Source organism: Podarcis vaucheri (genome assembly GCF_965113315.1).
Source record: "Podarcis vaucheri genome assembly, chromosome: 6".
NCBI classification, from domain to species: Eukaryota; Metazoa; Chordata; class Lepidosauria; order Squamata; family Lacertidae; genus Podarcis; species Podarcis vaucheri.
In genome coordinates this window covers 5798771-5942949 of record NC_138764.1, presented here as the reverse complement: position 1 = coordinate 5942949, position 144179 = coordinate 5798771, and the positions used below count along the sequence as shown (strand labels likewise).

Here is a 144179-nt window from a genome sequence, read left to right as displayed (position 1 = left end):
AAATATTTGATGGAAATACTTACTAGAGGCATAATACATTAGAATTAGAACATAAAATTGGAAAGAAGGTAATAATTTGCTAAACATAACTTTTCTATGGAGAATGCAGGAAAGGGAAATGTGAGGAAGTCCAGTTGGTTATGGAAAATATGTATGGAAAACTGTGAGTTTTTTCTTTTCTTCTTTATATATTGTTGATAGCTATGTGTTTTGTGTCTGATATATGTTTTGCAATCTTCTTCTCTTAAAAATTCAATAAAAATATTAAAAAAAAACCAATCTGGATGCCAACAGTTCGGCAGAATCCTTTAACAAGCTGAGGTCGCGAACTAGATCATTCAACTCCTTTTGGGAAAATGGATGTGGAGCATCATCTTCAAGAACCACTTCTTCTTCGTGTCCTTCAGCACTGGAGGCATCTTCGTCACTAATGTCAGGAAGTTCTCCGAAGACAGGCACTGGAATTTCATCACAATGGGGCAGGGCTCTTGAGGAGGAGGAGAAAGGGGAGGGAACTGGGAGGGGAATATATGCTCTGCGCAAATGGCTGTGAACTCATGCTTCTTTTGTGAATCTATCACACTTGCTCCTTCTGCCACCCCGGATGGCAGAATAAAGCTTTTCTCTGAAACTATTCCTTGAGTGTCTGTTGACTCCCATTTCCCCGTCCCGGGCGCAAAGCTCTTCTCACCCGAGGCTAAAAAGGCTACCAGCAGAGTCTGTAACCTGAAGTGTATGTTAACCCGAGGTAATACTGTATCATTGAATTTGTCCATGGCAAGTCTGCGTTTATCTGCAGGTTGTTCATATGTGGTGAGTTTGTAGAAGTCCTCAATCCAATCATAGAAGGGAGACGCATTTTTATTTTTCCAGCTCACCAGTATCAGTCTTTTTACTGTGGTAAGGGCACAGAGAGTCCACTTGTATTGCCCCTTGGTCAGGTTCCATGTGCTGGGTGTATAATTCGAACGGAAATTATGCTCGGTAAAGGTACATTTGGCCTCAGCGATGGGAGTCCAGCAAGGAATCATTTAGCCAGTGCAATGGAGGAGGAAGAGGTTGAAAATGCGAGACTTACTGGCACCTGTAGCAGCAGCAGCAGCAGCTGGAGCATGGCCTGCAGTGCCACCTGGTGGCCCACCTCGGAACTTCCATGCCCATCCCAGATTTAAAGCTTTAGGCATGTGTTTTACACACACACACACACACACACACACACACACACACAAATAATAATTCACAAGCAGGAAATATCCCAAACAGCTCTTCCCCTGAAATATACTCGGAGTCGAGAGTGGATTTCATGCTCTATATTCAGCTCATAGTAGCGAGGAATGAAAGTTCCCCCACAGTATCTGCTTTATATACATTATTTACACAATGGGCTGCACGTGATTGGCTAATTCTGGGATTCTCCTGTAGGCCAATCAGGTTGTGGATTCACTTCCACCTGGAGCTGGATTGAGTGGCTCCTGCAGACCAATCAGACTGCTGCATGTTGGATCCTATTGTTCTAGGACCAATCAGACTGTAGCATTTTGGATCCTATTCAACTCAGTACATAACATCCCCACAAACCACCCCCAAATCCCCCAGCATAGGAATAGTGTGAGTGGAGGCTGGGTGCACCACATTGGAGACCCCAGGCGGAATAGTAGGGGAATCTCATCCTTTACTTCCACACAAGGGTGACAGGCCAAATCATCTGTCAGGATAGATATGGTGGCCACGATTTCGCTGAAAACCCGATGTCTTAGGATTCACAACAAAGCAACGGCAAACACCTGCTAAAGACCCCCTGAAATGTTTGGCAGTGAAAACCCCACATTTCATGGCACCCCAAAAAATGAGCCTTTGGCACCCTAACTCACGGGATCCCAATTTCTCCAAAAGTCAGACGTTGTCCAATTCACTCCAAAGTGGCGCCAAACACCCAGAGAATGCCCCCTGCAAGGTTTGGGGGTGAAAACACTACGTTTCACATCGCCCCACAAAATGAGCCCTCGACGCTGTAACCCACATGGTTGTCAGGGGCTGGACTGAGGAGGAATGGTGGGAAACCCCCCCCTCTCGAGGACCTGCTCCACAACTCCAATTTATAAAGATTATAATCCAAGTTAACGAGATCTTCTTGCAATTAGAGTTCAGTAAAGGTAAAGGTACCCCTGCCCGAACGGGCCAGTCTTGACAGACTCTGGGGTTTGTGCGCCCATCTCACATCTATTGGCCGGGGGCCAGCGCTGTCCGAAGACACTTCCGGGTCGCGTGGCCAGCGTGACAACGCTGCTCTGGCGAGCCAGAGCCGCACACGGAACGCCGTTTACCTTCCCGCTGGTAAGCGGTACCTATTTATCTACTTGCCCCCGGGGGTGCTTTCGAACTGCTAGGTTGGCAGGCGCTGGGACCGAGCAGCGGGAGCGCACCCCGCCGCGGGGATTCGAACCGCCGACCTTTCGATCGGCAAGCCCTAGGCGCTGAGGCTTTAGCCCACAGCGCCACCCGTGTCCCTAATTAGAGGTCAAGAGATATGTAAAAGTCAGTGCTTTATATGATTCAGCCACATGGTGGAGCAATACACAAAGATTAAAGAAGCCATGATAGCCAGCTCTGAAAAGCTGGGGTGGTTTGTGTCTTCAAAGGCATGGCAGTATGGCTTGAAGTTAATGACTTGTAACACCTCACAGTCATCATCATCATCATCATCGTCATCATCATAATAATAATTTATTATTTCTACCCAGCCACTCTGGGCGGCTTCCAACAAAATATTAAAATAAAATAGTCTGTCAAACATTCAAAGCTTCCCAGAACAGGGCTGCCTTCAGATGTCTTCTAAATGTCAGGTAGCTGTAGCACCAACACTTTGAATTGTGCCCGGAAACATACTGAGAGCCAATGTAGGTCTTGGGGGCCACTCCCAGTCACCAGTCTAGCTGCCGCATTCTGGATTAGTTGTAGTTTCCGGGTCACCTTCAAAGGTAGCCCCACGTAGAGCGCATTGCAGTAGTCCAAGCGGGAGATAACCAGAGCATGCACCACTCTGGCGAGGCAATCCGCAGGCAGATAGGGTCTCAGCCTGCGTACTAGATGAAGCTGGTCAACAGCTGCCCTGGACACAGAATTGACCTGCGCCTCCATGGACACCATGAACTGAAAGGTCCCGGGGGCGTTACCCTGAGCCTCAGCCACAAGGAATGTGCAGCAGCAGAAAATGGTAACGCTATTCTAGATTGCATCTATGGAAGTCCAGGGTCCTGATGAAACGAAGTCCAAGTCCTACTCTCTCCTACCTTGGTCAGGCCACACCTGGAGTCCTGTGTCCAGTTCTGGGCACCATCCTTTAAGAAGGATGTTGACAAGCTGGAATGTGTGCAGAGGAGGGCAACCAAGACAACCAAGGGTCTGGAAACTAAGCTTGAAGAGAAACACTGGAAGGAGCTGGGGAGGTTTGGCCTGGAAAAGAGGAAACTGAGAGGAGATCTGACAGCCATCTTCCAATATCTTAAGGGCTGTCACATGGAAGAGGGAACAAGCTTGTTTTCTCCTGCTCTAGACGGTAGGACTCGAACCCATGGATTCAAGTTATAAGGAAGGAGATTCCAACTAAACATTCATAAAAACTTTCTGACAGTAAGGGCTGTTTGGCATTGGAACAGATTCCCAGGAGATTCTCTATAGAGAGAAAGGGTTGCAGTAATATAAGATTAGAATAAGAAAGGACTATGACGAATTAGAGTTGGAAAAACATTTATAAGTTGCTATAAAATTTGGACATGAGGATGCAGAAAGGGGAGGTATGGGGAAGTCCGAGGAAAGAAGTTTATGAAATGACATTATGAAATTATACTTGTTTGTTTGTTTGTTTTCTTTTTTGTGTTTGTCTGTTATAAAAACTTTTGTAAAACTAATAAAAAATATTATAAAAAAAAAGAGAGGTGGTGGACTCTCCTTCCTTGGAGGTTACTAAGCAGAGGTTGGGTGGCCGTCTGCCATGGATGCTTTTGCTGAGATTGCTGCATCACAGGGGGTTGGACTAGATGACCCTTGGTGTCCCTTCCAGCTATAAGTTTCTATGATTCTATGAAATTGATCTGGATTAATGACAGCCATCCACCAGTTTCATATGCAAAACTGCTTCCCACCCCACCCACTTACTGATTAATATATATATATAAAATACATTAAAGTAGACAAATAATAACTTACAAAAAGGATCAATAAACGTGTCACCTTTATTATATAAACTGTTATCATAATCACATGTCAAAATTTCTTTTGTGAATGAAATAAAATGGTTTCAATCAGTTTTTAATAACCAACAATCAAATGTAGTGCTTGGGGTACAGCTTAGATCAATTCCCCCGGTGTTCAGTGTCCAGGGGTTCAGTGCCTGGCACCCAGAAACTCATGGCAAAGGGGAGTCTGGCACCAAGTAACTCATAACATTTCACTTCCTTGCAAGCTAAGGCAAACTGTTGATTGGCAGAAGACACTGGGCAGAAACAGAAAGAAACAGGGGGATGAGGAGGTCTAAGGGTGAAGTCCTGCTCCTGTCCATCCTAATACTGGACAGATTATTACAGGATGTTGAGAAGGGTCATTTTTTACTATGAATTGAGAAACAGCAGCCATAGTCTAGGCCAGGAGTGTTTTTCCTTGGTGACACCGCCATGTTGAAAAGTGTGTGTTTGCAAGGTGTTTCCTGTCCTGTCCAGAAATGCACCGTACTGGATGAAGCCAGCTCTAGAGCCTTCCTAAATGAATAAAATAAAAACCCACTGGAAGATATATTTGAAAAATTAATGTTAAGGGGAGCAATTCACATTGTTAAGCAAGGTAGCTAAAGCAACAGGGTCAGGGCCTCCATTGTGACACGTCCCCCTGCTGAGTGACTTGGCTGAGGACTTTGGGAAGAGCAACTATTTGAGGAATTGTTCAGGAGAAAGGAGGTGGTTTGTGAGAAGTAATGATGTTTTCCGGCAAAATAAAGATTTCTTCTTCTTGAGTGTAAGTAGGATGTCTAATTCTTTCTGCGTTCTGCTTCTTTTGCTCTCCCTCAAGATTTAGAAACATAGGGCAGTAAGGCAGATCTGGAAAAAGCCTAGGTAAAGGTACAGGGACCCCTGACCGTTAGGTCCAGTCGCGGACGACTCTAGGGTTGCGCGCTCATCTCGCTCTATAGGCTGAGGGAGCCGGCGTACAGCTTCCGGGTCATGTGGCCAGGATGACGAAGCCGCTTCTGGCAAAAGCAGAGCAGTGCACGGAAAGGCTGTTTACCTTCCCGACAGAACGGCACCTACCGTATTTTCCGCTCTATAGGACGCACCGGACCATAAGACGCACCGGATCATAGGAGGGGGAGAACGGGGGGGGGGGAATTCTCTCCCTCTCTGCTCAGTGTCCCTTCAGCGAAGCGGCAGGAGAAACGGAGCCCCTTCGATTTCTCCTCCCGCTTCACTGAAGGGGCGCTGCGCAGAGAGGGAAAACTGTGCACCGACCTCTCTCGCTCTCCAGGCTCTCCACCCCGCTGCCCTGCGGAGGCTTTGTGCAGCCATCCCCAAGCTAGAACAGTGAGACGGAGCACCGCGCAGTGAGCTCCGCCTCACTGTTCTGGCTTCGGGGACGGCCTTTGAAGACTCCGCAGGGCGGCAGCGTGCCCTGCGGAGGCTTTGCGCAGCTAACCCCAAGCTAGAACAGCGAGACGGAGCGCTGTGCAGCGCTCCTTCTGCCTGCTCTGGCTTTGGGCTTAGAAAGGGATCCAATCATCTCTTATTTCTGCTGCTTTGATCATTTTTCCTTAATTTTTGGAGGGGGAAAAGTGCGTCCTATAGAGTGAAAAATACGGTATTTATCTACTGCCACTTTTGAACTGCTAGGTGACTTCAGGCGGCTATCCGCAAGCCTTCGAAGTACAGCGGGAACTCCTGCTGCGCTCCAAAAGCTTGCGGATAGCTGTCTGAAGCCAACGGGTGCAGCCTTTGAAGCCTCTGCAGAGCAGCGGGGTGAAGGCACCCCGCTGTCCTGCGGAGGCTTTGCGCAGCCATCCCCAAGCTAGAACAGTGAGACGGAGCGCTGTGCAGCGCTCCGCCTCACTGTTCTGGCTTCGGGGACGGCCTTTGAAGCCTTCGCAGGGCAGCAGGGGGCCTTCACCCTGCTGCCCTGCGGAGGCTTTGCGCAGCTAACCCCAAGCTAGAACAGCGAGACGGAGCGCTGCGCAGCGCTCCTTCTGCCTGCTCTGGCTTTGGGCTTAGCTGCGCAGCCTGCATTCACTCCATAGGGCGTACACAAATTTTCCCTTAATTTTTGTTTTTTTTATAATATATTTTTTATTAGCAAACCAATCAAATCACATTAGTTCCAAATTACAAAACCGAATTTTAAATTTTTGTTGGGGGTACCCATGCTTTGAGCTCTTAAAGGGATCCAATCATCTCTTATTTCTGCTGCTTTGATCATTTCCCCTTAATTTTTGGAGGGGGGAAATTGCGTCCTATAGAGCGAAAAATACGGTATTTATCTACTTCCACTTTGTGCTTTCGAACTGCTAGGTTGGCAGGTGCTGGGACCGAGCAGCGGGAGCTCACCCCATCGCGGGGATTCGAACTGCCGACCTTCTGATCAGCCAGCCCTAGGCTCTGTGGCCACCCGTGTCCCTACGGAAAAAGCCTATCGCAGACCAAATCCCCCTTCCAAACCTGGTATGTAAGGGCTTCCGCTTTTTCCGCCCTCCGTTGTGGATGTGCTTCGCGGGTTCTCCGCGCCTAGCAGCTGTTAGAGGGAACTTTGGGGGGCAACGCGGAGGCTACACAACCCCCAAAAAGGCTCTGGGCGTGGCCCAGGGCTGACATTGTCCGGCAGTGTCAAAAAAGGAACCCTTCGAAGCCCACGTCCTAACCAGGAGGTGAGTTGACAGAGAGTACCTAGACGCCAGGACACGAGCAATCCTCAGCAACAAGCCTCAAAGTCCCAAAGGGTAAGAACGGCAGCTAACAAGGAGAGCTTGAGGAGAAGAGGGTCTGTGAGACTTATTTATACAAACTGAACTGCTCAGAAACAGACCCGAAAGACTAGCACATAAAGAGTAAAGAACGGGAGATTTTATCTTAAACATATTGGAAATCTTTCTCATTATACGTAAGCATAAGCAAAGATTTCTCTAACAAGTACCAGTAAGAAAAGGAAGACAGATTCAAATTTCACTCTGCAGCTGCAGTACTAGCCCATTAAAAGAAGCGGAATTCAAGGACTTAACTTGTTTTTTACTTTGAAGTGGCATGAGCCCAGCGAAAGAGACTGAGTTAAAAGACTTGGATTGTCAGCGCTGTTTGTGGTAAAAGTGTGGAAGTTACTGGGAAAAAAAAGGTAAAAGAGAAGGCAACACTTTTAATATTGAACTTATATTAAACACTAACCTATAAAGATGGCAAAGATGGCATAGCGTGGTCTAGGAGAAACGGCTGGACTAATTGGAGAATCGGGAAGAGAAGAAAAGTGGCGAAAGGAGGGGCAGAACTGCACAAAAGAGGAAAGGGACTATAAAATTAAAGATGAGCATCTTTAGTTTGAGGAGGTAGTTTGTGAGAAAGGAAATACGTTTTCTGGTGTAATGAAGAGACTTTCTTCATATAAAGTATAAGTAGGATTCCTAATTCCTAATTCCTTCTGCATTCTGTTTCTTTTACTATCCCTCAAGATTCAGAAACATAGGGAACCATGTCATGGTTAGATTAGTTTATAAAGATTGGCTGCGTGAGCTGCTGGTCTCCTGCTGTCATGTGCCAAAGATCCATCCCCTGGTCTGTGAGGAGGAGGAGGAAGAGATATTGGAAGAGAAATGGGAGGATGAAGTGATGGTTATGAAGATCAGAAGGAATCTTTAGTGAAGGTGAAAACAATTTATGTAAGACCAAGCGACCAGGGGATGGATGCCACCGATATATAGATGGGGAGTGTTGATCTTTGTTCTTGAGGAACAGGGAGGCCGGAGAGAATCTGGATCACTGGGATGGGGGGAGGCAGCTCCCTGATTCAAGAAGAGTTCAGGGATGGGATGAGGAAGGGAGGAAGGGAGAATAACGCAAGCCACCTGGAGATCCTTGCAGGAAAGATGGGCCATCAATGTAGTAATCAATGAAAAAATTAAGAATTTTTTCTCTTCATTTCTCTTCATTTCTCTTCATTTCTCTTCCAGGCAGCGATAGCAGTGAGGCCAGCAGCTCCAGTACAGCTCTACGCCTCTCCAAGACCCAGTTCTCCCTTCGCTCCAAACCCAAGTATCTAAATAAATAAATAATAGGGATGCGGGTGGCGCTGTGGGTTAAACCACAGAGCCTAGGACTTGCCTATCAGAAGGCTGGCGGTTCGAATCCCCACGACGGAGTGAACTCCCGTTGCTCGGTCCCTGCTCCTGCCAACCTAGCAGTTCAAAAGCACGTCAAAGTGCAAGTAGATAAATAGGTACCACTACGGCGGGAAGGTAAAGGGCGTTTCCGTGCGCTGCTCTGGTTCAGAAGCAGCTTAGTCATGCTGGCCACATGACCCGGAAGCTGTTCATGACCGGTCCGCCAATAAAGCGAGATGAGCGCTGCAACCCCAGAGTCGGCCACGACTGGACCTAATGGTCAGGAGTCCCTTTACCTTGATATATTTCAAAAACACTGAGTCTCCAGTGTGGTCTCTCGTCACAAGGAAACAGACTTGATAAAGAGGCAACCTTTCAAACTTCTTATAAATGGAAACTGGGGAAAGCCCCCTCCAAAAGAATACTGTGCCCAGTGACTAGCTGATCCACATGCCTGTTCAGTTGACGCTCTAGATGCCTACTCAGTTGTTCTCCAAGGCTGTTGAAAGAGAGAATGGCCAGTGTGGCAGGCTGTGCGAGCTGCTGGCCTCCTGCTGTCGTGCCCCTAAAATCCACCCCCTGGTCTGCGAGGAGGAGGAAGAGATATTGGAAGAGAAATGGAATGAGGAAGTAAATGTAATTAAAGAAAGGGAGAATAGCGTAAGCCACCTGGAGATCCTTGAAGGAAAGATGGGTTGTCAACAGAATAAGAAATGGAAAGATTAAAAATATTTTCTCTTCTTCTCTCTTCCGGGCAGCGACAGCAATGAGGCCAGCAACTCCAGCACAGATCTCCCTCCCCACCAAGACCCAGTTCCCCCCTTCCCCACAAACCCAAATAGAAAAATAAAATAAAAATCATCATCATCATTATTATTCTAATCAAGTTCCTTTACAAACATGCTATTCTGTGATCATCCTTTTATCCTAGGCGGTGCTTTTTCCTACGTTTGTGAGCATGAGTGGAAATCCTGAGTCTCGCTGCAGGAGTTGACAGTTTGGCTCCTTCCCTTGTTGTTGCTCCTAGATGGAACTGCGCATGTGCGAAGACAAGACAGAGACTTCCAAACTGGATCAATAAACGTGTCACCCGTTGTCTGAAAACCACTGTCCTAATCACATGCCAGATTGTCTTTTTTGAATGAAATAAAATTCTTTCAAATAGTTTTTTAATGTTGGCATTTGTCTGTCTTGAGAAGCAATGGAGTGCGCCTCTGGGGGTGAGGTCAAAAGTCAAGCAACGGTGTCAGCAGTCCCAAAGGGACCTCTCCAGGGAGCAAGACTGGGCAGTGTGTCTGGATGTCCTGGGCTTGCAGATGTGTCTCCAAGGAAAGCAGAGTTAGGCACCAGTTGGGCTGCAGGAGATGTCAGAAGGGGTTGTAAACGGCGCCATCCAACCACCTGAGGGACTCCACTCCAGATTTGTGTAGGCTTTACTCCTTGGCCTTTTCAGCTCCCAAAGATATCCCACAAGGCAAATTAGGATCAGAGTTTTCCTTCTCTTCGATGGGCTATCTTTATAGGTGGATGAGCCCCATCTGCCCCTCACTTCCCTCCACAGCATTGCAGAAACCACCTTCTTGACCACTGGGCCCACGCTTGGTCTTGTCCGCTCAATCTTCTGGAGCCTGTCTTTGCACACATGGGAAGTTCCTGTGCATTTGAGACTCTTTGGCTGCTCTCACCTGGTTTAGGTGGCCAGTCAAACCGTTCCCAGGATGTGGCCTCTGTCACATGCTGACCGTTTCTAGGAGCAAGAGAACAAACTTTTTATTAAAGAATGGAAATGGTTGAATGAATAGTTACAAACTGTAAACAGATAAGAACATTGGCAGGATTATTGGAATAACCTGCAGTTGAATAAGATTATCTATTTATAGCAGATGCATAAATGAAGAAATTGAGGTAATTTGGATATGCATAAGATATGGAGAATCAATTTAAAGAACTGCAGAAAGAGGGGGAAGGAAGTCAAGTTTTGAAATGCTAAAATGACTGCAAAATTATTGAAATGTATAAACTTGAAAATCATAATTCAGCTTTCCAGTTATAGCTTTTGCGGTGATGAGGCATGTGAGCCTCAACTGTCCTGCATCTACTCCAGCTGAGGAATCACACACCTCCTCCCCAAGCTAGCGAGCCCCACCTGGGCTGTGGGTCCTTGCCTTCCGTCCCTCCCAACTGACAGTTGTTAGTTCTGGAATCCTGAGCTTGAGGGGGGGTACATCCCATTTCGCCCCGTGGGACACTCACCACCCCTTAGCCACCTGCCTTTGGCGCTGCAGCAGTGATGGCTTTGGTCCCTGAAAGAGCATGCAAGATCTCTCCCAAATCTCAATACATATTTTGCTCTCCTGGACATCTTGCAAGACTTCAATGAGATCTCACAAGATCTTGCAGAAAATCTCCAATCTGTTTACCTGCAAGCACACACCTTTAATTTTTTTTTCTTATTTAGTACAAATTTCTCAATCTAACAGATTTGCACATAGGATTCTGTATCACATGAAACGGCACATTTGTTTTGTTCTATTGTTACATTATTTGTGGCCTTCTAACACTTTGGGAGAAGCCTTCTCTCCCTTTTCCCTTAAAAAAGGCGGATCTATGCTTTACACTCAGCAGGAAGGCCCATTTAAAAGGAAACATGTCGTTGTTTTGCTGCTGCTTTTTTGTGTTCTCAGGTGTCCAAGTTAGCCTCCTGGCCCTGCTCCTCCACTATACCACAGCAACATCCCCCACTAGGAATCCCTACTTGGGCTTTCATTGGCCATCAGCAATATCCGGTGGAGCCAGGTGGAGAGAAATGCCCCATCTTGCCCATCTTTGGGGTTTCAAGAGGTATAGCCTCTGTGCATGTACAGAATTCATGATTCAGCAAATCTATTAGACCACTGAAAGAGTTTATTTCCTCTGATTAAATTACCAAAGGAAGAAAGCAGGATTGGCTTTTCTCCCCAGGGACACAAGGAAGGGGAAGGTGTATGTTTAAGAAATCAAATTCCCCAAGGGCTGAAACTCTGTTCAGCCAGTTAAAAAACCCAAATTCTCTCTGTACAGTGCTTCACATCTGGCGGGCAGGGCTTGTGTGCTTTGCTCATGATCCCTTGGATGTCCTGAGGCTGTTAGAGCAGCAGCCGTAAGTCTTGGGGCTCTGGGAGTGAGACAGTGTCCTCAGAAGGCAAAGAGTAACTGAGGTTCCCTTTTCTCTCCCTTGGAGGCCCTGAACAAGGAGCTGGCCAGTTCAGGGCCTCCATGGGAGAGAAAAGGGGGGCCAGCACTTGTGCTCAAAGGAGCTTTCATACGCGGTCATCCTGCCCCACACTCACATTCCAAAATATCTGCATGCTCACCTATCCAAGAGGTGGTTGGTCTTGGGCTGGGGGGTCCCAGAAGGCAGAATAGGTTGAGAAGCAAAGCCCAAGAAGTTGGAGGCATCCTCTTCGCATCCACCCAAAAAATGAGGCTTCAGTGCCCTAACGCACAGGGTCACGATTTCTCCAAAGGTCCAATGTCATCTGATTCACTCCAAAGCAGCACCAAACACCCAGAGAATGCCCCCTGAAACATTGGGGGGGGGGGCTTTGAAAACACTACATTTCCCATTGTTAGAGTGGCATACGAAGGATGAACAAGTTAAATCAGTGGTGATAGATTGGGCAAGACATGTAGGACATAACATAATGTTTGAGGATTGGGAAAGATTGTGGAAGAAAGGGGTCAAGTTCACTGCATGTACTGTACTAAAGGAAAACATAATGAAAATGATGTATAGATGGTATCTGACCCCTGTTAAATTATCAAAGATTTATCATAACTGTGATAACCATTGCTGGAAAGGTACAGAAAAAGAAGGTGCCTTCTATCATATGTGGTGGACCTGCCCCAAGGTGAAAGACTTCTGGGAAAAGATTTATAATGAATTGAAAAAAATGTTGAAATATACATTTATAAAGAAACCAGAGGCCTTTCTTCTTGGAATAACAGGTTTGGAATTGCCCCCAAAAGATGTTCAATTATACACTGGGCAACAATTTTTTAAATTTTGAATGTTGTCTAGATTTCTACAATTGATTTAGGGTCTTTTTGCACTGCTGAATCAGGAAATGGCATCCGTTTCTCTCCATCAGGTCAGGTTGTTGTGCTTTGTTGATTTGTAAAAAATCAGATCTTGTGACAAAATCGATTACATTTTGTGGCATTATCAGCTGATTTTTGTCAACACATATCATCCTAAATATGTTTTTTAAGAGAAAATAATGTTTTTCCAACAACATATATTGATTACCTGATAGAAACATCGATTACTGTAAACTGAATGGTGGGCATTGATAAAGGTAAGAACACATAAATTGCACGTTGCTTCACCATTTTTCAAACTTCAGGGCTTGAACTTCCGTTTCTTGGAACTCCTGGAATGCTCAGCGGCAGGGAGGTCTCTCTTCAGAGTCCAACAGTAGTCAGCCATCATGACTGCGTCCCAGCGACCCTGATACCTGGTCTCCATCTCTTTCATGTCCTGATGGAATCTCTCCCCCTGCTCGTCACTCATTGAACCCAGGTTCTCAGGAAACCGGTCCATATGTGAAAATAGGCAGTGCATCTTGACGCTCATGTTGCAGCCCAGGTTTCTGAAAGCAGTCAGCATGTTGTTGACAAGTTCTGCATAGTTTCTGACCTTATTGTTGCTTAGAAAGTTCTTCACTACCAGAACAAATGCCTTCCACGCTTCCAGTTCCATTTCGTTCATTGAGTTTTGGAACTCTGGATCTCTGATGAGCTGACGGATCTGAGGACCGTCAAAGATGCCAGCTTTCAACTTCTCCATGGTCAATCCTGCCACAAGTGAAGCAGTCACCATCCTTGTCCAGAGCCTTTGGTGAACTGCTTGATTAAGCCGAGCTTGATGTGCAGCGGTGGGAAGAGTATTCTGTCTCTGTCCACCAGAGGGTCGTTGATGACGGTCCTTTCTTTGCAAGGCACCAATTCCTCCCGCACAGGCCAGTCCTTCTTCGTGTAATGCTGAGCACGGTCCCTACTATCCCACATGCACAGAAAACATGGGTACTTGTTGAAGCCAGACTGTTGTCCCAACAAAAAGTTCACCATCTTCAGGTCAACACAAATAAACCACTTATGCTGACCATAACCAATTTTCTCCAGCACATACTTCACTGCTTCATAGTTCTCCTTCAGTGTAGTCGAGTGAGCCAGGGGTATAGAGGCAAACTGGTTGCCGTTGTGTAGCAGAACACATTTCAGTGATCGCTTGCTGCTGTCAATGAACAGTCTCCAATCTTTGGGTTTACTGTGGCACTCCAAGCTTGAGCAGAAGCTGCGCAATATCTGCACAGTACACCAAGTCCTTGTCTTCTGAGAAAAAACGGAGGTACTCTTGATGCCTGTTGCGGAAGAAGCTGATGTCAGAGAGGAGTTTTTTCCCCTTCAATCTGGATGCCAACAGTTCGGCAGAGTCCTTTGACAAGCTGAGGTCGCGAACTAGATCATTCAACTCCTTTTGGGAAAATGGATGTGGAGCATCATCTTCAAGAACCACTTCTTCTTCGTGTCCTTCAGCACTGGAGGCATCTTTGTCACTAATGTCTGGAAGTTCTCCGAAGACAGGCACTGGAATTTCATCACAATGGGGCAGGGCTCTTGAGGAGGAGGAGAAAGGGGAGGGAACTGGGAGGGGAATATATGCTCTGCGCAAATGGCTGTGAACTCATCCTTGTCTTGTGAATCTATCACACTTGCTCCTTCTGCCACCCCGGATGGCAGAATAAAGCTTTTCTCTGAAACTATTCCTTGAGTGTCTGTTGACTCCCATTTCCCCGTCCCGGGCGCAAAGCTCTTCTCACCCGAGGCTAAAAAGGCTACCAGCAGAGTCTGTAACCTGAAGTGTATGTTAACCCGAGGTACCACTGTATCATTGAATTTGTCCATGGCAAGTCTGCGTTTATCTGCAGGTTGTTCATATGTGGTGAGTTTATACCGACCCATCTCGTTATTAAATGTGGATTATAAAATTTTTGCTGACATTTTAGCAAAGAGATTGAAAAGAGTTTTGATGGAGGAGATTCATGGAGATCAAGCTGGCTTTCTCCCGAAAAGACACTTGTCGGGCAATGTAAGGAATATAATTGACATTTTGGAATAGTTGGAAGTGGACATTAACACTAAGGCGGTTTTGATATTTGTGGATGCCGAGAAAGCCTTTGACAACATTTCTTGGAGTTTTATGATGAAGAATCTCCGGGGGATGGGGGTAGGCCAAGGGTTTGAAAATGGTATAGGTGCAATATACTCTGAACAGAAAGCAAAATTAATTGTAAATAATGTTCTTACAGAAGAGTTCAAGATAGAAAAAGGAACACGTCAGGGGTGCCCAATCTCTCCATTACTTTTTATATCAGTCCTGGAGGTTTTGCTTAACATGATTAGAAGGGACCAGTTGGTAAAAGGGATTCAGGTCGGAGCTAAACAATACAAATTGAGAGCGTTTGCAGATGACCTGGTACTTACATTACAAGAACCAGACGCTAGTACGAAAAAGGTATTGGAATTAATACAAGAATTTGGCCATGTCGCAGGATTTAAATTGAACAAATTAAAAACTAAGGTATTGGAGAAAAATTTAACACCTTTTGAAAAAGAAAGGTTTCAGAATGAGACAGGGTTAAATGTGGTTAAGAAAGTGAAGTATTTGGGCATAAACATGACAGCTAAGAATGTGAATTTATTTAAAGATAACTATGAGAAAGTTTGGACAGAAGTGAAAAAAGATCTAGAAATCTGGTCGAACTTGAAGCTTTCCTTGTTCGGTCGAATTGCGGTTATAAAAATGAATGTATTGCCAAGAATGTTTTTTTTTTTTTTCAAACATTGCAGATTATTGACAAGATGGACTGTTTCAAGAAGTGGCAGAAAGATATATCTAGGTTTGTCTGGCAGGGCAAGAAGCCCAGAATTAAGTTTAAGATTTTAACTGATGCTAAGGAAAGGGGGGGGGGGTTGCCCTGCCAGACTTCAAACTTTACTATGAAGCGGCAGCATTCTGCTGGCTGAAGGACTGGCTACTTCTTGAGAATACAGACATTTTGGATTTGGAAGGTTTTAATAACATTTTTGGGTGGCGTGCATATCTGTGGTATGACAAGGTTAAAGCTCATAAAGGTTTTAAAAATCATATTGTCAGGAAAGCACTATTTAATGTTTGGACTAGATACAAAGATTTGTTGGAAAATAGAACCCCAAGATGGTTGTCACCAATGGAAGCTAAGGCTGTTAAGAAGCTTAATATGGAATCTAGATGGCCGAGATACTGTGAAATTTTAGAACACGAAGGGGACAGATCAAAATTGCAGAGTTTTGAGAAACTAAAAGGGAAAGTGAGAGATTGGCTTCACTATTACCAAATAATAGAGGTCTTTAAGATGGACAGGAAAATTGGCTTTCAGGTGAAAAAATCAAAATTGGAGTTTGAGTTGTTAGAATCCAGTACTAAAAATTTATCAAAAATGTATAACTTGCTGCTGAAATGGAATACTCAGGATGAAACGGTTAAATCGGCAATGATTAAGTGGGCTCAGGACATTGGTCATAACATTATGTTTGCTGACTGGGAAAAGTTGTGGACCACCGGGATGAAATTTACGGCATGTAATGCCTTAAGAGAAAATGTTATGAAAATGATTTATAGGTGGTACATGACCCCAGTCAAGCTTGCAAAAATCTACCATTTGCCTGATAACAAGTGTTGGAAATGTAAAGAAAATGAAGGTGCATTCTTTCACCTTTGGTGGACATGCCCTAAGATTAAGGCTTTCTGGGAAATGATATATAATGAGTTGAAAAAGGTGTTTAAATATACCTTCCCGAAGAAACCAGAGGCCTTTCTCTTGGGTATTGTCAGCCAGGGGGTGTTAAAGAAGGATATGACTTTCTTTATGTATGCTACAACAGCAGCAAGAATACTCATCGCAAAGTACTGGAAGACACAAGATCTACCCACCTTGGAAGAATGGCAGATGAAGGTGATTGACTACATGGGTCTGGCAGAGATGACGAGCAGAATCCGAAACCAGGGAAGAGAAACGGCGGAAGAAGATTGGAAGAAATTTAAGGACTATTTAAAGAGATTTTGTAAAATTAATGAATGTTAAAATGACGTTGGATTTGAAAATAAGTGGTTATCAGCGGTATTGGATAAGTTAAAGAGAGTAAAATCAAAATTTAAGTCAAAATAAGGGAAGGACTTGCTGAATAGCTGATTAGAAATTGGAATACAGAAAGGGGAGGTATGAGGAAGTCGGGGAAGTAAGGTATAAGAAAATAAGATTTTGAAATTGTACTTGTTATATGTTTGTTGTGTTTATGGTATTGTTTTGTTTTGTCTTTGTTGTTATAAAAATTCCTAATAAAAAAAATCTATTCATATGTGGTGAGTTTGTAGAAGTCTTCAATCCAATCATAGAAGGGAGACACATTTTTATTTTTCCAGCTCACCAGTATCAGTCTTTTTACTGTGGTAAGGGCACAGAGAGTCCACTTGTATTGCCCCTTTGTGAGGTTCCATGTGCTGGGTGTAGAATTCGAAAGGATATTTTGCTCGGTAAAGGTACATTTGGCCTCAGCGATGGGAGTCCAGCAAGGAATCATTTAGCTAGTGCAAAGGAGGAGGAAGAGGTTGAAAATGCGAGACTTACTGGCACCTGTAGCAGCAGCAGCAGCAGCTGGAGCATGGCCTGCAGTGCCACCTGGTGGCCCACCTCGGAACTTCCATGCCCATCCCAGATTTAAAGCTTTAGGCATGTGTTTTACACACACACACACACACACACACACACACACACACACACAATAATTCACAAGCAGGAAATATCCCAAACAGCTCTTCCCCTGAAATATACTCGGAGTCGAGAGTGGATTTCATGCTCTATATTCAGCTCATAGTAGCGAGGAATGAAAGTTCCCCCACAATATCTGATTTATATACATTATTTACACAATGGGCTGCACGTGATCGGCTAATTCTGGGATTCTCCTGTAGCCCAATCAGGTTGTGGATTCACTTCCACCTGGAGCTGGATTGGGTGGCTCCTGCGGACCAATCAGACTGCTGCATTGTTCTAGGACCAATCAGACTGTAGCATTTTGGATCCTATTCAACTCAGTACATAACATCCCCACAAACCACCCCCAAATCCCCCAGCATAGGAATAGTGTGAGTGGAGGCTGGGTGCACCACATTGGAGACCCCAGGCGGAATAGTAGGGGAATCTCATCCTTTACTTCCACACAAGGGTGACAGGCCAAATCATCTGTCAGGATAGATATGGTGGCCACGATTTCGCTGAAAACCCGATGTCTTAGGATTCACAACAAAGCAACGGCAAACACCTGCTAAAGACCCCCTGAAATGTTTGGCAGTAAAAACCCCACATTTCATGGCACCCCCAAAAATGAGCCTTTGGCGCCCTAACTCACGGGATCCCAATTTCTCCAAAAGTCAGACGTTGTCCGATTCACTCCAAAGTGGCACTAAACACCCAGAGAATGCCCCCTGCAAGGTTTGGGGCTGAAAGCACTACGTTTCACATCGCCCCACAAAATGAGCCCTCGACGCCGTAACCCACATGGTTGTCAGAGGCTGGACTGAGGAGGAATGGTGGGAGCCCCCCCCCCCTCTCGAGGACCTGCTCCACAACTCCAATTTATAAAGATTATAATCCAAGTTAACGAGATCTTCTTGCAATTAGAGGTCAAGCGATATGTAAGAGTCAGTGCTTTATATGATTCAGCCACATGGTGGAGCAATAAACAAAGATTAAAGAAGCCATGATAGCCGGCTCTGAAAAGCTGGGGTGGTTTGTGTCTTCAAAGGCATGGCAGTGTGGCTTGAAGTTAATGACTTGTAACACCTCACAGTCATCATCATAATAGAATAATAATAATTTATTATTTCTACCCAGCCACTCTGGGCGGCTTCCAACAAAATATTAAAATAAAAAAGTCTGTCAAACATTCAAAGCTTCCTGAAACAGGGCTGCCTTCAGATGTCTTCTAAATGTCAGGTAGCTGTTGATCTCTTTGACATCTGGTGGGAGGGGGTTCCACAGGGCAGGCACCACTACCCTGTAACTTGGCTTCTCGTAGGGAGGAAACCGGCAAAAGGCCCTCAGCGCTGGACCTCAGTGTCCAGGCAGAATGATGGGGGTGGAGGCGCTCCTTCAGGTATACTGGGCCTTTGAGGCCGTTTAGGGCTTTAAAGGTCAGCACCAACACTTTGAATTGTGCCCGGAAACATACTGAGAGCCAATGTAGGTCTTGGGGGCCACTCCCAGTCACCAGTCTAGCTGCCACATTCTGGATTAGTTGTAGTTTCCGGGTCACCTTCAAAGGTAGCCCCATGTAGAGTGCATTGCAGTAGTCCAACTAAACATTCATAAAAACTTTCTGACAGTAAGGGCTGTTTGGCATTGGAACAGATTCCCAGGAGAGGTGGTGGACTCTCCTTCCTTGGAGGTTACTAAGCAGAGGTTGGGTGGCCGTCTGCCATGGATGCTTTTGCTGAGATTCCTGAATCCCAGGGGGTTGGACTAGATGACCCTTGGTGTGCCTTCCAGCTATAAGTTTCTATGATTCTATGAAATTGATCTGGATTAATGACAGCCATCCACCAGTTTCATATGCAAAACTGCTTCCCACCCCACCCCCTTACTGATTAATATATATATATATAAAATACATTAAAGTAGACAAATAATAACTTACAAAAAGGATCAATAAACGTGTCACCTTTATTATATAAACTGTTATCATAATCACATGTCAAAATTTCTTTTGTGAATGAAATAAAATGGTTTCAATCAGTTTTTAATAACCAACAATCAAATGTAGTGCTTGGGGTACAGCTTAGATCAATTCCCCAGATGTTCAGTGTCCAGGGGTTCAGTGCCTGGCACCCAGAAACTCATGGCAAAGGGGAGTCTGGCACCAAGTAACTCATAACATTTCACTTCCTTGCAAGCTAAGGAAAGCTGTTGATTGGCAGAAGACACTGGGCAGAAACAGAAAGAAACAGGGGGATGAGGGGGTCTAAGGGTGAAGTCCTGCTCCTGTCCATCCTAATACTGGACAGATTATTACAGGATGTTGAGAAGGGTCATTTTTTACTATGAATTGAGAAACAGCAGCCATAGTCTAGGCCAGGAGTGTTTTTCCTTGGTGACACCGCCATGTTGAAAAGTGTGTGTTTGCAAGGTGTTTCCTGTCCTGTCCAGAAATGCACCGTGCTGGATGAAGCCAGCTCTAGAGCGTTCCTAAATAAAAAAAATAAAAACCCACTGGAAGATATATTTGAAAAATTAATGTTAAGGGGAACAATTCACATTGTTAAGCAAGGTAGCTAAAGCAACAGGGTCAGGGCCTCCATTGTGACACGTCCCCCTGCTGAGTGACTTGGCTGAGGACTTTGGGAAGAGCAACTACTTGAGGATAGTTCAGGAGAAAGGAGGTGGTTTGTGAGAAGAAATGATGTTTTCCGGCAAAATAAAGATTTCTTCTTCTTGAGTGTAAGTAGGATGTCTAATTCTTTCTGCATTCTGCTTCTTTTGCTCTCCCTCAAGATTTAGAAACATAGGGCAGTAAGGCAGATCTGGAAAAAGCCTAGGTAAAGGTACAGGTACCCCTGACCGTTAGGTCCAGTCGCGGACGACTCTAGGGTTGCGCGCTCATCTCGCTCTATAGGCTGAGGGAGCCGGCGTACAGCTTCCGGGTCATGTGGCCAGGATGACGAAGCCGCTTCTGGCAAAAGCAGAGCAGTGCACGGAAAGGCTGTTTACCTTCCCGACAGAACGGCACCTACCGTATTTTCCGCTCTATAGGACGCACCGGACCATAAGACGCACCGGATCATAGGAGGGGGAGAACGGGGGGGGGGAAATTCTCTCCCTCTCTGCTCAGTGTCCCTTCAGCGAAGCGGCAGGAGAAACGGAGCCCCTTCGATCTCTCCTCCCGCTTCACTGAAGGGGCGCTGCGCAGAGAGGGAAAACTGTGCAGCGCCTTTCCAGCGAAGCGTAGCCTGGAGAGCAAGAGGGATCGGTGTGCACCGACCCCTCTCGCTCTCCAGGCTTCAGGCGGCTATCCACAAGCCTTCGGAGCGCAGCGGGAACTCCTGCTGCACTTGGAAGGCTTACGGATAGCTGCCTGAAGCCCCCAGAGCGCAGCCTTCGAAGCCTCCGCAGAGCAGCGGGCTGAAGGCACCCCGCTGCCCTGCGGAGGCTTTGTGCAGCCATCCCCAAGCTAGAACAGTGAGACGGAGCACCACGCAGTGAGCTCCGCCTCACTGTTCTGGCTTCGGGGACGGCCTTTGAAGACTCCGCAGGGCGGCAGCGTGCCCTGCGGAGGCTTTGCGCAGCTAACCCCAAGCTAGAACAGCGAGATGGGGCGCTGCGCAGCGATCCTTCTGCCTGCTCTGGCTTTGGGCTTAGCTGCGCAGCCTGCATTCACTCCATAGGGCGCACACAAATTTTCCCTTAATTTTTGTTTTTTTTATAATATATTTTTTATTAGCAAACCAATCAAATCACATTACTTCCAAATTACAAAACCGAATTTAAAATTTTGGTTGGGGCTACCCATGCTTTGAGCTCTTAAAGGGATCCAATCATCTCTTATTTCTGCTGCTTTGATCATTTCCCCTTAATATTTGGAGGGGGGAAATTGCGTCCTATAGAGCGAAAAATACGGTATTTATCTACTTCCACTTTGTGCTTTCGAACTGCTAGGTTGGCAGGTGCTGGGACCGAGCAGTGGGAGCTCAGCCCGTCGCGAGGATTCGAACTGCCGACCTTCTGATCAGCAAGCCCTAGGCTCTGTGGCCACCCGTGTCCCTACGGAAGAAGCCTATCGCAGACCAAATCCCCCTCCCAAACCTGGTATGTAAGGGCTTCCGGTTTTTCCGCCCTCCATTGTGGATGTGCTTCGCGGGTTCTCCGCGCCTAGCAGCTGTTAGAGGGAACTTTGGGGGGCAACGCGGAGGCTACACGACCCCCAAAAAGGCTCTGGGAGTGGCCCAGGGCTGACATTGTCCGGCAGTGTCAAAAAAGGAGCCCTTCGAAGCCCACGTCCTAACCAGGAGGTGAGTCGACTGAGAGTACCTAGACGCAAGGACACGAGCAATCCTCAGCAGCAAGCCTCAAAGTCCCAAACGGTAAGAACGGCAGCTAACAAGGAGAGCTTGAGGAGAAGAGGGTCTGTGAGACTTATTTATACAAACTGAACTGCTCAGAAAAAGACCCAAAAGACTAGCACATAAAGAGTAAAGAACGGGAGATTTTATCTTAAACATATTGGAAATCTTTCTCATTATACGTAAGCATAAGCAAAGATTTCTCTAACAAGTACCAGTAAGAAAAGGAAGACAGATTCAAATTTCACTCTGCAGCAGCAGTACTAGCCCATTAAAAGAAGCGGAATTCAAGGACTTAACTTGTTTTTTACTTTGAAGTGGCATGAGCCCAGCAAAAGAGACTGAGTTAAAAGACTTGGATTGTCAGCGCTGTTTGGGGTAAAAGAGTGGAAGTTACTGGAAAACAAAGGTAAAAGAGAAGGCAACACTTTTAATATTGAATTTATATTAAACACTAACCTATAAAGATGGCAAAGATGGAGTAACGTGGTCTAGGAGAAACGGCTGGACTAATTGGAGAATCGGGAAGAGAAGAAAAGTGGCGAAAGGAGGGGCAGAACTGCACAAAAGAGGAAAGGGACTATAAAATTAAAGATGAGCATCTTTAGTTTGAGGAGGTAGTTTGTGAGAAAGGAAATACGTTTTCTGGTGTAATGAAGAGACTTTCTTCATATAAAGTATAAGTAGGATTCCTAATTCCTAATTCCTTCTGCATTCTGTTTCTTTTACTATCCCTCAAGATTCAGAAACATAGGGAACCAAGTCATGGTTAGATTAGTTTATAAAGATTGGCTGCGTGAGCTGCTGGTCTCCTGCTGTCACGTGCCAAAGATCCATCCCCTGGTCTGTGAGGAGGAGGAGGAAGAGATATTGGAAGAGAAATGGGAGGATGAAGTGATGGTTATGAAGATCAGAAGGAATCTTTAGTGAAGGTGAAAACAATTTATGTAAGACCAAGCGACCAGGGGATGGATGCCACCGATCTATAGATGGGGAGTGTTGATCTTTGTTCTTGAGGAACAGGGAGGCCAGAGAGAATCTGGATCACTGGGATGGGGGGAGGCAGCTCCCTGATTCAAGAAGAGTTCAGGGATGGGATGAGGAAGGGAGGAAGGGAGAATAACGCAAGCCACCTGGAGATCCTTGCAGGAAAGATGAGCCATCAATGTAGTAATCAATGAAAAAATTAAGAATTCTTTCTCTTCATTTCTCTTCATTTCTCTTTATTTCTCTTCATTTCTCTTCATTTCTCTTCAGGCAGCGATAGCAGTGAGGCCAGCAGCTCCAGTACAGCTCTACCCCACTCCAAGACCCAGTTCTCCCTTCGCCCATAACCCAAGTATCTAAATAAATAAATAATAGGGATGCGGGTGGCGTTGTGGGTTAAACCACAGAGCCTAGGACTTGCCTATCAGAAGGCTGGCAGTTCGAATCCCCATGACGGAGTGAACTCCCATTGCTCGGTCCCTGCTGCTGCCAACCTAGCAGTTCGAAAGCACGTCAAAGGGCAAGTAGATAAATAGGTAATGCTCCGGCAGGAAGGTAAAGAGCGTTTCCGTGCGCTGCTCTGGTTCAGAAGCAGCTTAGTCATGCTGGCCACATGACCCGGAAGCTGTTCATGACTGGTCCGCCAATAAAGCAAGATGAGCGCTGCAACCCCAGAGTCGGCCACGACTGGACCTAATGGTCAGGAGTCCCTTTACCTTTATATATTTCAAAAACACTGAGTCTCCAGTGTGGTCTCTCGTCACAAGGAAACAGACTTTATAAAGAGGCAACCTTTCAAACTTCTTATAAATGGAAACTGGGGAAAGCCCCCTCCAAAAGAATAGACTGTGCCCAGTGACTAGCTGATCCACATGCCTGTTCAGTTGACGCTCTAGATGCCTACTCAGTTGTTCTCCAAGGCTGTTGAAAGAGAGAATGGCCAGTGTGGCAGGCTGTGCGAGCTGCTGGCCTCCTGCTGTCGTGCCCCTAAAATCCACCCCCTGGTCTCCGAGGAGGAGGAGGAAGAGATATTGGAAGAGATATGGAATGAGGAAGTAAATATAATTAAAGAAAGGGAGAATAGCGTAAGCCACCTGGAGATCCTTGAAGGAAAGATGGGTTGTCAACATAATAATAAATGGAAAGATTAAAAATATTTTCTCTTCTTCTCTCTTCTGGGCAGCGACAGCAGTGAGGCCAGCAACTCCAGCACAGATCTCCCTCCCCACCAAGACCCAGTCCCCCCCTTCCCCACAAACCCAAATAGAAAAATAAAATAAATATCATCATCACCATCATTATTCTAATCAAGTTCCTTTACAAACATGCTATTCTGTGATCATCCTTTTATCCTAGGTGGTGCTTTTTCCTACGTTTGTGAGCATGAGTAGAAATCCTGAGCCTCGCTGCAGGAGTCGACAGTTTGGCTCCTTCCCTTGTTGTTGCTCCTAGATGGAACTGCACATGTGCGAAGACAAGACAGAGCCTTCCAAACTGGATCAATAAACGTGTCACCCATTGTCTGAAAACCACTGTCCTAATCACATGCCAGATTGTCTTTTGTGAATGAAATAAAATTCTTTCAAATAGTTTTTTAATGTTGGCATTTGTCTGTCTTGAGAAGCAATGGAGTGCGCCTCCAGGGGTGAGGTCAAAAGTCAAGCAACGGTGTCAGCAGTCCCAAAGTGACCTCTCCAGGGAGCAAGACTGGGCAGTGTGTCTGGAGGTCCTGGGCTTGCAGATGTGTCTCCAAGGAAAGCAGAGTTAGGCACCAGTTGGGCTGCAGGAGTTGTCAGAAGGGGTTGTAAATGGCGCCATCCAACCGCCTGAGGGACTCCACTCCAGATTTGTGTAGGCTTTACTCCTTAGCCTTTTCAGCTCCCAAAGATATCCCACAAGGCAAATTAGGATCAGAGTTTTCCTTCTCCTTGATGGGCTATCTTTATAGGTGGATGAGCCCCATCTGCTCCTCACTTCCCTCCACAGCATTGCAGAAACCACCTTCTTGACCACTGGGCCCACGCTTGGTCTTGTCCGCTCAATCTGCTGGAGCCTGTCTTTGCACACAGGGGAAGTTCCTGAGCATTTGAGACTCCTTGGCTGCCCTCACCTGGTTTAGGTGGCCAGTCAAAGCCGTTCCCAGGATGTGGCCTCTGTCGCATGCTGACTGTTTCTAGGAGCAAGAGAACAAACTTTTTATTAAAGAATGGAAATGGTTGAATGAATAGTTACAAACTGTAAACAGATAAGAACATTGGCAGGATTATTGGAATAACCTGCAGTTTAATAAGATTATCTATTTAAAGCAGATGCATAAATGAAGAAATTAAGGTAATTTGGATATGCATAAGATATGAAGAATCAATTTAAAGAACTGCAGAAAGAGGGGGAAGGAAGTCAAGTTTTGAAATGCTAAAATGACTGCAAAATTATTGAAATGTATAAACTTGAAAATCATAATTCAGCTTTCCAGTTATAGCTTTTGCGGTGATGAGGCATGTGAGCCTCAACTGTCCTGCATCTACTCCAGCTGAGGAATCACACACCTCCTCCCCAAGCTAGCGAGCCCCACCAGGGCTGTGGGTCCTTGCCTTCCGTCCCTCCCAACTAACAGTTGTTAGTTCTGGAATCCTGAGCTTGAGGGGGGGGGGGTACATCCCATTTCGCCCCGTGGGACACTCACCACCCCATAGCCACCTGCCTTTGGCGCTGCAGCAGTGATGGCTTTGGTCCCTGAAAGAGCATGCAAGATCTCTCCCAAATCTCAATACATATTTTGCTCTCCTAGACATCTTACAAGACTTCAATGAGATCTCACAAGATCTTGCAGAAAATCTCCAATTGAAGCCTTATTTACCTAGGGATCCATTAGCCACGCCATCCCCTGGACCTCGGAGGGAACAAAAGTACCAGGAAATAAATCTTCTTTGGAGAAAAGAGTTTTATTTCAAATCTGTGCACAGAGACAATCTGTACCCAGAGACAACCAGCTGGATAGCTCCTGAGAATATTCTGGCTGTAAAGCAAGTCACTTCTGCACACTTTCTTATACCCGCAGACTTCCCCAATTGGCTAGCAAATATTGCTTGCTAAACACAAAATATCGCCTGCTAGACATTCCTGTCTTTCTGCTACGCCAAGCACTCTCTTCCACCTCCTTGTACACGTGTCCTCTTTTGCTAGTTAAGCATTTCCTTCGTATCATTACTTAAAAGCAGAAGTGAAGCAGGAAACATCTTGCTTGTGGTTTTTCAGTTAACAGCAGTTTCTGGCTAGGCAGGAAGCGACCTTCTGACCTGTAGCTAGCATCAGCAGTTCCAAATAGCTGATTAGGCAGGAAGTGGCCTCATGACCTGTCTGTTTTAGACTTTTGCAAATAACTGCAATTTTTGGGTTTGAGCTGTGTAACCATCCTAGCAGAGTGCAGGAATTTACTATGTGTAAATAATATCAACAGAATAAAATATTGAGAGAAACCTATCTCCCTTTACTCCGTCCTCTTCTTTTGAACAATCTATTACTTAGATTCGTTCTGGGGTAGGGGTCTATATTCTCTCATTACAGCAATCACGCGAGGTCTCATCATGCGAGACATCATCTTTCCCATCATATGTTGCAGGCATTGCATTGAGCAGGGTATACAGAAGCAAAGAAGCAATAGAAGCATTATTGGGCCTATTCTTCCCACAAATACGATACCGTTCATGCCAACAGAAATACGAGAGCATCCATATGACAAGGGCGGTACATATCACTCCTACCCACCAAACCCAATATCTTCATGGTTCCTCCCACCAATATTCAGGGGTGTGCTCATTGTTGAAGAGCCCACTGATATTTGTACCCGACTACCTGTTGAGCCTCAAGGATGAGAGCCCACCGGTGAGCTGATGCTCCCACTATGTGGGTCAATTTTTCTACTAGCCCTGTTGGGTGGATTGAACTCTCGTGCTGCCTCCCTAGTGACCAGAACATATGGAAGCTGAAATCCTGGGGTGGCAATTCTTACTGGCACTTGTTTAGTAATTTCAATGCACACCTGGCTAAGGCTCCCACCCCTGCAATACTTGCATTAAGATAGGTTCTGTCCCCTCTATCACCTGGGTTAAGAGTAGGACCTGTTCTATCAACTGAGGTTGGTACAGTGCTCTACCTTCCGGATAACAGTTGACTACCCTCCCACAACAGCAAGAGCGGTACAGAACTAGATAGATTTCGATCGTCTCTGCAGCTTCCCGTAAGAGTACTGTCCACGCGTGCTGGTCAGTGGTGTGGGAGAGGAGCCACAACGGGGTAGTGGGGTGTCTCAATATGGTCAAACCCCAGTTTCCAATAGCCAAGGAGCACGCCATCCCTTACCACCGGCAAGACGAACCAGTCGTAGCAGAGGCCAGCAGGCCAATAAGGGCGGTATGGTTCGGTAGGGTCAGGGCAATAAGACATAGAGCAAGTCAATAAAGAAAATAAGAGAGAAAAGAGAAAGTCTTTGTAACTGTCCTTGTGATGATTAGTCGTTGCCTGTGGCCTAACGCTTTTTCTCCTGGTAGCGTCAGACACAAGGTGATGATCAACTTCAGAGGGTCAGCAGGATTTCTTTTGCAAGTCCAGACACCTTTCTTCAGATGCGTGTGATGTACCCAGGGGATCACCTCGATTACTTTCACTGCAGTTGGGGATGAGGGGGTCGCCAGACGCTGTCACTCAGAGGAACTGGTGAACCGGCTCAGCGAGACTGCCGCGGGACTGCAGGTGTACGCTCGAGGGAATACCTGGAAAGAAAGCAAACACACACAACAAACACAGGGATTGCACTTGTTCTTGGGTGATGTGATCTCCCATCTGCCCCAAACTGGCGGGGATGCCTCGGACGAAAGGGGTTGGCCTGCCATATAGAAGTTCACAGGGTGATAGTTCTCAGTCTCTTGGTTGGCGCACAGGGCACATATTGGGATATAGCAGCAGTTAGTTATAGCAGCAGTTAGTTGAGGTAGAACATTCTCCCAAGGTGTGCTTTAGCAGCTGGGCCTCCCAAATGGGTGGACTCGTGGTAATTCTTTACAATTGTGCTGGCCAGATGTTGGGGCACAAAAACATGGCTGTCTGGTCCTTCCTGGAGCGTTGCTCCTTCTTGGCTGGTCCACTGCTGTACATCAAGGGTGTAACGTGGTTCCACATCATCTGGAGTGAGTTCTGGTACCAATATCAAAAGTTCTGGTGGTGCCTCTAAATTGGCTGGAGAACAAATGTCTACGTTGGGGGCGCTGCCTGCGGGCGCCCCTCCCATCCAATTCTTCACCGTGCGTAGAGATATCAGCCTCTGGAGTGATATCAGCAAGGCAGTCGTCACTGGAGGGGATCCTCAGGATGCTGAGACACAGTCCAATCTGAGGCAGCTTTCCTCCTTGAATGTGGTGGACCCAAGGGGTGGTGCCAGCGATCTTCACAGCTGTGGGTGTGGAGAGCAGATGGGCCCTTCCAGCACGGTTGCAGTGGTGCCTGGGACCAGTCTTATCCACACCTCGTCACTTGGCTCAAACTGGTCACGCAAGGAGTTCGGGCCTGGGTTGAGAGAGAGAATCTCGAGAGAGAGACTGTACATAATTGTTCAATTCCACATCTTGAGCAGGGATAGGTGAAAGCATGCACACATAAGGAACCGGTCTCCCAAACATCACTTCAAAAGGGTGACAAGTGAATACGTTTCAATGGGAGGCTACAGACTCTAAGCAAAGCCAAGGGCAACATGAACACCCAATTAGACCCTGTTTCTTGGGTCAGTGGTTTTTCAAAGTCCTTTTCATCCTTTCTTTTTTTTTTTCCAGAACTTTGGGGCCTATATGCAGTGCCTACCATCGTCCTTCTTCACTGGCAACAGTGGGGTGTTTCACTGTGATTGGCATTGTTTCAAGATTCCATGTTGAATCAATCGCTTCAAATGCACCCACTCCTTCAGCTGCCTGTCGTGGGATGGGGCATTGGTTTTTATCCTCTGCCCATAGTCCAGGGTCAACATCATGAAGCAGGCTAACAGGGAGGATTCCCTCCTCTTCTTTTACCATCATCAAGCACCAATGGTCTCTCAGGGGTATTTCTAAAGAAAACTCTCCTGCTGGTCCAGTTGTCATCATTACTTCCCCCATTGGTTGGAAGGAAATCTGGGCTTGTAATTTTGTTAACAAGTCTCGGCCCAATAAGGAATGGGACACTCTGGTATATACAAAAAAATTGTGCTGGACTACTTAGCCACCTAGAAACGGGGCCTTTTGTGATTTACCTGTGGCTCCAATTATATTAACCACTTGGTTTGTGGGTTTTGTTACAGGCACAGGTAAGACTGAGTGGGCAGCTCCCTTGTTCACCTTCTCCTACCTGTAATAAGGTAGCTAGGTTAAGGGCTGTGGTAACCTGAAACTTCAGGCGTGAATGTAATAACAGCATCTGGCACTTCCTCTTGGAGTTACACAGCTGGTGTCCTGTCCAAACGTGAATTTATCTGCCTTTGTGAATAGGGTGGCCACTGCCACAATCACTCTCATACGGGGGGGGCAACCTCTGTTCTGTTGGGGTTTGCTTCTCTGACAAGTATTCGACAGGTTGCTGTCAATTTTCCAGTTTCTGGCATGAGGCTCCCTTGGCTACCCCCTGGTCTTCATCTGTAAACAGGGTAAAAGGCTTCTCGGGGTTTGGATGCCAAGCACTGGGGCTTGTTATAATGCCACTTTGAAATCCTGAAAAACCTGTTGCTGTTCCCTCTCTATTCCCCTAGTTGACTCATGCAGGGGCCAAGCAATGCTTCTGTAGTTAGTAGTGAGTCCAGGGGATATTGTTCATCATCATAAGTGGGATTATAGGTTTTAAAAAAATCCCTTCAAACAATTTTACAATCTTTGCTGGATTCTCCTCAAAAGAGGGGTTCTGATTTCTTCAATTACAAACATCTGCACTTGAAAAGGGTATATGGTGTCTGTGGTGCCTTCGCTTGTCCAGCTGGGACAGGGGCTGGTGGATCATAAACTCTCTGAAGGGGCATTACTCCAGCTGCCTGATCCTTCCTGGTTTTCTCATACTGTCTGTGAGACATACTTTCTTCGCCGCCTGTCCCCACTTCCTCTTCTTCCGTCTCACTATCTTCCTTCGCAGGTCCTCCTCCTCCTACACCAGCACCTCCCTGTGCTTCTTGATCTTGGCCTGGGGGGGTTGGAGGGGGCTGTTGGTGGAGTGTAAGGTGGTGGCTTAATCACTCCCCTCTCCTCATCTTCTGGGTCTTCTGACACCAGAGGCTTCACTGTACAAATCCTGTTCTGTGTGTTGCTGTCACAGTAAGACTTTAGCCATGGTAGATTCTTTTCTTTTACATTGGTCTTCCATGTAGAGATATAGGGGATCTGGTTTGGGTGGACATTTAATATATTTTGCCACAGGGGGTTGATTTGCCACAGGGGGTTGATTAATTGCAAATCAAAGCCACGCAGTTCCCTGGGTTGGCAAGTCCACCTCACATAAAGTTCTGAGTCTCTGTTCTTTTCAATTTGAATCCCCAAATCATCACTCTTCTCGTTCCTCCCTTTCTCCATCTTCGCCCAGGTCTAACAATGCATTGTCCACGGGATTGGGGGCTGGGCCATCTGTTCCCTGTGGCGGGGGTGGTGCCAGGGCTGTTGCCGGGGCATAAGGCGGTGGGGGCATTAAAACTTTATCTTCTTCCTTCTCTGAATCCTGGAGGACTGGGGGTTGTCCTCCTGTCTTCCTGACTGAGCAGATACGGCTGCCTGAGACTTTTGGCAGCATGACTTTAGCCAAGGGGGGGGGGTTCTTTTCCACATTGGTGTTCCACGTGGAAATGTAGGGGATTTGATCAGAACGGTCATTCAAAATGTCCTGATATTATGGATTAATGAGTTGCAAATCTAGATGGACGGCCAATTTATTCTTTTGGGTAGGCCAGTCTAATTCACAATGTCCTCATCTTCCCCTCATCAGCTTGAATCCCCAAAAGCCTTCCAAGTATCTGACATGCAACATAGCAATAAAGCCTTCCAAATATCTGACATGCAACATAGCAACATACAACATACAAATCACATCAATATAATTTCAACATGTAACACACTAAACACACCAAATTAACTTCAGCATGCAATACACCAAAATAATTCTGACATGCAACGTGCCAAAAAAACACACACACACAATTCCCTCTGCCCCATTCCCTTTCCCAAACCTTACTGGCGCCCCATTCCCTCTTCTGTTCCCAACTTCTGCTGGTGGCACTCTCCTGCACAAGCAGTCCCCTTTTATTCCTGGTGGCTGGCACTCTACTGCGCAACCAATCCCCTTATTCCTGGTGGCATTTTATTGCCTGTGGCACTGTACTGCCAACTACCAGGTGAGGCTGATCAGGCCCCTTCGCCCTTTCCATCGGGCCCCCTAGCCCTTTCCCTCGGGCTTACCTTTTTCCGCTGCGGACCTGTCCCCTCGGCGCCGTTCTGTCCTCTTATTCTCCCTCAACTAGATGTCTCCGCTCCAGGACGGTGTGGCAATCTCCCCCTACAAACTGGCAGGGTGTGCACCGGAAATGCGAACGCCGACTGGAGCTGTTCACCTTGTTGAGCCTGGCCCTCCGGTCCGTATTGGGGAGGGGGCTTATCCCGGACGAGCCCCCAGAAAGATGAAGCCTTATTTACCTAGGGATCCATTAGCCACGCCATCCCCTGGACCTCGGAGGGAACAAAAGTACCAGGAAATAAATCTTCTTTGGAGAAAAGAGTTTTATTTCAAATCTGTGCACAGAGACAATCTGTACCCAGAGACAACCAGCTGGATAGCTCCTGAGAATATTCTGGCTGTAAAGCAAGTCACTTCTGCACACTTTCTTATACCCGCAGACTTCCCCAATTGGCTAGCAAATATTGCTTGCTAAACACAAAATATCGCCTGCTAGACATTCCTGTCTTTCTGCTACGCCAAGCACTCTCTTCCACCTCCTTGTACACGTGTCCTCTTTTGCTAGTTAAGCATTTCCTTCGTATCATTACTTAAAAGCAGAAGTGAAGCAGGAAACATCTTGCTTGTGGTTTTTCAGTTAACAGCAGTTTCTGGCTAGGCAGGAAGCGACCTTCTGACCTGTAGCTAGCATCAGCAGTTCCAAATAGCTGATTAGGCAGGAAGTGGCCTCATGACCTGTCTGTTTTAGACTTTTGCAAATAACTGCAATTTTTGGGTTTGAGCTGTGTAACCATCCTAGCAGAGTGCAGGAATTTACTATGTGTAAATAATATCAACAGAATAAAATATTGAGAGAAACCTATCTCCCTTTACAATCTGTTTACCTGCAAGCACACACCTTTATTTTTTTTTTCTTATTTAGTACAAATTTCTCAATCTAACAGATTTGCACATAGGATTCTGTATCACATGAAATGGCACATTTGTTTTGTTCTATTGTTACATTATTTGTGGCCTTCTAACACTTTGGGAGAAGCCTTCTCTCCCTTTTCCCTTAAAAAAGGAGGATCTATGCTTTACACTCAGCAGGAAGGCCCATTTAAAAGGAAACATGTAGTTGTTTTGCTGCTGCTTTTTTGTGTTCTCAGGTGTCCAAGTTAGCCTCCTGTCCCTGCTCCTCCACTATACCACAGCAACATCCCCACTAGGAATCTCTGCTTGGGCTTTCATTGGCCATCAGCAATATCCGGTGGAGCCAGGTGGAGAGAAATGCCCCATCTTGCCCATCTTTGGGGTTTCAAGAGGTATAGCCTCTGTGCATGTACAGAATTCATGATTCAGCAAATCTATTAGACCACTGAAAGAGTTTATTTCCTCTGATAAATTACCAAAGGAAGAAAGCAGGATTGGCTTATCTCCCCAGGGACACAAGGAAGGGGAAGGTGTACGTTTAAGAAATAAAATTCCCCAAGGGCTGAAACTCTGTGGTATTTTGGAGGAGCAGGGCCAATTAAAAAACCCAAATTCTCTCCGTAGAGTGCTTCATATCTGGCGGGCAGGGCTTGTGTGCTTTGCTCATGATCCCTTGGATGTCCTGAGGCTGTTAGAGCAGCAGCCGTAAGTCTTGGGGCTCTGCTGGGAGTGAGACAGTGTCCTCAGAAGGCAAAGAGTAACTGAGGTTCCCTTTTCTCTCCCTTTTTTGGCCCTGAACAAGGAGCTGGCCAGTTCAGGGCCTCCATGGGAGAGAAAAGGGGGGCCAGCACTTGTGCTCAAAGGAGCTTTCATACGCGGTCATCCTGCCCCACACTCACATTCCAAAATATCTGCATGCTCACCTATCCAAGAGGTGGTTGGTCTTGGGCTGGGGGGTCCCAGAAGGCAGAATAGGTTGAGAAGCAAAGCCCAAGAAGTTGGAGGCATCCTCTTCGCATCCACCCAAACCCAATCTAAACAGCTTTGCTCCAGAACCAGCCCCTCCCTTCAGTTCTGTTCAGTTCAGAATGTCAGTTAAGAGGGACCACCTGTATTTTCTTGATTCTTGCCTGAGGTCATAATGGGCATGCACACTGGTATCTGTTTACCTGTAAGCACACACCTTTAGTTTATCTTTTTAAAAATAAAAATAAAATACAAGTTTCTCAGTCTACCAGCTTTGCACAAAACAGCAGCCGTTTTGTGATCCATGGCAGTGAAAACCCCACGTTTTATGGCGCCCCCCCAAAAAAATGAGGCTTCAGTGCCCTAACCCACAGGGTCACGATTTCTCCAAAGGTCCAATGTCATCTGATTCACTCCAAAGCAGCACCAAACACCCAGAGAATGCCCCCTGCAACATTGGGGGGGGGGCTTTGAAAACACTACATTTCCCATTATTAGAGTGGCATACGAAGGATGAACAAGTTAAATCAGTGATGATAGATTGGGCAAGACATGTAGGACATAACATAATGTTTGAGGATTGGGAAAGATTGTGGAAGAAAGGGGTCAAGTTCACTGCATGTACTGTACTAAAGGAAAACATAATGAAAATGATGTATAGATGGTATCCGACCCCAGTTAAATTAGCAAAGATTTATCATAACTGTGATAACCATTGCTGGAAATGTAAAGAAAACGAAGGTACTTTCTATCATATGTGGTGGACCTGCCCCAAGGTGAAAGACTTCTGGGAAAAGATTTATAATGAATTGAAAAAAATGTTGAAATATACATTTATAAAGAAACCAGAGGCCTTTCTTCTTGGAATAACAGGTTTGGAATTGCCCCCAAAAGATGTTAAATTATACACTGGGCAACAATTTTTTACCTTTTGAATGTTGTCTAGATTTCTACAATTGATTTAGGGTCTTTTTGCACTGCTGAATCAGGAAATGGCACCCGTTTCTCTCCATCAGGTCAGGTTGTTGTGCTATTTTGATTTGTAAAAAATCAGATCTTGTGACAAAATCGATTACATTTTGTGGCATTATCAGCTGATTTTTGTCAACACATATCATCCTAAATATGTTTTTAAGAGAAAATAATGTTTTTCCAACAACATATATTGATTACCTGATAGAAACATCGATTACTGTAAACTGAATGGTGGGCATTGATAAAGGTAAGTACCCATAAATTGCACGTTGCTTCACCATTTTTCAAACTTCAGGGCTTGAACTTCCGTTTCTTGGAACTCCTGGAATGCTCAGCGGCAGGGAGTTCTCTCTTCAGAGTCCAACAGTAGTCAGCCATCATGACTGTGTCCCAGCGACCCTGATACCTGGTCTCCATCTCTTTCATGTCCTGATGGAATCTTTCCCCCTGCTCGTCACTCATTGAACCCAGGTTCTCAGGAAACCGGTCCATATGTGAAAATAGGTAGTGCATCTTGACGCTCATGTTGCAGCCCAGGTTTCTGAAAGCAGTCAGCATGTTGTTGACAAGTTCTGCATAGTTTCTGACCTTATTGTTGCTTAGAAAGTTCTTCACTACCAGAACAAATGCCTTCCACGCTTCCAGTTCCATTTCGTTCATTGAGTTTCCGAACTCTGGATCTCTGATGAGCTGACGGATCTGAGGACCGTCAAAGATGCCAGCTTTCAACTTCTCCATGGTCAATCCTGCCACAAGTGAAGTAGTCACCATCCTTGTCCAGAGCCTTTGGTGAACTGCTTGATTAAGCCGAGCTTGATGTGCAGAGGTGGGAAGAGTATTCTGTCTCTGTCCACCAGAGGGTCGTTGATGATGTTCCTTTCTTTGCAAGGCACCAATTCCTCCCGCAGAGGCCAGTCCTTCTTCGTGTAATGCTGAGCACTGTCCCTACTATCCCACATGCACAGAAAACATGGGTACTTGTTGAAGCCAGACTGTTGTCCCAACAAAAAGTTCACCATCTTCAGGTCAACACAAATAAACCACTTATGCTGACCATAACCAATTTTCTCCAGCACATACTTCACTGCTTCATAGTTCTCCTTCAGTGTAGTCGAGTGAGCCAGGGGTATAGAGGCAAACTGGTTGCCGTTGTGTAGCAGAACACATTTCAGTGATCGCTTGCTGCTGTCAATGAACAGTCTCCAATCTTTGGGTTCATACTGTGGCACTCCAAGCTTGAGCAGAAGCTGCGCAATATCTGCACAGTACACCAAGTCCTTGTCTTCTGAGAAAAAACGGAGGTACTCTTGATGCCTGTTGTGGAAGAAGCTGATGTCAGAGAGGAGTTTTTTCCCCTTCATTCTGGATGCCAACAGTTCGGCAGAGTCCTTTGACAAGCTGAGGTCGCGAACTAGATCATTCAACTCCTTTTGGGAAAATGGATGTGGAGCATCATCTTCAAGAACCACTTCTTCTTCATGTCCTTCAGCACTGGAGGCATCTTCGTCACTAATGTCAGGAAGTTCTCCGAAGACAGGCACTGGAATTTCATCACAATGGGGCAGGGCTCTTGAGGAGGAGGAGAAAGGGGAGGGAACTGGGAGGGGAATATATGCTCTGCGCAAATGGCTGTGAACTCATCCTTGTCTTGTGAATCTATCACACTTGCTCCTTCTGCCACCCCGGATGGCAGAATAAAGCTTTTCTCTGAAACTATTCCTTGAGTGTCTGTTGACTCCCATTTCCCCGTCCCGGGCGCAAAGCTCTTCTCACCCGAGGCTAAAAAGGCTACAAGCAGAGTCTGTAACCTGAAGTGTATGTTAACCCGAGGTACCACTGTATCATTGAATTTGTCCATGGCAAGTCTGCGTTTATCTGCAGGTTGTTCAGATGTGGTGAGTTTGTAGAAGTCTTCAATCCAATCATAGAAGGGAGACACATTTTTATTTTTCCAGCTCACCAGTATCAGTCTTTTTACTGTGGTAAGGGCACAGAGAGTCCACTTGTATTGCCCCTTTGTGAGGTTCCATGTGCTGGGTGTAGAATTCGAAAGGATATTTTGCTCGGTAAAGGTACATTTGGCCTCAGCGATGGGAGTCCAGCAAGGAATCATTTAGCTAGTGCAAAGGAGGAGGAAGAGGTTGAAAATGCGAGACTTACTGGCACCTGTAGCAGCAGCAGCAGCAGCTGGAGCATGGCCTGCAGTGCCACCTGGTGGCCCACCTCGGAACTTCCATGCCCATCCCAGAATTAAACCTTTAGGCATGTGTTTTACACACACACACACACACACACACACACACACAGACAGACACAAATAATAATTCACAAGCAGGAAATATCCCAAACAGCTCTTCCCCTGAAATATACTCGGAGTCGAGAGTGGATTTCATGCTCTATATTCAGCTCATAGTAGCGAGGAATGAAAGTTCCCCCACAGTATCTGCTTTATATGCATTATTTACACAATGGGCTGCACGTGATTGGCTAATTCTGGGATTCTCCTGTAGCCCAATCAGGTTGTGGATTCACTTCCACCTGGAGCTGGATTGAGTGGCTCCTGCGGACCAATCAGACTGCTGCATGTTGGATCCTATTGTTCTAGGACCAATCAGACTGTAGCATTTTGGATCCTATTCAACTCAGTACATAACATCCCCACAAACCACCCCCAAATCCCCCAGCATAGGAATAGTGTGAGTGGAGGCTGGGTGCACCACATTGGAGACCCCAGGCGGAATAGTAGGGGAATCTCATCCTTTACTTCCACACAAGGGTGACAGGCCAAATCATCTGTCAGGATAGATATGGTGGCCACGATTTCGCTGAAAACCCGATGTCTTAGGATTCACAACAAAGCAACGGCAAACACCTGCTAAAGACCCCCTGAAATGTTTGGCAGTGAAAACCCCACATTTCATGGCACCCCAAAAAATGAGCCTTTGGCACCCTAACTCACGGGATCCCAATTTCTCCAAAAGTCAGAAGTAGTCCAATTCACTCCAAAGTGGCGCCAAACACCCAGAGAATGCCCCCTGCAAGGTTTGGGGGTGAAAACACTACGTTTCACATCGCCCCACAAAATGAGCCCTCGACGCCGTAACCCACATGGTTGTCAGGGGCTGGACTGAGGAGGAATGGTGGGAGCCCCCCCCCTCTCGAGGACCTGCTCCACAACTCCAATTTATAAAGATTATAATCCAAGTTAACGAGATCTTCTTGCAATTAGAGGTCAAGAGATATGTAAAAGTCAGTGCTTTATATGATTCAGCCACATGGTGGAGCAATACACAAAGATTAAAGAAGCCATGATAGCCAGCTCTGAAAAGCTGGGATGGTTTGTGTCTTCAAAGGCATGGCAGTGTGGCTTGAAGTTAATGACTTGTAACACCTCACAGTCATCATCATCATCATCATCGTCATCATCATAATAATAATTTATTATTTCTACCCAGCCACTCTGTCAAACATTCAAAGCTTCCCAGAACAGGGCTGCCTTCAGATGTCTTCTAAATGTCAGGTAGCTGTAGCACCAATACTTTGAATTGTGCCCGGAAACATACTGAGAGACAATGTAGGTCTTGGGGGCCACTCCCAGTCACCAGTCTAGCTGCCGCATTCTGGATTAGTTGTAGTTTCCGGGTCACCTTCAAAGGTAGCCCCACGTAGAGCGCATTGCAGTAGTCCAAGCGGGAGATAACCAGAGCATGCACCACTCTGGCGAGGCAATCTGCAGGCAGATAGGGTCTCAGCCTGCGTACTAGATGAAGCTGGTCAACAGCTGCCCTGGACACAGAATTGACCTGCGCCTCCATGGACACCATGAACTGAAAGGTCCCGGGGGCGTTACCCTGAGCCTCAGCCACAAGGAATGTGCAGCAGCAGAAAATGGTAACGCTGTTCTAGGTTGCATCTATGGAAGTCCAGGGTCCTGATGAAACGAAGTCCAAGTCCTACTCTCTCCTACCTTGGTCAGGCCACACCTGGAGTCCTGTGTCCAGTTCTAGGCACCATCATTTAAGAAGGGTGTTGACAAGCTGGAATGTGTGCAGAGGAGGGCAACCAAGACAACCAAGGGTCTGGAAACTAAGATTGAAGAGAAACACTGGAAGGAGCTGGGGAGGTTTGGCCTGGAAAAGAGGAAACTGAGAGGAGATCTGACAGCCATCTTCCAATATCTTAAGGGCTGTCACATGGAAGAGGGAACAAGCTTCTTTTCTCCTGCTCTAGATGGTAGGACTCGAACCCATGGATTCAAGTTATAAGAAAGGAGATTCCAACTAAACATTCATAAAAACTTTCTGACAGTAAGGGCTGTTTGGCATTGGAACAGATTCCCACGAGAGGTGGTGGACTCTCCTTCCTTGGAGGTTACTAAGTAGAGGTTGGATGGCCGTCTGCCATGGATGCTTTTGCTGAGATTGCTGCATCACAGGGGGTTGGACTAGATGACCCTTGGTGTCCCTTCCAGCTATAAGTTTCTATGATTCTATGAAATTGATCTGGATTAATGACAGCCATCCACCAGTTTCATATGCAAAACTGCTTCCCACCCCACCCCCTTACTGATTAATATATATAAAAAATACATTAAAGTAGACAAATAATAACTTACAAAAAGGATCAATAAACGTGTCACCTTTATTATATAAACTGTTATCATAATCACATGTCAAAATTTCTTTTGTGAATGAAATAAAATGGTTTCAATCAGTTTCTAATAACCAACAATCAAATGTAGTGCTTGGGGTACAGCTTAGATCAATTCCCCCGATGTTCAGTGTCCAGGGGTTCAGTGCCTGGCACCCAGAAACTCATGGCAAAGGGGAGTCTGGCACCAAGTAACTCATAACATTTCACTTCCTTGCAAGCTAAGGCAAGCTGTTGATTGGCAGACGACACTGGGCAGAAACAGAAAGAAACAGGGGGATGAGGGGGTCTAAGGGTGAAGTCCTGCTCCTGTCCATCCTAATACTGGACAGATGATTACAGGATGTTGAGAAGGGTCATTTTTTACTATTAATTGAGAAACAGCATCCATAGCCTAGGCCAGGAGTGTTTTTCCTTGGTGACACCGCCATGTTGAAAAGTGTGTGTTTGCAAGGTGTTTCCTGTCCTGTCCAGAAATGCACTGTGCTGGATGAAGCCAGCTCTAGATCCTTCCTAAATAAAAAAAATAAAAACCCACTGGAAGATATATTTGAAAAAATAATGTTAAGGGGAACAATTCACATTGTTAAGCAAGGTAGCTAAAGCAACAGGGTCAGGGCCTCCATTGTGACACGTCCCCCTGCGGAGTGACTTGGCTGAGGACTTTGGGAAGAGCAACTACTTGAGGATAGTTCAGGAGAAAGGAGGTGGTTTGTGAGAAGTAATGATGTTTTCCGGCAAAATAAAGATTTCTTCTTCTTGAGTGTAAGTAGGATGTCTAATTCTTTCTGCATTCTGCTTCTTTTGCTCTCCCTCAAGATTTAGAAACATAGGGCAGTAAGGCAGATCTGGAAAAAGCCTAGGTAAAGGTACAGGTACCCCTGACCGTTAGGTCCAGTCGCGGACGACTCTAGGGTTGCGCGCTCATCTCGCTCTATAGGCTGAGGGAGCCGGCGTACAGCTTCCGGGTCATGTGGCCAGGATGACGAAGCCGCTTCTGGCAAAAGCAGAGCAGTGCACGGAAAGGCTGTTTACCTTCCCGACAGAACGGCACCTACCGTATTTTTCGCTCTATAGGACGCACCGGACCATAAGACGCACCGGATCATAGGAGGGGGAGAACGGGGGGGGGATTCTCTCCCTCTCTGCTCAGTGTCCCTTCAGCGAAGCGGCAGGAGAAACGGAGCCCCTTCGATCTCTCCTCCCGCTTCACTGAAGGGGCGCTGCGCAAAGAGGGAAAACTGTGCAGCGCCTCTCCAGCGAAGCGTAGCCTGGAGAGCAAGAGGGATCGGTGAGCACCCACGCCTCTCGCTCTCCAGGTTTCAGGCGGCTATCCGCAAGCCTTTTGAGTGCAGCGGGAACTCCTGCTGCGCTTGGAAGGCTTACGGATAGCTGCCTGAAGCCCCCAGAGCGCAGCCTTTGAAGCCTCCGCAGAGCAGCGGGGTGAAGGCACCCCGCTGCCCTGCGGAGGCTTTGTGCAGCCATCCCCAAGCTAGAACAGTGAGACCGAGCACCGCGCAGTGAGCTCCGCCTCACTGTTCTGGCTTCGGGGACGGCCTTTGAAGACTCCGCAGGGCGGCAGGGTGCCTTCATCCGGCTGCCCTGCGGAGGCTTTGTGCAGCCATCCCCAAGCTAGAACAGCGAGATGGAGCGCTGCGCAGCGCTCCTTCTGCCTGCTCTGGCTTTGGGCTTAGCTGCGCAGCCTGCATTCACTCCATAGGGTGCACACAAATTTTCCCTTAATTTTTTTTTTTGGTAATATATTTTTTATTAGCAAACCAATCAAATCACATTAGTTCCAAATAACAAAACCGAATTTTAAATTTTGGTTGGGGGTACCCATGCTTCGAGCTCAGAAAGGGATCCAATCATCTCTTATTTCTGCTGCTTTGATCATTTCCCCTTAATTTTTGGAGGGGAAAAAGTGCGTCCTATAGAGTGAAAAATACGGTATTTATCTACTTCCACTTTCGAACTGCTAGGTGACTTCAGGTGGCTATCCGCAAGCCTTCGAAGTACAGCGGGAACTCCTGCTGCGCTCCGAAAGCTTGCGGATAGCTGCCTGAAGCCAACGGAGTGCAGCCTTTGAAGCCTCTGCAGAGCAGCGGGGTGAAGGCACCCCACTGTCCTGCGGAGGCTTTGCGCAGCCATCCCCAAGCTAGAACAGTGAGACGGAGCGCTGCGCAGCGCTCCGCCTCACTGTTCTGGCTTCGGGGACGGCCTTTGAACCCTTCGCAGGGCAGCAGGGGGCCTTCACCATGCTGCCCTGCGGAGGCTTTGCGCAGCTAACCCCAAGCTAGAACAGCGAGACGGAGCGCTGCGCAGCGCTCCTTCTGCCTGCTCTGGCTTTGGGCTTAGCTGCGCAGCCTGCATTCACTCCATAGGGCGCACACAAATTTTCCCTTAATTTTTGTTTTTTTAATAATATATTTTTTATTAGCAAACCAATCAAATCACATTAGTTCCAAATTACAAAACCGAATTTTAAATTTTTGTTGGGGGTACCCATGCTTTGAGCTCTTAAAGGGATCCAATCATTTCTTATTTCTGCTGCTTTGATCATTTCCCCTTAATTTTTGGAGGGGGGAAATTGCATCCTATAGAGCGAAAAATACGGTATTTATCTACTTCCACTTTGTGCTTTCGAACTGCTGGGTTGGCAGGTGCTGGGACCGAGCAGCGGGAGCTCACCCCGTCACGGGGATTCGAACTGCCGACCTTCTGATCAGCAAGCCCTAGGCTCTGTCGCCACCCGGTGTCCCTACGGAAAAAGCCTATCGCAGACCAAATCCCCCTCCCAAACCTGGTATGTAAGGGCTTCCGGTTTTTCCGCCCTCCGTTGTGGATGTGCTTCGCGGGTTCTCAGCGCCTAGCAGCTGTTAGAGGGAACTTTGGGGGGCAACGCGGAGGCTATACGACCCCCAAAAAGGCTCTGGGCGTGGCCCAGGGCTGACATTGTCTGGCAGCGTCAAAAAAGGAACCCTTCGAAGCCCACGTCCTAACCAGGAGGTGAGTCGACAGAGAGTACCTAGACGCAAGGACACGAGCAATCCTCAGCAGCAAGCCTCAAAGTCCCAAAGGGTAAGAACGGCAGCTAACAAGGAGAGCTTGAGGAGAAGAGGGTCTGTGAGACTTATTTATACAAACTGAACTGCTCAGAAACAGACCCAAAAGACTAGCACATAAAGAGTAAAGAACGGGAGATTTTATCTTAAACATATTGGAAATCTTTCTCATTATACGTAACCATAAGCAAAGATTTCTCTAACAAGTACCAGTAAGAAAAGGAAGACAGATTCAAATTTCACTCTGCAGCAGCAGTACTAGCCCATTAAAAGAAGCGGAATTCAAGGACTTAACTTGTTTTTTACTTTGAAGTGGCATGAGCCCAGCGAAAGTGACTGAGTTAAAAGACTTGGATTGTCAGCACTGTTTGTGGTAAAAGAGTGGTGGAAGTTACTGGAAAACAAAGGTAAAAGAGAAGGCAACACTTTTAATATTGAACTTATATTAAACACTAACCTATAAAGATGGCATAGCGTGGTCTAGGAGAAACGGCTGGACTAATTGGAGAATCCGGAAGAGAAGAAAAGTGGCGAAAGGAGGGGCAGAACTGCACAAAAGAGGAAAGGGACTATAAAATTAAAGATGAGCATCTTTAGTTTGAGGAGGTAGTTTGTGAGAAAGGAAATACGTTTTCTGGTGTAATGAAGAGACTTTCTTCATATAAAGTATAAGTAGGATTCCTAATTCCTTCTGCATTCTGTTTCTTTTACTATCCCTCAAGATTCAGAAACATAGGGAACCAAGTTATGGTTAGATTAGTTTATAAAGATTTCAGGCCCTACAGATCGTGGACAGAGTGGAATGTTTTGGAAAGTGGCAGAAAGATATTTCTAAGTTTATCTGGCAGGGCAAAAAGCCCAGAATAAAATTTAAAATTTTGACCGATGCAAAGGAAAGAGGGGGGTTTGCCCTGCCGGATTTAAGGTTGTATTATGAAGCTGCAGCTTTCTGCTGGATGAAAGATTGGTTACTCCTTGAGAACACTGATGTCCTGGATCTGGAGGGGGTTAATAATGCTTTTGGTTGGCATGCTTATTTGTGGTACGACAAGGTAAAGATTCATAAAACTTTCAAGAACCATATTGTCAGGAAAGCAATATTTAATGTCTGGTCAAAATACAAGGATTTGTTAGAAAACAAGACTCCAAGGTGGTTGTCACCTATGGAGGCTAAGGCTCAGAAAAGACTCAATATGGAGGCTGAATGGCCGAAATATTGGGAAATAATTGAAAAGGTCGGAGAAACCTGGAGGTTGCGGAGCTTGGAGAAACTGGAGGGTAAAGTGCGAGATTGGTTACATTATGCCCAGGTTAAGGAGGTTTTCAATATGGATAAAAAGATAGGATTCCAGGTGGAAAAATCGAAATTAGAAACAGAATTGTTAGAACCTAAGACCAAGGTAATTTCAAGAATGTATAATCTGCTGTTGAAATGGAACACACAAGATGAAACAGTTAAATCAGCTATGATAAAATGGGCACAGGATATTGGATATAACATCATGTTTGCTGACTGGGAAAGGTTATGGACCACCGGTGTGAAGTTTACGGCATGTAATGCTTTGAAAGAAAATATTATGAAAATGATATACAGGTGGTACATGACCCCAGTCAAACTTGCAAAAATTTATCATCTGCCCAATAATAAATGTTGGAAATGTAATGAGACTGAAGGTACCTTCTATCACCTTTGGTGGACCTGCCCGAGGATTAAAGCCTACTGGGAAATGATCTATAATGAAATTAAAAAGGTCCTTAAATGGACATTTCCTAAAAAACCAGAGGCTTTTCTCCTGCGCATGGTGGGCCAACTGGTGCCAAGGAAGGACAGAACTTTTTTCATGTATGCTACTACAGCGGCAAGAATTCTTCTGGCAAAGTATTGGAAGACGTAGCAGCTACCCACTCTGGAAGAATGGCAAGCGAAGGTGATTGACTATATGGGAATGGCAGAGATGACCGGCAGAATTCGGGACCAGGGGAGTGAGACAGTGGAAGAAGATTGGAAGAAATTTAAAATATATCTTAAAAACTGTTGTAAAATTGAGGAGTGCTGAGATGTTACGGTGTTAAGAAACAGAGAATTGCAGCTGTAAATCATAAGTCTAAGGAAATTATAACAAAAATGAGTCAATTAATGAAATAGAGGGTTGCTGAGAAAGGGTAAATATAAGGATGCAGAAAAAGGGAGGTATGGGGAAGTCCGGGAAGTAAGGTGAAGGAAAATAAGTTTAAGAAATTATATATGTTTATTTGTTTGTATGTTTTGTTTTGTTTTACTGTTTGTTTTTATTACATGTTTGGAAAATTAATAAAAATTATTATATATATATATATATATATATATATATATATATATATATATATATATATATATATAATTAAAGATGAGCATCTTTAGCTTGAGGAGGTAGTTTGTGAGAAAGGAAATACGTTTTCTGGTGTAATGAAGAGACTTTCTTCATATAAAGTATAAGTAGGATTCCTAATTCCTTCTGCATTCTGTTTCTTTTACTATCCCTCAAGATTCAGAAACATAGGGAACCAAGTCATGGTTAGATTAGTTTATAAAGATTGGCTGCGTGAGCTGCTGGTCTCCTGCTGTCACGTGCCAAAGATCCATCCCCTGGTCTGTGAGGAGGAGGAGGAAGAGATATTGGAAGAGAAATGGGAGGATGAAGTGATGGTTATGAAGATGAGAAGGAATCTTTAGTGAAGGTGAAAACAATTTATGTAAGAACAAGCGACCAGGGGATGGATGCCACCGATATATAGATGGGGAGTGTTGATCTTTGTTCAGGAGGAACAGGGAGGCCAGAGAAAATCTGGATCACTGGGATGGGGGGAGGCAGCTCCCTTATTCAAGAAGAGTTCATGGATGGGATGAGGAAGGGAGGAAGGGAGAATAACGCAAGCCACCTGGAGACCCTTGCAGGAAAGATGGGTCATCAATGTAATAATTAATGAAAAAATTAAGAATCTTTTCTCTTCATTTCTCTTCAGGCAGTGATAGCAGTGAGGCCAGCAGCTCCAGTACAGCTCTACCCCACTCCAAGATCCAGTTCTCCCTTCGCCCAAAACCCAAGTATCTAAATAAATAAATGATAGGGATGCGGGTGGCGCTGTGGGTTAAACCACAGAGCCTAGGACTTGCCTATCAGAAGGCTGGCGGTTCGAATCCCCATGACGGAGTGAACTCCCGTTGCTCGGTCCCTGCTCCTGCCAACCTAGCAGTTCGAAAGCACGTCAAAGTGCAAGTAGATAAATAGGTACCGCTATGGCGGGAAGGTAAAGGGCGTTTCCGTGCGCTGCTCTGGTTCAGAAGCAGCTTAGTCATGCTGGCCACATGACCTGGAAGCTGTTCATGACCGGTCCGCCAATAAAGCAAGATGAGCGCTGCAACCCCAGAGTCGGCCACGACTGGACCTAATGGTCAGGAGTCCCTCTACCTTGATATATTTCAAAAACACTGAGTCTCCAGTGTGGTCTCTCGTCACAAGGAAACAGACTTTATAAAGAGGCAACCTTTCAAACTTCTTATAAATGGAAACTGGGGAAAGCCCCCTCCAAAAGAATAGACTGTGCCCAGTGACTAGCTGATCCACATGCCTGTTCAGTTGACGCTCTAGATGCCTACTCAGTTGTTCTCCAAGGCTGTTGAAAGAGAGAATGGCCAGTGTGGCAGGCTGTGCGAGCTGCTGGCCTCCTGCTGTCGTGCCCCTAAAATCCACCCCCTGGTCTGCGAGGAGGAGGAGGAAGAGATATTGGAAGAGAAACGGAATGAGGAAGTAAATATAATTAAAGAAAGGGAGAATAGCGTAAGCCACCTGGAGATCCTTGAAGGAAAGATGGGTTGTCAACAGAATAAGAAATGGAAAGATTAAAAATATTTTCTCTTCTTCTCTCTTCCGGGCAGCGACAGCAGTGAGGCCAGCAACTCCAGCACAGATCTCCCTCCCCACCAAGACCCAGTCCCCCCCTTCCCCACAAACCCAAATAGAAAAATAAAATAAAAATCATCATCATCATTATTATTCTAATCAAGTTCCTTTACAAACATGCTATTCTCTGATCATCCTTTTATCCTAGGAGGTCCTTTTTCCTACGTTTGTGAGCATGAGTGGAAATCCTGAGTCTCGCTGCAGGAGTCGACAGTTTGGCTCCTTCCCTTGTTGTTGCTCCTAGATGGAACTGCGCATGTGCGAAGACAAGACAGAGACTTCCAAACTGGATCAATAAACGTGTCACCCGTTGTCTGAAAACCATTGTCCTAATCACATGCCAGATTGTCTTTTTTGAATGAAATAAAATTCTTTCAAATAGTTTTTTAATGTTGGCATTTGTCTGTCTTGAGAAGCAATGGAGTGCGCCTCCGGGGGTGAGGTCAAAAGTCAAGCAACGGTGTCAGCCGTCCCAAAGTGACCTCTCCAGGGAGCAAGACTGGGCAGTGTGTCTGGAGGTCCTGGGCTTCCCAGATGACAAGACTCCCTCTCTTGGCCTTGCAGATGGGTCTCCAAGGAAAGCAGAGTTAGGCACCAGTTGGGCTGCAGGAGATGTCAGAAGGGGTTGTAAACGGCGCCATCCAACCGCCTGAGGGACTCCACTCCAGATTTGTGTAGGCTTTACTCCTTAGCCTTTTCAGCTCCCAAAGATATCCCAGAAGGCAAATTAGGATCAGAGTTTTCCTTCTCCTCGATGGGCTATCTTTATAGGTGGATGAGCCCCATCTGCCACTCACTTCCCTCCACAGCATTGCAGAAACCACCTTCTTGACCACTGGGCCCACGCTTGGTCTTGTCCGCTCAATCTGCTGGAGCCCGTCTTGGCACACAGGGAAAGTTCCTGTGCATTTGAGACTCTTTGGCTGCTCTCACCTGGTTTAGGTGGCCAGTCAAACCGTTCCCAGGATGTGGCCTCTGTCACATGCTGACCGTTTCTAGGAGCAAGAGAACAAACTTTTTATTAAAGAATGGAAATGGTTTAATGAATAGTTACAAACTGTAAACAGATAAGAACATTGGCAGGATTATTGGAATAACCTGCAGTTTAATAAGATTATATATTTAAAGCAGATGCATAAATGAAGAAATTGTATTTTGAAATGTTAAAATGACTGCAAAATTATTGAAATGTATAAACTTGAAACTTATAATTTTTTTTAAAAAAAATATTTCACCAAAAATCAGACGTCACCCGTCTCACTCCCAACTGGAGCCAAAGGACACAGGCCTGGCCAGGACAGCTTTCCAGTGATAGCTTCTGCGGTGATGAGGCATGTGAGCCTCAACTGTCCTGCATCTACTCCAGCTGAGGAATCACACACCTCCTCCCCAAGCTAGCGAGCCCCACCTGGGCTGTGGGTCCTTGCCTTCCGTCCCTCCCAACTGACAGTTGTTAGTTCTGGAATCCTGAGCTTGAGGGGGGGTACATCCCATTTCGCCCCGTGGGACACTCACCACCCCTTAGCCACCTGCCTTTGGCGCTGCAGCAGTGATGGCTTTGGTCCCTGAAAGAGCATGCAAGATCTCTCCCAAATCTCAATACATATTTTGCTCTCCTGGACATCTTGCAAGACTTCAATGAGATCTCACAAGATCTTGCAGAAAATCTCCAATCTGTTTACCTGCAAGCACACACCTTTAATTTTTTTTTCTTATTTAGTACAAATTTCTCAATCTAACAGATTTGCACATAGGATTCTGTATCACATGAAACGGCACATTTGTTTTGTTCTATTGTTACATTATTTGTGGCCTTCTAACACTTTGGGAGAAGCCTTCTCTCCCTTTTCCCTTAAAAAATGAGGATCTATGCTTTACACTCAGCAGGAAGGCCCATTTAAAAGGAAACATGTAGTTGTTTTGCTGCTGCTTTTTTGTGTTCTCAGGTGTCCAAGTTAGCCTCCTGGCCCTGCTCCTCCACTATACCACAGCAACATCCCCCACTAGGAATCCCTACTTGGGCTTTCATTGGCCATCAGCAATATCCGGTGGAGCCAGGTGGAGAGCAAAGCCCCATCTTGCCCATCTTTGGGGTTTCAAGAGGTATAGCCTCTGTGCATGTACAGAATTCATGATTCAGCAAATCTATTAGACCATTGAAATAGTTATTTCCTCTGATTAAATTACCAAAGGAAGAAAGCAGGATTGGTTTTCTCCCCAGGGACACAAGGAAGGGGAAGGTGTATGTTTAAGAAATCAAATTCCCCAACGGCTGAAACTCTGTTCAGCCAGTTAAAAAACCCAAATTCTCTCCATAGAGTGCTTCACATCTGGCGGGCAGGGCTTGTGTGCTTTGCTCATGATCCCTTGGATGTCCTGAGGCTGATAGAGCAGCAGCCGTAAGTCTTGGGGCTCTGGGAGTGAGACATTGTCCTCAGAAGGCAAAGAGTAACTGAGGTTCCCTTTTCTCTCCCTTTTTTGGCCCTGAACAAGGAGCTGGCCAGTTCAGGGCCTCCATGGGAGAGAAAAGGGGGGCCAGCACTTGTTCTAAAATGAGCTTTCATACGCCGTCATCCTGCCCCACACTCACATTCCAAAATATCTGCATGCTCACCTATCCAAGAGGTGGTTGGTCTTGGGCTGGGGGGTCCCAGAAGGCAGAATAAGTTGAGAAGCAAAGCCCAAGAAGTTGGAGGCATCCTCTTCGCATCCACCCAAACCCAATCTAAACAGCTTTGCTCCAGAACCAGCCCCTCCCTTCAGTTCTGTTCAGTTCAGAATGTCAGTTAAGAGGGACCGCCTGTATTTTCTTGATTCTTGCCTGAGGTCATAATGGGCATGCACACTGGTATCTGTTTACCTGTAAGCACACACCTTTAGTTTATCTTTTTAAAAATAAGAATAAAATACTAGTTTCTCAGTCTACCAGCTTTGCACAAAACAGCAGCCGTTTTGTGATCCATGGCAGTGAAAACCCCACGTTTTATGGCGCCCCCTCCAAAAAAATGAGGCGTCAGTGCCCTAACCCACAGGGTCACGATTTCTCCAAAGGTCCAATGTCATCTGATTCACTCCAAAGCAGCACCAAACACCCAGAGAATGCCCCCTGAAACATTGGGGGGGGGGGCTTTGAAAACACTACATTTCCCATTGTTAGAGTGGCATACGAAGGATGAACAAGTTAAATCAGTGGTGATAGATTGGGCAAGACATGTAGGACATAACATAATGTTTGAGGATTGGGAAAGATTGTGGAAGAAAGGGGTCAAGTTCACTGCATGTACTGTACTAAAGGAAAACATAATGAAAATGATGTATAGATGGTATCCGACCCCAGTTAAATTAGCAAAGATTTATCATAACTGTGATAACCATTGCTGGAAATGTAAAGAAAACGAAGGTACTTTCTATCATATGTGGTGGACCTGCCCCAAGGTGAAAGACTTCTGGGAAAAGATTTATAATGAATTGAAAAAAATGTTGAAATATACATTTATAAAGAAACCAGAGGCCTTTCTTCTTGGAATAACAGGTTTGGAATTGCCCCCAAAAGATGTTAAATTATACACTGGGCAACAATTTTTTACCTTTTGAATGTTGTCTAGATTTCTACAATTGATTTAGGGTCTTTTTGCACTGCTGAATCAGGAAATGGCATCCGTTTCTCTCCATCAGGTCAGGTTGTTGTGCTTTGTTGATTTGTAAAAAATCAGATCTTGTGACAAAATCGATTACATTTTGTGGCATTATCAGCTGATTTTTGTCAACACATATCATCCTAAATATGTTTTTAAGAGAAAATAATGTTTTTCCAACAACATCTATTGATTACCTGATAGAAACATTGATTACTGTAAACTGAATGCTGGGCATTGAGAAAGGTAAGTACACATAAGTTGCATGTTGCTTCACCATTTTTCAAACTTCAGGGCTTGAACTTCCGTTTCTTGGAACTCCTGGAATGCTCAGCGGCAGGGAGGTCTCTCTTCAGAGTCCAACAGTAGTCAGCCATCATGACTGCGTCCCAGCGACCCTGATACCTGGTCTCCATCTCTTTCATGTCCTGATGTAATTTCTCCCCCTGCTTGTCACTCATTGAACCCAGGTTCTCAGGAAACCGGTCCATATGTGAAAATAGGTAGTGCATTTCGACGCTCATGTTGCAGCCCAGGTTTCTGAAAGCAGTCAGCATGTTGTTGACAAGTTCTGCATAGTTTCTGACCTTATTGTTGCTTAGAAAGTTCTTCACTACCAGAACAAATGCCTTCCACGCTTCCAGTTCCATTTCGTTCATTGAGTTTCGGAACTCTGGATCTCTGATGAGCTGACGGATCTGAGGACCGTCAAAGATGCCAGCTTTCAACTTCTCCATGGTCAATCCTGCCACAAGTGAAGCAGTCACCATCCTTGTCCAGAGCCTTTGGTGAACTGCTTGATTAAGCCGAGCTTGATGTGCAGCGGTGGGAAGAGTATTCTGTCTCTGTCCACCAGAGGGTCGTTGATGATGTTCCTTTCTTTGCAAGGCACCAATTCCTCCCGCAGAGGCCAGTCCTTCTTCGTGTAATGCTGAGCACTGTCCCTACTATCCCACATGCACAGAAAACATGGGTACTTGTTGAAGCCAGACTGTTGTCCCAACAAAAAGTTCACCATCTTCAGGTCAACACAAATAAACCACTTATGCTGACCATAACCAATTTTCTCCAGCACATACTCCACTGCTTCATAGTTCTCCTTCACTGTAGTCGAGTGAGCCAGGGGTATAGAGGCAAACTGGTTGCCGTTGTGTAGCAGAACACATTTCAGTGATCGCTTGCTGCTGTCAATGAACAGTCTCCAATCTTTGGGTTCTTAGTTGGAACATCAACGGTGGTAACTCCCCGGAAAAAAGGAGAAGAATATTTCACATATGAAGGAAAGAGCAACGGGACATTATCTGCTTGCAGGAAGCGCATGTGACTAGGCTCCACAGGAAAGTGTTAGTCAACAAGAGATGAGGCCAAGAGTTTATATCATCGGACAGAGTCAAGAAAAGAGGAGTGGTGATTTACGCAAAGGAGAGCCTAGCACCAAAATTTTTATTTAAAGATGAGCAAGGAAGAATCTTGGCAATTGAGATACAAGCACAAGGCGAAAAGGTTTTGATATTGGGAATTTATGCTCCAAATGAGGGGAAGTCAGAATTTTATAAGAAGCTGCATGAGACATTGCTGGATTTTTTGGATTACAATAACATCATCATGATGGGAGATATGAATGGGGTGGTATCTACCAACATGGACAAATCACAAAACCAAAACTTGACAAAAGACAGCAGACTACCTAAAACTTTTTTTGAGCTAACTGACAATCTGGACTTGATTGACATTTGGAGGACAAAGAACCCCCTAGGAAGAGAAGGAACATTCTTCTCTGAAGCTCATCTGTCATGGACAAGAATCGACCAAATATGGATAACTCGAGGACTGGCACCGAAGACTAGAAAAGTGGAAATCTGCCCAAAAACTTGCTCCGACCATAACGCTATGAAAATGGAAATGAGACTAACTCCAACCGGCTCCTTCAGATGGAGAATGAATGACACCTTGTTTAGAGATCAGGAAGTTATTAAGAAGGCCCAAAAGACATTAAGAAGAAGAAGAAGAAGAAGAGTTTGGATTTGATATCCCGCCTTTCACTCCCCTTCAGGAGTCTCAAAGCGGCTAACATTCTCCTTTCCCTTCCTCCCCCACAACAAACACTCTGTGAGGTGAGTGGGGCTGAGAGACTTCACAGAAGTGTGACTGGCCCAAGGTCACCCAGCAGCTGCATGTGGAGGAGCGGAGACGCGAACCCGGTTTCCCAGATTACGTGACTACCGCTCTTAACCACTACACCACACAGAGACTATTTTGAAATAAATCTGAACACTACAGTGGAAAAAAGAGTAATCTGGGACACAAGCAAAGCTGTTATGAGGGGTTTTTTGATACAACAGAACTCCATTAAGAAAAAAGCAGAGAAGGAGAGAAAAGATAAGATTTTGGAGAAAATAAGAGAAGGAGAAAAAAAGTTGAGACTGAAACCAAAGTCGCAGGAGATTTTGAGAGAAATTAAATTTCATCAAGCTCAATATACCAAATTGGTAAATCAAGAAGTGGAGTGGAAAATCAAATTAATGAAACAAAAGACATTTGAGTCAGCAAATAAATGTGGGAAGCTGCTAGCATGGCAGCTGAAGAAGAGACAAAAACTGAACACGGTGACAAATTTAGAAAATGAAGGGAGAAATATACAAAACCCCGAAGAGATTAGAAAGTGTTTCCAGAGATACTTTAAACAACTCTATACGCAAGGGCCACAAAAAGAAACAGAGATTGATCAATTTCTAAAGAAGAATGGACTACCAAAATTAACTCAGGAAAAGAGGTCAATCCTAAATTGCAAAATAACACAACAAGAAATTGAAGGTGCCATTCAGAATATGCAACTTGGCAAGTCTCCAGGGCCAGATGGACTTACCTCAAAATATTATAAGACATTGAAAGACTATCTGACACAACCACTTTTGGAGGTTTGTAATGAGATCTTGGAGGGGAAGAAGGCACCGGAATCGTGGAAAGAAGCTTTCATCACATTGATACCTAAATCGGAAGCTGAAAAGACCCAACTTAAGAACTACCGTCCCATTTCGCTCCTGAATGTGGATTACAAAATTTTTGCTGACATTTTGGCAAGTAGATTTAAAAAAGTGCTAAACGAAGTAATTCATAAAGATCAGGCAGGCTTTCTCCCAGGTAGACATTTGTTTGATAACACAAGGAACATTATTGACATTTTGGAACTTTTACAGACGAATATCAATACTAAAGCAGTGTTAATTTTTATAGATGCGGAGAAAGCATTTGATAATATTTCATGGAAGTTTATGAAGAAAAATTTGGAAGGGATGGGAGTGGGACGGGGGTTCGAAAATGGAATAGAGGCAATTTATTCAGAGCAAAAAGCTAAACTGATAGTTAACAATGTGGTGACAGAAGAGTTTATGATTGAAAAAGGAACACGACAAGGTTGCCCTATCTCCCCTCTGTTATTTATCTCGGTTCTGGAGGTTCTTTTGAACATGATTAGAGGGGACCGGTTGGTGGAAGGGATACAGGTCGGAGCCAAACAGTACAAATTAAAGGCGTTTGCAGATGACTTGGTTTTAACATTACAGGAGCCAGAATCTAGTACGAAAAGAGCTTTAGAATTGATTCATGAATTTGGTCGGTTGGCGGGATTTAAATTAAACAAGCAGAAAACTAAGGTGTTGGAAAAAAATTTGACATCCATGGAAACAGAGAGGTTTCAGAAGGAGACTGATTTAAATGTGGTTAAAAAAGTGAAATACCTAGGGGTCAACTTCTCTGAGGAAAATTTGAATTTGTTTAAAGATAACTATGAAAAATGTTGGTCAGAAATTAAAAAAGACTTAGAAATTTGGACAAGATTGAAACTTTCCTTGTTGGGCCGAATAGCCGCTATAAAGATGAATGTGTTGCCAAAAATGTTGTTCTTGTTTCAGGCCCTACAGATCGTGGACAGAGTGGAATGTTTTGGAAAGTGGCAGAAAGATATTTCTAAGTTTATCTGGCAGGGCAAAAAGCCCAGAATAAAATTTAAAATTTTGACCGATGCAAAGGAAAGAGGGGGGTTTGCCCTGCCGGATTTAAGGTTGTATTATGAAGCTGCAGCTTTCTGCTGGATAAAAGAGTGGTTACTCCTTGAGAACATTGATGTCCTGGATCTGGAGGGGGTTAATAATGCTTTTGGTTGGCATGCTTATTTGTGGTACGACAAGGTAAAGATTCATAAAACTTTCAAGAACCATATTGTCAGGAAAGCAATATTTAATGTCTGGTCAAAATACAAGGATTTGTTAGAAAACAAGACTCCAAGGTGATTGTCACCTATGGAGGCTAAGGCTCGGAAAAGACTCAATATGGAGGCTGAATGGCCGAAATATTGGGAAATAATTGAAAAGGTCGGAGAAACCTGGAGGTTGCGGAGCTTGGAGAAACTGGAGGGTAAAGTGCGAGATTGGTTACATTATGCCCAGGTTAAGGAGGTTTTCAATATGGATAAAAAGATAGGATTCCAGGTGGAAAAATCGAAATTAGAAACAGAATTGTTAGAACCTAAGACCAAGGTAATTTCAAGAATGTATAATCTGCTGTTGAAATGGAACACACAAGATGAAACAGTTAAATCAGCTATGATAAAATGGGCACAGGATATTGGATATAACATCATGTTTGCTGACTGGGAAAGGTTATGGACCACCGGTGTGAAGTTTACGGCATGTAATGCTTTGAAAGAAAATATTATGAAAATGATATACAGGTGGTACATGACCCCAGTCAAGCTTGCAAAAATATATCACCTGCATGATAACAAATGTTGGAAATGTAAGGAGACTGAAGGAACGTTTTTTCACCTGTGGTGGACCTGCCCGAAAGTGAAGGCCTTCTGGGAAGTGATTTACAATGAGTTAAAAAAGGTATTTAAGTATACCTTCCCTAAGAAGCCAGAGGCCTTCCTTTTGGGTATTGTCGACCAGAAGGTGTTAAAAAAAGACAGAGTTTTTTTAATGTATGCAACAACAGCAGCAAGAATACTCATTGCAAAATACTGGAAGTTACAAGATTTACCCACACTGGAAGAATGGCAAACGCAACTGATAGACTACATGGAGCTGGCTGAGATGACTGGCAAAATTCGAGACCTGGGAAAAGAGGAGGTGGAAGAGGACTGGAAGAAGTTTAAAGACTATTTACAAAAATTATATAAATTGCATGAATGTTAAGAAGGTGCATGAAAGGAAAGACTATGGCATCAGAAGTTTAAATGAGATATGGATGAGAATAAGTTGAAATACAAAGATGAGATTTGAAGTAAAGTTATGCCAAAACTAAGCACTTAAATATTTGATGGAAATACTTACTAGAGGCATAATACATTAGAATTAGAACATAAAATTGGAAAGAAGGTAATAATTTGCTAAACATAACTTTTCTATGGAGAATGCAGGAAAGGGAAATGTGAGGAAGTCCAGTTGGTTATGGAAAATATGTATGGAAAACTGTGAGTTTTTTCTTTTCTTCTTTATATATTGTTGATAGCTATGTGTTTTGTGTCTGATATATGTTTTGCTATCTTCTTCTCTTAAAAATTCAATAAAAATATTTTTTAAAAAAACCAATCTGGATGCCAACAGTTCGGCAGAGTCCTTTGACAAGCTGAGGTCGCGAACTAGATCATTCAACTCCTTTTGGGAAAATGGATGTGGAGCATCATCTTCAAGAACCACTTCTTCTTCGTGTCCTTCAGCACTGGAGGCATCTTCGTCACTAATGTCTGGAAGTTCTCCGAAGACAGGCACTGGAATTTCATCACAATGGGGCAGGGCTCTTGAGGAGGAGGAGAAAGGGGAGGGAACTGGGAGGGGAATATATGCTCTGCACAAATGGCTGTGAACTCATGCTTCTTTTGTGAATCTATCACACTTGCTCCTTCTGCCACCCCGGATGGCAGAATAAAGCTTTTCTCTGAAACTATTCCTTGAGTGTCTGTTGACTCCCATTTCCCCGTCCCGGGCGCAAAGCTCTTCTCACCCGAGGCTAAAAAGGCTACCAGCAGAGTCTGTAACCTGAAGTGTATGTTAACCCGAGGTCCCACTGTATCATTGAATTTGTCCATGGCAAGTCTGCGTTTATCTGCAGGTTGTTCATATGTGGTGAGTTTGTAGAAGTCCTCAATCCAATCATAGAAGGGAGACGCATTTTTATTTTTCCAGCTCACCAGTATCAGTCTTTTTACTGTGGTAAGGGCACAGAGAGTCCACTTGTATTGCCCCTTGGTCAGGTTCCATGTGCTGGGTGTATAATTCGAAAGGATATTTTGCTCGGTAAAGGTACATTTGGCCTCAGCGATGGGAGTCCAGCAAGGAATCATTTAGCCAGTGCAATGGAGGAGGAAGAGGTTGAAAATGCGAGACTTACTGGCACCTGTAGCAGCAGCAGCAGCAGCAGCAGCTGGAGCATGGCCTGCAGTGCCACCTGGTGGCCCACCTCGGAACTTCCATGCCCATCCCAGATTTAAAGCTTTAGGCATGTGTTTTACACACACACAGACACACACAGACACAAATAATAATTCACAAGCAGGAAATATCCCAAACAGCTCTTCCCCTGAAATATACTCGGAGTCGAGAGTGGATTTCATGCTCTATATTCAGCTCATAGTAGCGAGGAATGAAAGTTCCCCCACAATATCTGCTTTATATACATTATTTACACAATGGGCTGCACGTGATTAGCTAATTCTGGGATTCTCCTGTAGGCCAATCAGGTTGTGGATTCACTTCCACCTGGAGCTGGATTGAGTGGCTCCTGCGGACCAATCAGACTGCTGCATGTTGGATCCTATTGTTCTAGGACCAATCAGACTGTAGCATTTTGGATCCTATTCAACTCAGTACATAACATCCCCACAAACCACCCCCAAATCCCCCAGCATAGGAATAGTGTGAGAGGAGGCTGGGTGCACCACATTGGAGACCCCAGGCGGAATAGTAGGGGAATCTCATCCTTTACTTCCACACAAGGGTGACAGGCCAAATCATCTATCAGGATAGATATGGCGGCCACGATTTCGCTGAAAACCCGATGTCTTAGGATTCACAACAAAGCAACGGCAAACACCTACTAAAGACCCCCTGAAATGTTTGGCGGTGAAAACCCCACATTTCATGGCACCCCCAAAAATGAGCCTTTGGCGCCCTAACTCACGGGATCCCAATTTCTCCAAAAGTCAGACGTTGTCCGATTCACTCCAAAGTGGCGCCAAACACCCAGAGAATGCCCCCTGCAAGGTTTGGGGGTGAAAACACTACGTTTCACATCGCCCCACAAAATGAGCCCTCGACGCCGTAACCCACATGGTTGTCAGGGGCTGGACTGAGGAGGAATGGTGGGAGGCCCCCCCCCCAAGGACCTGCTCCACAACTTCAATTTATAAAGATTATAATCCAAGTTAACGAGATCTTCTTGCAATTAGAGGTCAAGAGATATGTAAAAGTCAGTGCTTTATATGATTCAGCCACATGGTGGAGCAATACACAAAGATTAAAGAAGCCATGATAGCCGGCTCTGAAAAGCTGGGATGGTTTGTGTCTTCAAAGGCATGGCAGTGTGGCTTGAAGTTAATGACTTGTAACACCTCACAGTCATCATCATAATATAATAATAATAATTTATTATTTATACCCAGCCACTCTGGGCGGCTTCCAACAAAATATTAAAATAAAAAAGTCTGTCAAACATTCAAAACTTCCCAGAACAGGGCTGTCCAGGGTCCTGATGAAAGGAAGTCCAAGTCCTACTCTCTCCTACCTTGGTCAGGCCACACCTGGAGTCCTGTGTCCAATTCTGGGCATCATCATACAAGAAGGATGTTGACAAGCTGGAATGTGTGCAGAGGAGGGCAACCAAGACAACCAAGGGTCTGGAAACTAAGATGGAAGAGAAACACTTGAAGGAGCTGGGGAGGTTTGGCCTGGAAAAGAGGAAACTGAGAGGAGATCTGACAGCCATCTTCCAATATCTTAAGGGCTGTCACATGGAAGAGGGAACAAGCTTCTTTTCTCCTGCTCTAGATGGTAGGACTCAAACCCATGGATTCAAGTTATAAGAAAGGAGATTCCAACTAAACATTCATAAAAACTTTCTGACAGTAAGGGCTGTTTGGCATTGGAACAGATTCCCACGAGAGGTGGTGGACTCTCCTTCCTTCCTCTCCTTCCTTTGCTGAGATTGCTGCATCACAGGGGGTTGGACTAGATGACCCTTGGTGTGCCTTCCAGCTATAAGTTTCTATGATTCTATGAAATTGATCTGGATTAATGACAGCCATCCACCAGTTTCATATGCAAAACTGCTTCCCACCCCACCCCCTTACTGATTAATATATATAAAAAATACATTAAAGTAGACAAATAATAACTTACAAAAAGGATCAATAAACGTGTCACCTTTATTATATAAACTGTTATCATAATCACGTCAAAATTTCTTTTGTGAATGAAATAAAATGGTTTCAATCAGTTTCTAATAACCAACAATCAAATGTAGTGCTTGGGGTACAGCTTAGATCAATTCCCCCGATGTTCAGGGTCCAGGGGTTCAGTGCCTGGCACCCAGAAACTCATGGCAAAGGGGAGTCTGGCACCAAGTAACTCATAACATTTCACTTCCTTGCAAGCTAAGGAAAGCTGTTGATTGGCAGAAGACACTGGGCAGAAACAGAAAGAAACAGGGGGATGAGGGGGTCTAAGGGTGAAGTCCTGCTCCTGTCCATCCTAATACTGGACAGATTATTACAGGATGTTGAGAAGGGTCATTTTTTACTATGAATTGAGAAACAGCAGCCATAGTCTAGGCCAGGAGTGTTTTTCCTTGGTGACACCGCCATGTTGAAAAGTGTGTGTTTGCAAGGTGTTTCCTGTCCTGTCCAGAAATGCACCGTGCTGGATGAAGCCAGCTCTAGATCCTTCCTAAATAAAAAAAAAATTAAAAACCCACTGGAAGATATATTTGAAAAATTAATGTTAAGGGGAACAATTCACATTGTTAAGCAAGGTAGCTAAAGCAACAGGGTCAGGGCCTCCATTGTGACACGTCCCCCTGCTGAGTGACTTGGCTGAGGACTTTGGGAAGAGCAACTATTTGAGGATAGTTCAGGAGAAAGGAGGTGGTTTGTGAGAAGTAATGATGTTTTCCGACAAAATAAAGATTTCTTCTTCTTGAGTGTAAGTAGGATGTCTTAATTCTTTCTGCATTCTGCTTCTTTTGCTCTCCCTCAAGATTTAGAAACATAGGGCAGTAAGGCAGATCTGGAAAAAGCCTAGGTAAAGGTACAGGGACCCCTGACCGTTAGGTCCAGTCGCGGACGACTCTAGGGTTGCGCGGTCATCTCGCTCTATAGGCTGAGGGAGCCGGCGTACAGCTTCCGGGTCATGTGGCCAGGATGACGAAGCCGCTTCTGGCAAAAGCAGAGCAGTGCACGGAAAGGCTGTTTACCTTCCCGACAGAACGGCACCTACCGTATTTTCCGCTCTATAGGACGCACCGGACCATAAGACGCACCGGATCATAGGAGGGGGAGAACGGGGGGGGGGATTCTCTCCCTCTCTGCTCAGTGTCCCTTCAGCGAAGCGGCAGGAGAAACGGAGCCCCTTCGATTTCTCCTCCCGCTTCGCTGAAGGGGCGCTGCGCAGAGAGGGAAAACTGTGCACCGACCCCTCTCGCTCTCCAGGCTTCAGGCGGCTATCCGCAAGCCTTCTGAGTGCAGCGGGAACTCCTGCTGCGCTTGGATGGCTTACGGATAGCTGCCTGAAGCCCCCAGAGCACAGCCTTTGAAGCCTCCGCAGAGCAGCGGGGTGAAGGCACCCCGCTGCCCTGCGGAGGCTTTGTGCAGCCATCCCCAAGCTAGAACAGTGAGCCGGAGCACCGCGCAGTGAGCTCCGCCTCACTGTTCTGGCTTCGGGGATGGCCTCTGAAGCCTTCGCAGGGCGGCAGGGTGCCTTCACCCTGCTGCCCTGCGGAGGCTTTGCGCAGCTAACCCCAAGCTACAACAGCGAGATGGGGCGCTGCGCAGCGATCCTTCTGCCTGCTCTGGCTTTGGGCTTAGCTGCGCAGCCTGCATTCACTCCATAGGGCGCACACAAATTTTCCCTTAATTTTTGTTTTTTTTATACTATATTTTTTATTAGCAAACCAATCAAATCACAATAGTTCCAAATTACGAAACCGAATTTTAAATTTTTGTTGGGGGTACCCATGCTTTGAGCTCTTAAAGGGATCCAATCATCTCTTATTTCTGCTGCTTTGATCATTTCCCCTTAATTTTTGGAGGGGGGAAATTGCGTCCTATAGAGCGAAAAATACGGTATTTATCTACTTCGACTTTGTGCTTTCGAACTGCTAGGTTGGCAGGTGCTGGGACCGAGCAGCGGGAGCTCACCCCGTCGCGGGGATTCGAACTGCCGACCTTCTGATCAGCAAGCCCTAGGCTCTGTGGCCACCCGTGTCCCTACGGAAAAAGCCTATCGCAGACCAAATCCCCCTTCCAAACCTGGTATGTAAGGGCTTCCGGTTTTTCCGCCCTCCATTGTGGATGTGCTTCACGGGTTCTCCGCGCCTAGCAGCTGTTAGAGGGAACTTTGGGGGGCAACGCGGAGGCTACACGACCCCCAAAAAGGCTCTGGGCGTGGCCCAGGGCTGACATTGTCCGGCAGTGTCAAAAAAGGAACCCTTCGAAGCCCACGTCCTAACCAGGAGGTGAGTCGACAGAGAGTACCTAGACGCAAGGACACGAGCAATCCTCAGCAGCAAGCCTCAAAGTCCCAAAGGGTAAGAACGGCAGCTAACAAGGAGAGCTTGAGGAGAAGAGGGTCTGTGAGACTTATTTATACAAACTGAACTGCTCAGAAACAGACCCAAAAGACTAGCACATAAAGAATAAAGAACGGGAGATTTTATCTTAAACATATTGGAAATCTTTCTCATTATACGTAAGCATAAGCAAAGATTTCTCTAACAAGTACCAGTAAGAAAAGGAAGACAGATTCAAATTTCACTCTGCAGCTGCAGTACTAGCCCATTAAAAGAAGCGGAATTCAAGGACTTAACTTGTTTTTTTACTTTGAAGTGGCGTGAGCCCAGCAAAAGAGACTGAGTTAAAAGACTTGGATTGTCAGCGCTGTTTGGGGTAAAAGAGTGGAAGTTACTGGAAAACAAAGGTAAAAGAGAAGGCAACACTTTTAATATTGAACTTATATTAAACACTAACCTATAAAGATGGCAAAGATGGCGTAGCGTGGTCTAGGAGAAGGAGGAGGTGGTTTGTGAGAAAGGAAATACGTTTTCTGGTGTAATGAAGAGACTTTCTTCATCTAAAGTATAAGTAGGATTCCTAATTCCTTCTGCATTCTGTTTCTTTTACTATCCCTCAAGATTCAGAAACATAGGGAACCATGTCATGGTTAGATTAGTTTATAAAGATTGGCTGCGTGAGCTGCTGGTCTCCTGCTGTCACGTGCCAAAGATCCATCCCCTGGTCTGTGAGGAGGAGGAGGAAGAGATATTGGAAGAGAAATGGGAGGATGAAGTGATGGTTATGAAGATCAGAAGGAATCTTTAGTGAAGGTGAAAATAATTTATGTAAGACCAAGCGACCAGGGGATGGATGCCACTGATACCAATTTAGATGGTGAGTGTTGATCTTTGTTCATCAGGAACAGGGAGGCCAGAGAAAATCCCGCTCGCTGGGGAGCGGGGAGGCAGCTCCCTCATTCAAGAAGAATTCAGGGATGGGATGAGGACTTTGGGATGAGAAACTATTTGAGGATAGTTCAGACGAGAGGAGGAAGATTTTGAGGAAGCAAACATGTTTTTTAGCGCAACGAATTGACTTTCTTCATCTAAAGCGTAAGTAGAATGCCCAAATCACTGTGCTACATGAAAAGGAAGAGGTATCGAACTTTTTAAAATAAACAAAGCAAAACTGCTTAACCCTCTAAAATATATATTTTTAAAAATGAACATTAAAGGGAGCCATGTCCCTTGTAAAGCCAGGTAGCTAAAGTGACGGTGTCATGTCCTCCATTGTGACACGTTCTCCGGCTGACTGACTTGGCTGACAACTTTGGGAAGAGCAACTATTTGAGGATAGTTCAAATAAAATAGGTTGTTGGTGTGAATTGTGTTTTCTGAAAAATGACAATTTATTCATCTCGTGTATACGTAGGATCTCTTATTCTTCCTGCATTTTGCTTCATTTGCTATCCCTCAAGATTCAGATATATAAGGAACCATATCATGGTTAGATTAATTTTTAAAGATTGACCTCAGGACCCTCTTAGATCCTTTGAGGGAAATGGCTTGCCTTCTCCCTTGCGGGCATCACCACAAGAAGGGGATCACCCAGTTCTGGAGGGTCTCTTGACAAGATGCCCTCCTCTCTGGTTTCAGCTGCTTGCTGCAATCGCCATGAGAGGTTTCTGAAAGTAGGTTTATCTGCCAGATAAAGAGTATCAAGGAAGCATCTAGAACCCATTTCCTGACTATTTTCCCTCTTCTTCCCTAGATTCTGCAGTCTGAGAAGGCTGAGTGAGCTGCTGGTCTCCTGCTGTCGTGCCACAAAAATCCATCCCCTGGTCTGTGAGGAGGAGGACACAGTGAGTGTAATGAAGGATGGAAAGGAAAGAAGGGTAAAGGTGAGAACGATCTACGTAAGGCCAAGGGACCAGAGGATGGATACCACAGATGCTACTACCAATGGTGAGTGTTGATCTTTGTTCAGGAGGAACAGGGAGGCCAGAGAGAATCTGGATCACTGGGATGGGGGGAGGCAGCTCCCTCATTCAAGAAGAGTTCAGGGATGGGATGAGGAAAGGAGGAAGGGAGAATAACGCAAGCCACCTGGAGATCCTTGCAGGAAAGATGGGTCATCAATGTAATAATTAATGAAAAAATTAAGAATCTTTTCTCTTCATTTCTCTTCAGGCAGTGATAGCAGTGAGGCCAGCAGCTCCAGTACAGCTCTACCCCGCTCCAAGACTCAGTTCTCCCTTCGCCCAAAATCCAAGTATCTAAATAAATAAATAATAGGGGTGCGGGTGGCGCTGTGGGTTAAACCACAGAGCCTGGGACTTGCCTATCAGAAGGTCGGCGGTTCGAATCCCCACGACGGAGTGAACTCCCGTTGCTCGGTCCCTGCTCCTGCCAACCTAGCAGTTCGAAAGCACGTCAAAGGGCAAGTACATAAAAAGGTAATGCTCCGGCGGGAAGGTAAAGGGCATTTCCGTGCGCTGCTCTGGTTCAGAAGCAGCTTAGTCATGCTGGCCACATGACCCGGAAGCTGTTCATGACCGGTCCGCCAATAAAGCGCTGCAACCCCAGAGTCGGCCACGACTGGACCTAATGGTCAGGGGTCCCTTTACCTTTATATATTTCAGTGTGGTCTCTCGTCACAAGGAGACCACACTTTATAAAGAGGCAACCTTTCAAACTTCTTATAAATGGAAACTGGGGAAAGCCCCCTCCAAAAGAATAGACTGTGCCCAGTGACTAGCTGATCCACATGCCTGTTCAGTTGACGCTCTAGATGCCTACTCAGTTGTTCTCCAAGGCTGTTGAAAGAGAGAATGGCCAGTGTGGCAGGCTGTGCGAGCTGCTGGCCTCCTGCTGTCGTGCCCCTAAAATCCACCCCCTGGTCTGCGAGGAGGAGGAGGAAGAGATATTGGAAGAGAAATGGAATGAGGAAGTAAATGTAATTAAAGAAAGGGAGAATAGCGTAAGCCACCTGGAAATCCTTGAAGGAAAGATGGGTTGTCAACATAATAATAAATGGAAAGATTAAAAATATTTTCTCTTCTTCTCTCTTCCGGGCAGCGACAGCAGTGAGGCCAGCAACTCCAGGACAGATCTCCCTCCCCACCAAGACCCAGTCCCCCCCTTCCCCACAAACCCAAATAGAAAAATAAAATAAAAATCATCATCATCATCATCATTATTCTAATCAAGTTCCTTTACAAACATGCTATTCTGTGATCATCCTTTTATCCTAGGTGGTGCTTTTTCCTACGTTTGTGAGCATGAGTGGAAATCCTGAGTCTCGCTGCAGGAGTCGACAGTTTGGCTCCTTCCCTTGTTGTTGCTCCTAGATGGAACTGCGCATGTGCGAAGACAAGACAGAGACTTCCAAACTGGATCAATAAACGTGTCACCCGTTGTCTGAAAACCACTGTCCTAATCACATGCCAGATTGTCTTTTGTGAATGAAATAAAATTCTTTCAAATAGTTTTTTAATGTTGGCATTTGTCTGTCTTGAGAAGCAATGGAGTGCGCCTCCAGGGGTGAGGTCAAAAGTCAAGCAACGGTGTCAGCAGTCCCAAAGTGACCTCTCCAGGGAGCAAGACTGGGCAGTGTGTCTGGAGGTCCTGGGCTTCCCAGATGACAAGACTCCCTCTCTTGGCTGTGCAAATGTGTCTCCAAGGAAAGCAGAGTTAGGCACCAGTTGGGCTGCAGGAGATGTCAGAAGGGGTTGTAAACGGCGCCATCCAACCGCCTGAGGGACTCCACTCCAGATTTGTGTAGGCTTTACTCCTTAGCCTTTTCAGCTCCCAAAGATATCCCACAAGGCAAATTAGGATCAGAGTTTTCCTTCTCCTCGATGGGCTGTCTTTCTAGGTGGATGAGCCCCATCTGCCCCTCACTTCCCTCCACAGCATTGCAGAAACCACCTTCTTGACCACTGGGCCCATGCTTGGTCTTGTCCGCTCAATCTTCTGGAGCCTGTCTTTGCACACAGGGGAAGTTCCTGAGCATTTGAGACTCCTTGGCTGCCCTCACCTGGTTTAGGTGGCCAGTCAAACCGTTCCCAGGATGTGGCCTCTGTCACATGCTGACCGTTTCTAGGAGCAAGAGAACAAACTTTTTATTAAAGAATGGAAATGGTTGAATGAATAGTTACAAACTGTAAACAGATAAGAACACTGGCAGGATTATTGGAATAACCTGCAGTTTAATAAGATTATCTATTTAAAGCAGATGCATAAATGAAGAAATTGAGGTAATTTGGATATGCATAAGATATGAAGAATCAATTTAAAGAACTGCAGAAAGGGGGGAAGGAAGTCAAGTTTTGAAATGCTAAAATGACTGCAAAATTATTGAAATGTATAAACTTGAAAATCATAATTCAGCTTTCCAGTTATAGCTTTTGCGGTGATGAGGCATGTGAGCCTCAACTGTCCTGCATCTACTCCAGCTGAGGAATCACACACCTCCTCCCCAAGCTAGTGAGCCCCACCTGGGCTGTGGGTCCTTGCCTTCCGTCCCTCCCAACTGACAGTTGTTAGTTCTGGAATCCTGAGCTTGAGGGGGGGTACATCCCATTTCGCCCCGTGGGACACTCACCACCCCTTAGCCACCTGCCTTTGGCGCTGCAGCAGTGATGGCTTTGGTCCCTGAAAGAGCATGCAAGATCTCTCCCAAATCTCAATACATATTTTGCTCTCCTGGACATCTTGCAAGACTTCAATGAGATCTCACAAGATCTTGCAGAAAATCTCCAATCTGTTTACCTGCAAGCACACACCTTTAATTTTTTTTTCTTATTTAGTACAAATTTCTCAATCTAACAGATTTGCACATAGGATTCTGTATCACATGAAATGGCACATTTGTTTTGTTCTATTGTTACATTATCTGAGGCCTTCTAACACTTTGGGAGAAGCCTTCTCTCCCTTTTCCCTTTAAAAATGAGGATCTGTGCTTTACACTCAGCAGGAAGGTCCATTTAAAAGGAAACATGTCGTTGTTTTGCTGCTGCTTTTTTGTGTTCTCAGGTGTCCAAGTTAGCCTCCTGGCCCTGCTCCTCCAATATACCACAGCAACACTCCCCACTAGGAATCCCTGCTTGGGCTTTCATTGGCCATCAGCAATATCCGGTGGAGCCAGGTGGAGAGCAATGCCCCATCTTGCCCATCTTTGGGGTTTCAAGAGGTATAGCCTCTGTGCATGTGCAGAATTCATGATTCAGCAAATCTATTAGACCATGGAAAGAGTTATTTCCTCTGATTAAATTACCAAAGGAAGAGAGCAGGATTGGCTTTTCTCACCAGGGACACAAGGAAGGGGAAGGTGTATGCTTAAGAAATCAAATTCCCCAACGGCTGAAACGCTGTTCAGCCAATTAAAAAACCCAAATTCTCTCAGGAGAGTGCTTCATATCCGGCGGGCAGGGCTTGTGTGCTTTGCTCATGGTCCCTTGGGTGTCCTGAGGCTGTTAGAGCAGCAGCCGTAAGTCTTGGGGCTCTGGGAGTGAGACATTGTCCTCAGAAGGCAAATAGTAACTGAGGTTCCCTTTTCTCTCCCTTTTTTGGCCCTGAACAAGGAGCTGGCCAGTTCAGGGCCTCCATGGGAGAGAAAAGGGGGGCCAGCACTTGTTCTAAAATGAGCTTTCATACGCCGTCATCCTGCCCCACACTCACATTCCAAAATATCTGCATGCTCACCTATCCAAGAGGTGGTTGGTCTTGGGCTGGGGGGTCCCAGAAGGCAGAATAGGTTGGGAAGCAAAGCCCAAGAAGTTGGAGGCATCCTCTTCGCATCCACCCAAACCCAATCTAAACAGCTTTGCTCCAGAACCAGCCCCTCCCTTCAGTTCTGTTCAGTTCAGAATGTCAGTTAAGAGGGACCACCTGTATTTTCTTGATTCTTGCCTGAGGTCATAATGGGCATGCACACTGGTATCTGTTTACCTGTAAGCACACACCTTCAACATCCCCATACTCCACACTAAGGAAAAACAACTCCTCCAACCTTAATAACACAACCCACAACCAGGCTAAAATCTGATACCCAACCAGCACTATGGTGGCACCAGAGCGTACCAACACCCACATCCCCACCCCAACACCCCAACAATGTTGCTCATAACATTGGCAACATTGCTTATGAACCTTATACCTGACAGTGACGTTACAAAGTCATTTCACATTGTCTCAGTGATCTCCCCCTATCGCAAACAACAGGGGGGATGGCCTGTCCTTGAACACGGCCTTCCACACCAGCTGAGACCTAGGACCAACCGGCTAAATGCCAGATGGCCTAAAATACCCCAAACAAACACCTATATGACTACATATGGGAACTCTCTACAACTTACCCCCTACTCTTTAACCCAAATCTTACTCTAATCCCATTAGCCCCCCACCCACCACACCCTAGGTCAGCACAACCCCACTGGTTCTTTAAACAACACGAAGAGAGAGACACAAGACAACCCAAACGGGTTGGCAGGGAATCGCCCCACATAATAGATAAGCAAGATGGCTAACCTAAAAGCAATTACATTAAACGTGAGGGGGCTGGGAAACCCCATCAAAAGAAAACACATCACCTCATACATAAACACCATGAAACCACACATCACGTTCCTACAAGAAATACACAACCCACCCAAAGGCAGCAAACTCCCGAGAGACCCCCGCTTCAGTCAACAGTGGGTCGCACGAGGCTCAGGGAAAGCTCGCGGTGTAGCCATAATACTCAGTAGAGACCTGAACTTCACTGCCACAACAGTCCTCAAGGACAAAAAAGGCAGATTCATTTTCGCTAAAGGGACACTAGATGGCAAAATCAAACTGACAATCGGCTCCATATATGCCCCAAACACGAAACAATTAGAATTCTTCCAGAAGACACTAAACAAATTCCTCTCCTTCTCTGAAGGGGAAGCAATCCTAGGAGGGGACCTCAATCTAAATATGAAAGGTATATCCCTGAAATATATCCACCCTAGAACCCCATGGGCAACCTTCCTCCGAAGGAAACCCCCAACAACTAGGAACTCTTACAAGTTACTAAAAATGCTAAATAACAGGGGTCTCTACGACATTTGGGGTGAGCAAAACCCGGGAGACATCAGCCATACATTCCAATCAGGACATCATGATATAGTGTCCAGACTGGACAGCATTCTACTCACACAGGGTCTGATCCCCTCAGTGGAATCAACAAACATAGATAACATTAAAATCACAGATCACACCCCAGTAGAAGTCATCATTAAAATAGGAGAAGGAACACAAACCACCCCATCATGGTCCTTCAGTCCCATCCTAACTACAAACAAACAAATTAGAGAGAGTCTCACAAAACCCCCCCAAAACTACTTCAAGGAAAACGATGTAGACAATATAACAAACCCCCTCCTATGGGACACAATGAAAGCGGTCACCAGAGGAGCTTGCATAAAAGAGAAAACATTCCTTAAAAAACAAGCCTCCTCAAAAATTAGCAAAATAGAACAAGACATCACAGCCCTCTCAACACGCTACAAACAAACAGGATCTAAAAAACTCCTCAAACTTATAGAACAAAAAAGGAGAGAACTAGACTCCCTAGAAATTAACAAAACAATGATCAACATTCTATACTCTAAACAACGTTTCTACGAATATGGAGGGAAAAACTCCAGATTACTAGCAAATAGATGTAGGAAAAAAGCACTCAAAACAAGAATACACTGCATCACCAAAAAAGACGGCAACATAACATTCTCCCCTGAAGAAATAACCTCAGAATTTGCAGAATTCTACTCCAACCTATACACCTCCCATAACCCACCAGAGAAGGAAATCAGAACATTTCTAGCAGGACTGACCATGCCTACCCTAACTGATGAGGAACAGGAATTCATCGACAGCCCTATCACCCCAGAGGAAATAGATGCGGTCCTCAAAAACCTGAAACCACACAAAGCCCCAGGCCCAGACGGTTTCACAGCAGAATTCTATAGGAAATTCAAAGAACCCTTGATGCCCTACATGACCCGCCTATTCAATGACATCATAAAAGGGGGCCCCATCCCCCAAACCACTAAAAGACAGCCTCAAAGTAGAATCATACCGCCCAATCTCATTCATAAACCAAGACTACAAGATATTCACATCAATCTTGGCCAACCGCCTAAAAATCTTCCTACACAAGTTAATAGCCCCAGACCAGACTGGCTTTGTCCCTGGCCGCAATATAACAGACCCCATCAGGAAACTACTGAACCTGATCGAACACAGCAAGGCAACTAAACTCCCATTGACAATTATGTCCCTAGACATCCTCAAAGCCTTTGATTGCTTAGAGTGGAAATACATATTAGCAGTACTAACTAACATGAAATTTGGCCCCAACTTCCTACAAATCCTCAAACAAATATACTCCCAAGCCTCAGCAAAATGCAGAACTAACAATATGGATTTGAATACTATAGCTATCCAAAGAGGCATGAAACAAGGATGCCCACTGTCTCCCTTCTTATTTATCCTGGCTCTGGAACCCTTAGCAATCCGCATCCGAGCAGCCACAGACATCAAGGGAGTGGAAATAAAAGGCAGAACCTATAAATTAGGGCTCTTTGCAGATGACCTAATGTCACAACACCAGACCCCATAAGCACAGCAACCTCCCTAATCAGAGAACTCAACACATTTGCAATGGTGTCGGGCCTACAGGTAAATTTTAGAAAGTCAGAAGCTATGTGCTTCAACACCCCTCCTCACACCCAAAAAGAACTCATGAAGGTCACCAAAATAAAACTTTGCCACACCAAGTTCAGATACCTAGGGGTACAAATAACCAGAAACTGCAATAAATTGTGGCAACAAACTAACAAAGACCTAAAGAGATGGAATAACATGAATTTCACTCTCTCAGACAAAATAGCCATGATCAAAATGATCACACTCCCAAAACTAACCTACCTATTCCAAACCCCCCCAATCTGGATCCCCTCAACCCAACTCCGCAGTTGGCAGAGAAAACTACACTCTTTCATCTTCTCACATAAAAAAACAAGAATAAGCCCCAAATACCTGCACCTCCCCAACTCAGAAGGAGGATGGGGAATCCCCAACATAGAAGCATATTACATTGCCAACCAAATACGCCATATAATCCCATATATACTAGAAGATGAGACAAAACAATGGGTACACCTAGAGAGGGACACAATTGAAAATACCTGCACCACAACATACCCACTCCTCCCAAACAAACTAAAGAAAATTCCCTCAACACTTAACAGGTACACACAGACCATGCTCAAAGCATGGAAAACGCAAATAGGCAAACTATCCCCAACCCCATCCCCACTAATCCCCCTGGCGTACCACCCATTATTCCACCATGCAGCACAAAACCTCCAGATAAAAACCTGGCGAACCAAAGGCTTATATTGCCTAATAGACTTTTATAAAAATAACAAACCCTTGTCAACACAAGAAACACAAGACAAACTAGAAGACACCCAAATGCCCTGGTTAACACAACACCAACTACATGCCCTCTTAAACAACCCAACAGTAAAATCAGCAGCAACTAGGCCCCTGACAACCTTCGAAAACCTCCTCCTAACAACAAAGGGAAACGGTAAAGGGACGGTATCTGCAATATAGAAAATACTACTCCAAAATCCTGCAAATCCCCTAGACGCAATCAAAAAACAATGGGAGAATGACATAGGCTATGAGATTAACCCCACTCAATGGACCAGAATGTGGTCTAAACCCCCCTTTAAATCCATATCAATGAAAAGAAAAGAACTCACACTGAAACTCACCTACAGGTGGTACCTAACACCAAGGAAATTAGCGCTAATATACCCTGGAACCTCACCAAAATGCTGGAGAGGGTACACCTCCACAGGCATATACCTCCACATGTGGTGGGAGTGTCCCAAAATCCATCTATTCTGGACAACAGCCATACAAGAAATATGTAAGATAACTAAGCAAGTATTAGACTTCACCCCACAATTGGCCCTACTAAACATCTTCCAAGACAACAATGCCCAGTTACACCACAAAGAACTCATAACCCACCTACTTTCAGCAGCCAGAAACACCATAACCAGACACTGGAGAGACCTGTCAGGAGTAAGCATGGACCAATGGTACCAAATAGTATGGGAAACAGCCCTACTAGAAAAATTAACTAATAAACTGAAACTGACACGGGGACAAACAGAAGAAGACACCTTCACCCCGGTATGGCTCCCCTTTATCACATACACAGCCCAACAGGACAATGACAATAATCCACCAACAGCATACAAATCAATATGGCTAACCTGATCCAAAACACGAAAACCAAGATCACCACAGCCAGTCACAAACAAACAACCACACCCTAGGCCAACCCCAACCTCTCTCACCACCAAAGGAACACAAGTGAACAACACAATCATGCTGACACCAAACTCTACATACATTAAGCATAATAGAAACACCGCTACCCGACCCCACCTCCATCCATCTCCCCTCCCTCCACCCCCTTTCTTTCCCCCCTTTTTTATTCTTCTCCCCCTAATGCCTCAACAAATGAAACGGATTTGTAAAAATGTTACATGGAAAAATATATATGAGGCATTACACTTACACTGTAAAACAAGAAAACCCTTAATAAAATATTTTTTTTAAAAAAACAAAAAAATAATAATAAAGAGAAAAGGGTCTAACTCAAAAAAAAAAGAAAGGGGGCATGCACACTGGTATCTGTTTACCTGTAAGCACACACCTTTAATTTATCTTTTTAAAAATAAAAATAAAATACAAATTTCTCAATCTACCAGCTTTGCACAAAACAGCAGCCGTTTTGTGATCCATGGCAGCGAAAACCCCACATTTTATGGTGCCCCCCCCCCAAGATGAGGCTTCAGTGCCCTAACCCACAGGGTCACAATTTCTCCAAAGGTCCAATGTCATCTGATTCACTCCAAAGCAGCACCAAACACCCAGAGAATGCCCCCTGCAACATTGGGGTGGGGTGGGGGTGAAAACACTACATTTCCCATTGTTAGAGTGGCATACGAAGGATGAACAAGTTAAATCAGTGATGATAGATTGGGCAAGACATGTAGGACATAACATAATGTTTGAGGATTGGGAAAGATTGTGGAAGAAAGGGGTCAAGTTCACTGCATGTACTGTACTAAAGGAAAACATAATGAAAATGATGTATAGATGGTATCTGACCCCTGTTAAATTAGCAAAGATTTATCATAACTGTGATAACCATTGCTGGAAATGTAAAGAAAAAGAAGGTACCTTCTCTCATATGTGGTGGACCTGCCCCAAGGTGAAAGACTTCTGGGAAAAGATTTATAATGAATTGAAAAAAAATGTTGAAATATACATTTATAAAGAAACCAGAGGCCTTTCTTCTTGGAATAACAGGTTTAGAATTGCCCCCAAATGATGTTAAATTATTTCTGTATGCCACAACTGTAGCAAGAATTTTGTTAGCTAAGAACTGGAAAACGCAAGAAGTACCAACAGTGGAAGAATGGCAGATGAAGATGATGGATTTGTTGGAGCTAGCGATCTGACTGGAAGAGTCCCTGACCAGAAGGAGGAGGAGTATCAGGAAGAATGGACGAAATTTAATGACTATATATGTTAAGTTAAATTAATTGGAAAAAGCTTGCATATAGCGGATAGGCTTAGGATTTAAATATGTAATATGTGATGAATTAATATGTTTAATACTGAACTGGGAAGGAAGAAAGATGTTAAGTGATTAAGTTAATTTTATAAGAATATTGATTTGGAAAACCATTACAATGATATGCACTGAAATCCAACCAGGGGGATACGAGGAAGTAACTTAACAATGTTAATTAGATTAGTCTTAATAAGGTTATGATTTATGTTTGTTTGTCTATTTGTCTCTGTGTTTAAATTTTTGTGAAAAAAACAATAATTTTTTTGGGGACATTTCAGCGATTTCCACCCAGACACTGTTTCCAACAGCCAAATCCTGGATATATCACAACCCTGACATACAATGGCCACCCTAGATTCTAACAGCTTATTCTTTTCAATGTTCTGGAAAGGACCTTATGTACAGTACCTAAAAGCAGCTAGTTTTGTTACTGTAAAAGCTAGACAAGCACAGGACATTGCAGTTTAGCTAGGCCATAAACTAAAGAAAGTGTAATAATCAAAATGATAGTCTTATGAAATTATTATTTTCTCCAACAGTGGGATGAAAATTGCTTAACATGGTGTCATCTAAAAACTCCCTGCAAACAGATCAGAATGAAGGCTCATTAAATGGCGGGTGTCAGCTAACCGCCCTGCAGACTTTGTGCAAATGCTACAGGCTGAATACTCTGAATACTCAATGAACAGGTGATCTGGGAGCAACCCTTGGTTGCTAGTGGAAAAGTTCCATACTAAGCTTCCATACTAGGCTTCCATACAAGGGCAGCACTTTGCTCCATCTTCACGACGCTTCTTTACCTGCTCATTTTTGCATTCATTATGATCTTTCACATGATGGAAAAGCCATTTCTGAAAATCTAGTGGAATCTGGTTTCTGTGTTGTTTCCATAAAAAAATCATATTGCATTCCCATTGGCTCACATATTGTGGGAGTTTTGCACTGATGAAATTAGGGATAGTATACTGGCACAAGGAGAAGGGGACGACAGAGGACGAGATGGTTGGACAGTGTTCTCGAAGCTACAAACATGAGTCTGACCAAACTGCGGGAGGCAGTGGAGAACAGAGGTGCCTGGCGTGCTCTGGCCCATGGGGTCACGAAGAGCCGGACATGACTAAAGGGCTAAACAACAACAACATACTGGCATACAATTCTGGTAAGGTAAAGGGACCCCTGACCGGTAGGTCCAGTCGCGGACGACTCTGGGGTTGTGGCACTTATCTCACTTTACTGGCTGAGGGAGCCAGCGTACAGCTTCCAGGTCATGGGGCCAGCATGACTAAGCCGCTTCTGGGGAACCAGAGCCGCGCACAGAAACATATATTGATCAAAAAGCCACAGTTCCATAACGCAACAAGATACTAGAGTGTAAAAAGAGCATTAGAAATTGGTGCAGAAACCACAGGTCTGAATGCAGCCTCAGTTTCCCCTGATAAATGTTTTCTATGTACAGAATTCACATCTGTCTATATATTTTGTCTGTAGCAGCACTCAACCTCGGGAATCCCACCTACAATCTAAAGTGAAGCAGCCCAGAAACATGTTTGCCTCCTCGTCTGCTGTTTGTGAGAACTTGGCCTGGGCTGCTAATAAATTGAGCTCCCCTTTGCCAATGCATATCTGAAGGCAGTATCCAAAACAGCAAACTTACTTACCCACCCTCAAAGAAGTGTGGGGAGGTTGGAAGATTTTGCAAGCAGTTCTAATTTTGCAGTAGATCTTCCCTTTTTCTGCTGTACCACAAATGGACTGAATTTGTGTATGGGTTTGGCAGAGATGGTGCACAAATGTACACCAGGGGATGCTAGTGCCTCAAAGGAGAGCTCTGGCACAGTTCCATCATTACTGACCGTGGTGATCTCAAGTCTCTGAGCCCCAGGCCTTAGGTAGTCAAAAAGTAGCCCAACAAGAACTAAGCTGGGCATGGAGAGTTGTGGAGGGGGGTGGTGAGAAAACTGAGGTATGTGTATGTATGAAATTGAGGGCTTATCCACACTTGCCTTTTGCCCCACACTTTCCAGGCAGAGTCCATGCTTAAAAGCATTGCTTGAGCATTGTTGTTGCTGGGTTTTGCCCCAGAGCTTTCTTCACAAAAATCCACTCTTTAAAGCTCAATCGGAGCAAACGGCAGATTGAAGGGTAAGCATGGACTGTGCCTGGAAAAGGCGGAAGATTTGAACTGTCGCTATAACCACTGGTGCTGTAGTACAGTATATTTTAAAGGGCAGAATCTCATCATGACAGCTGTCATACAGCCATTCCAACTAGGAGAGTCCAATAATCTGGGTAGCTGTGCTGATCCAATACTGCAATTATATTATAATACCAGGGCTTACGCCCCTGCTTGCTTCACTCACTAACAGTGGCGGAGTGGGCTTCTTGTTCCAGTCTGTGGCAATGGCAGCATCTCACCCATTCGCAGGAGACTCTGGAAGAGGGGAGGGGGGTAGCCTGAGGCTGAATTGCCTTCCATACCTTGTTGAGGGGTATCGATTAGAAAGGAGACCCGCAATCATCTCCCGAGCCCATTCCTGCCTCCATGGAAGCGGTGTGTGTGTGTGTGTGTGTGTGTGTGTGTGTGTGTGGTGCTGGGTGTTAAGCCCTCCATCACTGAGGCAGTCTCTGAGTCCGCCATGTTAAGCAGCCAAGCACCTCTACAATGCGTGTGTGTAGAAACAGAACATACAAGCATGCATTTTATTCAGGAAAGTTGCTTGCATAAATGCGAACATTACAAAAATCGCATGCAGCATTGGATTTGCATGAGGACTCCTCTTTAAAAATGCAAAGTACTGCAGAAATGTGGAGGATCAAATCTAAGACTGGGAAAATGAGAAATGGATGGAAACTGAAATGGTCCAATTTGTCAGTTGCTGCTAGCTGCAGCTGGAACCCCTATGCAGAACCACAGTCCACACCTCTGGGTCCCAGTGAAACTTGTAGAAGCACCCCCTTCCCTTGCCCTTTCCCTGAACTAGGCAGCCCTTAGTATTTCACTTCTTCCTTTCATCTCTACCTGCGGCTAGATGAAGACCTTTAGAGGCCCTAAAGCAGTCAAAATATGAGGTTGCCTCCCGCTAAGCAATTCAAAATAAATAGGAAAAAAGTGGTATGATAAGGTTAAAGCACATAAAGCATTCAAAAACCATATTGTCAGGAAAGCATTGTTTAATGTCTGGATAAGATATAAGGATTTATTGGAAAATAAAACTCCTAGGTGGCTGTCACCAATGGAAGCAAAAGCTCTGAAAAGGCTCAATATGGAGGCCAAATGGCCGACTTATTGGGAAATTTTGGAAGAAGAAGGAGACAAATTGATATTGCAGAGATTTGAAAAATTAAAAAACAAAGTGAGAGATTGGCTTCATTACTATCAGATAATGGAGGCATACAATTTGGATAAGAAAATTGGCTTCCAGGTGGAAAAGTCAAAATTAGAAACAGAACTGTTAGAACCAAAACTAAGAACTTGTCAAGAATGTATAACTTGCTGTTGAAATGGAATACTCAGGATGAAACGGTGAAATCTGCTATGATTAAATGGGCACAAGATGTTGGACATAATATTATGTTTGCTGACTGGGAGCAGTTATGGACCACAGGTATGAAGTTTACGGCATGTAATGCCCTAAGAGAGAATATTATGAAAATGATATACAGGTGGTACATGACCCCAGTCAAGCTTGCAAAAATCTATCATTTGCCCGACAATAAATGTTGGAAATGTAAGGAAACTGAAGGTACATTCTTTCACCTCTGGTGGACGTGCCCAAGGATTAAGGCTTTCTGGGAAATGATATATAATGAACTGAAAAAGGTATTTAAATATACCTTCTTGAAGAAACCAGAGGCCTTTCTCCTGGGCATAGTCGGCCAATTGGTGCCAAAGAAGGATAGAACTTTTTTTATGTACGCTACAACAGCAGCAAAGATTCTCATTGCAAAGTATTGGAAGACACAATGTCTACCCACTTTGGAAGAATGGCAGATGAAGGTGATAGACTATATGGAATTGGCAGAAATGACTGGCAGAATCCGGGACCAGGAAGAAGAGTCGGTGGAAGAAGATTGGAAGAAATTTAAAGATTATTTACAGAAATATTGTAAAATGAATGAATGTTAGAATGATGCTGGATAGAAATTAAGTGGTTTCTAGCTGTAATGCTTTAAGAGAATTTGAAAAAAAAGGTTTATAAATGGGTAAAAGCTTAATGGCAAGGATTTGCTGAACTAATAAATCTAAGTGGAATACAAAAAAGGGAGGTATGAGGAGGTCCGGGGAAATAAGCTTAAGGAAAATAAGAAACGGAAAATTAATGTGTTTTAAACTGTTTTTATTTTGTATTTATCTTTTTTCTTTTTCCAGAAATGCCAACTTGCTGACATAAATTTTTCCAGAAATGCCAACTTGCTGACATAAATTTGGGAATAGGGAGGCAAGGGTGGGGGTGGGGGGAAGTCAAGGACTAGGGTTAGAAAATAAGATGTTAAGAAATTGTACATGTTTGTCGTCTTTTATGTTTGTTTTGGTGTTCTGTGTTTTGTTTTTGTCTATATAAAATGTGAAAACCCAATAAAAATATTAAAAAAAAAATATCTTTTTTCTTTTTCCATTTTTACTGTAATATGTTAAAAAATCTCAATAAATATTTTATAAAAAAACATCAACAAAATAAATAGGAAAAAAGAAGAAGAGAAAAATGGGGGAAGAATGTGCAGTGGGGTGTGAGGGAGTCTAGTGAAGTTCTGTCCCCCCCCCCCATGTATATGTACTGTTAGGATATTTCCGTTCCACCTTAAAAGGGAGCAGGCTTTGTGAGTAACAGAGTCTGCGCATGTCCTGTTCACAGGATGTTTATGTTCTGCTGTTCCTTTCGATTTCTCCAGTCGGTCGAAGACACTGACTCAGAACGGTCATGTTTTTCTTTGTTCTGTTCAACGCTAAATAAAGTCTGTAAAATATGCTCTTCTGCGGTGCAAGCTTTCTGGCTGTGTTTACTGCTGATAAACAGTGTGCACGAGCCCCGGAATGCAGCCTATCTATCTCTGAGGCTTCGTGTCGCTAACTGCTGGATCTGCCTGTCTACGGGAGATCGATGGACGTCCGGCAGCCGGCTTGGGGCTATGATGGACTATATCTCCCTGGCAGTTTCCCAACATGTACTACTGAGTAATCCAGGGCTGTCTCTGCCTTTTTGCCTTGGGAGTAAGGCTCACAGGACTCAGCAAGCAGGCGTAGGATTGTGCTGTGAAGGCCTAGAGACCAGGGGTGCCAACTTGAATAAAATATTAGGTGGGGGGACCAGGTAAACCCCATCCTGTGTAATTGATCACATGACATGGTGCGCACACCATTTGAATGGCAATGCCCATCAACTTTGGGGGAAGGCGGGCCCCCTCAAATATTTTATTGGGGGGGCTGAAGGGACGTTGGTCCCTAGGAGTTGGCTCCTATGCTAGAGGCAGGGAGAAAGGGCCAGCATCTCTTGTATTTTTTAAAAAATACTTTTGATTGAGTTTTCCACTTAAATCATATTCACATTTTGTTACATAATTCCATATTACTCTGTAAGTGCATCAACCTCCTTCCCTCCCTCTTTCTGACTTCCACATAACTTTCCATATTCTTCGCATTTCTATAAGCACTTATTTACCCTTTGTCAAATTATAATATTTCACCTTATTATCGGTAAATCAGTTCCTTATATTTACATTACAGAACATTTCAATTCAAGCCTGCAAACATTTTCAAATGTTTACAATTTTTTTCATATAGAATCCTAGAGTTGGAAGAGACCACAAGGGCCATCGAGTCCAACCCCCTGCCAAGCAGGAAACACCATCAGAGCACTCCTGACATATGGTTGTCAAGCCTCTGCTTAAAGACCTCCAAAAGAGGAGACGCCACCACACTCCTTGGCAGCAAATTCCACTGTTGAACAGCTCTTACTGTCAGGAAGTATATAAATTTGTTCCAGTCCTTACGAAACTGTTCATTACGCAGATTCCGGATCTTCCCCGTCAACTTGGCCATCTCTCCGTACTCCATCATCTTGACCTGCCAATCTTACAGTGTTGGAAGTTCCTGCTGCTTCCATTTCTGAGCCAGAAGTGTCCTTGGAGCCGTTGTGGCATACATTAACATGTTTACATCACTTTTATGTATTTCCTCACCAATTAAGCCTAATTAAAATGCCTCTGGTTTTTTATTAAAATTATATTTCAAAACCTTTTTTTAACTCGTTGTATATTATGTCCCAGAAGGCTTTCACTTTAGAACAAGTGGGCTGGCATCTCTTGTAACTCACATTCACTTTCATACACACCTTGTGTGCACAGTGAAATCATCGTGGGTTTTTAGTTGTTTTTCTGTTTTACAAAGACATCAGGACAGTTAATTACCAGGGACAAACACTGGCAAACAGGGTAATAACAAAAAAGAAAATTCCATTTAAAAAAGAAAATTCCATTAAGACCTTTTCATAGTACATTACACTAAAAAGCAAGAAAAATACTAAGTCCTCTTTCACAGATAAATCTTAACTTGCCCCACACAATTTCCCAACAGAGGAATAGTGTGAGTGGAGGCTGGGTGCACCACATTGGAGACCCCAGGCAGAGTAGTAGGGGAATCTCATCCTTTACTTCCACACAAGGGTGACAGGCCAAATCATCTGTCAGAATAGCTATGGTGGCCACGATTTCGCTGAAAACCCGATGTCTTAGGATTCACAACAAAGCAACGGCAAACACCTGCTAAAGGCCCCCTGAAATACTTGGCAGTGAAAACCCCAAATTTCATGGCACCCCCCAAAATGAGCCTTTGGCGCCCTAACTCACGGGAACCCAATTTCTCCAAAAGTCAGACGTTGTCCGATTCACTCCAAAGTGGCGCCAAACACCCAGAGAATGCCCCCTGCAAGGTTTGGGGGTGAAAGCACTACGTTTCACATCGCCCCACAAAATGAGCCCTCGATGCCGTAACCCACATGGTTGTCAGGGGCTGGACTGAGGAGGAGTGGTGGGAGCCCCCCCCCCTCTCGAGGACCTGCTCCACAACTCCAATTTATAAAGATTATAATCCAAGTTAACGAGATCCTCTTGCAATTAGAGGTCAAGAGATATGTAAAAGTCAGTGCTTTATATCATTCAGCCACATGGTGGAGCAATAAACAAAGATTAAAGAAGCCATGATAGCCAGCTCTGAAAAGCTGGGATGGTTTGTGTGGCTTGAAGTTAATGACTTGTAACACCTCACAGTCATCATCATAATATAATAATAATAATTTATGATTTATACCCAGCCACTCTGGGCGGCTTCCAACAAAATATTAAAATAAAATAGTCTGTCAAACATTAAAAGTTTCCCAGAACAGGGCTGCCTTCAGATGTCTTCTAAATGTCAGGTAGCTGTTGGTCTCTTTGACATCTGGTGGGAGGGGGTTCCACAGGGCGGGTGCCACTACCAAGAAGGCCCTCTGCCTGGTTCCCTGTAGCTTTGCTTCTCGCAATGAGGTAACTGCCAGAAGGCCCTCAGCGCTGGACCTCAGCGTCCGGGCAGAACAATGGGGGTGGAGGCGCTCCTTCAGGTATACTGGGCCGAGGCCGTTCAGGGCTTTAAAGGTCAGCACCCACACTTTGAATTGTGCCCAGAAACATACTGGGAGCCCATGTAGATCTCGGGGGCCACTCCCAGTCACCAGTCTAGCTGCTACATTCTGGATTATTTGTAGTTTCTGGGTCACCTTCAAAGGTAGCCCCACCTAGAGCGCATTGCAGTAGTCCAAGGAAGAGATAACTAGAGCATGCACCACTCCGGTGAGACAGTCTGTGGGCAGGTAGGGTCTCAGCCTGCGTACTAGATGAAGCTGGTCAACAGCTGCCCTGGACACAGAATTGACCTGCGCCTCCATGGACACCATGAACTGAAATGTCCCGGGGGCATTACCCTGAGCCTCAGCCACAAGGAATGTGCAGCAGCAGAAAATGGTCATGCTGTTCTCGGTTGCATCTATGGAAGTCCAGGGTCCTGATGAAACGAAGTCCAAGTCCTACTCTCTCCTACCTTGGTCAGGCCACACCTGGAGTCCTGTGTCCAGTTCTGGGCACCATCATTTAAGAAGGGTGTTGACAAGCTGGAATGTGTGCAGAGGAGGGCAACCAAGACAACCAAGGGTCTGGAAACTAAGATCGAAGAGAAACACTTGAAGGAGCTGGGTAGGTTTGGCCTGGAAAAGAGGAAACTGAGAGGAGATCTGACAGCCATCTTCAAATATATTAAGGGCTGTCACATGGAAGAGGGAACAAGCTTGTTTTCTCCTGCTCTAGACGGTAGGACTCGAACCCATGGATTCAAGTTATAAGGAAGGAGATTCCAACTAAACATTCATAAAAACTTTCTGACAGTAAGGGCTGTTTGGTGTTGGAACAGATTCCCACGAGAGGTGGTGGACTCTCCTTCCTTGGAGGTTACTAAGCAGAGGTTGGGTGGCCGTCTGCCATGGATGCTTTTGCTGAGATTCCTGCATCCCAGGGGGTTGGACTAGATGACCCTTGGGGTCCCTTCCAGCTATAAGTTTCTATGATTCTATGAAATGGATCTGGATTAATGACAGTCACCCACCAGTTTCATATGCAACACTGCTTCCCACCCCACCCCCTTACTGATTAATATATATAAAAAATACGTTAGACAAATAATAACTTACACAGAGGATCAATAAACTTGTCACCTTTATTATATAAACTCTTATCATAATCACATGTCAAAATTTCTTTTGTGAATGAAATAAAATGGTTTCAATCAGTTTTTAATAACCAACAATCCAATGTAGAGCTTGGGGGACATTTAAACATGGCTTAGATCAATTCCACAGATGTTCAGTGTCCAGGGGTTCAGTGCCTGGCACCCAGAAACTCGTGGCAAAGGGGAGTCTGGCACCAAGTAACTCATAACATTTCACTTCCTTGCAAGCTAAGGAAAGCTTTTGATTGGCAGACGACACTGGGCAGAAACAGAAAGAAACAGGGGGATGAGGAGGTCTAAGGGTGAAGTCCTGCTCCTGTCCATCCTAATACTGGGCAGATTATTACAGGATGTTGAGAAGGGTCATTTTTTACTATGAATTGAGAAACAGCAGCCATAGTCTAGGCCAGGAGTGTTTTCCCTTGGTGACACCGCCATGTTGAAAAGTGTGTGTTTGCAAGGTGTTTCCTGTCCTGTCCAGAAATGCACCGTGCTGGATGAAGCCAGCTCTAGATCCTTCCTAAATAAATAAAATAAAAACCCACTGGAAGATGTATTTGAAAAATTAATGTTAAGGGGAACAATTCACATTGTTAAGCAAGGTAGCTAAAGCAACAGGGTCAGGGCCTCCATTGTGACACGTCCCCCTGCTGAGTGACTTGGCTGAAGACTTTGGAAAGAGCAACTATCCGAGGATAGTTCAGGAGAAAGGAGGTGGTTTGTGAGAAGTAATGATGTTTTCCGGCAAAATGAAGATTTCTTCTTCTTGAGTGTAAGTAGGATGTCGAATTCTTTCTGCATTCTGCTTCTTATGCTCTCCCTCAAGATTTAGAAACATAGGGCAGTAAGGCAGATCTGGAAAAAGCCTAGGTAAAGGTACAGGTACCCCTGACCGTTAGGTCCACTCGCGGACGACTCTAGGGTTGCGCGCTCATCTCGCTCTATACACTGAGGGAACCGGCGTACAGCTTCCGGATCATGGGGCCAGGATGACTAAGCCGCTTCTGGCGAAACCAGAGCAGTGCACGGAAAGACTGTTTACCTTCCCACCAGAATGGCACCTACCGTATTTTTCGCTCTATAGGACGCACCGGACCATAAGATGCACTGGACCATAGGAGGGGGAGAACGGGGGGGGAATTCTCTCCCTCCCTGCTCAGCGTCCCTTCAGCGAAGCGGCAGGAGAAACGGAGCCCCTTCCATTTCTCCTCCTGCTTCGCTGAAGGGGCACTGCGCAGAGAGGGAAAACTGTGCAGCGCCTCTCCAGCGAAGCGTAGCCTGGAGAGCAAGAGGGATTGGTGTGCACTGACCCCTCTCACTCTCCAGGCTTCAGGCGGCTATCCGCAAGCCTTCGGAGCGCAGCGGGAACTCCTACTGCGCTCTGAAAGCTTGCGGATAGCTGCCTGAAGCCAACAGAGTGCAGCTTTTGAAGCCTCCGCAGAGCAGTGGGGTGAAGGCACCCCGCTGCCCTGTGGAGGCTTTGCGCAGCCATCCCCAAGCTAGAACAGTGAGACGGAGCTCTGCACAGTGCTCTGCCTCGCTGTTCTGGCTTCGGGGACGGCCTTTGAAGCCTCCGCAGGGCAGCAGGGTGCCTTCACCCTGCTGCCCTGCGGAGGCTTTGCGCAGCTAAGCCCAAGCTAGAACAGTGAGACGGAGCGCTGTGCAGCGCTCCTTCTCCCTGTTCTGGCTTTGGGCTTAGCTGCGCAGCCTGCAATCACTCCATAGGACGCACACACATTCCCCCTGAATTTTTTTTTTTTTACAAAATAATTTTTATTAGCAAACCAATCAAATCACATTAGTTCCAAATTACAAAACCAAATTTTTGGAGGGGAAAAAGTGCGTCCTATAGAGCGAAAAATACAGTATTTATCTACTTCCACTTTGTGCTTTCGAACTGCTAGGTTGGCAGGAGCTGGGACCGAGCAGCGGGAGCTCACCCCGTTGTGGGGATTCGAACTGCCGACCTTCTGGTCAGCAAGCCCTAGGCTCTGGGGCCACCCATGTCCCTACGGAAAAAGCCTATCACAGACCAAATCCCCTCCCAAACCTGGTATGTAAGGGCTTCCGGGTTTTCCGCCCTCCGTTGTGGATGTGCTTCGTGGGTTCTCCGCGCCTAGCAGCTGTTAGAGGGAACTTTGGGGGGCAACGCGGAGGCTACACGACCCCCAGAAAGGCCCCGGGGCGTGGCCCAGGGCTGACATTGTCCGGCAGCATCAAAAAAGCCCACGTCCTAACAAGGAGGTGAGTCAACAAAGAGTACCTAGACGCAAGGACACGAGCAATCCTCAGCAGCAAGCCTCCAAGTCCCAAATGGTAAGAACGGCAGCAAAATCTCTCACTTTCTCCATCCCCTTAATTACTGGACTAAGCTAACAAGGAGAGCTTGAGGAGAAGAGGGTCTGTGAGACTTCTTTATACAAAGTGAACTGCTCAGAAACAGACCCAAAAGACTAGCACATAAAGAGTAAAGAACGGGAGATTTTATCTTAAATATATTGGAAATCTTTCTCATTATACTTAACCATAAGCAAAGATTTCTCTAACAAGTACCAGTAAGAAAAGGAAGACAGATTCAAATTTCACTCTGCAGCTGCAGTACTAGCCCATTAAAAGAAGCGGAATTCAAGGACTTAACTTGTTTTTTACTTTGAAGTGGCGTGAGCCCAGCGAAAGAGACTGAGTTAAAAGACTTGGATTGTCAGTGCTGTTTGTGGTAAAAGAGTGGAAGATGCTGGAAAACAAAGGTAAAAGAGAAGGCAACACTTTTAATATTGAACTTATATTAAACACGAACCTATAAAGATGGCAAAGATGGCGTAGCATGGTCTGGGAGAAACGGCCGGACTAATTGGAGAATCAAGAAAAGAAAAGCGCCGAAAGGAGGGGCAGAACTGGACAAAAGAGGAGAGGGACTATAAAATTAAAGATGAGCATATTTAGTTTGAGGAGGTAGTTTGTGAGAAAGGAAATACGTTTTCTGGTGTAATGAAGAGACTTTCTTCATATAAAGTATAAGTAGGATTCCTAATTCCTTCTGCATCCTGTTTCTTTTACTATCCCTCAAGATTCAGAAATGTAGGGAACCATGTCATGGTTAGATTAGTTTATAAAGATTGGCTGCGTGAGCTGCTGGTCTCCTGCTGTCACGTGCCAAAGATCCATCCCCTGGTCTGCGAGGAGGAGGAGGAAGAGATATTGGAAGAGAAATGGGAGGATGAAGTGATGGTTATGAAGATCAGAAGGAATCTTTAGTGAAGGTGGAAACAACTAATGTAAGACCAAGCGACCAGGGGATGGATGCCACCAATGCCAATATAGATGGTGAGAGATGGTGATCTTTGTTCTTGAGGAACAGGGAGGCCAGAGAGAATCTGGATCACTGGGATGGGGGGAGGCAGCTCCCTGATTCAAGAAGAGTTCAGGGATGGGATGAGGAAGGGAGAATAACGCAAGCCACCTGGAGATCCTTGCAGGAAAGATGGGTCATCAATTAAGAATTTTTTCTCTTCATTTCTCTTTCAGGCAGCGATAGCAGTGAGGGCAGCAGCTCCAGTACAGCTCTACCCTGCTCCAAGACCCAGTTCTCCCTTCGCCCAAAACCCAAGTATCTAAATAAATAAATAATAGGGATGTGGGTGGCGCTGTGGGTTAAACCACAGAGCCTAGGACTTGCCTATCAGAAGGTCGGCGGTTCGAATCCCCATGACGGAGTGAACTCCCATTGCTCGGTCCCTGCTCCTGCCAACCTAGCAGTTCGAAAGCACGCCAAAGTGCAAGTCGATAAATAGGTACCGCTCCGGCGGGAAGGTAAAGGGCGTTTCCGTGCGCTGCTCTGGTTCAGAAGCAGCTTAGTCATGCTGGCCACATGACCCGGAAGCTGTACGTGACCGGTCTGCCAATAAAGCGAGATGAGCGCCGCAACCCCAGAGTCATCCACGACTGGACCTAATGGTCAGGGGTCCCTTTACCTTTATATATTTCAAAAACACTATGAGTCTCCAGTGTGGTCTCTCGTCACAAGGAAACAGACTTTATAAAGAGGCAACCTTTCAAACTTCTTATAAATGGAAACTGGGGAAAGCCCCCTCCAAAAGAATAGACTGTGCCCAGTGACTAGCTGATCCACATGCCTGTTCAGTTGACGCTCTAGATGCCTACTCAGTTGTTCTCAAAGGCTGTTGAAAGAGAGAATGGCCAGTGTGGCAGGCTGTGCGAGCTGCTGTTTGTGGTAAAAGAGTGGAAGTTACTGGAAAACAAAGGTAAAAGAGAAGGCAACACTTTTAATATTGAACTTATATTAAACACGAACCTATAAAGATGGCAAAGATGAATGAATGAATGAATGAATGAATGAATATGAATAAGTTTATTACGGTCATAGACCAGAAGAAAGGGGGGGGGGACCATAAAAGGCAGCAATAATTTACAAGGGAATGATGGTGTCAGTTAAAAGTTGTAAAATTATACATAAAAACAATACACATATACACACACACCCACACACACACACATATACATACTCATATATGCACTACAGTATATGTATGGGCTTAAAAAAGGGGGGGGCTTATCCGGGGGTCAGATCTTTTACTTTTTTACAGCTAATGCCCTCCGCTTGATCGCGGCCGCAGAAAACTTGGCCACTTTCAATGTTACTTGTGGGTTTTTTTCTCCTAGTAGGATTTTCAGCCGCTGAGATTCAGATCGACCTGGAAATTTCTGAACGATAGGGGAGATAAACAGTAACCTGATATCCCCGTAAAGGTCGCAGTGTAACAACACATGTGAAGCCGTTTCCACCTCCTTCAGACCACATGGGCAAACTCGTTCAGCATAGGGTGTGCCCTCGTATCTGCCCTTTAGTAAGGCAGATGGCAATACATCAAATCTAGTAAGGGTAAACGCCCGCCTATATTTTGCGATTTGTAGGTCCATCAAATATGGGGTTAGATTAAACCCTTTTCCATAATCTTGGATAGCTGGATATTTATCTATCTTGCTCATATGGTCCTGAAGCTCTACATCTCCTATTCGCTGGCTCACCATCATTTTAGCCTTTTCAAAGCCTGAGGCTATGAGTTCTTGTGAGGAAAGCCCCAGGCCCCTCAATTTTTCATAAAGCGACAATCTCCATTTAGACTGGAACGGGTCTAGTAGAGTCAATGGAGCCACTCCCACTGGGAAAAATATGAGTTTTAGCCAGAAGTGAATCTTCAGGATCCATATCCTGGCATTAATAGGGAGTTGGCCAACCTCCAGCCTAACGGCAGTGTTAGAGACACAGGTAGGTAACCCTAGTAGGGAACGATAAAATTTAGTTTGTACAGATTCCAGGGACTTGAGTTTTCGACAATTAAATATCTGGGTGCCATACGTCAATTGTGGAAGTATTTTTGCAACAAAGACCTGGGAGGCAGCAGGAACATATTGACCTCCTTTTCTGTAAAAGAATCTTATGAAAGCTCTGGAAGATCTTTGCGCATTTACAATGGAATTCTTAATCTGATGGCACCAAGATCCCTTCTCATCAAAAATTATTCCAAGATATCTAAAAGATGTTACTTGCTCAATAGGTTGGTTATTAATTTTCCATTTATGTCGGAGTTTTCTCTTGGAGAACACCATAATTTTTGATTTGGTGTAGTTTATTATTAGGTGTTCAGCTTCGCAATACTCTGTAAGAGCTCGTAAAAGTTTTCTTAGACCCACACAAGAGAAGGAAATAAGTGCCGCATCATCCGCGTACAAAAGGACCGGGATTGGTGTATTATTTAGATGTGGGGAATGAGTACTTGCTTCCTCCATCTTTCCGACTAAGGAGTTTATATAGAAGTTAAAAAGAATAGGGGCAAGAACACAGCCTTGCTTGACACCATGGGAACTTTGGATTTCCTTTGATAGGTTCCCATAACGGTCGCATCTAACACGGATCCGAGTATTTTCATGTAGTCTACGGATAAGAAGCAAAAGACGTCTATCGATGTTTGTGACATTTAGTTTTTCCCAAAGTCTGTGCCGGGGTATCGAGTCGAAGGCTGATTTGAAATCTATAAAGGCTACATAGAGAGAGCCTCCTTTCTTTGAGGTGTATTTCTCCGCTAGATGTTGCAATACCAGTCCTTGGTCTAGAGTTGATCTATGTGCCCTGAAACCAGCCTGGGCTTCCTTTAGGATGTGCTCCTGTTCCAGCCAGTCCGCAAACTTTTCACGTAAGTGAGTTGCATAAAGTTTGCTGATGATGCTTAAGAGACTGATTGGTCTGTAATTGGCTGGATCAAGTTTACAGCCTTTCTTGAATATGGGAACGATGATTGCCAATCCCCAGTCCTCTGGTATTATTGCTGTTTGATCTATGCTGGTGAAAAGGGAGGCAAGGACTGGGGCCCACCAGTCAATATTGGCTTTGAGAAGTTCAGGAGAGATGTTATCTGCTCCCGGGGCTTTTCTGTGTTTGAGTGCCTGAATAAGCCTCCTAATCTCCGCGACCGACACCGGAGGCCACTCATCACCTGCCGCACACTGTATTAGTGGCTGTGTCAAAGGCAGAGCTGAATATGAAGATTGGAAAAATGCCTCCCAAGTCCCTGCAGGTATAGTATACTCCACTTCTGAGGGAGTAGGTCGCACTCCATTTGCTACCAGTCTCCAGAAGGTGGCCGAATCTCTCTCTCTGGATGCATCTATTAGGCATTTCCATTCTCTTTTCTGTGCCAGGAGTTTTTTGTTTTTGATCAAAATTTTATAATTCCGTTTATCTTCAAACCAGCCCGTGGGGAGTTGGGGTAAATTGGCAGATCTATAATTCTTGTATTTTTTCAGTAAATTTAGCTTCATATCCTGACATTCTTGATCGAACCAGGGTTTGGAGTTTTTATATACTGAGGATTGCCTACTTGGCCTGTTCCTTTTTTCCTTCAGGGGATCTTGAAGGAGTAAAATTAGCTCCTGAAATAAATTTATCTTTAATTCATGGCTTGAGGAAGTTATAAGGTTTTCTCTCTTAATGAGGAATTCCTTTGAGCATAGCCTACTTGAAATTTCCTTATGCAGTTCATCTGTCCATCTAATGCGCGAATATCTGAGCTCCAAAGCTGTAGGGCTCGAATGCTCGATTTTTTCAGCGCAGGATAAATCCTTTCCCGCAGCTACAAGTGCACTTAATGGCAGATGATCACTGTCTAAGCGCTCCTCCACTTTACATTCCAGAACTTTGTTTTGAAGATCATACGACACGATTATATAATCAATTGTGGAGGCGCCATTGTTAGATATAAATGTGAATTCTCCGACCTTCTCCCCCTCTGTGCGGCCATTTAATATAACCAGGTCCAACTTGTTGACCAAGTGTAGTAGGCATAAGCCGGCATAATTGCAGCCTTTATCCTTTGAGATTCTAGCTGGTATTGGGTGGGTTTCCTCTATAATGGGGACTGTTTCGTGGAAATGGGCACACAAAGCCTCATCAGATTGTCCAGTTCTGGCATTTAGGTCACCTGCCACCACTACAGAGGCATCAGGAAATTGATTTAGTAGTTTGTCAAGATACTGTTCTAACTGAGCCCAAGTATTTCTTATCAATCTTTTCTCTCTTTGTGGAGGTAGGTATACATTAATCAACAGCCAGCTGTGGGTTCTCCACTGTACTTGCACAGCTGTGGCCAGATGGTCTAGTGGGTCTAGTTTTTTAAATGTGGCCCTTAGCCTTGTTGAGATTAAAGATGGCAAAGATGGCGTAGCGTGGTCTGGGAGAAACGGCCGGACTAATTGGAGAATCAAGAAAAGAAAAGTGCCGAAAGGAGGGGCAGAACTGGACAAAAGAGGAGAGGGACTATAAAATTAAAGATGAGCATATTTAGTTTGAGGAGGTAGTTTGTGAGAGAGGAAATACGTTTTCTGGTGTAATGAAGAAACTTTCTTCATATGAAGTATAAGTAGGATTCCTAATTCCTTCTGTATTCTGTTTCTTTTACTATCCCTCAAGATTCAGAAAAGTAGGGAACCATGTCATGGTTAGATTAGTTTATAAAGATTGGCTGCATGAGCTGCTGGTCTCCTGCTGTCACGTGCCAAAGATCCATCCCCTGGTCTGCGAGGAGGAGGAGGAAGAGATATTGGAAGAGAAATGGGAGAATGAAGTGATGGTTATGAAGATCAGAAGGAATCTTTAGTGAAGGTGGAAACAACTAATGTAAGACCAAGCGACCAGGGGATGGATGCCACCGATGCCAATATAGATGGTGAGAGATGGTGATCTTTGTTCTTGAGGAACAGGGAGGCCAGAGAGAATCTGGATCACTGGGATGGGGGGAGGCAGCTCCCTGATTCAAGAAGAGTTCAGGGATGGGATGAGGAAGACAGGAAGGGAGAATAACGCAAGCCACCTGGAGATCCTTGCAGGAAAGATGGGTCATCAATTAAGAATTTTTTCTCTTCATTTCTCTTCCAGGCAGTGATAGCAGTGAGGGCAGCAGCTCCAGTACAGCTCTACCCCGCTCCAAGACCCAGTTCTCCCTTCGCCCAAAACCCAAGTATCTAAATAAATAAATAATAGGGATGCGGGTGGCACTGTGGGTTAAACCACAGAGCCTAGGACTTGCCTATCAGAAGGTCGGCGGTTCGAATCCCCACGACGGAGTGAACTCCCATTGCTCGGTCCCTGCTCCTGCCAACCTAGCAGTTCGAAAGCACGTCAAAGTGCAAGTAGATAAATAAGTACCGCTCCGGTGGGAAGGTAAAGGGCGTTTCCGTGCGCTGCTCTGGTTCAGAAGCAGCTTAGTCATGCTGGCCACATGACCCGGAAGCTGTACGTGAGCGGTCTGCCAATAAAGCGAGATGAGCGCCGCAACCCCAGAGTCAGCCATGACTGGACCTAATGGTCAGGGGTCCCTTTACCTTTATATATTTCAAAAACACTATGAGTCTCCAGTGTGGTCTCTCTTCACAAGGAAACAGACTTTATAAAGAGGCAACCTTTCAAACTTCTTATAAATGGAAACTGGGGAAAGCCCCCTCCAAAAGAATAGACTGTGCCCAGTGACTAGCTGATCCATATGCCTGTTCAGTTGACGCTCTAGATGCCTACTCAGTTGTTCTCAAAGGCTGTTGAAAGAGAGAATGGCCAGTGTGGCAGGCTGTGCGAGCTGCTGGCCTCCTGCTGTCGTGCCCCTAAAATCCACCTCCTGGTCCGCGAGGAGGAGGAGGAAGAGATATTGGAAGAGAAATGGAATGAGGAAATAAGTATAATTAAAGAAAGGGAGAATAGCGTAAGCCACCTGAAGATCCTTGAAGGAAAGATGGGTTGTCAACATAATAATAAATGGAAAGATTAAAAATCTTTTGTCTTATTTTCTCTTCTGGGCAGCGACAGCAGTGAGACCAGCAGCTCCAGCACAGATCTCCCTCCCCACCAAGACCCAGTCCCCCCCCTTCCCCACAAACCCAAATAGAAAAATAAAAAACCCATTATTATTAGTCTAATCAAGTTCCTTTACAAACATGCTACTCTGTGATCATCCTTTTATCCTAGGCGGTGCCTTTTCCTAGGTTTGTGAGCATGAGTGGAAATCCTGAGTCTTGCTGCAGGAGTCGACAGTTTGGCTCCTTCCATTGTTGTTGCTCCTAGATGGAACTGCACATGTGCGAAGACAAGACAGAGACTTCCAAACTAGATCAATAAACGTGTCACTCGTTGTCTGAAAACCACTGTCCTAATCACATGCCAGATTGTCTTTTGTGAATGAAATAAAATTCTTTCAAATAGTTTTTTAATGTTGGCATTTGTCTATCTTGAGAAGCAATGGAGTGCACCTCCGGGGGTGAGGTCAAAAGTCAAGCAACGGTGTCAGCAGTCCCAAAATGACCTCTCCAGGGAGCAAGACTGGGCAGTGTGTCTGGAGGTCCTGGGCTTCCCAGATGACAAGACTCCCTCTCTTGGCTTTGCAGATGTGTCTCCAAGGAAAGCAGAGTTAGGCACCAGTTGGGCTGCAGGAGTTGTCAGAAGGGGTTGTAAACGGCGCCATCCAACCGCCTGAGGGACTCCACTCCAGATTTGTGTAGGGTTTACTCCTTAGCCTTTTCAGCTCCCAAAGATATCCCACAAGGCAAATTAGGATCAGAGTTTTCCTTCTCCTCGATGGGCTGTCTTTCTAGGTGGATGAGCCCCATCTGCCCCTCACTTCCCTCCACAGCATTGCAGAAACCACCTTCTTGACCACTGGGCCCACGCTTGGTCTTGTCCGCTCAATCTGCTGGAGCCTGTCTTTGCACACAGGGGAAGTTCCTGAGCATTTGAGACTCCTTGGCTGCCCTCACCTGGTTTAGGTGGCCAGTCAAAGCCGTTCCCAGGATGTGGCCTCTGTCGCATGCTGACCGTTTCTAGGAGCAAGAGAACAAACTTTTTATTAAAGAATGGAAATGGTTTAATGAATAGTTACAAACTGTAAACAGATAAGAACACTGGCAGGATTATTGGAATAACCTGCAGTTTAATAAGATTATATATTTAAAGCAGATGCATAAATGAAGAAATTAAGGTAATTTGGATATGCATAAGATATGAAGAATCAATTTAAGGAACTGCAGAAAGAGGGAGAAGGAAGTCAAGTTTTGAAATGTTAAAATGACTGCAAAATTATTGAAATGTATAAACATGAAAATCATAATTTTTTTAAAAAAAACATTTCGCCCAAAATCAGACGTCATCTGTTTCACTCCCAACTGGAGCCAAAGGACACAGGCCTGGCGGGAGATAGTGGAGGAAGTGCAGAAGTGTGGGTTGTCCTCCCTTTATATAGAGTCCATGACGTATAGCCACGCAAAGGCGGTGATCGCGCAAAGATTAAGGGATATTGCCAGACAGGAGGACATAGCCCGTGTGAAACCTGGGTTGTTTCTGGGGGAGCAGTTGTATCGGGCTGCTCCAGCTCGCTACCTGGCGGATATCCACTACGTGGAATACCGCAGACTATTTACTGCGGCTAGGCTGAATGTTCTTGACTCGGCGGTTCTGAAGGGAAGATATGGAGGAGTCCCGTAATGACCAGAGATTATGCCACTGTGCATTGGGTGAGGTAGAATCCACAGAGCACATTCTATTGAGCTGTCCCTTCTACAACGATTTAAGACAGTATCTTATAACTCCATACTTACCCCAGCTCAGTTCCCCACAAAGAGGAAATCAGACAGCATATCTGCTAAATAAGTCTTCTGGGAAAACAACCTTGTCAGTGGCTAAATTTCTTTTCCTGGCACTCAAGTGTCGGAAACGTATAACTGAATGCTTTGATGTGGGCTATCTGTGAGAGGTCTAGTACTGTGGCCCTACCTTACTTATGTACCTCCTATGATGTTATAGTTTATAATTATTGTGTAATGTTTTAATTCTGACTATCGGTCGAATAAAGAAATTGATTGATTGACACAGGCCTGGCCAGGACAGCTTTCCAGTTATAGCTTCTGCGGTGATGAGGCATGTGAGCCTCAACTGTCCTGCATCTACTCCAGCTGAGGAATCACACACCTCCTCCCCAAGCTAGCGAGCCCCACCTGGGCTGTGGGTCCTTGCCTTCCGGCCCTCCCAACTGACAGTTGTTAGTTCTGGAATCCTGAGCTTGAGGGGGGGGTACATCCCATTTCGCCCCGTGGGACACTCACCACCCCTTAGCCACCTGCCTTTGGCGCTGCAGCAGTGATGGCTTTGGTCCCTGAAAGAGCATGCAAGATCTCTCCCAATTCTCAATACATATTTTGCTCTCCTAGACATCTTGCAAGACTTCAATGAGATCTTGCAGGAAATCTCCAATCTGTTTACCTGCAAGCACACACTTTTAATTTTTTCCCCTTATTTAATACACATTTCTCAATCTAATAGATTTGCACATAGGATTCTGTATCACATGAAATGGAACATTTGTTTTGTTCTATTGTTACATTATTTGTGGCCTGCTAACACTTTGGGAGAAGCCTTCTCTCCCTTTTCCCTTTAAAAATGAGGATCTGTGCTTTCCACTCAGCAGGAAGGTCCATTTAAAAGGAAACATGTCGTTGTTTTGCTGCTACTTTTTTGTGTTCTCAGGTGTCCAAGTTAGCCCCCTGGCCCTGCTCCTCCAATATACCACAGCAACATCCCCACTAGAAATCCCTACTTGGGCTTTCATTGGCCATCAGCAATATCCGGTGGAGCCAGGTGGAGCGAAATGCCCCATCTTGCCCATCTTTGGGGTTTCAAGAGGTATAGCCTCTGTGCATGAACAGAATTCATGATTCAGCAAATCTATTAGACCATGGAAAGAGTTCTTTCCTCTGATTAAATTACCAAAGGAAGAGAGCAGGATTGGCTTTTCTCACCAGGGACACAAGGAAGGGGAAGGTGTATGCTTAAGAAATCAAATTCCCCAAGGGCTGAAACTCTGTTCAGCCAGTTAAAAAACCCCAATTCTCTCAGGAGAGTGCTTCATATCCGGCGGGCAGGGCTTGTGTGCTTTGCTCATGATCCCTTGGATGTCCTGTTAGAGCAGCAGCCGTAAGTCTTGGGGCTCTGGGAGTGAGACATTGTCCTCAGAAGGCAAAGAGTAACTGAGGTTCCCTTTTCTCTCCCTTTTTTGGCCCTGAACAAGGAGCTGGCCAGTTCAGGGCCTCCATGGGAGAGAAAAGGGGGGCCAGCACTTGTGCTCAAATGAGCTTTCATACGCGGTCATCCTGCCCCACACTCACATTCCAAAATATCTGCATGCTCACCTATCCAAGAGGTGTTTGGTCTTGGGCTGGGGGGTCCCAGAAGGCAGAATAAGTTGAGAAGCAAAGCCCAAGAAGTTGGAGGCATCCTCTTCGCATCCACCCAAACCCAATCTAAACAGCTTTGCTCCAGAACCAGCCCCTCCCTTCAGTTCTGTTCAGTTAAGAATGTCAGTTAAGAGGGACCAACTGTATTTTCTTGATTCTTGCCTGAGGTCATAATGGGCATGCACACTGGTATCTGTTTACCTGTAAGCACACACCTTCAACATCCCCATACTCCATACTAAGGAAAAACAACTCCTCCAACCTTAATAACACAACCCACAATCAGGCTAAAATCTGATACCCAACCAGCACTATGGTGGCACCAGAGCGTACCAACACCCACATCCCCACCCCAACACCCCAACAATGTTGCTCATAACATTGGCAACATCGCTTATGAAACTGACAATCGGCTCCATATATGCCCCAAACACGAAACAATGAGAATTCTTCCAGAAGACACTAAACAAATTCCTCTCCTTCTCTGAAGGGGAAGCAATCCTAGGAGGGGACCTCAATCTAAATATGAAAGGTATATCCCTGAAAGATATCCACCCAACAACCCCATGGGCAACCTTCCTCCGTAGGAAACCCCCAACAACTAGGAACTCTTACAAGTTACTAAAAATGCTAAAAAACAGGGGTCTCTACGACATTTGGAGACATCAGCCATACATTCCAATCGGGACGCCACGATACAGTGTCCAGACTGGACAGCATTCTATTCACACAGGGTCTGATCCCCTCAGTGGAATCAACAAACATAGATAACATTAAAATCACAGATCACGCCCCAGTAGAAGTCATCGTTAAAATAGGAGAAGGAACACAAACCACCCCATCATGGTCCTTCAGTCCCATCCTAACTACAAACAAACAAATTGGAGAGAGTCTCACAAAAACCCTCCAAAACTACTTCAAGGAAAACGATGTAGACAATATAACAAACCCCCTCCTATGGGACACAATGAAAGCGGTCACCAGAGGAGCGTGCATAAAAGAGAAAACATTCCTTAAAAAACAAACCTCCTCAAAAATTAGCAAAATCGAACAAGACATCACAGCCCTCTCAACACGCTACAAACAAACAGGATCTAAAAAACTCCTCAAACTTATAGAACAAAAAAAGAGAGAACTAGACTCCCTAGAAATCAACAAAACAATGATCAACATTCTATACTCTAAACAACGCTTCTACGAATATGGAGGGAAAAACTCCAGATTACTAGCAAATAAATGTAGGAAAAAAGCACTCAAAACAAGAATACACTGCATCACCAAAAAAGACGGCAACATAACATTCTCCCCTGAAGAAATAACCTCAGAATTTGCAGAATTCTACTCCAACCTATACACCTCCCATAACCCACCAGAGAAGGAAATCAGAACATTTCTAGCAGGACTGACCATGCCTACCCTAACTGATGAGGAACAGGAATTCATGGACAGCCCTATCACCCCAGAGGAAATAGATGCGGTCCTCAAAAACCTGAAACCACACAAAGCCCCAGGCCCAGACGGCTTCACAGCAGAATTCTATAGGAAATTCAAAGAACCCTTGATGCCCTACATGACCCGCCTATTCAACGACATCATAAAAAGGGGGCCCCGTCCCCAAAACCTGGACCCACTCCAAAATAGTCTCCATCCCAAAACCACTAAAAGACAGCCTCAAAGTAGAATCATACCGCCCAATCTCATTAATAAACCAAGACTACAAGATATTCACATCAATCTTGGCCAACCGCCTAAAAATCTTCCTACACAAGTTAATAGCCCCAGACCAGACTGGCTTTGTCCATGGCCGCAATATAACAGACCCCATCAGGAAACTACTGAACCTGATCGAACACAGCAAGGCAACTAAACTCCCATTGACAATTATGTCCCTAGACATCCTCAAAGCCTTTGATTGCTTAGAGTGGAAATACATATTAGCAGTACTAACTAACATGAAATTTGGCCCCAACTTCCTACAAATCCTCAAACAAATATACTCCCAAGCCTCAGCAAAATGCAGAACTAACAATATGGATTCGAATACTATAGCTATCCAAAGAGGCATGAAACAAGGATGCCCACTGTCTCCCTTCTTATTTATCCTGGCTCTGGAACCCTTAGCAATCCGCATCCGAGCAGCCACAGACATCAAGGGAGTGGAAATAAAAGGCAGAACCTATAAATTATGGCTCTTTGCAGATGACCTAATGTCACAACACCAGACCCCATAAGCACAGCAACCTCCCTAATCAGAGAACTCAACACATTTGCAATGGTGTCGGGCCTACAGGTAAATTTTACAAAGTCAGAATCTATGTGCTTCAACACCCCTCCTCACACACAAAAAGAACTCATGAAGGTCACCAAAATAAAACTTTGCCACACCAAGTTCAGATACCTAGGGGTACAAATAACCAGAAACCTCAATAAATTGTACCTCCACAACTACAAGCCCCTGTGGCAACAAACTAACAAAGACCTAAAGAGATGGAATAACATGAATTTCACTCTCTCAGACAAAATAGCCATGATCAAAATGATCACACTCCCAAAACTAACCTACCTATTCCAAACCCCCCCAATCTGGATCCCCTCAACCCAACTCCGCAGTTGGCAGAGAAAACTACACTCTTTCATCTTCTCACATAAAAAACCAAGAATAAGCCCCAAATACCTGCACCTCCCCAACTCAGAAGGAGGATGGGGAATCCCCAACATAGAAGCATATTACATTGCCAACCAAATACGCCATATAATCCCATATATACTAGAAGATGAGACAAAACAATGGGTACACCTAGAGAGGGACACAATTGAAAATACCTGCACCACAACATACCCACTCCTCCCAAACAAACTAAAGAAAATTCCCTCAACACTTAACAGGTACACACAGACCATGCTCAAAGCATGGAAAACGCAAATAGGCAAACTATCCCCAACCCCATCCCCACTAATCCCCCTGGCGTACCACCCATTATTCCACCATGCAGCACAAAACCTCCAGATAAAAACCTGGCGAACCAAAGGCTTATATTGCCTAATAGACTTTTATAAAAATAACAAACCCTTGTCAACACAAGAAACACAAGACAAACTAGAAGACACCCAAATGCCCTGGTTAACACAACACCAACTACATGCCCTCTTAAACAACCCAACAGTAAAATCAGCAGCAACTAGGCCCCTGACAACCTTCGAAAACCTCCTCCTAACAACAAAGGGAAACGGTAAAGGGACGGTATCTGCAATATAGAAAATACTACTCCAAAATCCTGCAAATCCCCTAGACGCAATCAAAAAACAATGGGAGAATGACATAGGCTATGAGATTAACCCCACTCAATGGACCAGAATGTGGTCTAAACCCCCCTTTAAATCCATATCAATGAAAAGAAAAGAACTCACACTGAAACTCACCTACAGGTGGTACCTAACACCAAGGAAATTAGCGCTAATATACCCTGGAACCTCACCAAAATGCTGGAGAGGGTACACCTCCACAGGCATATACCTCCACATGTGGTGGGAGTGTCCCAAAATCCATCTATTCTGGACAACAGCCATACAAGAAATATGTAAGATAACTAAGCAAGTATTAGACTTCACCCCACAATTGGCCCTACTAAACATCTTCCAAGACAACAATGCCCAGTTACACCACAAAGAACTCATAACCCACCTACTTTCAGCAGCCAGAAACACCATAACCAGACACTGGAGAGACCTGTCAGGAGTAAGCATGGACCAATGGTACCAAATAGTATGGGAAACAGCCCTACTAGAAAAATTAACTAATAAACTGAAACTGACACGGGGACAAACAGAAGAAGACACCTTCACCCCGGTATGGCTCCCCTTTATCACATACACAGCCCAACAGGACAATGACAATAATCCACCAACAGCATACAAATCAATATGGCTAACCTGATCCAAAACACGAAAACCAAGATCACCACAGCCAGTCACAAACAAACAACCACACCCTAGGCCAACCCCAACCTCTCTCACCACCAAAGGAACACAAGTGAACAACACAATCATGCTGACACCAAACTCTACATACATTAAGCATAATAGAAACACCGCTACCCGACCCCACCTCCATCCATCTCCCCTCCCTCCACCCCCTTTCTTTCCCCCCTTTTTTATTCTTCTCCCCCTAATGCCTCAACAAATGAAACGGATTTGTAAAAATGTTACATGGAAAAATATATATGAGGCATTACACTTACACTGTAAAACAAGAAAACCCTTAATAAAATATTTTTTTTAAAAAAACAAAAAAATAATAATAAAGAGAAAAGGGTCTAACTCAAAAAAAAAAGAAAGGGGGCATGCACACTGGTATCTGTTTACCTGTAAGCACACACCTTTAATTTATCTTTTTAAAAATAAAAATAAAATACAAATTTCTCAATCTACCAGCTTTGCACAAAACAGCAGCCGTTTTGTGATCCATGGCAGCGAAAACCCCACATTTTATGGTGCCCCCCCCCCAAGATGAGGCTTCAGTGCCCTAACCCACAGGGTCACAATTTCTCCAAAGGTCCAATGTCATCTGATTCACTCCAAAGCAGCACCAAACACCCAGAGAATGCCCCCTGCAACATTGGGGTGGGGTGGGGGTGAAAACACTACATTTCCCATTGTTAGAGTGGCATACGAAGGATGAACAAGTTAAATCAGTGATGATAGATTGGGCAAGACATGTAGGACATAACATAATGTTTGAGGATTGGGAAAGATTGTGGAAGAAAGGGGTCAAGTTCACTGCATGTACTGTACTAAAGGAAAACATAATGAAAATGATGTATAGATGGTATCTGACCCCTGTTAAATTAGCAAAGATTTATCATAACTGTGATAACCATTGCTGGAAATGTAAAGAAAAAGAAGGTACCTTCTCTCATATGTGGTGGACCTGCCCCAAGGTGAAAGACTTCTGGGAAAAGATTTATAATGAATTGAAAAAAAATGTTGAAATATACATTTATAAAGAAACCAGAGGCCTTTCTTCTTGGAATAACAGGTTTAGAATTGCCCCCAAATGATGTTAAATTATTTCTGTATGCCACAACTGTAGCAAGAATTTTGTTAGCTAAGAACTGGAAAACGCAAGAAGTACCAACAGTGGAAGAATGGCAGATGAAGATGATGGATTTGTTGGAGCTAGCGATCTGACTGGAAGAGTCCCTGACCAGAAGGAGGAGGAGTATCAGGAAGAATGGACGAAATTTAATGACTATATATGTTAAGTTAAATTAATTGGAAAAAGCTTGCATATAGCGGATAGGCTTAGGATTTAAATATGTAATATGTGATGAATTAATATGTTTAATACTGAACTGGGAAGGAAGAAAGATGTTAAGTGATTAAGTTAATTTTATAAGAATATTGATTTGGAAAACCATTACAATGATATGCACTGAAATCCAACCAGGGGGATACGAGGAAGTAACTTAACAATGTTAATTAGATTAGTCTTAATAAGGTTATGATTTATGTTTGTTTGTCTATTTGTCTCTGTGTTTAAATTTTTGTGAAAAAAACAATAATTTTTTTGGGGACATTTCAGCGATTTCCACCCAGACACTGTTTCCAACAGCCAAATCCTGGATATATCACAACCCTGACATACAATGGCCACCCTAGATTCTAACAGCTTATTCTTTTCAATGTTCTGGAAAGGACCTTATGTACAGTACCTAAAAGCAGCTAGTTTTGTTACTGTAAAAGCTAGACAAGCACAGGACATTGCAGTTTAGCTAGGCCATAAACTAAAGAAAGTGTAATAATCAAAATGATAGTCTTATGAAATTATTATTTTCTCCAACAGTGGGATGAAAATTGCTTAACATGGTGTCATCTAAAAACTCCCTGCAAACAGATCAGAATGAAGGCTCATTAAATGGCGGGTGTCAGCTAACCGCCCTGCAGACTTTGTGCAAATGCTACAGGCTGAATACTCTGAATACTCAATGAACAGGTGATCTGGGAGCAACCCTTGGTTGCTAGTGGAAAAGTTCCATACTAAGCTTCCATACTAGGCTTCCATACAAGGGCAGCACTTTGCTCCATCTTCACGACGCTTCTTTACCTGCTCATTTTTGCATTCATTATGATCTTTCACATGATGGAAAAGCCATTTCTGAAAATCTAGTGGAATCTGGTTTCTGTGTTGTTTCCATAAAAAAATCATATTGCATTCCCATTGGCTCACATATTGTGGGAGTTTTGCACTGATGAAATTAGGGATAGTATACTGGCACAAGGAGAAGGGGACGACAGAGGACGAGATGGTTGGACAGTGTTCTCGAAGCTACAAACATGAGTCTGACCAAACTGCGGGAGGCAGTGGAGAACAGAGGTGCCTGGCGTGCTCTGGCCCATGGGGTCACGAAGAGCCGGACATGACTAAAGGGCTAAACAACAACAACATACTGGCATACAATTCTGGTAAGGTAAAGGGACCCCTGACCGGTAGGTCCAGTCGCGGACGACTCTGGGGTTGTGGCACTTATCTCACTTTACTGGCTGAGGGAGCCAGCGTACAGCTTCCAGGTCATGGGGCCAGCATGACTAAGCCGCTTCTGGGGAACCAGAGCCGCGCACAGAAACATATATTGATCAAAAAGCCACAGTTCCATAACGCAACAAGATACTAGAGTGTAAAAAGAGCATTAGAAATTGGTGCAGAAACCACAGGTCTGAATGCAGCCTCAGTTTCCCCTGATAAATGTTTTCTATGTACAGAATTCACATCTGTCTATATATTTTGTCTGTAGCAGCACTCAACCTCGGGAATCCCACCTACAATCTAAAGTGAAGCAGCCCAGAAACATGTTTGCCTCCTCGTCTGCTGTTTGTGAGAACTTGGCCTGGGCTGCTAATAAATTGAGCTCCCCTTTGCCAATGCATATCTGAAGGCAGTATCCAAAACAGCAAACTTACCCACCCTCAAAGAAGTGTGGGGAGGTTGGAAGATTTTGCAAGCAGTTCTGATTTTGCAGTAGACCTTCCCTTTTTCTGCTGTACCACAAATGGACTGAATTTGTGTATGGGTTTGGCAGAGATGGTGCATAAATGTACACCAGGGGATGCTAGTGCCTCAAAGGAGAGCTCTGGCACAGTTCCATCATTACTGACCGTGGTGATCTCAAGTCTCTGAGCCCCAGGCCTTAGGTAGTCAAAAGTAGCCCAACAAGAACTAAGCTGGGCATGGAGAGTTGTGGAGGGGGGTGGTGAGAAAACTGAGGTATGTGTATGTATGAAATTGAGGGCTTATCCACACTTGCCTTTTGCCCCACACTTTCCAGGCAGAGTCCATGCTTAAAAGCATTGCTTGAGCATTGTTGTTGCTGGGTTTTGCCCCAGAGCTTTCTTCACAAAAATCCACTCTTTAAAGCTCAATCGGAGCAAACGGCAGATTGAAGGGTAAGCATGGACTCTGCCTGGAAAAGGCGGAAGATTTGAACTGTCGCTATAACCACTGGTGCTGTAGTACAGTATATTTTAAAGGGCAGAATCTCATCATGACAGCTGTCATACAGCCATTCCAACTAGGAGAGTCCAATAATCTGGGTAGCTGTGCTGATCCAATACTGCAATTATATTATAATACCAGGGCTTACGCCCCTGCTTGCTTCACTCACTAACAGTGGCGGAGTGGGCTTCTTGTTCCAGTCTGTGGCAATGGCAGCATCTCACCCATTCGCAGGAGACTCTGGAAGAGGGGAGGGGGTAGCCTGAGGCTGAATTGCCTTCCATACCTTGTTGAGGGGTATCGATTAGAAAGGAGACCCGCAATCATCTCCTGAGGCCATTCCTGCCTCCATGGAAGCGGTGTGTGTGTGTGTGTGTGTGTGTGTGTGTGGTGCTGGGTGTTAAGCCCTCCATCACTGAGGCAGTCTCTGAGTCTGCCATGTTAAGCAGCCAAGCACCTCTACAATGTGTGTGTGTAGAAACAGAACATACAAGCATGCATTTTATTCAGGAAAGTTGCTTGCATAAATGCGAACATTACAAAAATTGCATGCAGCATTGGATTTGCATGAGGACTCCTCTTTAAAAATGCAAAGTACTGCAGAAATGTGGAGGATCAAATCTAAGACTGGGAAAATGAGAAATGGATGGAAACTGAAATGGACCAGTTTGTCAGTTGCTGCTAGCTGCAGCTGGAACCCCTATGCAGAACCACAATCCACACCTCTGGGTCCCAGTGAAACTTGTAGAAGCACCCCCTTCCCTTGCCCTTTCCCTGAAATAGGCAGCCCTTAGTATTTCACTTCTTCCTTTCATCTCTACCTGTGGCTAGATGAAGACCTTTAGAGGCCATAAAGCAGTCAAAATATGAGGTTGCCTCCCGCTAAGCAATTCAAAATAAATAGGAAAAAAGAAGAAGAGAAAAATGGGGGAAGAATGTGCAGTGGGGTGTGAGGGAGTCTAGTGAAGTTCTGTCCCCCCCCCCCATGTATATGTACTGTTAGGATATTTCCGTTCCACCTTAAAAGGGAGCAGGCTTTGTGAGTAACAGAGTCTGCGCATGTCCTGTTCACAGGATGTTTATGTTCTGCTGTTCCTTTCGATTTCTCCAGTCGGTCGAAGACACTGACTCAGAACGGTCATGTTTTTCTTTGTTCTGTTCAACGCTAAATAAAGTCTGTAAAATATGCTCTTCTGCGGTGCAAGCTTTCTGGCTGTGTTTACTGCTGATAAACAGTGTGCACGAGCCCCGGAGTGCAGCCTATCTATCTCTGAGGCTTCGTGTCGCTAACTGCTGGATCTGCCTGTCTACGGGAGATCGATGGACGTCCGGCAGCCGGCTTGGGGCTATGATGGACTATATCTCCCTGGCAGTTTCCCAACATGTACTACTGAGTAATCCAGGGCTGTCTCTGCCTTTCTGCCTTGGGAGTAAGGCTCACAGGACTCAGCAAGCAGGCGTAGGATTGTGCTGTGAAGGCCTAGAGACAGGGGTGCCAACTTGAATAAAATATTAGGTGGGGGGACCAGGTAAACCCCATCCTGTGTAATCGATCACATGACATGGTGCGCACACCATTTGAATGGCAATGCCCATCAACTTTGGGGGAGGCGGGCCCCCTCAAATATTTTATGGGGGGGGCTGAAGGGACGTTGGTCCCTAGGAGTTGGCTCCTATGCTAGAGGCAGGGAGAAAGGGCCAGCATCTCTTGTATTTAAAAAAAAAATACTTTTGATTGAGTTTTCCACTTAAATCATATTCACATTTTGTTACATAATTCCATATTACTCTGTAAGTGCATCAACCTCCTTCCCTCCCTCTTTCTGACTTCCACATAACTTTCCATATTCTTCGCATTTCTATAAGCACTTATTTACCCTTTGTCAAATTATAATATTTCACCTTATTATCGGTAAATCAGTTCCTTATATTTACATTACAGAACATTTCAATTCAAGCCTGCAAACATTTTCAAATGTTTACAATTTTTTTCATATAGAATCCTAGAGTTGGAAGAGACCACAAGGGCCATCGAGTCCAACCCCCTGCCAAGCAGGAAACACCATCAGAGCACTCCTGACATATGGTTGTCAAGCCTCTGCTTAAAGACCTCCAAAGGAGGAGACGCCACCACACTCCTTGGCAGCAAATTCCACTGTTGAACAGCTCTTACTGTCAGGAAGTATATAAATTTGTTCCAGTCCTTACGAAACTGTTCATTACGCTGATTCCGGATCTTCCCCGTCAACTTGGCCATCTCTCCGTACTCCATCATCTTGACCTGCCAATCTTACAGTGTTGGAAGTTCCTGCTGCTTCCATTTCTGAGCCAGAAGTGTCCTTGGAGCCGTTGTGGCATACATTAACATGTTTACATCACTTTTATGTATTTCCTCACCAATTAAGCCTAATTAAAATGCCTCTGGTTTTTTATTAAAATTATATTTCAAAACCTTTTTTTAACTCGTTGTATATTATGTCCCAGAAGGCTTTCACTTTAGAACAAGTGGGCTGGCATCTCTTGTAACTCACATTCACTTTCATACACACCTTGTGTGCACAGTGAAATCATTGTGGGTTTTTAGTTGTTTTTCTGTTTTACAAAGACATCAGGACAGTTAATTACCAGGGACAAACACTGGCAAACAGGGTAATAACAAAAAAGAAAATTCCATTAAAATTCCATTTAAAAAAGAAAATTCCATTAAGACCTTTTCATAGTACATTACACTAAAAAGCAAGAAAAATGCTAAGTCCTCTTTCACAGATAAATCTTAACTTGCCCCACACAATTTCCCAACATAGGAATAGTGTGAGTGGAGGCTGGGTGCACCACATTGGAGACCCCAGGCGGAGTAGTAGGGGAATCTCATCCTTTACTTCCACACAAGGGTGACAGGCCAAATCATCTGTCAGAATAGCTATGGTGGCCACGATTTCACTGAAAACCCGATGTCTTAGGATTCACAACAAAGCAACAGCAAACACCTGCTAAAGACCCCCTGAAATATTTGGCAGTGAAAACCCCACATTTCATGGCACCCCCAAAAATGAGCCTTTGGTGCCCTAACTCACGGGAACCCAATTTCTCCCAAAGTCAGACGTTGTCCGATTCACTCCAAAGCGGTGCCAAACACCCAGAGAATGCCCCCTGCAAGGTTTGGGGGTGAAAACACTACGTTTCACATCACCCTACAAAATGAGCCCTCGACGCCCACATGGTTGTCAGGGGCTGGACTGAGGAGGAATGGTGGGAGCCCCCCCCCCCTCTCGAGGACCTGCTCCACAACTCCAATTTATAAAGATTATAATCCAAGTGAACGAGATCTTCTTGCAATTAGAGGTCAAGAGATATGTAAAAGTCAGTGCTTTATATGATTCAGCCACATGGTGGAGCAATAAACAAAGATTAAAGAAGCCATGATAGCCGGCTCTGAAAAGCTGGGATGGTTTGTGTGGCTTGAAGTTAATGACTTGTAACACCTCACAGTCATCATCATAATAGAATAATAATAATTTATGATTTATACCCAGCCACTCTGGGCGGCTTCCAACAAAATATTAAAATAAAATAGTCTGTCAGACATTATAAGCTTCCCAGAAGAGGGCTGCCTTCAGATGTCTTCTAAATGTCAGGTAACTGTTGATCTATTTGACATCTGGTGGGAGGGGGTTCCACAGGGCGGGTGCCACTACCAAGAAGGCCCTCTGCCTGGTTCCCTGTAGCTTTGCTTCTCGCAATGAGGTAACTGCCAGAAGGCCCTCAGCGCTGGACCTCAGCGTCCGGGCAGAACAATGGGGGTGGAGGCGCTCCTTCAGGTATACTTGGCCGAGGCCGTTCAGGGCTTTAAAGGTCAGCACCCACACTTTGAATTGTGCCTGGAAACATACTGGGAGCCCATGTAGATCTCGGGGGCCACTCCCAGTCACCAGTCTAGCTGCTGCATTCTGGATTAGCTGTAGTTTCTGGGTCACCTTCAAAGGTAGCCCCACATAGAGCGCATTGCAGTAGTCCAAGCAAGAGATAACTAGAGCATGCACCACTCTGGTGAGACAGTCTGTGGGCAGGTAGGGTCTCAGCCTGCGTACTAGATGAAGCTGGTCAACAGCTGCCTTGGACACAGAATTGACCTGCGCCTCCATGGACACCATGAACAGAAAGGTCCCGGGGGCGTTACCCTGAGCCTCAGCCACAAGGAATGTGCAGCAGCAGAAAATGGTCATGCTGTTCTCGGTTGCATCTATGGAAGTCCAGGGTCCTGATGAAACGAAGTCCAAGTCCCACTCTCTCCTACCTTGGTCAGGCCACACCTGGAGTCCTGTGTCCAGTTCTGGGCACCATCATTTAAGAAGGGTGTTGACAAGCTGGAATGTGTGCAGAGGAGGGCAACCAAGACAACCAAGGGTCTGGAAACTAAGATCGAAGAGAAACACTTGAAGGAGCTGGGTAGGTTTGGCCTGGAAAAGAGGAAACTGAGAGGAGATCTGACAGCCATCTTCAAATATATTAAGGGCTGTCACATGGAAGAGGGAACAAGCTTGTTTTCTCCTGCTCTAGACGGCAGGACTCGAACCCATGGATTCAAGTTGTGAGAAAGGAGATTCCAACTAAACATTCATAAAAACTTTCTGACAGTAAGGGCTGTTTGGCGTTGGAACAGATTCCCACGAGAGGTGGTGGACTCTCCTTCCTTGGAGGTTACTAAGCAGAGGTTGGGTGGCCGTCTGCCATGGATGCTTTTGCTGAGATTCCTGTATCCCAGGGGGTTGGACTAGATGACCCTTGGGGTCCCTTCCAGCTATAAGTTTCTATGGTTCTATGAAATGGATCTTCGCCCAATCTGGAGTAATGACAGCCATCCACCAATTTCATATGCAACACTGCTTCCCACCCCACCCCCTTACTGATTAATATATATAAAAAATACGTTAGACAAATAATAACTTACAAAGAGGATCAATAAACGTGTCACCTTTATTATATAAACTCTTATCATAATCACATGTCAAAATTTCTTTTGTGAATGAAATAAAATGGTTTCAATCAGTTTTTAATAACCAACAATCCAATGTAGAGCTTGGGGGACATTTAAACATGGCTTAGATCAATTCCACAGATGTTCAGTGTCCAGGGGTTCAGTGCCTGGCACCCAGAAACTCGTGGCAAATGGGAGTCTGGCACCAAGAAACGCATAACATTTCACTTCCTTGCAAGCTAAGGAAAGCTGTTGATTGGCAGAAGACACTGGGCAGAAACAGAAAGAAACAGGGGGATGAGGAGGTCTAAGGGTGAGGTCCTGCTCCTGTCCATCCTAATACTGGACAGATTATTACAGGATGTTGAGAAGGGTCATTTTTTACTATGAATTGAGAAACAGCAGCCATAGTCTAGGCCAGGAGTGTTTTCCCTTGGTGACACCGCCATGTTGAAAAGTGTGTGTTTGCAAGGTGTTTCCTGTCCTGTCCAGAAATGCACCGTGCTGGATGAAGCCAGCTCTAGATCCTTCCTAAATAAATAAAATAAAAACCCACTGGAAGATATATTTGAAAAATTAATGTTAAGGGGAACAATTCACATTGTTAAGCAAGGTAGCTAAAGCAACAGGGTCATGTCCTCCATTGTGACACGTCCCCCTGCTGAGTGACTTGGCTGAGGACTTTGGAAAGAGCAACTATTTGAGGATAGTTCAGGAGAAAGGAGGTGGTTTGTGAGAAGTAATGATGTTTTCCGGCAAAATGAAGATTTCTTCTTCTTGAGTGTAAGTAGGATGTCTAATTCTTTCTGCATTCTGCTTCTTATGCTCTCCCTCAAGATTTAGAAACATAGGGCAGTAAGGCAGATCTGGAAAAAGCCTAGGTAAAGGTACAGGTACCCCTGACCGTTAGGTCCAGTCGCGGACGACTCTAGGGTTGCGCGCTCATCTCGCTCTACGCTGAGGGAACCGGCGTACAGCTTCCTGGTCATGGGGCCAGGATGACTAAGCCGCTTCTGGCGAAACCAGAGCAGTGCACGGAAAGACTGTTTACCTTCCCACCAGAACGGCACCTACCGTATTTTTCGCTCTATAGGACGCACCGGACCATAGGAGGGGGAGAACGGGGGGGGGATTCTCCCCCTCTCTGCTCAGCGTCCCTTCAGCGAAGCGGCAGGACAAACGGTGCCCCTTCCATTTCTCCTCCTGCTTCGCTGAAGGGGCACTGCGCAGAGAGGGAAAACTGTGCAGCGCCTCTCCAGCGAAGCGTAGCCTGGAGAGCAAGAGGGATTGGTGTGCACTGACCCCTCTCACTCTCCAGGCTTCAGGCGGCTATCCGCAAGCCTTCGGAGCGCAGCGGGAACTCCTACTGCGCTCTGAAAGCTTGCGGATAGCTGCCTGAAGCCAACAGAGTGCAGCTTTTGAAGCCTCCGCAGAGCAGTGGGGTGAAGGCACCCCGCTGCCCTGTGGAGGCTTTGCGCAGCCATCCCCAAGCTAGAACAGTGAGACGGAGCTCTGCGCAGTGCTCCGCCTCGCTGTTCTGGCTTCGGGGACGGCCTTTGAAGCCTCCGCAGGGCAGCAGGGTGCCTTCACCCCGCTGCCCTGCGGAGGCTTTGCGCAGCTAAGCCCAAGCTAGAACAGTGAGACGGAGCTCTGCGCAGCGCTCCTTCTCCCTGTTCTGGCTTTGGGCTTAGCTGCGCAGCCTGCAATCACTCCATAGGACGCACACACATTTCCCTTGAATTTTTTTTTTTTACAAAATAATTTTTATTAGCAAACCAATCAAATCACATTAGTTCCAAATTACAAAACCGAATTTTAAAATTTTGTTGGGGGTACCCATGCCTCGAGCTCAGAAAGGGATCCAATCATCTCTTATTTCTGCTGCTTTGATCATTTCCCCTTAATTTTTGGAGGGGAAAAAGTGCGTCCTATAGAGCGAAAAATACGGTATTTATCTACTTCCACTTTGTGCTTTCGAACTGCTAGGTTGGCAGGAGCTGGGACCGAGCAGCGGGAGCTCACCCCGTTGCGGGGATTCGAACTGCCGACCTTCTGATCAGCAAGCCCTAGGCTCTGGGGCCACCCGTGTCCCTACGGAAAAAGCCTATCGGAGACCAAATCCCCCTCCCAAACCTGTTATGTAAGGGCTTCCGGTTTTTCCGCCCTCCGTTGTGGATGTGCTTCGTGGGTTCTCCGTGCCTAGCAGCTGTTAAAGGGAACTTTGGGGGGGCAACACGGAGGCTACACGACCCCCAAAAAGGCTCTGGCCGTGGCCCAGGGCTGACATTGTCCGGCAGCATCAAGAAAGGAACCCTTCAAAGCCCACGTCCTAACCAGGAGGTGAGTCGACAGAGAGTACCTAGACGCAAGGACACGAGCAATCCTCAGCAGCAAGCCTCCAAGTCCCAAATGGTAAGAACGGCAGCAAAATCTCTCACTTTCTGCATCACCTTAATTACTGGACTAAGCTAACAAGGAGAGCTTGAGGAGAAGAGGGTCTGTGAGACTTATTTATACAAAGTGAACTGCTCAGAAACAGACCCAAAAGACTAGCACATAAAGAGTAAAGAACGGGAGATTTTATCTTAAATATATTGGAAATCTTTCTCATTATACTTAACCATAAGCAAAGATTTCTCTAACAAGTACCAGTAAGAAAAGGAAGACAGATTCAAATTTCACTCTGCAGCAGCAGTAGTAGCCCATTAAAAGAAGCGGAATTCAAGGACTTAACTTGTTTTTTACTTTGAAGTGGCATGAGCCCAGCGAAAGAGACTGAGTTAAAAGACTTGGATTGTCAGTGCTGTTTGTGGTAAAAGAGTGGAAGTTACTGGAAAACAAAGGTAAAAGAGAAGGCAACACTTTTAATATTGAACTTATATTAAACACTAACCTATAAAGATGGCAAAGATGGCGTAGCGTGGTCTGGGAGAAACGGTCGGACTAATTGGAGAATCAAGAAAAGAAAAGCGCCGAAAGGAGGGGCAGAACTGGACAAAAGAGGAGAGGGACTATAAAATTAAAGATGAGCATATTTAGTTTGAGGAGGTAGTTTGTGAGAAAGGAAATACGTTTTCTGGTGTAATGAAGAGACTTTCTTCATATAAAGTATAAGTAGGATTCCTAATTCCTTCTGCATCCTGTTTCTTTTACTATCCCTCAAGATTCAGAAATGTAGGGAACCATGTCATGGTTAGATTAGTTTATAAAGATTGGCTGTGTGAGCTGCTGGTCTCCTGCTGTCACGTGCCAAAGATCCATCCCCTGGTCTGCGAGGAGGAGGAGGAAGAGATATTGGAAGAGAAATGGGAGGATGAAGTGATGGTTATGAAGATCAGAAGGAATCTTTAGTGAAGGTGGAAACAACTAATGTAAGACCAAGCGACCAGGGGATGGATGCCACCGATGCCAATATAGATGGTGAGAGATGGTGATCTTTGTTCTTGAGGAACAGGGAGGCCAGAGAGAATCTGGATCACTGGGATGGGGGGAGGCAGCTCCCTGATTCAAGAAGAGTTCAGGGATGGGATGAGGAAGAGAGGAAGGGAGAATAACGCAAGCCACCTGGAGATCCTTGCAGGAAAGATGGGTCATCAATTAAGAATTTTTTCTCTTCATTTCTCTTCCAGGCAGCGATAGCAGTGAGGGCAGCAGCTCCAGTACAGCTCTACCCTGCTCCAAGACCCAGTTCTCCCTTCGCCCAAAACCCAAGTATCTAAATAAATAAATAATAAGGATGCGGGTGGCACTGTGGGTTAAACCACAGAGCCTAGGACTTGCCTATCAGAAGGTCGGCGGTTCGAATCCCCATGACGGAGTGAACTCCCGTTGCTCGGTGCCTGCTCCTGCCAACCTAGCAGTTCGAAAGCACGCCAAAGTGCAAGTCGATAAATAGGTACCACTCTGGCGGGAAGGTAAAGGGCGTTTCCGTGCGCTGCTCTGGTTCAGAAGCAGCTTAGTCATGCTGGCCACATGACCCGGAAGCTGTACGTGACCGGTCTGCCAATAAAGCGAGATGAGCGCCGCAACCCCAGAGTCATCCACGACTGGACCTAATGGTCAGGGGTCCCTTTACCTTTATATATTTCAAAAACACTATGAGTCTCCAGTGTGGTCTCTCGTCACAAGGAAACAGATTTTATAAAGAGGCAACCTTTCAAACTTCTTATAAATGGAAACTGGGGAAAGCCCCCTCCAAAAGAATAGACTGTGCCCAGTGACTAGCTGATCCACATGCCTGTTCAGTTGACGCTCTAGATGCCTACTCAGTTGTTCTCAAAGGCTGTTGAAAGAGAGAATGGCCAGTGTGGCAGGCTGTGCGAGCTGCTGGCCTCCTGCTGTCGTGTCCCTAAAATCCACCTCCTGGTCTGCGAGGAGGAGGAGGAAGAGATATTGGAAGAGAAATGGAATGAGGAAATAAGTATAATTAAAGAAAGGGAGAATAGCGTAAGCCACCTGAAGATCCTTGAAGGAAAGATGGGTTGTCAACATAATAATAAATGGAAAGATTAAAAATCTTTTGTCTTATTTTCTCTTCCGGGCAGCGACAGCAGTGAGACCAGCAGCTCCAGCACAGATCTCCCTCCCCACCAAGACCCAGTCCCCCCCCTTCCCCACAAACCCAAATAGAAAAAATAAAAATCATTATTATTATTCTAATCAAGTTCCTTTACAAACATGCTATTCTGTGATCATCCTTTTATCCTAGGCGGTGCCTTTTCCTACGTTTGTGAGCATGAGTGGAAATCCTGAGTCTCGCTGCAGGAGTCGACAGTTTGGCTCCTTCCATTGTTGTTGCTCCTAGATGGAACTGCACATGTGCGAAGACAAGACAGAGACTTCCAAACTAGATCAATAAACGTGTCAGCCATTGTCTGAAAACCACTGTCCTAATCACATGCCAGATTGTCTTTTGTGAATGAAATAAAATTCTTTCAAATAGTTTTTTAATGTTGGCATTTGTCTGTCTTGAGAAGCAATGGAGTGTGCCTCCGGGGGTGAGGTCAAAAGTCAAGCAAGGGTGTCAGCAGTCCCAAAGGGACCTCTCCAGGGAGCAAGACTGCGCAGTGTGTCTGGAGGTCCTGGGCTTCCCAGATGACAAGACTCCCTCTCTTGGCCTTGCAGATGTGTCTCCAAGGAAAGCAGAGTTAGGCACCAGTTGGGCTGCAGGAGTTTTCAGAAGGCGTTGTAAACGGCGCCATCCAACCGCCTGAGGTTTGTGTAGGGTTTACTCCTTAGCCTTTTCAGCTCCCAAAGATATCCCACAAGGCAAATTAGGATCAGAGTTTTCCTTCTCCTCGATGGGCTGTCTTTCTAGGTGGATGAGCCCCATCTGCCCCTCACTTCCCTCCACAGCATTGCAGAAGCCACCTTCTTGACCACTGGGCCCACGCTTGGTCTTGTCCGCTCAATCTGCTGGAGCCTGTCTTTGCACACAGGAGAAGTTCCTGAGCATTTGAGACTCCTTGGCTGCCCTCACCTGGTTTAGGTGGCCAGTCAAAGCCGTTCCCAGGATGTGGCCTCTGTCGCATGCTGACCGTTTCTAGGAGCAAGAGAACAAACTTTTTATTAAAGAATGGAAATGGTTTAGTGAATAGTTACAAACTGTAAACAGATAAGAACACTGGCAGGATTATTGGAATAACCTGCAGTTTAATAAGATTATATATTTAAAGCAGATGTATAAATGAAGAAGTTAAGGTAATTTGGATATGCATAAGATATGAAGAATCAATTTAAGGAACTGCAGAAAGAGGGAGAAGGAAGTCAAGTTTTGAAATGTTAAAATGACTGCAAAATTATTGAAATGTATAAACTTGAAAATCATAATTTTTTAAAAAAAACAAATATTTCGCCAAAAATCAGACATCATCCGTCTCGCTCCCAACTGGAGCCAAAGGACACAGGCCTGGCCAGGACAGCTTTCCAGTTATAGCTTCTGCGGTGATGAGGCATGTGAGCCTCAACTGTCCTGCATCTACTCCAGCTGAGGAATCACACACCTCCTCCCCAAGCTAGCGAGCCCCACCTGGGCTGTGGGTCCTTGCCTTCCGGCCCTCCCAACTGACAGTTGTTAGTTCTGGAATCCTGAGCTTGAGGGGGGGGTACATCCCATTTCGCCCCGTGGGACACTCACCACCCCTTAGCCACCTGCCTTTGGCGCTGCAGCAGTGATGGCTTTGGTCCCTGAAAGAGCATGCAAGATCTCTCCCAAATCTCAATACATATTTTGCTCTCCTAGAGATCTTGCAAGACTTCAATGAGATCTTGCAGGAAATCTCCAATCTGTTTACCTGCAAGCACACACTTTTAATTTTTTCCCCTTATTTAATACACATTTCTCAATCTAACAGATTTGCACATAGGATTCTGTATCACATGAAATGGCACATTTGTTTTGTTCTATTGTTACATTATTTGTGGCCTTCTAACACTTTGGGAGAAGCCTTCTCTCCCTTTCCCCTTTAAAAATGAGGATCTGTGCTTTCCACTCAGCAGGAAGGTCCATTTAAAAGGAAACATGTAGTTGTTTTGCTGCTGCTTTTCTGTGTTCTCAGGTGTCCAAGTTAGCCCCCTGGCCCTGCTCCTCCAATATACCACAGCAACATCCCCACTAGAAATCCCTACTTGGGCTTTCATTGGCCATCAGCAATATCCGGTGGAGCCAGGTGGAAAGAAATGCCCCATCTTGCCCATCTTTGGGGTTTCAAGAGGTATAGCCTCTGTGCATGTGCAGAATTCATGATTCTGCAAATCTATTAGACCATGGAAAGAGTTCTTTCCTCTGATTAAATTACCAAAGGAAGAGAGCAGGTTTGGCTTTTCTCACCAGGGACACAAGGAAGGGGAAGGTGTATGCTTAAGAAATCAAATTCCCCAAGGGCTGAAACTCTGTTTAGCCAATTAAAAAACCCCAATTCTCTCAGGAGAGTGCTTCATATCCGGCGGGCAGGGCTTGTGTGCTTGGGGCTCTGGGAGTGAGACATTGTCCTCAGAAGGCAAAGAGTAACTGAGGTTCCCTTTTCTCTCCCTTTTTTGGCCCTGAACAAGGAGCTGGCCAGTTCAGGGCCTCCATGGGAGAGAAAAGGGGGGCCGGCACTTGTGCTCAAATGAACTTTCATACGCGGTCATCCTGCCCCACACTCACATTCCAAAATATCTGCATGCTCACCTATCCAAGAGGTGGTTGGTCTTGGGCTGGGGGGTCCCAGAAGGCAAAATAAGTTGAGAAGCAAAGCCCAAGAAGTTGGAGGCATCCTCTTCGCATCCACCCAAACCCAATCTAAACAGCTTGGCTCCAGAACCAGCCCCTCCCTTCAGTTCTGTTCAGTTCAGAATGTCAGTTAAGAGGGACCAACTGTATTTTCTTGATTCTTGTCTGAGGTCATAATGGGCATGCACACTGGTATCTGTTTACCTGTAAGCACACACCTTTAGTTTATCTTTTTTAAAATAAAAATAAAATACAAGTTTCTCAATCTACCAGCTTTGCACAAAACAGCAGCCGTTTTGTGATCCATGGCAGCGAAAACCCCACGTTTTATGGCGCCCCCCCCCCAAATGAGGCTTCAGTGCCCTAACCCAAAGGGTCACAATTTCTCCAAAGGTCCAGTGTCATCTGATTCACTCCAAAGCAGCACCAAACACCCAGAGAATGCCCCCTGCAACATTGGGGTGGGGGTGAAAGCACTACATTTCCCATTGTTAGAGTGGCATACAAAGGATGAACAAGTTAAATCAGTGATGATAGATTGGGCAAGACATGTAGGACATAACATAATGTTTGAGGATTGGGAAAGATTGTGGAAGAAAGGGGTCAAGTTCACTGCATGTACTGTACTAAAGGAAAACATAATGAAAATGATGTATAGATGGTATCTGACCCCTGTTAAATTACCAAAGATTTATCATAACTGTGATAACCATTGCTGGAAATGTAAAGAAAAAGAAGGTACCTTCTATCATATGTGGTGGACCTGCCCCAAGGTGAAAGACTTCTGGGAAAAGATTTATAATGAATTGAAAAAAATGTTGAAATATACATTTATAAAGAAACCAGAGGCCTTTCTTCTTGGAATAACAGGTTTGGAATTGCCCCCAAAAGATGTTAAATTATTTCTGTATGCAACAACTGCAGCAATAATTTTGTTAGCTAAGAACTGGAAAACGCAAGAAGTACCAACAGTGGAAGAATGGCAGATGAAGATGATGGATTTTTCGGAGCTAGTGATCTGACTGGAAGAGTCCCTGACCAGAAGGAGGAGGAGTATCAGGAAGAATGGACGAAATTTAATGACTATTTAGTTAAATATGTTAAGTTAAATTAATTGGAAAAAGCTTGCATATAGTGGATAGGCTTAGGATTTAAATATGTAATATGTGACAAATTAATATCTTTAATACTGAACTGAGATGTAAGAAAGATGTTAAGTGATTAAGTTAATTTTATAAGAATATTGATTTGGAAAACCATTAAAATGATATGCACTGAAATCCAACCAGGGGGATACGAGGAAGTCACTTAACAATGTTAATTAGATTAGTCTTAATAAGGTTATGATTTATGTTTGTTTGTCTATTTGTCTGTGTGTTTAAATTTTTGTGAAAAAAACAATAAAATTTTTTTGGGGAAAAAGAAAACACTACATTTCCCAGCACCCCACAAAATGAGCCCTCGGCGCCCTAACCTGCTGGGTTATCGCCAAAAATCCAAGGTCAGCCGAATCATTACAAAGGGTGCTAAGCTGCGGGGGAAAGCCTCTGCAACGTTTGTCGAGAAAACGCTATGTTCCGCCAAATGCGTGGAGAAGGCCCCATGTGACATTTGGCAGTGAAAAAACTACGTTTCATGGCGCCCCACAATATTAACCCTCGACACCCTTACCTGCAGGGTAAAGATTTCGCCAAAAATATGACATTCTCCGATTAACTCCAAAGCGGTGCTCCAGGAAGAGCCCCTGTAAAAATACGTTTCACAGCTCCCCCCCCCCAAAAAAAAAAACACACGAGCCATCAGCACACTAAACAGTAGTTTCAAGATTTCGCCAAAAATCTGGGGTTGTCCGACTAACTCCAAAGCAGAGCCATATGCTGTAACAAGGCCCCATGCAACATTTGGCAGTGAAAACACTATGTTTTCCTGCACCTCACAAAATCAGCCCTCGGCGCCCTAACCCTCGGGGTCAAGATTTTGCCAAATGTCACAACTGGAGAGAGACCTGTTGCATAATGTAAAAGTGCTGTCTAAAATGTATAAGATATTATGGGAAAGGGATTCCTGCGTCGAGCACTGGCAAAATGGCCCGTGCAGTGTTTAGCAGTGAAAACCGCACGTTTCACAGCGCCCCACAAAATGAGCCTTTGGCGCTCTAACCGAAAACCTGACATCATCCGATTAACTCTAAAGCAGCGCCAAACTGCGGAAAATGGTCTCTTCCAACTCTTGTGGTCTCTTCCAACTCTATGATTCTATGATTCTATAGGAGTGCTCTGATGGTGTTTCCTGCTTGGCAGGGGGTTGGACTCGATGGCCCTTGTGGTCTCTTCCAACTCTATGATTCTATGATTCTATGAAAATGGTCCCCTGCAAGATTTGGCAGTGAAAGTAGATAGATAAAAGTCAGTGCTTTCTACGGTGTAGCAATGCACAAAGATTAAAGCCACGATAGCCAGCTCTGAAAAGCTGGGGTGGTTTGAGGCTTGGAGTTAATGACTTGTAACACATCACAGTCATGTTGACACCATGAATCATGTTGACACGATTTAGCGCTTCTACGCATGCGCGAGTGGCGAAACACGGAAGTAACCCTTTCCGGTACTTCCGGGTCGCCGCGGGACCCAACCTGAAAAAAGGTAACATGAAGCAAATGTAACATGAGGTATGACTGTACTGGAAGAAGCAAAGATCACCCGTGTCGAAGCAATGATTCTTCAACATCAACTTCATTGGACTGGTCATGTTGTTCAGATGCCCGATTCTTGTCTTCCAAAGAAACTACCGCACTCTATTCCAAACTTTAAAATGGAAAGCGTAATGCTAGTTGTCAGGGAACTGACATCGGAGGAAAGGGAAGTGGTAAGGCTCCCAGAGACTGGGAGAGAGTCAACAGCCAAAGCAGGGACCAGCAGGGGGAGCGCGGGGTCTCTGGAGGAGGATCTCAGTAATGCTGAGAGAGACGCAGCAGCCCAGGCAGGAAGCAGCAGGGGAGAGAAAGGGGTGAGAGACACTTCGAGCGAAAATAGCGGGGAGGTGTCAGAAGCAACTGCAGGGAGACCCATGCTGCGCCGGAAGCTGCCACGTCGTGAGTCCAGGAGACGCGTTTCCGTTAAGGAACTTCTTTGCTGGAAGCGCTTCCGCAGACAGCCACTGTCAGACTCTACTAGTGACTAGAGCAGACATGTCTGAGGAGCTCTGTCACACACAGAGGTTTGTGGGGTCGCACAAACTCTGAAGGGGCACAATTTTAAGCACAAGCAGCTAACCATCCCCTGACAGCAGTCTGACAGTCTCTGTACGCTGCCTGTGCAGGAGAAAGCATCATGAGCAACCCAGTCGGAACCGGAGACGCAGGGGTTGGAGCTGGTCCAAGCTTGGAAGAAAGATACCGAGCGTTGGAGGTCCAACTTGCGCTGCAGACGGCGAGGCTCGAGGAGAGAAGGGCTCAGGATGCTGACAAAAAGGGGAGAACCACTCAGTTCCCCAGAAAGGTACCAGGATTGGTGCAGAAGTTTGGGGGGGACCCCAAGGATTACCATGCCTTTAGGACTGAGATGCAATATGCTCTGAATGTGCAGTTTGATGAGTTCCCTGATGAGGAATCGCGAGTTGCGTTCGTAATTGGGCATCTTGAGAAGGGGGCGCGGGACTGGGTTCGACCCCTGATGGCAACGCACAACGATATCCTAAAGGACACTATGAAATTCTTTCGTGCAATGGATATCATGTTTTCCAGCGATATTGAGGAAGGGTTGGTACGCAGACAGCTAATGGCTTGCAAGCAGGGAAGCAGATCTGTCCGTGAGTACTGGACTGAATTTACCATGCTGATTCACAGATTGGGGTGGGATTTATCGGCGGCACCCATTCAGATGCTATTTGAAGAAGGTCTTTCTTCAGCTGTGAAAGACGAGCTGGCCAGGAGCCCCAGGGCGGGGTCTATGGATCAGCTGACCAAATCTGCGCTGACCATTGGAGCGCGCCAGGAGGCAAGAGCCTTGGAGAGGCGGGAAGGGAGAGGGGAACGTTGGAAGGAGTTACGCATTCCAGACATTCCTGAGCCAGCTTTCCCGCCGGCAGAGCCGATGGAAATCGGAACAGCCCGCGCGCGCGCAGTTTCAAAGCCCAGTGAGGGGGCGAAGAAGGAGGGAAAGGGAGCCCGGAAATGCTATCTCTGCCAACAGCCAGGCCACTTTGCCAGAGTCTGCCCCCAGAGGAAGGAATGGCAAGGGATGGTGGGAGCTGTTGAGGGGGAAGAGCAGGGAGAAACGGAGCAGGTAAAAGCCAACGCCTGGTTGCCAGCAGGGCACTGCAGCCAGGCCAAAGAGCAGTGAAAGTGCCCCTTCCCCAAGTGCCAGTGCCAGAAGCTCCTCGACCTGCTCTAGTGATTGAAGTGTCGCTAGAGCTGCAAAATGGACACCCCCTAAAAATAAAGGCGCTGTTGGACTCAGGCAGCTCCTGCAATTTCATGAGCAAGGAGTTTGCTGCTGAACACCAGATACAGACTATCCCTTTAAGCAACCCCCTGCAGGTGACCACGATTGATGGCAGGGAACTGTTGGGAGGAGGCGTCAGCTTGCAGACCGTCCCAATGATAATGAGGGTGGCAAGGCACACAGAACTGATAGCGTTTAATGTGGCCACCTTGGGAGGCGCTCCCATTATTTTGGGAATGAGCTGGCTAGCCCTACATGATCCGCTGGTGGGCTGGCATCAAAGAGTGGTTTCCTTCGGTTCCGCACACTGCTTAGAACACTGCAGGGCGGAAAAGGGGTCAGCAGGGGCCCAAGCCACCCTAGCAGGGACGGAAGTGATGGAGAAGGGGAAGGTGCCACCACAGTATGCTGATCTCAGCGACGTGTTCAGCGAGAAGGAAGCGGACCAACTACCCCCGCATAGGCCCTTTGATTGCCAGATCAATTTACTCCCTGGAGCACAGCTTCCTGTAGGCAAGTTGTATGCCATGTCAGACAGGGAGATGCAGGAGTTGCGAGCGTTCATTGACAAGAACCTGAAGAGAGGCTTCATCAGAGAGTCCAAGGCAGCGGGGGGTAGCCCAGTGTTTTTTGTGGATAAAAAAAACACGGACAAGCCGAGGCTGGTATGTGACTTTCGGGCCCTAAATGCAGTGACAGAGCCGGCGGCTTTTCCTATGCCCAGGATTGATGATATTTTGACCAGGGTGCGAAAAGGAAAGATTTTTACAAAGCTGGACCTAAGGGGGGCGTACAACCTGATACGTATAAGGAAAGGGGATGAATGGAAGACCACCATGTTCACCCCTTTGGGGGCATTTGAATACCTCGTTATGCCTTTTGGATTACAAACAGGCTCCGCGTGTTTTCAAGCCTTTATGAACCATGTACTGGGGCCTTTGCTCTACAAGAATTGCGTGGCCTTCTTAGATGACGTGTTGGTGTATTCGGAGAATGAGGAGCAACATGTGAGAGACGTCAGAGAAGTGTTGAGCAGGCTGCAAGCCAACAGACTGTGGGTGAAACTGGAAAAGTGTCAGTTTCATACCAAGGAGGTGGAATTCCTGGGGTACCGCTTGTCAGACAAGGGGTTGGCCATGGACCCCGGCAAGGTTCAAGCGGTGCTGGAATGGAAAACACCCAAGACCAAGAAGGATGTGCAGAGGTTCCTAGGGTTTGGAAACTTTTATCGTAAGTTCATCCGAAACTTCGCCCACCTGACGGCGCCCATCACGGACTGTCTCAGCAGCAAAAAGAAGTTTGTTTGGACGGGGGAGGCGGAGCGAGCGTTTGAGGAACTGAAAAGGGCCTTCGCCTCTGACGAACAACTTCTACATGTGGATTTACAAAAAAAGCTGAGGGTCGAAACAGACGCTTCGGACAGAGCCATAGGGGCGGTGCTTCTTCTGCAGCCGGGGAAGGAGGGGTCAGAGTGGCGACCGTGTGCCTTCTTTTCGCGAAAGCTGAACAAATCTGAGAGAAACTACACGGTGCACGACCGGGAACTTCTTGCGATTTATGAGGCCTTCCGGAGATGGAGGCATCTACTAATTGGTGCACAACAGAAGGTGCAAGTGTGCACGGACCATAAGAATCTAGAGTATTGGAGAACTGCGCGAGTGCTCAACCAAAGGCAGTTGAGATGGGCCCAGGAGTTCTCCAAATTTAACTTTGAGATTTGTTACGTACCAGGCCCGGAGAACGTTAGGGCGGACGCTCTCTCACGCAAACCTGAATATTTGGAGGGAGAGGGTGCACCCGAAGAGACCCATGTTATTCCCGAGGACCGCTGGGTGTGTGGGGCGGCTTTGGTGGGGCAAAGGGAACTGGTAGAGGGAACGGTGCAGGATGAATACGCCCAGGACAAACTCAGGGGTCTCAGGAGGGAGGGAGACAAACCCGGGGGTTTTGAGGAGAGAAACGGGGCGTTGTACTACAAGGGAGCGTTATACATACCTGAAGGGGAATTGAGGGAAAAGGTACTCAAGCAACTGCACGATAGCCCCACAGCAGGGCATTTTGGGCAACACAAAACCATGTGGCTGGTTACCAGGGAATTCTGGTGGCCCAAGGTCAGGGAAGATGTGCGTGAATATGTGAGAGGGTGTGACCGATGTCAACGAGCCAAGGGGGAGAGGCGGGCACCGGCAGGTTTATTAGAACCACTACCCACGCCGGAAAGACCATGGGAGGCAGTGGCAATAGATTTCATGACTGATCTGCCCAGGTCCAAAGGGAAGACAGCCATTATGGTTGTGGTAGACCTGTTAACCAAGATGGCCCACTTTATAGCCTGCTCACATGCGGTCACAGCAGAAGAAACCGCTAAATTGTTTGTGGAAAATGTGTTTAGGTTGCATGGTGCCCCCTTGAGGGTGGTTTCGGACCGAGGGAAACAATTTACTTCCAGGTTCTGGAGGAAGCTCATGAGCTTATTGCATGTAGAGGTAAATTTTTCCACTGCCCGTCATCCAGAAACCAATGGGCAGGCGGAAAGAGCTAATGGTGTGCTCCAGCAATATTTGAGGTGTTATGTGAATGACAGAGAGAATGATTGGGTGGAGAAGCTGGCGTTGGCAGAATTTGCCTATAACAATGCAGAGAACGTGTCCACGGGGATGAGCCCTTTTTTGGCCAATCACGGGTGTCATCCCCGAGCCTTCCCAGGGGGGGAGGGGGAGAACTGGAGCGTTCCTGCCGCAGAACAGTTCGTTGAAGAAATGGAAGCGATCCATCGCCAGCTCCAACTTAATTTAAACAGGGCGAAGGAGGAATATAAGAGGCAGGCAGACAAAACCAGAAGGGAAGGGGAAAGCATTAGGGTGGGGGACCAGGTGTGGCTGTCCACCCAAGGGTTACCATTTAAAGGAGGTTGTAAGAAGTTAAGACCCAAAAGACTGGGCCCATTTGAAGTCACGCAACAGGTCAACCCAGTGGCTTTCAGACTCCGGTTACCGAACCACATGAAGTTGCACCCAGTGTTCCACAGATCATTGCTGTCACCGTATATAGGGGACAGAGAGGGGAGGGTCAATAGGGGACCAGCTATGGAAGAAAAAGAACACAGCTACCATGTAGCGGAGATTCTCGATTCCAGGTGGAGGGGAGAGCAAGTAGAGTATTTGGTAATGTGGGAAGGGGAGCCGGAGTCGGAAAACACCTGGGTCAGGGCAGAGGAGGTAGATGACGAGGTTTTGATTGAAACTTTTCATCAGAGATTCCCTAGAAAACCCCAGCCAGTGGCGAGGTTCCGGAGGGAATACTTCGCCACCACCGACGACGAAGAAGAGTTGGAGGGGTTCGCTGATTCCGAGGTGGAGGAGGATTCAGCGAGTCGGAACGAAGACCGATGGAGGGAATTGTTCGAGACGTCTGAAGATGAAGAGGATTCTTTTAGGGGTTTCAGCTCCTCACCGCCCAGAGGAGAAAGTAGGGGCGGGGGAGAGGGGGGCCCTGGAGGGGAGGTGGATGTCAGGGAACTGACATCGGAGGAAAGGGAAGTGGTAAGGCTCCCAGAGACTGGGAGAGAGTCAACAGCCAAAGCAGGGACCAGCAGGGGGAGCGCGGGGTCTCTGGAGGAGGATCTCAGTAATGCTGAGAGAGACGCAGCAGCCCAGGCAGGAAGCAGCAGGGGAGAGAAAGGGGTGAGAGACACTTCGAGCGAAAATAGCGGGGAGGTGTCAGAAGCAACTGCAGGGAGACCCATGCTGCGCCGGAAGCTGCCACGTCGTGAGTCCAGGAGACGCGTTTCCGTTAAGGAACTTCTTTGCTGGAAGCGCTTCCGCAGACAGCCACTGTCAGACTCTACTAGTGACTAGAGCAGACATGTCTGAGGAGCTCTGTCACACACAGAGGTTTGTGGGGTCGCACAAACTCTGAAGGGGCACAATTTTAAGCACAAGCAGCTAACCATCCCCTGACACTAGTGGTCAACAAAAGAGGTTTAAAGACTCTCTCAAGGCAAATCTTTAAAAATGTAGTATAAACACCGACAACTGGGAAACACTGGTTTGCCAGTGCCCCAATTGGAGAACAGCTTTTACCAAAGGTGTCATGTGCTTTGAAGATGCTCGAACTCAGGACGAAAGGAAGACATGTGCTAAGAGGAAGGCACGCTTGGCAAACCCTCACAGTGATCAACTCCCGCCTGGAATCCAATGTCCCCACTGTGGAAGGACGTGTGGATCCAGAATTGGCCTCCACAGTCACTTACGGACTCACTGTTAAGACTGTGTTCGGGGAAGACAGTATTACTCGGCTACAAATGATCACCAAAGAACAGTATTTGAAAGAATGGATTCCATATACAGCGGTACCTCAGGTTAAGAACTGAATTCGTTCTGGAGGTCTGTTCTTAACCTGAAGCCCCACTTGAGCAAATGGGGCCTCCCGTTGCTGCCACGTCGCCGGAGCACGATTTCTGTTCTCATCCTCAACAACGTTCTTAACACGAGGTAATATTTCTGGGTTAGCATGAAGGAGGTGAGGACAGGTGACCCCACCTAGGCCCGAAGTCACACCCCCCTCAAAGCAGGCTCAAAGCTTCTCAAAGCTTTTCAAAATCATTTTCTCAGCAGCTAAAAGGCATTAGCTAAGCATCAGAAACATTCGCTCTGCTGTAACAAAGGTCGCTTCTCAGGCTAGCTGACCTTGCCAAAAGGTACATTCACCTTGCAACTTTCCGAGAACTGTGCCGATAGAGCAAGAGAAAAGAAACATATCTTGGACATGCTGAAAGCAAGGCTTCTCATCCCCCTTTCCTGGGAAGGGCGCCAAGAGTCCAAAAGAGTCCCAAGACAGGAGCTTTCTGTTCATGCTCAGGAAACTCGTCATGGGGCAGGACTCCGGAGGAGGAGGAGAAAGGGGAGGGAACTGGAAGGGGAATATATACTCTGCGCAAATGACTGGGAACCCGTGCTTGTTTTGTGAATCTATCACACTTGCTCCTTCTACCAGTTCATGGATGGTAGAAATAAAGCTTTTTCTCCGAAACTATTCCTTGAGTGTCTGTTGACTCCCATTTCCCCGTCCCGGGCGCAAAGCTCTTCTCACCCGAGGCTAAAAAGGCTACCAGCAGAGTCTGTAACCTGAAGTGTATGTTAACCCGAGGTACCACTGTATCATTGAATTTGTCCATGGCAAGTCTGCGTTTATCTGCAGGTTGTTCATATGTGGTGAGTTTGTAGAAGTCCTCAATCCAATCATAGAAGGGAGACGCATTTTTATTTTTCCAACTCACCAGTATCAGTCTTTTTGCTGTGGTAAGGGCACAGGGAGTCCACTCGTATTGCCCCTTTGTCAGGTTCCATGTGCTGGGTGTAGAATTCGAAAGGATATTTTGCTCGGTAAAGGTACATTTGGCCTCAGCGATGGGAGTCCAGCAAGGAATCATTTAGCCAGTGCAATGGAGGAGGAAGAGGTTGAAAATGCGAGACTTACTGGCACCTGTAGCAGCAGCAGCAGCAGCAGCTGGAGCATGGCCTGCAGTGCCACCTGGTGGCCCACCTCAGAACTTCCATGCCCATCCCAGATTTAAAGCTTTAGGCATGTGTTTTACACACACACACACACACACACACACACACACACAAATAATAATTCACAAGCAGGAAATATCCCAAACAGCTCTTCCCCTGAAATATACTCGGAGTCGAGAGTGGATTTCATGCTCTATATTCAGCTCATAGTAGCGAGGAATGAAAGTTCCCCCGCAATATCTGCTTTATATACATTATTTACACAATGGGCTGCACGTGATTGGCTAATTCTGGGATTCTCCTGTAGGCCGATCAGGTTGTGGATTCACTTCCACCTGGAGCTGGATTGGGTGGCTCCTGCGGACCAATCAGACTGCTGCATTGTTCTAGGACCAATCAGACTGCTGCATGTTGGATCCTATTCAACTCAGTACATAACATCCCCACAAACCACCCCCAAATTTCCCAACATAGGAATAGTGTGAGTGGAGGCTGGGTGCACCACATTGGAGACCCCAGGCAGAGTAGTAGGGGAATCTCATCCTTTACTTCCACACAAGGGTGACAGGCCAAATCATCTGTCAGGATAGATATGGTGGCCACGATTTCGCTGAAAACCCGATGTCTTGGGATTCACAACAAAGCAACAGAAAACACCTGCTAAAGACCCCCTGAAATGTTTGGCAGTGAGAACCCCACATTTCATGGCACCCCCAAAAATGAGACTTTGGCGCCCTAACTCACGGGATCTCAATTTCTCCCAAAGTCAGACGTTGTCTGATTCACTCCAAAGCGGCGACAACCACCCAGATAATTTTGGTTTGGGGGTGAAAACACTACGTTTCACATCGCCCTACAAAATGAGCCCTCGACCCTCATTTTCTTTTCCATGTGCCAAGACACTCCAATCTCCCTCCTGACATAAAATGCACTGCGCTTGTAACTGCATCTGCTCATGCTAATTCATTGCTCTGCCTTTCAAGTGTATCACAATTTAGATCTTGAATTTCTTAACATGAAAACATGTATATTTTGCGATGTCAAAGTAATACGGCCATGTATATTGATAAATTTAGGTTAAATGAGGTAGATATTTTGGCTCCTTGTGGATTCTTGTTTTGCATTAAAATGGGAATTCTGACTCTCATGGCTCCAAGGAAACTTAATGCCAAAGCAAAACTTTACCAATACTGTACTCGGAACATATCCTTTTTTGGTAGATCAAAATGTATATCCAAATAAAGGATTTCTAACACTGTATTGCAACATCTCAGGCAAAATTCTGCTTTCAGTTACTAAATTGTCAGGAGAGCCAGAATGTAAGTCAATATTTTAATTGTGGGTATCAGAATTCAGACAGTCGTTTGACATATTATGAAGATTAAGAAAACCATCCTGTTATTTCTTTCCAGCTGAAAACAATTTCTCTTGAAGGCAGCTGACAAGCAAGACAGAGGGATTGACCAGGGTTGAGACAGCTTGATCTTCACAACCTCCTGTCCACGACCCAAAATCCTTGGCACGTGACTTCAGCCCTTGCCAAATGAATTCAGTTATGTAAAACTTCAGTGTTGCAACTGACACAAATTAAATACTTTCATGACAAATTTGCACAAATCTTTTAGGAGCGCAAGACTTTTTTCTCATACAGATGACAAGTTTCCTTGGCATACAGTTCGGATTTATTTGATGCCACATACTGCCGCCCCTAAAGATTAAACTCCAACAAACAACACTGGCGATGCTTCCAGTGTTGAGACATAAAAAATGAGAGACATTCAGGTTTCCAGCTACATCACAAATTCAGTGGTGGCTGCTCCTCGCTGCACTCTGGAGGCAGCGAAGGAGGTTCAGGCAGGGGAAAGCCAGGATTTATAAGGCAAAAATCCTGGCAGTGTTCCCCAGTGGGTTCTGAGGAGCTCACTGCATCCCGCTGTGCCACGCAAGCCCGTGTCTGCCAACTTGAAATGCGCAGCGGGTACAACCTGGGATAGACGAGCCTCCATCTCCGTTATAATTTGTGGTTGGTTCCTCCATAATTCAGACAATTGACATTAATCAAGAGGCACTCCTGGACCGATATATGCTAATGCTAATGCCGCAACCAGTCAGCTGCCTAAAGGACTGGGCTTGGTTCTTTGAAGGTATCTGAATGTTTTCTTTGAAGCTTCAGAACAGCCAGGAAAGGAAGGGGGAGGACAAGGTGCTTTGTGCTTTCTTGTGGTTTTCAAATGGTCTCATTTCTTCTTGTCCTCCCCTGCAAAATGAAAGAGACATGTGTAGCCGCTGCTGTGCTATTCTGTTTGTTACTTCAGAAAAGAGGGGGGAAGGCTTTTGATTTATGCTCAACAAAGAATTTAACAAGGTTTTACTAAGATCCCGCCCCCCCCCAACCGAGGCTGAATGGACTTTAAAATTATTCCTGGACTGGACTAGGAGTGCTGATGGAGTAATGCATTTGGGAATGAACTGCTGCCGAACAGATGTGGCAAAGAGGCTGAATTTGAGAGAAGATCTTGCTTTCAGCTGTGTGCCGAGGAAGAACTCCAGAGTGGAATTTTAATGGCACAGTTTGGATACGCACTCTGTGAGTTATTTATGGTGACAGCTGGTATGTGAGTGGGTAAGCACTGAAAGGAATGGAATGTGACCAGATAAACACTCCAAAGACTGAACAAAGGAAGATAGTAATTAACTCTCCCAGCACACCAGGTCTGGAACAACACGTGAAATAGAATATTTATTTATAAGATGTAACGGAGGTTCTGTTTGTAAGGTGAAAAAGGTGGCCAGCTGGAAGAGTGGTTTAACAGCAAGTGAATGGTGTTAATTGGACTCTAAATACAAAATGATGTGGCAGTGTGAGGAAATGATGATCATATGTTTGGAACAGGAGCAGGAAACCTGATTTTAAGAAACTGTATTAATAAAAATAATTCGGGGGTGGGGAGGGGAATGAGACGTTCATTTTGGTTGTCAAACTGGGACAGCAGGCACCTGGAGAGGCACACAAAGTCTTTGTTTGGCTCCTTCCCCAAAGCTCTGGGTGGACTGAATGCTCCTTGACAGTGTCCTCATAATCCCCTATTACACCCACATTACCCCATCAAGGAATCCTGTTCTATCCCTCCTCTAACTGATGGTATTTGGTATTAATACCCCAGTACACATATCTTCACCAGAAGCAGTGTGCTCTATGCACAAAACTGCATGCAAGTATCATTTATACAATCTCATGTGAAACACGTGGAGGTACAGGGTCAGCCCCCGCCCCACACAAAGAGTGGAAATTCAGAAGCAGCTTCAAGAAGTTTGAGGAAACACAGCACTGGGGAGGGAGAGACAATTTAATCCAGTTTCACTCCTTCAGCATTCTTTCAACTGTGCAACCTTTGCAAGATACAACTGTTAATAAAAGCACAATATGGGCAGCCATAAAATCCCATCACTTTTTCAAAAGTCACATATATTTGAGAAAAATAAAATTTCTCCAACTCAAACCCCGTACCATAAAGCCTTTTTGAAGGTATACCATTGGATTTGATACAAAATGCCTTGAAGTACTGTAGAATGAAATGTAGCATCCTTGCTATTTTAAGTGTTACTACCCTTAGATTAAAAGTTATATAAATAGCTATCCTCAAGATAAAAAGCGTGAAAAGGACTACATCCATTCTTACTGCAGCCAAGTCCTAGATTTTGAGGGAATTCAATTTAAGTGAAAAACCCATAGGGTGATGCTGAAACTTTAATTCGAATATTCACAGTCTGACAACCGAGGATCACAACAAGTTCTAGACCAGAAAGATGAGCAGGGGGATCTCACAATCCATTCTTCACCAACTCATGGATAATCAAAGGGGCATGGAATTCTTTGTCCTTCACATATTCCTCCAGGCCCTAGGAGAATAAAAGCAGCAACAGATATTCAGAAACTGGGCACAGCAGATTTAGTGGTACTTAAGGCTAGGGAGTCAAAACTTAAGTGCAAACCAAAGTGCAGCTCTGAACTTGGGAACAACAGGTTCAAATTTCTGTTCAACCAAGAACCATTCAACTTTACATCCCCACCTGTAAACATAACTATTTATGATCTCCACATAGGAGTTATGGCAATAAATGAGATAACAAGATGCCAGAAACACGTGGCATAACACTTTATACATACAAATTGGCAGCCATGTCAGTTTCAAGCTCCGGATTAATCATTTACACCTTCCAGAGCAAGTGGCTAGAAAAGCCAAATCATTCCTCTTGCACAGTTGAAGCAAATGAATTTCTTTTCTTTTTCTTTTTTTAAGCAAAGTAATAATAATACAAATAAAAATGTGCCCCCTGCCCCTGAGACCATTAGTTATCATAATTATCCAACTTTCCAAAAATTTGTTTTATGTGCGTAGATCAGTGCACACTGACCAACGCACAGTCTTCGCAGTAAGGCTCTATTCCAATGGCATGAGTATAACAACGACCGGTAGATTCTTATCTGCTGCAGCCTTCGTTCGCCTTCACAGTCGTTGTAACATACCGCTTTTTATCTTCCGCCTGTTCTGCCGTTGAGGACTTCTAGGATTATTCTATGTCTAGCTCAGTGCTTCCCAACCTTTTTTTGGGCCATGCCCCACCTAAGCATCTCTAAAATCCTAATGCTCCTCCCCCTGGTCACATATAATTCTTACTATTCAAAAAGTGAACACCTATTCACATGGAGGAAACCTAAAAGGCCATTAACTTGGTCTAATTCATTCTCAATTTGCCCCCCTTAAAAACCAAATTACCCCCCTGTGGGGCGTGTGGTGAGCCCCACGTTGGGAACCACAGGTCTAGTTCCTCCCCTTTGACCTTACCGCCTTGGGTGACCCTGCTGGGAGTACAAGACTCGTGACAGACCTTGGGGGGGGGCGGGCTATATTTTTTTGGGGGGTGGGAATGGTGCAAGAGAACCACAAGCCCTGGTGGCTGCTTACCTGTGTCTTGCGAGCGGCAGGGGCTGGCAGCGGAGGGGTGATGAGCGGCGCACAAAAGGGCTCCGAAGAGGGGCTGCTTAAAATGGCACCCGCTCGAGCATTGGTGCTGCTGGCACCAACACAGCCCAGCCCCCTTCCTCCTCTAGGCAGGGCGGGGAGAAGCCAGGAGGGAGGAGGCGTCGAGTGGGAGGGAAAGAACACGCAGAGATTCCCAGACCATTTGCGGGCCGGATCCAGAAGGCAATTGGGCCTGCGGACCTTAGTTTGCCTTCCCATGACTCACACCACTGTTTGAATGGCCAGATAAACTCACGCCTGCATCTACAAGATAGGATGACTTCCTGGTGCCAGCTCTCTAGGCTCCTCTTACCCCTTCTTGGCTACAGTGCCAAGGACGGACAGCCACCAGTTCATTTGAAGGTCCCAGGCCTCAGAGAGGTTAGGCTGGCCTCAACTAGAGCCAGGGCTTTTTCGGCTGCGGCTCCAACCTGGTGGAACGCTCTGTCACAAGAGACAAGGGCCCTGCAGGACTTGACATCTTTCCGCAGGGCCTGCAAGACAGAGCTGTTCCACCAGGCCTTTGGTCAGGACGCAGCCTGACTCCCTCCTTTGGCAATCTTTACAATACTTTAGTTTATGGTTGCCATCAATTTTGATTTTAATTAATTTTTATGATGTTTTTATAATGTTGCACTATTTTAGTGTTGTTAGCCGCCCTGAGCCCGGCTTCGGCTGGGGAGGGCGGGATATAAATAAAATTTATTATTATTATTATTATTATTATTATTATTATTATTATTATTATTATTTGTATAAGGCATGCATAGCATACCTTCCTGTGGTTTACTTCCAGCCTTGCCATCTGCCCTGAGCATGAAGACAGGGGAATTGCAAATTCAAACTGGATGGGGATGGGGAGAGAAACAGAGAACACCACATCAACTTACTTCACCCCCGTAGGAAACAAGAGGAGAAATCTCACACTGAATTGGGAAATCATTGGCATCCTTCAGACTAAAGAAAAAAAGTGAGGGAGAAAAACATAAACAAATCAGACAAGATACACATGTTTCAATTAGGAAGGTAGTCACTCTTGTCACTTTGTTAAGGATTAGCATCTTCCTCAGTCCTGCCAAGGAAACAGCAATAAGGAAACTAAGATGGCACCCATGAAGCAGCTCCAGCGCCTGAACTGACAGGGGTTAGTTAAGCTTGTGCCCTGAGACACACACACACACACACACACACACACACACACACACCAATGGCAATTGAGAAGTGGGAGTAAAAAAATTAAAACGTCACTGCTCCTTTCACATACATATCTTCCTCTTATTGAGCATCAATATTAAACTGAGCAGACCATTTGCTTAAAAAACCCACTCTAATACAGTGGTACCTCTGGTTACAAACTTAATTCATTCCGGAGGTCTGTTCTTAACCTGAATCCGTTCTTAACCTGAGGTACCACTTTAGCTAATGGGGCCTCCCGCTGCTGCAACAATTTCTGTTCTCATCCTGAGGTCAAGTTCTTAACCCTGGTACTACTTCTGGGTTAGCGGAGTCTGTAACCTGAAGTGTTTGTAACCTGAGGTGTTTGTAACCCAAGGTATCACTGTACATCATTTGAAGCATTGTGCCTTCCATCTTCAGACAATTTATGAGGGTTCTGGATTTAAAAATTGTAGCTCAACCGACTATAAAGCTTTAGTTGTCGAATCCAAGAGACACAAATTTTAAATCAGCAAGGCTCAGAGTCTAAGACAATGTTATTACGTTCTCGGGTGTTATTTTGGTTCTGGTGTTAGTATAATATGGAGTGCATTTTTTAAAAAAACTGTGGTCTTTCCTTATTACTATGACTGGTAGCTGTTTGTGAAAATGTTGGTACTGCAAATGATTTCAATTTAACCTAATAAAAGAGGCAGTTGTTTGACAGCCCTTTGGGTTTCAGAACAAAAACAAGGCATGAAAGTCTGCTTGCACAATTGCAAACTCCTGTGCACATGTGCTTTCCATGTTGGAAATTAGACAAAAGCTATTTTAAGTGGCCCATAAAGGCTTCGGCTCACAATCAAGGAATTCATAAGCACTTTGTTCCAGGTCAAAAGTCACAAGAAATTCCAGCAAGTGATCCATTTTGCTAGATTTTGTGGTCCTAACAGTAAAATTAGTAGAGTAGAATGTATGATGATACCCAAAAGGAAACCTGACTATTGGTCCATCTAGCTAGCTCAGCACTGCTTACTCCACCAAGCCATGGTGCTCTAGGGAGACAGCAAAGTGTACACGCCTTGGGCTGGCTTAGCAGCCTTGCTTGCAATAATGTTCTTGCCCACCTCCTTTGGCAGAGAAGGATTTCTCTCTCACTTGTGATGCCCTTTGGAAAAGGGAAGAAACAGCAAGAGAAACCAGGACCTTCCAAATTGCAGAACTACCAAGACCAGAGGTCGGCAAACCACGGTCCGTGGGCTGTACATGGCCGAGTGGGTCGTTAAACCGGCTCCCAGCCCCTGCCGCCCGCTTGGTCAGTCCCCGCACGGAGCTAAACTGCCGCGCCGGTTGCTCTGCATGGGGCACGGCTTCCTATTGGCTGCAGGAAGTTTCTTGCACAGCAGCTCTAGAAAGTTCTGTTAATACAGTGCAGCTGCACGCGAGCACTGCAATTCTCAGAGGTGCTGTGTATATGTTTTTTAAATTCACATGAACTATAGAGCTGAATCTGTCAGAAGAGCTGTTCGTAACTATGCAGAAACACTAGATTCTCAGTTGATTCTCCTCTTGCCGGTTTGTTTTAAAAAGGCTTTCACAAGTTTTGTGTGGAAATTTCTTCCTGTGAGCAGTCTTCTCCATTTTAAAATACTGAGCCCTTAGGCACAGAACAATAATAGCAATAATAATAGAACCTCATTGGGATCTGGAAATGAAGTCTATGTGAGAAAACAGGATGACCGATGGGCACATTAAAGGTAAAGGTAAAGGTACCCCTGCCCGAACGGGCCAGTCTTGACAGACTCTGGGGTTTGTGCGCCCATCTCACATCTATTGGCCGGGGGCCAGCGCTGTCCGAAGACACTTCCGGGTCACGTGGCCAGCGTGACAACGCTGCTCTGGCGAGCCAGAGCCGCACACGGAACGCCGTTTACCTTCCCGCTGGTAAGCGGTACCTATTTATCTACTTGCCCCCGGGGGTGCTTTCGAACTGCTAGGTGGGCAGGCGCTGGGACCGAGCAGCAGGAGCGCACCCCGCCGCGGGGATTCGAACCGCCGACCTTTCGATCGGCAAGCCCTAGGCGCTGAGGCTTTAGCCCACAGCGCCACCCGCGTCCCTGATGGGCACATTAGCTTTCAGTAATTACTGAACTATAGCAGAGATCAAACATGGCAAAAGCAATATCTAAACTGTGTCACTCTGCCTTCCAAAACATAAGCAAACGTTCTGGCAAACTTAAAAACAGACTCTAAGCCTGGCAAAAATGCAGTGCATACTACACTGCATGCAAAACTGAGAGCCCTACTAGCTCATTTTCATTAAATCTCTTGTCTTGGTACACCATAAAAGCAGTCACAGGGTCATATGCCATCAGCTCCCAGTTAAGCCTTTCAGATTCACAGATTTCTCAAAGGAATGTGGCCAGGTTACTCTTCAGTTTCACTCATCATCACTTCCTGGAATCTACACAGTCAAGACATGCACCTTTCCCCAGCATTCACCTCAGCTGCCAGACCCTTCCCAAGAGACAGGTTTATCACAGCAACAAACAACAACCCACTCCCTTAAAGAATGAAACAGAACAGGCTGAGCACCGAGACCCTGCATGCTGCAGAAAGGATTGTTAGTCAGTGCCAAGCGCATCGCCATCACCATGCACCTCCACCCGCCCAGGAGAGTATATTTACTTGTGACTGACATCCGCCTGGATCGCATCAGACCTTCCATTAGTGCAACTGTCACATGGGAAGAAAAAGGATTAATGAGAAGGGAAATGAAGCTAGGGAATATGCCAGATCAAAACAGCAGACTTTCCTGAGTCTCTTGGTACCTTGGTTGTCAAATGGCTTGGCTCCCAAGCAAATCGGCTCCCGAATGCCGCAAACCCGGAAGTGAGTATTCCGGTTTGCAAATGTTTTTTGGAAACCGAACATCTGAAACAGCTTCCGATTGAGTGCAGGAAGCTCCTGCAGCCAATCGGAATTGGTTTTTGATTAGGTTCAACAACCAAGGTACCACTGTCCAATGGTTGGTGGGGCTCATTCCATTGATATGACTCCTAAGGGGCCTTGGAGGCCACTGCTGGCTGAACTGAACGACAGTGGCACGTTATTTAGGATTCTACTTCTAACTAAACAAATTGTTTTGCATGTGCCATGAGTGTGGTAGACCACTTCACTCAATTCCACTCTCTTCAGAACAACATAGATGTTTCTATGCAAGAGACGCAGTCTCCCACAAACTTAATCTTGATCATGTAAATTCAGTATGATTCCAAGACCCCTCATAACTCCCCCAGCTAGAAAACTTTTAATTCCACCAGCTCCAAGCATGGACGCAGTTGAGGAGATGATCACTCTAGTCCTATGAGCAAATGTGTTGAGGCACTCAAGTATGTACAAGCAAGGCTCATCTGCCAAGCAGCTTCTATTCAACCATTATAAAGATGTTATCCCAGCTGTTTCCTAAACCATACATTAGAGCAGCCTCTCTCAACCTTGGGTCCCCAATGTTCTTGAACGACAACTCCCACCATTCCTGACCACGGGCCTCACTGGCTAGGGAGTTGCAGCCCAACAACCTCTAGGGACCCAAGACTGACAAAGGCTGCATTAGATACTAGGCCTTGGTAAATTCATCAGCTCTGCTGAGAAACCAGCTAATATTGTCTCCTCTTCTTTTGAAGTCTTTCCATTCCAGATGGTAGGTTACACAGTAACCTACTGGGACATGGGTGGCGCTGTGGTCTAAACCACAGAGCCTAGGGCTTGCCGATCAGAAGGTCGGCGGTTCGAACCCCCTCGACGGGATGAGCTCCTGTTGTTCGGTCCCAGCTCCTGCTCACCTAGCAGTTCGAAAGCACATCAAAGTGCAAGTAGATAAATAGGTACAGCTCTGGCGGGAAGGTAAATGGCATTTCCGTGCGCTGCTCTAGTTTCACCAGAAGTGGCTTAGTTATGCTGGCCACATGACCCAGAAGCTGTCTGCGTATAAACGTCAGCTCCCTCGGACTAAAGAGCAAGATGAAAGCACAACCCCAGAGTCGTCTGCAACTGGACCTAATGGTCAGGGCTACCTTTACCTTTTTAACCTACTGGTGCTTGTGTTCACCTTCTCCCTTCCTCTCCATCTTTTGTTTCTGGTGTGTTGTGCCTTTTAGATTTTAAGTCTGGGATTTTTCTATTGATTTGTTAGCCACTGTGTGAGCCTTTTCAGTTAAAGAGTGGGGTAAAAATACTTTATAAACACACTTCAAGGTATAGACAAATTGTTGTCTTCTGCTTGCTGCTATTATTCTAAAAGGGCAAAGGCACTGGTACCTTCCCACATCTGAAGAAGAGGGAGCCTAAAGCAGCTATTCTCTAAAAAGGCTTGGGCATCCTGGCTCCAGTTTGAATTATGGAAGGCTGGAGTAGTTTCCTAAATGCTGGGGTTCCATTCACTTGTCCCCAATGACACAGATGCAACTGTGATGATCAAGTACATCAATCAAGATTGTTGCCTCACACTGTGTAGTTATCTCAGCCATGCTAATTACAATCAAAGGGAGATATTATGGACATGGGAGCCTGTTGTAGAATATTACTAGAAACCCGATCAACTGGAACCTCCAGCATCCTTGCACACTCTCCCAGATGTACAGCCACTACACCCACTTCCATAGGCTATACTCAGGGACGGAAGGCAAAAGCTAAAGCAATGCCTAAATATTCTTACCGGGGAATTGCAGAAAGGCGCCTTCCATTTTCATCCACAAAGTGCCCTCCAGCATTGAGAACCCAACAGTGATGCAATGACATCAGCGAGTGGCGTGCCGTGGTGGGGCTGTCTTTCCCATTCTGGCTGTCTGCGTTCTTCAGAGGAGAGAACTCGTCTTCTCTCAGCACTTCGTAAACCACAAATTTTCTAGAAGAGCAAGAAAGCAGAGACAGCTCTGGTAAGTTTTCTTTTTTTTTAATCCATCAAATTAGAAGGAAACAAGCCAAAGTTCAAGAAGGTTCCCAAATACCTCAAATTTTACTGTGACAGGCCAGCCACTCAAGCAAGCATGCATGGACATCAGTTTCCAAGGCGAAGGCCAAGGACTTGTAAGAAGCAAAGAGAATCTTTCCCCAGTCTTCAGAAATGGACTGCAGATTTTCAGTTTCCCTCTTTCTAGGCTGCGAGGGCAGTCCCAATCTTACACACAAAGGGACAACTGAAGGCACTGTGGCAAAGAGGGACCTTCCTGGGAGTTCACCTTGGCACCATAGCAGAGGTTTAGTATACAGGCCACATTCTCCTCTCCAAGAAGGCCCCCTGCCCTCTTGCTGGTTTCCTACTATGACTGCCTCTGTGCTATCAGTTGCCACAACAGTCTCAGGATGCAAGCATGCTCCTCACCCATAAGTAAAAATCTATTCTCAACTCCTCATGCAACGTACTTCTTTCTGTTCTTCAAACTGCAAGATTAACTGCAAGTTCCTCTCTTTGCTACTCTCAGCTACTTTCTCAGCAGCTGAGCTTCCCAGCGGACATGCCTCATATAGTTTGTACCTTCTACAACTGTGAAGATCCAAAATTAGGTTTCTTGTTTTGAAAGTAAAGCTAACATACCAAAATGAAGTTGCAACAGGTAACACAAAACACTCTCAGGACTAGGCAGAGGAGCAGCACAAAAGGACATACTTGGCAAACTGGAAGATGTCAAATACGAATTTCTCCATCTTAATCCCATTTGGTTTGTCTGGCTTCAGAGGCTTTCCAGTGGCTACATCTATACACGGGATCTTCTTTTGGGCTACGTGGTGCTGTAGCTGAGGCTCGTAAAGACTGAAACATCAAGGGAAGAGTCAGCAGAGTCTGAAGCACACAGGGAATCAAGGGTCATTAGCTAAATGAAGCCTCCAGGTACCAGATGTTGGGGACAGAGAATGGGGAAAGACATCACCTTCATGCCAGGCTTGTGAACCATTTGCATGGCAGCTGAAAACCAATACTGAATGAGATGGACCTTGATATAACAAGGCAGTTCTTAGGTTTTCATTGAATATTAATGTATTTCCAGCAGAAGGCGCTTGATATCTAGTTATTCTGGCACAAAAGAAGCCACCTATCCCAAGTGTAGGATATTTGATCCACACCTTTGCTTTACCTTTTGGCTGCAAAGGTAGAAGGTGCCGTTTTCTACAGATGATCTGCAGTTAGGACTCACTACCACTTTTTACACACCCCACCAGCAGCAACTAGTACAAATCTCAGTGCAATCAGACTGCATCAGCATGACAAAATCTCCACTACTAACTTCATGGTTTTAATGCACAATTCAGGTCCTCTGCTATTGACATGGAGCTGTAAACACCTCTGTCCCTACGTATTAGGGACCATTTTCTTTCATCAAGTCTCTTTAAGGCTTGGACACAATCAGCATATGATGCAAAGCCAGAGTATTATTATTATTTTCTACGTTTACTGTTCTGACTGAGACAAAATAGCATTGAAACTGGAAGTTAGAGCTTTGTGGTGGGCCTAGCAGAATGCTTCCATTAAAAAACCTTGCCACTTCCATAAGCAAGTGCCACTGAACTTCTCAAAAAACTCAGAACGGTTAACCAGTGCCCCAGTTCTCGTTCATTTCCACCTTTAAACTGAAACAGGGGAACATACTCTGCACAGGGACATAAACAGAGCAGAATCAAGTGGTAAAGCTTTTTCTAGCTAGAATGATCGCCAGATTCAGGGGTTTGGGGGGGGGGATCTCTGTGGACCCAAAACAATAGTGCTGGGATGCAACCTGTGGCGCTTTAGCTGTTACTGGATCACAACTTCTATCACCCCTGACCACTGGCCATACTGACTGGGGTCTATGTGAGTTTCAGTCTAAGAACAGGGCCACAAGTTCCTAATTCCTGCAGAATCATGTTCTGAAGGAGGCAGATCTAGCTGAATTCTGCTGTTAAAAAGCGAGAATTCGCTGTTCTCCCTCCCCCCCAGGGGTGCATTCAAACATGCAGCTCCTTGTCTCCAGCTGCCTGAAGTGCCATATTTTTCTGTGTATAAGACGCCCTCATGTTTAAGATGCCCCCCCCCCATTTGGGGGGACTCCAAAATAAGAAAACACCCCTTAGCACTACCCGTGTATAAGACGAGCCCCAATTTTAAACCTTTTTTTTTATAAAAAAAAAACAAACCCTAGTCTTACACACGGAAAAATATGGTAGTATAGTTTAGGAAAAGATTTACCCCTTGATTCCGCTACATGTATAAACTGGCATTGTTTGCTAAAAATTTGTGACACAAAAGGAAGGTAGCAATGGCAGATATATGAGGATAGATAGAAGGAAATAATATGTAAGAGCTATTCCACTCCTGTAGGAGTGCATCTCAGGACTAAAGGATGCCCGTACTTGACAATGTCTTTCAGAAACTCCAGGGTGAAGTAGTGGTTGGCTATGTTCCCAGCATTAAATAGCAGCCGGCCATCAGGACCCCTTTTCTGCGCTGTGGCCAGAGAGATCTCACTGTACTCCACCACTTGGTAAACGCCACCCACTCGGCACACCACACCAACGGGCTCCGTGGGATTGGTCTTTTCAACAACCTAATATAGAAGAACAACAACAGTTTTGTTGTACTTAGAAGGCTAACAAACCGATTACAGCATACACCTTGGTGGGCTTCATCACATGCATGAACATACATGGGTGCTATTCTTAGGTACCACAGTATAATATGAACCAGCTGGATCAGGCCCACGGAGTCCAGCATCCTGTTCTCACAGTGGCCAAGCAGGCGCCGGCAGGAAACCAGCAGGCGGGACCCGAGTGCAAGACCCACTCTCCCCCCTGTGGCTTTCGGCTACTGGTATTCATGCATGAGTAGAGAGGAGGGAAACAGTGGAATCAAAAGGCAACAAAAAGTAAAGTCTGACAGTTCAATGAAGCAGCCATTCACAAGATAAGAGAGTGCAGTTACACCTAGTTGCACCTAACACTACCCCACCCCCCACAAGGTCTTACAGAGTCACCTTCCCAAACCTAGCAACTCCCTCTCTACAGCCGGCATCCATATTGGTTACCTTTGCTCCACAGTCTGCTCCCTTCTGTACACAGAAGCCAATGAAGCGAGGGTCAGCCACTTTGACTAAAATATTGTCAACACAATAGACATGGATGCTGCCAATGCCTCGCTTTTCCATGTCCTCCACAATATGATGGGCTCCCAGAGCTCGGTAGAGACCACCATTACCATCTTTAGGAAGGGAGAAGAAAAGGAAGCAGTTCAGTAGGTCAGAAAAGTTATTTTTTCATATCGGTTTTTTTGTATCTTTTTTTGACATGACCCACCACAAAGACAAGTTATCATACTTAAGGTTTGTCAGTAAAAATCCTAAAAATTCAGCATTACTGGTAACACAGAAAATATCAGCAGCATCACTGAAAACCTTAGTCTATTCCAAATGCCTTTCGATTTAAAAAAAAAAATTCCTTCCCACACACAGAAGTCAGAGAAAACCATCCCCCCTCTCGAGAGAGCTCTGTAAGTGATGGTGTTTCAGCTGAGGCAGTCTGTCTTCTTCATGGCCTCCAATGTTCCCCTGGGTGCAGCAGGACCTTGTCCAAAACTCTGAGGGGCCAGTGAGGTCCACAAAGGAGACAGCATTCCCTTTAGGGTTTTTAAAGGTAAGAAGCAAAACCATTAACTGAGCTCCACATAGAAAAGCATTTCAGCTCTATGGATGAGCTAACTGCCTTCTGGGCAATCCAAAACAACAACACAAAGTTTAATCACTAAAAGATTTGTTGGGCAACATATCAGATGCTGGGGCAGTCACGATGGCTGCTGCACAAATGATAGCCTATGCCCCCACAGCTAATCTTTCATGAAGTATGGAACTTCCTTTTTAATAAAGGTTCATGCTAAACGCAAGTGTTAAATCAGAAAGAAAGTGTCTTCAAGATTCAGCGTTTCCATGCTTGAAGTATCTGGAAGCTGGAAACGCTGGCTTTGAGAAAATGACCTAGATGGCACTGTGTAAGGGCAAAGTGATGTTGGGGCCTGGTTATATGGTTCAAGAATGTTCACATATTGCCTTACATAATGACCTGAAAGCTCTTTTATTGAGCTAATAAAAAATAATCAGATGAATAAGCATGAGCAACTTCTATGTGTTAACTTTCTGAATTTGGAAGATACTGAAGCGTCTTATTTGGAACCATCATAAAAATAAAAAAAGAACGGTTGCTCAAAGTTTGGAAAAGAACAATACTTGTTAACTTAGTCACTACTGAAACAATCAAATTTGGAGCCCTGTTACGCAATGCCACAAAAATACAAGTTAGATGGCAAATTTTTAGTGTCTCACTTATTATGGTTACTGGTGTTATTCAAGCTTAGCTGCTGGTTGTCATGATTCTCTGTGAAGTTTGGGAGTCTACGTCTTGTTGGTTTTTGTATGATATTCCTATTTTCTACATTGTTTTCTTTATAATCACAATCTGTTCTATTTTTTGAATGATAAAAAGGGAGGAGTTGCTTTTGAAAGACATAATGGGGGGTGAAGAAGAATGAGGAAAATATGACATTTTTAACTGAGGCCATCATGTCAAACTGTGGATTTGCACAGACTGTTCAGGGACACGACTGGGAAACCAAACATGAGAGTAGGAAAGAGGCTTGCTGGTAGCCTCAAGTATTAAGCAGAAGCCCCAGCTGCCCCTTTCCTCAGCACCTTTTCTCATCAAGTCACAGGAAGCAAATTATGGACATAGCAGAAGCTGATGAATGCTAGAGCAAAGAGGGGCAATTGCCAATATGGGTTTGGAAAGGGTTCCTATAGATGTTGCACCTGGAGCCATAGAAACTTTGCCTTTCTCTTCCAAGAGAATTTTCCCATCAAAGTCCATAGCAGGAAGCATCCCTTGCTGGAAGAAGATCACATTCTCTTTCTTTAAGCCAAAGTATTTGTGCTTCAGGAAAAATTCTTTAGTCAATTCCATTGTCCTACCACTTGTCATGATGTACCTGAATGGCAAAAATAAAAGAATTATAGATAATTAAGACAAGGAGCATATCATATCATCAACATCATATATTATATATTTATATCCTGCATTCCCCACATCAGAACTCAAAGTGGCTTACAAATAAAACAAGAACTGCTACAAACATAGAAAAATCTATCATTGAAAAACAACAGAATTAAAACTAAATAAATCTATAAAATCTGTTTAAAGCATACACATAATTATAATAAAAGCAGCATGGCACCAGCCTTTTAACTAAAAGCAGTCACTTTCCCAAAGCCTGTTGGAAAATGAAAGTGTTCACCTATTATGGGATACAAAGCTCATGGCCTTTCCTTGCTACTAGACATACGTAGGAACCTTCCTCCCCAAAGGGCCAAAAGAAGCCATGCATTCACAAGTGTTATTTCACAGCTTTCTTATGGGCTCTGAAACCATACGTGCCAGAAAATAATTCAAAACTGGGCCAAGAGATCTTATGCCAACTTATAGCTATTTTACCCTTGCACTGCAACTTTATAAGATACACCCCTCACTGTTGAAGGGCCCCAAAGTACTCTTGGGGGGTGGAGTGTGTGTAGGGGTTGATGATGGAGAGGAAGGGAAAAGAATGTCTTCTGCAGGCCAGCTGTCTTCTGCTCACACCACTGCTGGAGACAGCCCTGAAAACAAGGCAGCAAAAGCTTCTGAACCAACAAAACAAAGACCACTAGCAGGGATCATCTGCTTCCACTTGCTCCTGAAGAACACTGATAAAATGACTGAAGTGTCCAAGTTGCTTACCATGGAATAACACATTTCAGGCCATGTTGTCTTTCAGCCAGCTGCTGCAGTTTCAGGATGCGCTCTGCTTGGATCTGGAAGAGAGTTTTGTGGGATGGCAGGCCTACATCATACATCCCCTTGGGGTATGAGACACCCAGCCTTGTTCCCTGCCCACCAGCTAGAAGAAGAACAGCAACTTTGTTTTGGGAAATCTGTCGGAGACCTAAAAAGAGCAAGAAAAATAAATGTTACTCCAGTGATTGACAGAAAGCATTTGATTTGCACACAACTCTTTTTCAGGAATGCAAGGCATTACTCAAAGGATCTAACTGATCCAAACAGACGTGCTTCACATAATGAAGCTAGAATCTCTGTATCCTGCTCAAAGTGCCCTTGGAGACTCCAGTCCTCTCTACTACTAATCTAAGGCTGTTTTATGCTCTACTTTGAACCAAGAGTAATGAGAAATTCCCTAACATCCTTCTACACCACTAGAATTTACATCTTGAACCAAAAGCTTCACTTAAGAACAAGAAAAGTGATTACAGTTCTGGAGATATTGTTTAAAGTATATTTTTGTTGCTGCTTTTAAGGGGGAAAGGGGGTAGAGCATCTGTACTCTGTATGACTGCCTTTCCCATCCTACAATACTACTCTCAGGTTTGATTGCTTCTCAACATCAAAAAATCAAAAATGTGTGAACAAGCACATTAAAAGTTGCATCATTCATTTTTCAGAGTAGACCTTGGAAGATGGGGAATCAGTGGTTATGCCAACCTGTGTTTGACATTACATGTACAATGCTGGATTGAATCTCAGGCTCACTTGCAAATTCCTTGCCTAATTTCCAAGTTTGAGGAAAAGCAGAGACTGCTAGTTTGGATGAAGTGGCAAATTGATGGTTTGCCTCAAACCAGGGAAGTTGGCTAGACATGAGGTTGGGGGAATGGCAAGAAGGAATGTTGCGTGCAAATCTGGGGTTCTCATCAATAATTTTATTGTCACAGGAGTTCAAATATGGGTGTTTCTAAAGAAACATTATGTGTTAAATGTTTATTTGGCCTCCCCATGATAAAATGCTTCCTGGATTATTTCCTGCTTGGAAACATGCCTGAAACTATTTAAACATTTGTTTTATTAAAAAAAGGGCACACGGTATAGGTGAATGAGGAACACAGGCAAAGAGCAACCTAAGCAGCAAGGCAGAACAAAGCTAACTTCAAAAAATATTCAGTAGTACCAAGTTTTCTTGGCCTGGAGAAGAATGCTGTATTACTCAAAAGCCTGCTTTATGACATTTTAAACAGTTATTGAGACAGTAAAAGCAAAATCTTGCTTATTCTCTTCTTAACAGCAACACAGCTGCTGCTGCTGCTGCTTTTGCAAGTTTTAATCTTTTTCTAGTCCAGAGCAATCAGACTTGAGCCTAGATATTACTTTTTCTTTAATTCTTTACTTCTTTCTTCTCTCTCTGTCACTGCTTCAATCCAGACGATACTCCAAGCCCACAGATCTTACGACTATGGTATGATAGAGTCAGTCTCCAGCTGACTCTGAGGGGAAAGCACTGGGAAAGGTCATAGCTCTTTGGGATAACAAGGAGAGTCCTTATGGACGAACATGCACTTCAGCGGTCCAAAGAACTGACACAAACAGCTTGCTCAAGGGTCCACTGTTTCTACTTTTCCCTGCAGTTTCTAGTGGAAGAGATCATATTAAGAAATGGCACTCAGTCCTAAATCCCTTTGGCTACATAGTAAAAGGAATAGCAGACTCCCACGTAGACCACCAAGGCTCCATACAGTCAAGACAACCAAGCGGAGAAACACAACAAGACAGAGAAAATCAATCTAAAGTGTGCTATTCAGCATTGTTACTAATAGAATGAAAACCAAGGAACTGGTATGTTCTCCCCACTTTAAAATTATTCATAATTTGGCATTCAACAAGCACCTTCCATGAGAGCCTAGAGACATACACAACCATTTTTTAAAATGTTAGTCTCAAAATACATAGATTGCCGTTGTATTATTATAGTTACACAGTGGTCTGTAAGAAAACTTTGTGAAGTTGTGAGACTTCCCACTTCCCTCAAAGCACATGCGAAAACCTTGCAACAAGGGGTCCCGACTGAGCTTGCCGTAACATCAGCCTACACCTTCTAACAGAGAGTGTTTTCATATTTCACAAACTGTGGATATTATATAAGAAGTGTAGAGAAGCAAGCCTATGGTCTGTGTTGTTCTTTACATAGTCTGTATCACTTCAGGGACCAGGTCTGCTTCCTAGAACTGACTATGTGGCAAGTGGGGTTCCTCGTTACCTTCCTGCTCCCAGGCGGACAGCTGGGCTTGGTCCCGAGTTGCGCTCCCTAGCACTTCACGCGGCACAGGTTCCATTCTGGCATCCACGTTCTCCTGCCCTGGCAAATGGCTGCTTTCCTTCATGGCTTTCTGGAAAGCTTGGCCCAGCTCTCCCAGATTCATGTCCTTCAAGTCTCTATACAGCTCTTGCTGCTCTGACACATCCAGTTCTTCCCAGAACCGAAGCAGATGGCTCTGTCCTGCCTCAGCCAAGCAGCGCTGGAGCTCATGGATCTCATTGTCCCCGTCCATGGCCTATGGAGGAGAAGAGAACAGTAAGACTCACTGAGAAACTCTTAGCCCAAAAACACTTTGCGCTTCCCCCAGCAGCCTTGAATTTAACAATTCACCAGGTAGCCATAGCCAAGCAGGTAGTCACATAGGTGAGATGCAAGAAAGTAATTGAGTAGACTGGGAGATGGGTGAGTCACTCCTCCCTACATTTACCAAACTACTTGGGTTCCATGCTAGTGAAAAGAAGGAAACCCTCTTCCTTGTTTATTTATTAAATTTTGATACTGTTCTTTATCCATAGATCTCAGGGCAGTTCAGAACATAAAAATACAAATGAAAAACACAAAATACATAATAAAAAGAAGAAGAAAAGGCATAGTTAGAAGGCGCTTTCCCTTTTCCTTACTAGCTTGCATTTTCATACTGGCTGCAGTGGAGGTGACTTATCTTCATCTATGGCTAGCATGGAATTACAGGCCACTTGCCTCTTAATAACCTCATCAAAATATTTGAAGCCCACTATTTTTTTGTGGAATGATTTACGAAACTGGAATATAGAGCATAAGACACGTTGAAAAGGATGTGCAGGATGCTGGCCTGAATCTTGATCCACGAAGGCCACCATTAAGAAGGGGAAAGCGCAAATTCCAGTGATACGTAAGTGAACAGTTCTGCAGGGGGAAAGACTCCTGGCACAAGGAGGCAAAGATAGCCTAGTTCACATCTGGAAAGGCAAATACTGAAACAGGGTTGTTCTTTTTTAAATTGTGTTTATTTTAGTGCTTCCATCCCATCTTATTTTCCAAAAAAGGAATTCAAGGTGGCATGAAATCACGCAACAGTTAAAAGCAGTATCACACACACACACACCCTTTACAAACAGTAACAAGTGCACACCCCCAATATTACTATAAACACCAATAACACCCATTTCTTTTTTATCCCCATGTCCTCTATAGAACATATGTATTCTCTACATATATATGCGCCCTTTTGAAGCACCCCAGAGTTACTGCAACAAACAGACCAGCTTGCTGGACCCGTACACATGCACACAAACGCCTCACTCGTGTCATCGAGCCGCATCATACTTCTGCCACTGACTATGGTAACTTCCTTATAACATGAGGATGCCAGATGTGACACAGAAAACATCATTATGCTGTGTCTATAAAAATAACATTCTCTCTCTATATATAGATACCGTATATGCACACACATGGACAGTATGCGCTCCTTTTATGCCACCTGCCTTTTATGCTCCTCTGCAAAGCACCGTCAAACTGCATGAACCCTGACAGAAGCCACATAAAACCCACTCTGAAATGCCCTGCTGGGGCTGCTCAAATTTGGCACAATCGTTATTTTCTTTATAAAAAACGAAAAGACGACTCCTTGCTCTGGCTCAGCTTGAACAAGAAGCTAGATTCTATGCGATTTAACTCTCTCTCTCCCCCCCCCCGCCGCCCCCTCCAGGCGCTCACCTCCCGCGGCGACTCGCAGCGCCGTCTCCGCTCCTTCTTCCCACCAGCAGCCCAGCCGGAGCCCTCTTCTCAAGCCCCGCCCCTCTTCGCCCACCTCGACCAATGGCAGGCTCCGCGGGGCGGGGCGGCGCCTCTGCCACGTCATGCCAGGTCCCGGAGGAGCCGCGCGTCGGCATTGGCTGGGCTCCAGGGCGCGCGGGGCGGGGCGGGGCTCGCCAGGGGAAGGGCGCCTCGCGCGGGGCGGCCTGCCGTTGCCATGGCAACGGGCCCCTTTGGCGTCACGGTCCCGCAATGAGCGAGGCCTGGCTCCTCTCTTCTTCCCTGAGTCATCGGGTTACAACACACATATTTGCAAATAAAATGTATGGCACCCAAACAAGTATCGTAAGATGATTTAGGGAGTGGTCCCTAAGGCCA

General features: G+C 45.4%; 1 protein-coding gene and 1 long non-coding RNA gene across 3 annotated transcripts; one reads left to right on the top strand and one right to left on the bottom strand.

Annotated features, from left to right (window-relative positions):
* Positions 1-43927: 43927 nt before the first annotated feature.
* LOC309535745 lies at positions 43928-110718 on the top strand. Its single transcript, XR_014221376.1, has 3 exons — positions 43928-45919; positions 63422-63497; positions 110643-110718. It is a non-coding gene; the product is annotated as an uncharacterized lncRNA (long non-coding RNA).
* A 15344-nt stretch (positions 110719-126062) lies between these two features.
* Positions 126063-143847, bottom strand: UAP1 (UDP-N-acetylglucosamine pyrophosphorylase 1). Of its 2 annotated transcripts, XM_082229092.1 has the most exons (11): positions 143763-143847; positions 142005-142299; positions 139700-139904; positions 138739-138914; positions 136969-137141; positions 136298-136491; positions 134580-134723; positions 133629-133817; positions 131600-131647; positions 128647-128713; positions 126063-126632 (listed from the first exon to the last, which is right to left on the bottom strand). In XM_082229092.1, the coding sequence occupies exons 2-11, from the start codon at positions 142294-142296 to the stop codon at positions 126555-126557; spliced, it is 1566 nt and encodes a 521-aa protein (XP_082085218.1). In that variant the 5' UTR covers positions 142297-142299; positions 143763-143847; the 3' UTR covers positions 126063-126554. The 2 variants fall into 2 exon arrangements, with proteins under 2 accessions (XP_082085218.1, XP_082085219.1); XM_082229093.1 differs by lacking the exon at positions 131600-131647.
* Positions 143848-144179: the final 332 nt, after the last annotated feature.

Coding starts and splice junctions, on each gene's coding strand:
- UAP1 (XM_082229092.1), bottom strand. CDS start 142,296: ATGGACGGGGACAATGAGATCCATGAGCTCCAGCGCTGCTTGGCTGAG. Junction 136,492..136,968: donor GAGCAGACTGTGGAGCAAAG/GTAACCAATATG, acceptor CTTCTATATTAG/GTTGTTGAAAAGACCAATCC. Junction 133,818..134,579: donor GACATCTTCCAGTTTGCCAA/GTATGTCCTTTT, acceptor TTGCTCTTCTAG/AAAATTTGTGGTTTACGAAG.